General features: G+C 45.4%; 2 protein-coding genes and 1 long non-coding RNA gene across 7 annotated transcripts in view; all 3 read left to right on the forward strand.

Annotated features, from left to right (window-relative positions):
- LOC115172156 (parkin coregulated gene protein homolog) overlaps nt 1–105 on the forward strand; it is a 240,298-nt gene extending 240,193 nt beyond the window's left edge. Inside the window, exon 5 of the mRNA XM_029729317.1 lies at nt 1–105. This exon is cut by the window's left edge and continues 86 nt beyond it. Coding sequence (XP_029585177.1) covers nt 1–75 — 75 coding nt within the window. The 3' untranslated portion in view covers nt 76–105.
- Nucleotides 106–13,991: 13,886 nt separating this feature from the next.
- Nucleotides 13,992–118,921, forward strand: qkia (QKI, KH domain containing, RNA binding a). 5 transcript variants are annotated; one of them, XM_029730705.1, is made up of 8 exons: nt 13,992–14,426; nt 47,080–47,222; nt 64,990–65,106; nt 71,918–72,061; nt 108,926–109,013; nt 110,510–110,929; nt 113,398–113,472; nt 114,995–118,921. In XM_029730705.1, exons 1-8 carry the CDS (start codon nt 14,282–14,284, stop codon nt 115,009–115,011), a joined length of 1,149 nt encoding a protein of 382 aa, XP_029586565.1. In that variant the 5' UTR covers nt 13,992–14,281; the 3' UTR covers nt 115,012–118,921. The 5 variants fall into 5 exon arrangements, with proteins under 5 accessions (XP_029586565.1, XP_029586567.1, XP_029586566.1 ...); XM_029730707.1 differs by having other exon boundaries at nt 110,534–110,929; XM_029730708.1 differs by having other exon boundaries at nt 13,993–14,426; nt 110,510–110,812.
- LOC115172880 (uncharacterized) lies at nt 58,850–59,283 on the forward strand. Its single transcript, XR_003871511.1, has 2 exons — nt 58,850–59,049; nt 59,090–59,283. It is a non-coding gene; the product is annotated as an uncharacterized LOC115172880 (long non-coding RNA).
- Nucleotides 118,922–144,179: the final 25,258 nt, after the last annotated feature.

The following is a 144,179-nucleotide window of genomic DNA, read 5'->3' on the forward strand; positions in this document are numbered from 1 at the left end:
CGCTGCGTGGGCGAGGACGCTTTTATCAACATTAAATACTTGGTGCCCACCTACGAGTCCTGCATGCTCAACTGAATGGATGGACACAGTTGCAACCACCCAACATCGTTAACTCACCCTCAACCCTTCAATCACCCAACATCGTTAACTCACCCTCAACCACCCAACATCGTTAACTCACCCTCAACCCTTAAACCACCCAACATCGTTAACTCACCCTCAACCCTTAAACCACCCAACATCGTTAACTCACCCTCAACCCTTAAACCACCCAACATCGTTAACTCACCCTTCAACCACCCAACATCGTTAACTCACCCTCAACCCTTCAACCACCCAACATCATTAACTCACCCTCAACCACCCAACATCGTTAACTCACCCTCAACCCTTCAACCACCCAACATCGTTAACTCACCCTTCAACCACCCAACATCGTTAACTCACCCTCAACCCTTCAATCACCCAACATCGTTAACTCACCCTCAACCCTTCAATCACCCAACATCAACTGTTTTTTTACCCTCAACTCACCCCAACTAGAGGCAGCCCCTCTCTACACTACCTATGTGACCCATTATATTCCTGACTGCAAGACATTATTATTAACTGTCTTTGTAGACTAGAAAATCTACAACTTCCTGTTGTCTACTAGTTCTAGCTAATACTTTTAATTATGTTCCTGTGAATGAGAGTCCCTCCATGTTTATTTGACCCTGTGGCCACTCAAAAACACCTTCATATACAGTACCAACTGTTGAAAACAGTCATTATGCTGCTGAATCCTATAAGATAATTCTCCACTTAAAATGAGTTTTGATCAAATGATAACCGTACTGTATATCCTCGAAATTCAAATTGAGACCTCGTTGCCAGTTCCACTGCATTTTTGCTTCTTCTCCTCTAATCAGGGACTGATTTAAACATGGCTCATCAAGTGGGTGCAAATAATTATCAGGTAGAACAAAAAACCATCAGTACTCCGGACCTCATAGGTTAAGATATAAATATCCCTGCCATATATCATAGCAACAGGTAATGTCCTGGTAACAGTATTATTGTGTAGTAGGCAAGGCAGTCTGCCACTACTGCTGCTCCTGGGCTGGAGCGTGCCCGAGCATGCTGGGAAATGCCCGGTGGAATGAGGGCCAGCAGCATTCCTGCGTGCTGCTTACTCGTTGCCACAGAGCTCCCGGTAACCTGCTCTTTTGCCTTTGAACCGTAACCCAAACCTCTCACACCAACCCTCTCACCAACATTGTGTCTCCTCATTCCTCTAAGGCTTGCCTTGTTGGAGTCTAGAATACAGTAGTTAATTAGATTCTCACTCAGAGCTTAAAGACACAATAAGAGCATCTCCCAGGCAACAATGGCTGAATTAGTCCGACTGCTGCTCACATCACACCACGGCGACCCAGCGGAGAAAGCCACTCTAATTGATTTCTGACACTCACAAGGACATTTTCCCAGTTCTCATTGTAACGAACGCCACCCACAAAGCATCTTTACAGCTGCTCAGAGAAAACAGGTTTTCGTCAATAGGCAACTTCATAACTTTGTTTGACTCATATGTTTAGATTCTTTGTATGGCTCTGCCAAAGGCTTATATGTTGTTGATGCTTGTACAGTACTGTATGTCTCTATCATTTTATGGTTTAAACTATCCCTCCCCATAACAGAACATTCTCTCCACTACTCCATGGCTGAATCAATTCCTGCAGCTCAGTGCTACAACTTGTTATTGCTGGTAGGTTTGGATGTGTTACACTGTATGTCACTCTCTATTATCATAGGCATAGAAATATATATTTCCAGGTCCATTCCCTCCTCTCCATGACTGGATCAACCCACTATGTACCCTTCAGCTCAGTGCTATGATCTATAAGTCTATCCATGACTTCCCACTGTCCAGTTTCAACCCCTGAGAGACCACAGACAAATAACCACTGAGGGACAGACAGACAACCATTGACAGACAGACAGACAGACAGACAGACAGACAGACAGACAGACAGACAGACAGACACTGAGAGACAGACAGACAGACAACCACTGAGAGACAGACAGGCAGACAACCACTGAGAGACAGACAGGCAGCCACTGAGAGACAGACAGATAGCCACTGAGAGACAGACAGGCAACCACTGAGAGACAGACAGACAGACAGACAGACAGACAGACAGACAGACAGACAGACAGACAGACAGACAGACAGACAGACAGACAGACAGACAGACAGACAGACAACCACTGAGAGACCGACAGACAGACAACCACTGAGAGACCGACAGGCAGACAACCACTGAGAGACAGACAGACAGACAGACAGACAGACAGACAGACAGACAGACAGACAGACAGACAGACAGACAGACAGACAGACAACCACTGAGGGAGAGACAAGTATGACTCCCCTTCTCTTCATCACACCAAGGGTCTGGTTTGAGCTCGATTAGGTCACTTGAAAGGAACTAATCTGCGTAAAATAGAGTCTGTACTCTGTGTCGATTACACTGGACCAATGCTCATTTAGGTAGGTGAGAGGGCATAAGCGGAAATTGACGTTGGCCTCCAGCAGGGCTGATCGGTAAGGGAGACACACACACACACACACACACACATCCTAGCATCAGACCCAGGCAGTGTATTGTCCTTCCACATCCACAAGTTAGAGCAGAGCGAGAGCTGCTCATGCAAGGTAGTGCAAACTGTGAAAAGAGCGCGAATAGAAAGCAATCTGGCCTCATCTGAAGTGTTGCACTAGGACTGCGTCTGATTTGGAAGGCCCAGCGTGAAATGAAATGAGTTGAATGTTTTTTGTTGTTGTCTTCCTCTAGATGAAATGGGCCAGAAAACACCTTTAAAGAGAGACATTCATTTCGGAGACCATTGCTGCTGATCATAGCCTAACTTCCCTTTCAAAGTGTAATGAGCTATTTCTCATTTTGTCACCCTGTGTGCCACTACGAAAGCATAGAACGCCTTACAGTTTGTTTCCCACAACTTTGAAAATCGCTTAATACAGCACGGCTTGTCCTCTACAACTGATAGAATCTGGTTGCTATAAAGTGATTTTTTTATTTTTTATATTCCAGACGATTTTAGAGGGGTTTGTTAGATTCACTGCCTAATGTGAAATATCTGCCCGTCGGGTGTTCTGGAGGATAATATTGATCTACACGTTATTGAAATGTTTTGCAATATCTCTGTATTTGGCCGTTACTTCAGGTTTTCCTGATACCTCAGATGTGTGTAGAGAAGATTAAGGAGATTCTGTGGATTTGCTAAAATAGCCCAAGCCCCAAATCCAAGGTATGAAGTTTCTGGATCCTATTTGTACCATTGAATGTTTCCTCTGATGTTAGCGTTGCACAGCTGTGTGTGTGTGCGTGTGTGTGTGTGTGTGTGTGTGTGTGTGTGTGTGTGTGTGTGTGTGTGTGTGTGTGTGTGTGTGTGTGTGTGTGTGTGTGTGTGTGTAAGAAAAACAACACTGAATATTACAGCACTGATCTGGTTTGACAGACTTCAATATTTCAGATGTATGTGTACACACATTCAGCAGATCCACGGAAAGCAAGGATCTGTCACTTCTCACTTACGCAATACCAGGGAAGCCTTCCTATTGGGTTCTAATGTATCCATCCCTCAAGTCTTACTACAGCCCACCACTGGTATGCCCTTTTCCCAGTGAGTGCGGCATTTCTGCTCTCTGGCCCTCTTCCACCTGTGGAAACAGAGGTGTTCCTGGAAGGGGTAAATAGCTCTCCCTAATCCCCAACCTGGCCTAATCCTGGAGTGTCATCCTTGACCCTGCGAGTTCCTGGGGGGACGCAGTCACTCAGCGCTACTGGTTATTATTAGCCTGGACAACTTTGCCCTCAACAGCTGCCCCTGCGGCCTGCCTCATTCCCCCAACAACTGGGCCAGCTAATGCTAACACTACGCTATGCTACGCTAGCTCTTCTGTTAGCTTTTCTTCTGTTTTCCCGCTGGCCGCTCTGCTGCAGAAGGTGACTTTCCCAAAGCCGTGTGTGTGTCCTCGTTCCATCATAGCGCTAGCGGGAGAACAAAGGCTTTTGTAATGGCGAGCCTACAAAGAGCACTACACTATTAGAAAAAAAGGTCCCAAAAAGGGATCTTTGGCTGTCCCCATAGCAGAAATGCTTTTTTGGTTCTACCTGGAACGAAAAAGGGTTCTACTATGGGGACAGCCAAAGAACCCTTTAAAGTCCTAGATAGCACCTTTTTTTCTCTAAGAGTGTACAAAGGCGATGGAAACAGCCCGGTTGTGCGCTGTGAACGAATAGGATTGTCTGAGAGAGTAGCCTGACCTCAAAGACGTAACATAGTAAATCTGTGACAGTCAAGTTAGTATGATATGTTACGTTTGGTATGGTTATGTAAGACAGAAGGTTAGTTAAGCTAAAAATGAAAGGAGGGAGGTTGGTCGGGGAGGATAGGTGGGTGGGCGTATATAATGAAATGTATGTATTCACTACTGTAAGTCGCTCTGGATAAGAGCGTCTGCTAAATGACTAAAATGTAAAAATGTAACCCAAACATCTAGCAACCTAAAGGATGTGTATTTGAATCACATCACGGACAAATGTAGCATCTTAGCTAATTAGCAACTTCACAACTACTTACCACTTTTGAGCTACTTTGTAACTACTTAGCATTTAAGCTAACCCTGACCCTAACCTTAACTCCTAACCTTAATTCCTAACAGTAACCCTAACCCCCAACACTAACCTTAGCCCCAACCTTAACCCCTAACCCCTAGCCCAGCTCACGTTAGCCACCTAGCTAACGTTAGCCACAACAAATTTGAATTTGTAACATATCGTACGTATTGCAAAGTGTCTACAACAGGATGGATGAGGAGACAGGGGCTGTTGTGTGACCTGGCGGGGAGTGAGATTTAAGTGTAGTCAGCTGCATGATGGGACCACAGGCTGCGGAGGCCATCTCCTCTCACTCACTCAACCAGACTGAGAAAATATCAAAAGGAGCAGACAACTGGACCTTTACGACACCACTGTGGCTCACTGTACAAACAAACTCAATGTGATTGAGCTTGTTTCTGTCTCTCCCACTGTTTCTATTCATCTGAGTTAATTCTACACCATGTCATGTATCATTTTTGAAATATCCACCTAGACACACATCTTTTGTTGTGGTGTTTCTGCTGTTGTTATGCTTATAAAGGTTCCCCTAAAATGACTACTGGCTGGTATTGCTAAGATCTCAGCCAGTTGTGGCCATCCTACCTACAACACACTGCAAATCCACTGACCTGGCTCTTAGTGCAGTTCAGTAGAGGAATGCCTCTCAGTGAGCTGCTCTCAGAAGGTAGATTGTTAGAAGCAACAATGAAGGAAGGGGAGGGCAGTGCAACCAAAATAAATGGCCCACTGGGATCAATTCATCTTGTTCAAGTCAATCTGGCAGAGGCCACACTCTACCAGGGAGCCACTCAGCACATGCGTTAATCTCCAGCACCAATGCAGCAGGTGTCAGTTCTGAGGTTTAATTCAATAGTCGGATAATGGGGAACACTTTCAAAGGGAGCTCATATTACGGTTGCCTCGCAGTACTTTACGAAATGCCTCCTAAATATTAAATAAACTGAGACATCACTACGTCCAATTTCCTTTTTCACCTACATGTGTAGCTGTATGGTGTGTTTCTCTCATCTGTGTAGAGCAGTCTGTATGTAGAGCACACAGGAGAATTCGCTATGGGATCAATCCTTCTCCTTGGAATAACGTAATCAATGAGCAGGCACTTGTCCTCTTCCTCTCCCTCACCAGCAGGTCTTATCACTCACAAACACTCCTCCTCTCCCTCATACACACTCTCTCTCTCTCGTTCTTTCTTATCTGCTATTGGTCACCTCTTTCCCCCACCCTGTTTACAATACAATAATGGGGACCGTTGTAGCATTTGCAGGATTTTCTTCCTTATCTCTAGCCACGCGTAGATTTTTCAGACAGGCGACTGAAAATTGTAAATGTTTCTTGTAGTTTGTCCCCAGTCTGTAAGAGTGATCCATGGTTTAGGACACTAGGTCGTTGTGCTGACGTTTGGTGGTTCCTCCCGCTGACTGATGAATGGCAAGGAGATTTGCCCTATCAATGCTCTCCATCAGAGGTGTCTGCAGCTGTCCCACCAACCTCCCTCCCTCCTCTCCCTGTGACAACAGCCACGCATGCCATTCCACCAAGTGGACAGACCACTATTAGAACATGGAAAGGCACCGCGCCAAGTCCGTCTAACATCTGAGGGCTTTTGAACATTAACGCTTGTATCTGTGGTATCTGTGGATCTGTGGTATCTGTGGTATCTGTGGGATCTGTGGTATCTGTGGTATCTGTGGTATCTGTGGTATCTGTGGGCTCTGTGTTATCTATGGATATGTGGGATCTGTGGTATCTGTGGTATCTGTGGTATCTGTGGGATCTGTGGGATCTGTGTTATCTGTGGTATCTGTGGATCTGTGGATATGTGGTATCTGTGGATCTGTGGGATCTGTGGTATCTGTGGTATCTGTGGGATCTGTGGTATCTGTGGGATCTGTGGTATCTGTGGTATCTATGTATCTGTGGGATCTGTGGTATCTGTGTTATCTGTGGATCTGTGGGCTCTGTGGGCTCTGTGGTATCTGTGGGATCTGTGGGATCTGTGGGATCTGTGGTATCTGTGGGATCTGTGGTATCTGTGGATCTGTGGGATCTGTGGTATCTGTGGTATCTGTGGTATCTGTGGATCTGTGGGATCTGTGGTATCTGTGGTATCTGTGGTATCTGTGGATCTGTGGTATCTGTGGTATCTGTGGATCTGTGGGATCTGTGGTATCTGTGGTATCTGTGGATCTGAGGTATCTGTGGGATCTGTGGTATCTGTGGTATCTGTGGATCTGAGGTATCTGTGGTATCTGTGGATCTGTGGCCTTACATATGTGCACAAGCACAATGGAGATTTGAGTGTATACATCTCATCTGTTTGCCTATGCTAGCCAAGCACTCTTGATTGGCATTGGCCATGTGCGTGTTTAACAGAACAATGTGCAAAACCATGACTGTATTGTGGGCTAGCTTCGAAGGACAAACCAAGGTTGCCATCTCTCCACCAAATCCATCATCCACCTATCCGGTGCCATGTGAGCATCAGCCCTGCTTTCCTCTCAACTTGAGAAGGTACAATAGAAAAAGTTAAATCTTGCCTCCCTAGAAAACCTAACAAAGAGTCCTTTGGCACGGACGGACAGACAGTGCCTGCCCGGGGGTTTGATTAGAGCGCTGCATTGGTGTCGGGCTGCATTGGTGTCGGGCTGCATTGGTGTCGGGCTGCCTGGTGTCGGGGCTGCCTGGTGTCGGGGCTGCCTGGTGTCGGGCTGCCTGGTGTCGTGTTGCCTGGTGTCGGGGCTGCCTGGTGTCGGGCTGCCTGGTGTCGGGGCTGCCTGGTGTCGTGTTGCCTGGTGTCGTGTTGCCTGGTGTCGGGGCTGCCTGGTGTCGGGCTGCCTTGTGTCGGGCTGCCTGGTGTCGGGCTGCCTGGTGTCGGGGCTGCCTGGTGTCGGGCTGCCTGGTGTCGGGGCTGCCTGGGGGAAGGGGTCCTAATCCACCGCCACCCAGACAGATGGAAGGATTGAGCCGTTGAGACTCCTCTGACCCCTCCTCCAGACCAAGAGGAATGGAGAATAGCAGTGAATTTCAACCCCTTCACTGACACATACTAATTATAACCTGAGTGTACAAAACATTAAGAACACCTGTTCTTTCCATGACACAGACTGACCAGGTGAAAGCTATGATCCCTTATTGATGTCACCTGTTAAATCCACTTCAATCAGTGTAGATGAAGGAGAGGAGACAGGTTAAAGAAGGATTTTTAATCCATTAAACAGTTGAGACATGTATTGTATGTGTGCCATTCAGAGGGTGAATGGGCAAGACAAAATATTTAAGTTCCTTTGAACGGGGAATGGTAGTAGATGCCAAGAACTGCAACGCTGTTGGGTTTTTCATGCTCACCAGTTTCCCCTGTATAGAATGGTCCACCACCCAAAGGACATCCAGCCAATTTGACACAACTGTGGGAACCAACGGAGTCAACATTGGCCAGCATCCCTGACGAAAGCATTCAGTCCATTCCCCGACGAATTGAGGCTGTTCTCAGAGCAAAAGGAGGTGTGTGTGTGGGGGGGTATGTGTTATGTAAAGTGTCCCTGTTTCACCTGCCGCCTGCCTCTCAAACAATGTGCTTACCTCTCTTTTTTCCATTTGACCCTTTCTCTCTCTTCTCTGCATTTGTCTGTAATTGACCCAGATTCAGACAGCATGTTTCCCTGTAGTTTACACAGTAGCATAGCTATAGAACTCCACACACAGAACACAAACCTTTTGTGCTGTGTGTGTGTGTTATAAGGGCATTTGGACTCCATCATCATTACTGCTGTGATAGATAACGTTACAACAATGCTATCTCAACCTAGCGGGAATCATTTCCCTGATTAGCTTGTGGCCCGTAAGGCCAGGAACATTTGCCCTTTGTCTCTAGTTTCCTGTTAGGATCTCAGGGGCGTCTCATAGCACTGCCGTTAAGACGCCCTCTTCAAAAGCGGCTAAATGCAAAATAATCTGGAGCACTCTTAATTGGATTAATTGTTGAATGGAGCCTGTGTTATTAAAAAAAATTGCAAAAAACACAGGGGTTGGGGGCGCAGTGGGGGGGGGGGGGGCTTAACACTATATCTCAGCTCTACACTAGCGCGCTGCCAAGACACACAAACTCTTTCAATCTCTCTCTCTCTCTCTCTCTCTCTCTCTCTCTCTCTCTCTCTCTCTCTCTCTCTCTCTCTCTCTCTCTCTCTCTCTCTCTCTCTCTCTCTCTCACACACACACACACACATACACACGTGACCCAACTCAGAAACAGAGCCAGGCGCAAGGTACAAATTACCATGCGCGCTGCTGGAGATAAGAACTAAACCCATTTTCAAAGCTTGAAATACATGCCAGATCTTTTTGATGCCAGAAATTTGTGACTTCTCTCCATCAGCCTGGTCTCATAGACTCAGCCTTGTCTCATAGACTAGACGTAACACAGTAAATGTAAATATGGAGCACCAAATTTGAATAATATGTTACATTTGGTATGGTTACATGAGACAGAAGGTTATTTCATGAAAAAATTATGTTATTAATGTATAACACGAACGTCTAGCAACCTAAAGCGTGTACGAATCTCATCAACTTTAGCATTTTAGCTAATTAGCAACTTTGCGACTACTTACAATTTTTGTTGCTACTTTGCAACTACTTAGCATGTTAGCTAAACATCAGCACGCATGGTAATTTGTACCTGGCCTGGCTCTGTTTCTGAGTTGGATCACATGTGTGTATGTGTGTATGTGTGTGTGTGTGTGTGTGTGTGTGTGTGTGTGTGTGTGTGTGTGTGTGTGTGTGTGTGTGTGTGTGTGTGTATGTGTGTGTGTGTGTGTGTGTGTGTGTGTGTGTGTGTGTGTGTGTGTGTGTGTGTGTGTGTGTGTGTCTGTGTGTGTGTGTGTGTGTGTGTGTGTGTGTGTGTGTGTGTGTGTGTGTGTGTGTGTGTGTGTGTGTCTGTGTGCGCAGTATGTGTGTGTGTGTGTGTGTGTGTGTGTGTGTGTGTGTGTGTGTGTGTGTGTGTGTGTGTGTGTGTGTGTGTGTGTGTGTGTGTGTGTCTGTGTGCGCAGTATGTGTGTGTGTGTGTGTGTGTGTGTGTGTGTGTGTGTGTGTGTGTGTGTGTGTGTGTGTGTGTGTGTGTGTGTGTGTGTGTGTGTGTCTGTGTGCGCAGTATGTGTGTGTGTGTGTGTGTGTGTGTGTGTGTGTGTGTGTGTGTGTGTGTGTGTGTGTGTGTGTGTGTGTGTGTGTGTGTGTGTGTGTGTGTGTGTGTGTGTGTGTGTAAGAGAGTGAAGGAGAGTACCCTAACCCGTTAACCTTACTCTTATCCAAAAGGTTGCGTGTTCGAATCATGGACAACTTTAGCATTTTGCTAATTAGCAACTTTGCAACTACTTACTACTTTTTAGCTACTTTGCAACTACTTAGCATGTTAGCTAACCCTTCCCCTAACCTTAACCCTTTAACCTAATAACTAACCTTAACCCTAACCCGAACTTGAATCTTAATCCTAACCACTAGCTTAGCTAACATTAATGACCTAGCTAACTTAAGTGTTATCCACCTAGTCATCTAGTTAACGTTAGCCACAGTAAATGGGAATTTAGAAAATGTGTAACATATTGTACAAATAGCAATTCGTAAAATAAAATTGGAATTGTAATTTGTAACAAGTCATACGAAATGGACAGCCACAAATGAATGGACAGCCACAAATGAATACATACCATACGAATGTATGTATGTCTTATGTAACCATACAAAACGTACCATCTCATACTAATTGGAGTGTCCCGGATTTACGTTTACTATGTTACATCTACATGCAGCACTTACTGTATATTCAAAGAAGTGAAAAGTGAAAATATGAAATATAAAGCAAAAACCATGAACAATTTAGCTCTCTGAGTCACATCAAATAACATTTTATTTTTCCCTCTTCCTCGTTTTTTCCTTCTACTCTGCCAAGTGGGTTATCTCTCCTTGAAGTAAAAGGAACCTGATTCAGTTATCAATCCTTCAAAAAGAAAAATATAGACATTTGTGATGTGTTTTCACTTCCAGTGTTGCGTTACATTCACACCAGTGCTTTAGTAATTGGAAGAGATGGGGCACACATTTCTTACCCCCAGGCATAAAATACATGTTGAAGGCTTTTTTTTTTCTCTGACAGAGGACAACAAAACAATGTGGAGAAATGTCTTGAGACCTGGTAGGTCTGTGTTAATAATATTTCTACTCTGTTGTCTTGTTCGACGTATCGCAGCTCGAGATGGTTAAATGTAGTAGTTTAGTGTGATGGACAGCTATTACAACCGAATACTGTTTTTCCCGGGTTGGTAAGGCAATGACATAGAAATATAATTATATGAATAATATAATGTAATTATATTTCTGTGGGTAACCATAGCAACATCTCCCCTCCTGCTTTGAACGATCCATGAGATATGTTGTTCCTTGTTGTTATCTTAAAGAATGTGTGTTGTTACCTATCTCCTGTGTGAGACACACTAGTGAAGTCCTGAAGTGCATCACTGAGGGCTGACACATGATGGCTAAGGCAGAGGTCACAGTGCAGCTGGTTAGTATTCATACGCCAAAGCAGAGGGACTACTTCCACAAAGGCAGAGAGACTAGGGAACCAATTGAATAGGGGCCAAGGTCAAATTCTCAGATTTAGGTGGGCACCACTCCAGTCGACAACAGCTGCCAAATTTAGAACATGACAGGGTTTCGTTTCAATTAAGGAACGACCCAGGTGGGCGGATCCAATGTGTGGGCTATTGATAATCTGAATGGAATTAATCCTCAATGAATATGGACAGGTCTGTCCAAAGATGGGGCAGGCTTGTTAAAATAGCCTAGGCCTGTACTGAATATTGTCACGTTGATAGATTAATCCAAAGCGGACACTGAGAGTTATTGTAACATGCTGTTTGAGATTTAAACGTCATGATGCGTGTCTATTTTGGTCACATGACTAATAACTCAAAATCAAATCAAATCAAATGTTATTGGTCACATACACATGGTTAGCAGATGTTATTGTGATTGTAGCGAAATGCTTATGCTTCTATATCAGACAGTGCAGCAGTATCTAACAGGTAATATCTATCAATTCCACAACAAAACCTAATATCTAACAAATTCCACAACAAAACGAATACACACAATCTAGTAAAGGAATGGGATGAGAATAACTATAAAATATATGTATGAGCAGTGACAGAGCGGCTAAGATGCAATAGATAGTAAAGAATAGATAGCGAAGGATACAGTATACATTATATACATATGAGATGAGTAATGTGAGATATGGAAACATTCTTAAAGTGGCATTATTAAAATGACTAGTGTTCCATTTATTAAAGTGGCCAATGATATGAAGTTTGTAGGTAAACAGCAGCTTCTCTGTGCTAGTGGTGGCTGTTTAACAATCTGATGGCCTTGAGATTGAAGCTGTTTTCAATCTCTCTGTCCCAGCTCTGATGCACTTGTACTGACTTCACCTTCTGGATGGAAGTGGGGTGAACAAGCAGTGGCTCGGGTGGTTGTTGTCCTTGATGATCTGTTTTGCCTTCCTGTGACATCGGGTGCTGTAGGTGTCATGGAGGGCAGGTAGTTTGCCCCCGGTGATGCGTTGTGCAGACCGCACCACCTTCTGGAGAGCCTTGCGGTTGTGGGCGGTGCAGTTGCTGTACCAGGCGGTGATACAGCCTGACAGGATGCTCTCAATTGTGCACCTGTAAAAGTTAGTGAGGGTTTTCGATGACAAGCCAAATTTTTTCAGCCTCCTGAGGTTGAAGAGGTGCTGTTGCGCCTTCAACACCACACTGTCTGTGTGGGTGGACCATTTCAGTTTGTCGGTGATATGTACACCGAGGAACTTAAAACTTTCCACCTTCTCTACTGCTGTTCCGTCGATGTGGATGGGGGTGCTCCCTTTGCTGTTTCCTGAAGTCCACGATCATCTCTTTTGCTTTGCTGACATTGAGTGAGAGTGAGTGAGTTACATGTCATATTGAGTGACATTGATATTTTCCTGACACCACACTCCGAGGTCCCTCACCTCCTCCCTGTAGGCTGTCTCGTCGTTGTTGGTAATCAAGCCTACCACTGTTGTGTCGTCTGCAAACTTGACGATTGAGTTGGAGGCGTGCATGGCCATGCAGTCGTGGGTGAACAGGGAGTACAGGAGGGGGCTGAGAATGCACCCTTGTGGGTCCCCAGTGTTGAGGATCAGCAGAGTGGAGATGTTGCTTCCTACCTTCACCACCTGGGGGCGGCCCGTCAGGAAGTCCAGGACCCAGTTGCACAGGGCGGGGTCAAGACCCAGGGTCTCAAGCTTCATGATGAGTTTGGAGGGAACTATGGTGTTGAATGCTGAGCTGTAGTCAATGAACAGCATTCTTACATAGGTATTCCTCTTGTCCAGATTTGACAGGGCAGTGTGCAGTGCGATTGCGCTGCCATCATCTGTGGACCTATTGGGGCGGTTAGTAAATTGGACTGGGTCTAGGATAACAGGTAGGGTGGAGATGATATGATCCTTGACTAGCCTCTCAAAGCACTTCATGATGACAGAAGTGAGTGCTACGGGGCGATAGTCATTTAGTTCAGTTACCTTAGCTTTCTTGGTAACAGGAACAATGGTGGCCATCTTGAAGCAAGTGGGGACAGCAGACTGGGATAGGGACTGATTGAATATGTCTGTAAAACTCAACAATTGGTTGTCCAATATTTATGATCCTTTTTCTATCATATCACTCTTGAAGATGCGAGGAGAAGGGCAGGGGGTACACCATAATATTGAATATAATTATCTCCATCAAATTGAAAAATGAATCATTACATAAGTGTTGACAGGGAGAATTTCCCCATGTCTCTTTACCTCCTACTGGTCTTTATACGCCGTAAACTAGTTAGCCATCTGTGAAAAGCTTTCTGAACCCTCATCTATCGATGTGCCCTTCAGCAAGTCACTTAACCCTAAGTTAAGTCCTTATTAAGTCACTCTGGATAATAGCTTCTGTTAAATGACCAAAACGTACATTTAAATGTAATTAATGTTTCATTTGCAATGTTTCCAAAGTCTCCTATGCTTTTGATTTCTCCGCAACTACTGAAATATAATTTTTAGAGCCCCATACAACCTGTGTATGAAATCTGTAAATCCACTTTCTCTGTACTGTCCACAATTGGTTCTAATCTCTGTAGATCACCTATTGGCACTTCACCGCCCTCGTGGTGCAGTACCTTGTGCTTATTGGTGATATCACCAGTCCCTTGAAGGCGCTTTTGACCAATAGGCGAAGAGGGGACGCACGCTTTTGGCGAAAACTCTCTGCGGTTAACAGTGGTGGATCGGAACGTCCCTGAGCGCGGAGTAGAGGAGAGTACACGGAGATACAGTCTTTGGGAGGAGATAGTGCTTATTTTCCCCCCCTCTCTCAGCTCTAACAACACAATTAAATCCGATTTTGGTTCAGAGGGTCGTCTAACTACAGCAATCGAAACGTGGGAGGAACAAAGGATTTGATCTGCAAGTTTTTCTTTAGCATTTGTTTTCTTTTCATAAAACAGGATTCTGTTGGAGGCTCGCTCGCACTCTAGACGCAAAGATGATGGTTGGAGAGATCGAGGTGAAGGAGAGACCGAGGCCGAGTCCCGACTATTTGATGCAATTGTTAAACGAAAAGAAGCTGATGACCAGTTTGCCAAATCTGTGCGGTATCTTTACACACCTTGACAGGCTTCTCGATGAAGGTAAAACGCCGCCTGGAGAAATGGGGTAGTTGGGAGGGAAGGAGTGACTACGGCGCTATCCCTGGGGCTCGGTGGGCATGCTTGCTGCATAGGGGAGCCCATGCATGGTAGCTACCTAGCTAACATAGCTAACGAGCTACATTATCGCACTGGGTAACACAACTTCTTCTTTTAACTTTACAAAGTGAGAACTGCGAGGAAATGAAACTCTTGCACCATCCAACAAGGATATTTATTCCCTTAACCACAAAACCTCAAGGATGTATTTGTAGTCACCATGTCCTGTTGTTCTCTGACTTGAGGACGAAGTGAAAAGTTATTTTTTTTGCGTGCTAACTAGCTAACTTAGCCAGGACCGACAAACGAGTTAAGTTAGTATGTATCCCAGGAAGAAACTGGTTGATAGCCAGACTTTTACATTTCAGCTGTAGTCTTGTCTTTAGCCTATCAGGTAGTATGTAAGTGAATGTGATAGTTTGTTCTGTAGAGGATGTATTGTTGCCAGGGTTCACATTCCATCGAATTCAACAGAGTAAGATTGGTAGCAAAGTAGTATAACCTCGCTGTAATCAAACATGAAGCTTCATAACAAATCCAGCAATATATCTGTGTGTATTCACTCCTAAGCAGCTAGTTTCCATAACATACAGTATTTGCATATGAGAATCTGGTGGAAATGCACAACGTCGGAATGTGCCCCGGCTGTTGAAACAAAGGGCAGGGAAGTTGTTTGCCTTGCAATGATATCCAGCTCCAACGTTGTGTAGCTAAATTACGCTCTAAAACATACATTAGGTGCGGAAGAAATATCCCCGATGATTAGGCAGGAATTGTGTCGTTTTGTCATCATTTGACATAGTAGTTTTTTCCCATGCCGTCATTTTGTCGGGGCCGTATTCTCAACGTCTTTGTTGTCGCATGATATTGTTCTAGTATGTCACTTAAGATTTATAGTTAATACAAGTCTATACTACTATTTCGGTCCTTTTCTATTATACACAATGTACAATTCATGACAGCAGTGTGGTTTATGTAATTGAGTAGGTAACGCTAGAGAGCGCCACTTCCCCCTCACTGTCCTTATCTCTGTGGGCAGCTGACAAACAATCACTTTCCTGGAATTAAAAACTTTTAGCTGTATATTTCGTGTATTCTAATTTAATGCAAAAGGACAGGAACAATATTGCATCAGTAAAACTGAGTTTCATGCCAAATATACAACCAAATGTGTCAAGTCAAATGTGCTCACATTCTTTTTCCTAACCAGTTAAAACAAAGGAGTACTGTCACATCTTGTAAAACAAGTTTTGTTTGCTCCAGTCTCCCATACAGGCCAGTTTAGATTAACTGGAGAAGTAGAGGTTGAGAGTTTAACATTCCTAAAATGATTACCCTGCAACAAGCTCTACTCAGCCCGTCCGTTCCTTCCGTCCCTGCTGTTTTAGTCAAAGCTGTTTTTCCTTCTGGGGAGACACAGGAAACTAGGGGCCTCATTTCTCTCCGCTGTCTTCTATCCTGCCTACCTATCTCCCCCTCGGACAAACAAAATAATTGACTAGGCTCCACAGTGAGCCTCTCTCTCACACTGAATCAATTTACCCAGGCAGCTTTGTAAGGCTGACCACGGTTCACACTCAGCCGGCAGCCCGATGTGGCTGCACCATCCCAGGCTTGTTACTAAGAGTGTGGGGGTGTTTTTAAGACGCCATGTCTGGGCCAGATCCTGGGCCCCACTTCCCTGGCTGCGCATGAGGTTTCACAATTCTCACATACTGCTTTCTGCTCTCTCCGGCCACACAGCTCGACCGTTTACCTGGGTTACTACAGCAGCCGTCCAAACTTCACCCCTCTGCCAAATGTTTAGTGGGTGTGTAAGGAAAATAACCCCTAGTGCAGAGGAGGCTCTTGGCTAAAGCCGTCTGCTTAGTCTTTTGGACTTGAGCTTGGCGGCATGAGCCCACCCCCATCAAAGCGCACCCTGAAATTGAGTGAAACCCTCATCTAAGTGCAGTGAGAAGCATTCCCATGACATAGCAGGATGATGTTTAGAAAGTAAACCTATTAATCACAGCGGGAAGCTAGTTGTGAGGTACATTTGCGTGCCATTCAGGTTATGCAAATGTGGACTGCGGTTTCAGTAGGCAGGGAGGGTAAACATTGCAGCTCATTGTGACTTCTGTTGGGGACAAAAGCTTGCAGACTGCAGTGATTTAGTTTATTTAACCTGTCGTATTGTTGTTTGATTCATTTTGAGTTCCATTGAGGCATTAGGAGATTTATGCAGCAAGTAGCTTACAACTCAGGATTCTATTTTTGTTGCATAGTAAGCGACACTATAGGAATCCAACCTGTCTATAGTTAGTCAAGGTAACCCTGGTGCCTGCTGATTGGTGACCGAATGACAACCAGACATGGCGAAGGAAGAGTGAAGGAAATACTCTTAAAGACGAGGATACTTTTTAATTGTCAATATTTCAGCAGCGTTGTTTTACTCAAGACTCTTTGGGGAGAAATACTCAGTGTGTAGATAGAAGTACATATTAAGGTGCTCGTTGTGAGAATCCTCGTTTACTCACAGGTGGTGTAAGAACATACACGTCTCCATATCTTGCACACACAGCAAAATGACCTCTCCTCTGTCTAAACTGGCAGCTGAAGTAAAGAAGGAAAAGAAAGTTAAGATTCTCTCCCAGTTGTCTCTCCTTCAGAGCCCTGCAGACAGCTGCATATGCACGTATATAACACATTCCCTGCACACACACACACTAGTGGTGCACGGGTCAACTGTTTTTTGCTTCCACCCGCAATTGCTAATAACCCAGCCGAAACCACCAGACTGTGATAAAGTGAAAATCTGAGGCTCGTACCCGACCCGCTAATATAGAAAATGAGCACAGGTTTATTTCGTGTTCTGGGCCACATATGACATGTGAAGCTGCATGCATGTACTGATTTATAGACAAGTTGACTAACAAATAACTTATTCAAATGTTGGAAATTATAAGCAGAGACCTTATATAAATTTGACAAAAAAATAACCTTCCATCGTCTCTGACAGTAGCCTGCTCACCAGAATGTCATAAATCGATAGAATGAATGTTTTTTAATCTAGTTGACATCAGTAAGTTTTGTCATCTCTGCTTCTTTTGCGCAGCAAGGGCGTTTAGGGACTGGGGGGGAATACAATAACAAAAAAAGGGAAATATTTTCTGTGCAAAATGTCCAAATGACCTCTGTTTGACCGGTTGTAGGAAATAGAAAGTTGTGAGAATGACCCAACATGTTTCTGATAAGATTTCAGTTCACCTTGGATGCATGTTTTATGTGGTTGAATTACTCAGCTTTTATGATGCTGATAAAGATGGGGACCGTCTGTAGAGGTGCTAACTGCGCATTCACATTCAGATGCTGAAATAAAGAAATCATATTTCTGCTCTTCCTAAGTCAAAGTTTGGCATATATTTTGTGTATCATTTTACTGCAAGAAATGCTTAATTCTGGATTAGTTAATATTAAGGCTATGTGAGAGGTTATAGACCTTATCCTGCCTGTTACCAAAAGCATTTGGCAATTGGCTGTGTAGGCTATTTGGCACGTACAGTTGGGCCCTAAAGCTTACACAATAATGCCAGATAACCTCAATGTGGCCTATAGATATAAATGGCACAAGAATGATGGATTTTCAAAGTTACTGTTTTCTCTTTATTCAACTCACCCGCCCTTTATCCACACAATATTTCATGACCCTTAACCCGCCCGCCTCACCCTCTCGGTACTGCGGGTAATGGGTCAACCCGCACATCACTAACACTCACGTGTGTGTGTGTGTATAACACACATTCCCTGCATACACACGTATATAACACATTCCCCCGCCTACAGGTTGGTGCGTGTCTGTGCAGCTGTTTAAGTGGTGAGGGGAAAGCCAACACATTGAGCATTAACCCCTGTGTGAAACAATGGCTCCCGGTTCCCTGGCTTAGCTTGGCACTGAGATGTGTGTCTAGCCTTGGTCCTTGTATTGCTGGTGTGTATTGAGCCACTCTCAAGGTCACTTTGGTGGAGTTGACAGGCGCTTTTGAAAATCCCATGCGCAGCAGTTGCGAGGTGACAGCCGCCATGTATTAAAGAAAAACACAAATGAATGTTTAACCATTTGCCGTTGACATGCCAACAAGCAAACTGCAATATTTTCTGTTGGCAGGAGATGCTATGACATTTTGGAAGGCTGTTGAAGTACAGGCTATTGGTTTAGAGAGAGACTAGTATCAGACTGTATACAGAGACCTCTTTGGGTGTCAACCCCCTGACTTTTTATACTGTTAAATCCTAATCTGTTTTGTTCAAAGGCCCTCTCGTTACCATTTCCATTTTAACCCTGTTTTGTACCACAAACATGCTGCAGGTTGTACGTGGCACAGATTCCTCGTGATGGATGTCTTTTGTTTACTGTTTGTTGCCGGTGTTAGGTTTAACTGTTTAGAAAAGGGAATCTGTGCCAAGCCCCTGGGAGTGTGTCAAGGTTTAGAGTTGGTCTTGAAAGATGACAGAAGAGTAAAGTTCTCCATCGGTCTCAACTGTGCCGGTTACTACTTCATTTCTTGCTGTAGGGTGACCTTCTGCGAGCCTGGCCGTAAGCTGACCCTTTGCCGCGCAGGGCAGAGACCTGCACTAACCTTTGACAACACAATCAATTTGCCGTCTAATAAGATTGAGTGCTGCTCGCAAAGCAAGATGGCGCCTGGGGCTTTGAAAGATCTGAGCTATCGAATGGAGAGACTATAGGAGGGGGCTCAGGGCACGGTTGTTGTGCAGGCTGAAAGCTGACATGCGTCTCTAGCCCCCTCCACACCCCTGCCTCTGCTTCCCTCCCAAGGCACTACTTATACGCTGGAATTTAATTAACAATACCCATTCTGTGAGCAGCTTTACTGAGCCGCCTGTTGTAAAGCTTCGTTGTGGCTCTGACTCCTCAGTCTCTCCCTCCCCTGGCATGACTCTCTCTCCCTCCCCTGGCATGACTCTCTCCCTCCCCGTGCTCCGTGGGTAATAAATTGAATGGCCAGAGGATGTCCCAGGCTTGGAGGCTCTTTCTCACTGATCTAATGCCTGCACGCTGGTGTCTGAGATCAGCCAGGCTTCTGGCCCACAGCCTGGTGCAGCTGAAAAAGGCATCCTCCGACAGGCCCTGCCTGCACCGTTATCTCAGGCCACAACCTCGGCCCCAGCTGTCTGGTTTTCCCTGCCACCCTTCCTGCATTTGACTGCCTGTTTTATATTTTTATTTTTTCCATCTACTTTTTGAATTCGATAAGCTACAAAATGGATGCTGCACAAAGGTTTTGTGGACTGTTGTTCAGTTTAGTCGTTCTCTGAGAGTCTGGAGAAGAAATTATGCATGGCGTGACGGGATATGACAAAGTTTGGCGACGTTGTAATAGTTATGTCACAACAGATTTTTTGGCTTGGGAACCTCATCCTCCCTAGACTTTGACCTACCCTGCTTCTCCCCCTCCATTTTTGGGATGTGCAAAACATGCCTAACCAAAGGAAGTAACACCCATTTCAGGCAGGAAAGGGCTGCTGAAGTTGTTTGGCTTAGACTCTGGGAAAGACGAGAAGACCAGCCGGTTTCATGAGCTTTATAACATGGCTGAAAACAAAGCCCTTAAACTCTATTCAAATTAGTCACAGGAAATGGGAGAAGAGACACACACACACCTCGCTGAGAAACAACAAATTACACACCAAAAGGGACACATGTGTAATCTGTTGTTTCTCAGCGAGGTGTGTCTGTCTTGTCTCCCGTTTCCTGTGACCTAATTTGAATGTGAGTTGTAAGAGGCCACTTGAGACTAGCTGCCTGTTTATTTCAATGGCCCCTCCCTCCACACACACATTCCTCAGCAACAAGGAGTAGGGCCTCACTCCCTTGCATTCGACTGTTTCGAATAGCTCCCCGTCACACCCCTCTTCTTCCAACAGTTTCCCTTTTCTCTTCTCTCTGTCTAATTTGTTTCTGCTCTCTGTAGTGAGTCATTTGATTCTCAGGGCGGGCTGTTGCTGCAGATGGGGGCTAACAATTAGGCTCCATGGAAGTCACTGCATTATTTGTCAGCGTTTCCCATGTTCTCGTTGTTTTGGACACACCGAGCAGGGAGGTGAAGCACTGGGCTGAATGCTCGTCCTCTGCGCCTGCATTATCTCTTCTCTTCTGAGAGGAATGGCAAAGCATTAGGCTAGCGGCTAGCTGAGGAATTTAGGCTAATGGTTTCAATACCCCCCCCCCCACCACCACTGAAAGGGTTTCAACACCCGCCCCACCACTGGAATGGTTTCAACACCCGCCCCACCACTGGAATGGTTTCAACACCCGCCCCACCACTGGAATGGTTTCAATACCACCCCACCACCACCAGAAATGGTTTCAATACCACACCACCACCACCACCAGAAATGGTTTCAATACCACCCCACCACCACCACCAGAAATGGTTTCAATACCACCCCACCACCACCACCTGAAATGGTTTCAATACCACACCACCACCACCACCACCTGAAATGGTTTCAATACCACACCACCACCACCACCACCAGAAATGGTTTCAATACCACACCACCACCACCAGAAATGGTTTCAATACCACACCACCACCACCAGAAATGGTTTCAATACCACACCACCACCACCAGAAATGGTTTCAATACCACACCACCACCACCAGAAATGGTTTCAATACCACACCACCACCACCAGAAATGGTTTCAATACCACACCACCACCACCAGAAATGGTTTCAATACCACACCACCACCACCAGAAATGGTTTCAATACCACCCCACCACCAGAAATGGTTTCAATACCCCACCACCACCAGAAATGGTTTCAATACCCCACCACCACCAGAAATGGTTTCAATACCACCCCACCACCACCAGAAATGGTTTCAATACCACCCCACCACCACCAGAAATGGTTTCAATACCACCCCACCACCAGAAATGGTTTCAATACCACCCCACCACCAGAAATGGTTTCAATACCCCACCACCACTGAAATGGTTTCAATACCCCACCACCACCAGAAATGGTTTCAATACCCCACCACCACTGAAATGGTATAATAAATCAATTTGTGTGACTTGCAACCTTCAACTTCTCCTGACAAGACACAAGTGGCGATGAACTATGAATAAGTTACTTGTCTCGACAGCTTGTGGCGTTTCTGTAACGCTTCTATGATGCGTTTCCCAAGGGCAACCGAGACCACCGTCCCGTAGCACCACACCATCAAATATGTAGAGAGGAATGCCATTCAGACCCCAAGGCTCAGCCTGTTTCGTCCGTTTCCCTCAGCAAAAGGATGCTGCTTGCCACACGGCTACATGTTAACTTCCTCTGTTTTATTGATCTGAGGAAGTGTCGCCTCGTAAACGATGACTCCGATTTCACCTTGGCGTTGGAGTGCGACTGCGGCATAGCCCTTTCAATCTGTAAGCCTCGGCCTAGTTGTTTCACCCTGACAGAGAGCGGACCTGCGCTCAGCTCAGAAAGGTTTTTTTAATCCTTAAGGCTGATGCAACATCATTTACATCCCCATCAAAATCTGTCAGTTGAAGTTATAGATATCTGTTGTTTTGAGCATGGGCTGCGTCTCAATCCACCTATGTCGGCATTCCGCATCGGTGAAAAGTGGCAGAGCTACTGTGCTGTTTGTCAGACCAGGAGACATCCCAAAGATCGGTTATATCATGAAAATGTTCTCCATTTTGCTCTACGACCCCCACAAGTATCACGAGACTGGTCTGAAGGTAACTTGGTAACAGTAAAAAATAAATTATGGAAGTATGAAGATGCTTTCTTATTTCTCCTAGATATAGGATAATGATTAAGGTATCGAACTATGATTTTATTTTTTGAATTGACATCTATGACTGTGTTTCTATGGGCTGTAGTAGTAAAGGCCAAATTCAATATTTTATCAAATTCTTTTTGTATATATTTGTGGGATATAGAATGATTATTCTCATTCTATAGTATGAATATAATAGTGGGCACTGAATACAGTGTTTGACATTACAGCTAATAAAAATGCCGGGGAGGAGTTAATGTGACAGGATAGGAACAAAAAGGGTTTATACGTGTTTCCTAGGGGACCCTATAATCTTTGGCTACATTGAATGCTTGTTCTTAGCTACTTTATGTAGCTAACATATTCTTGCTTCACGTATTCCTCTTTGATACTGTTGCACAAACCATGCTGATTGAGGTCTACACTGCTGGTATTATCAGGCTGTATAGCTAGTTACGTTTGCTCTGACTTTATTACCGTTTAGCATTAGCAGCTAACAAGATGTACGCCCAACTTCCTAAGAAAAGACAAACTAGTTATTTGCAGATGTAAGAAACAAACTAATAAGGTAATTATAGAACGCTAGTGGATTTGTATTAAGAAGCAAAGTGAAAACGGCATCGTTGTCATCAACATTGTTGCATGTGCTGCATTGACCATGCAGACTGAATGCATGTGTTTCGTGGTCGAGGAACATGTGCTGCATTGACCATGCAGACTGAATGCATGTGTTTCGTTGTCGAGGAACATGTGCTGCATTGACCATGCAGACTGAATGCATGTGTTTCGTTGTCGAGGAACATGTGCTGCATTGACCATGCAGACTGAATGCATGTGTTTCGTGGTCGAGGAACATGTGCTGCATTGACCATGCAGACTGAATGCATGTGTTTCGTGGTCGAGGAACATGTGCTGCATTGACCATGCAGACTGAATGCATGTGTTTCGTGGTCGAGGAACATGTGCTGCATTGACCATGCAGACTGAATGCATGTGTTTCGTGGTCGAGGAACATGTGCTGCATTGACCATGCAGACTGAATGCATGTGTTTCGTGGTCGAGGAACATGTGCTCCTTGAGTGTCAGGTTGCAGGGTTAGGTCTGTGTGAAAGCAGCGTAGAGGGGGAGCTGAGAGAGATGACTCAAGTAGCGAAGTAATCTATAAAAATGGACGTTGTTTGAATGAATGACTGTATTTGTTCAGCTATTTTGCTACTGGTCTGTTTGCCTGAAGGATTAGCCGGCCGTGTTATCAGTTTGCGGTTTATGACTAGATTACAAGCAAACACAATGACTGTTTTGTGAGATTTTAGTTTTTAATTGAGGAAAAAGCGCCTTCAACACCATTACAAGAAATGCAAAAACAACATTCCCAGTGGGGGAATAATTCTCTAGTAGGGCTGGGAGATATGGCCAAAATACCATATCACAATATTTTTCACATTTGTGATGGTATTTGATGGTGTTTTTATGTTTTTGAATAATAAAGTTTGAAATATGTTTTGAGTAGTACATGAGCCTAGGGTGGCAACACATAAAAAACGTGATTTCAATGAGCCTTCTTCCATTCTGACTGTTCAATCATCTTCATTTCCTTCACTTATCTCTTCCACACTGCCATACAGTGCATCATGATGAGGGCCAAACACGTCTAGTTAATTGGTGAACTGTTGGAATAATTCTATAACTAGCGATTAGCGGCTAACAAGATTTATTTTTCCCACAACTTGCTAAGTAAGACAAGACAAACTAGCAGACAGTAGTTTGCAGATGGCAAGATGCAGAAACGAATAATGAATATAGAACGCTTGTGGAAAGCAGCGACGTCACCAACCTTGTTGCATCTATCTGACCATGCAGACTGCAGCAGTGTGAACGGCAAAGTGTTTGTGACTCCGTGGTCGAGCAACAGCTCTCTCCTTGAGTGACGGGGGCAGGGCTTGGTGTGGGAAGGGGTATGCAGGAGGAGGGAGAAAGACGCGCTCAAGTAGCAAACAGAGTGAACTATAGAAACGGGCATTACACGCACCGGAGTTGAGTATCACATTTTTAAATAACCAAACACTGAACTACATTTTAGTGATGGTAAAGTAAAAAACGAAAGTGTTCCATGCATCAATACCGGTTTATAGTGAAATGCGGTATACCACCCGGCCCTAGGCTCTGAGTTTTAGTGTGTTTCTAGGTATAGAGAATTGATTGTTTGCGCTGAAAGGAATGGGAGCAAGGCCCAGAGAGGTGGCAATAAAGAGCATATGTTCTCTGAATGAGGTCATCTCCCAGGCTGAGGAGAAGCGCCCTCCCCTCTCAGTCCCACACAATGACCTCTTGTGTTGTAGAGCTAACAACCCATCCCACTGCTGACACCAATATCACCACCATCGGCATCCACTCTAAGTCGAGACTGGTTGAAGATTCCGAAGTGTCGTTTTGTTGTTGGATAAGATTACAGCGGAACGGCCTATACGATGCGCTCGCTGTGTGTGGCAGGCAGGCGTTCGTGTCCTCTCAGTGTGAGAGCGTTCTGGGCATCTGGCTAGGTGCGGAGGCGCCAGCTGTTCTGTCACATTCAGGTGAGGTATCTACCCGTGCCCCTAATCTGCAGCGGTGGACAACTCCCTGTGCTGTTCCAGGTCTCCTGGCAGCCTCTGGATGCTCTGTCTGTCCTTTTATCCATCCAGTTTTTCTCCCTCCACCTTCATTTTCTCCTCTCGGGGAAGTTCATGGATTGTGCTTGACACTTTGTCAAGCCATCGGCTGTGCAAACTTTTCCTCAAACCTTATTTTTATTGAGCGTCTGACACACTCAATGAGGCTCCTCCTCCTCCCTCACCACTCTCCTCTCCTAGTATGAATCTTTTCTCCTCACTCTCCTAGTATGAATCTTTTCTCCTCACTCTCCTAGTATGAATCTTTTCGCCTCACTCTCCTAGTATGAATCTTTTTGCCTCACTCTCCTACTATGAATCTTTTTGCCTCACTCTGCTAGTATGAATCTTTTTGCCTCACTCTGCTAGTATGAATCTTTTTGCCTCACTCTGTTAGTATGAATCTTTTTGCCTCACTCTCCTAGTATGAATCTTTTTGCCTCACTCTGTTAGTATGAATCTTTTTGCCTCACTCTCCTAGTATGAATCTTTTTGTCCCCCTCTCCTAGTATGAATCTTTTTGTCCCCCTCTCCTTGTATGAATCTTTTTGCCTCACTCTGCTAGTATGAATCTTTTTGCCTCACTCTGTTAGTATGAATCTTTTTGCCTCACTCTCCTAGTATGAATCTTTTTGCCTCACTCTGTTAGTATGAATCTTTTTGCCTCACTCTCCTAGTATGAATCTTTTTGTCCCCCTCTCCTTGTATGAATCTTTTTGCCTCACTCTGTTAGTATGAATCTTTTTGCCTCACTCTCCTCTCCTAGGTTCTGGTAAACGATGCAGCAAATGTTTTGCTCTCGCAAAATAAGCGTAGCGTCAATGTTTTGCTAAAGTGATTTGTTCCTGTGCTAAACACACTAAGAACACTGTCTAGTTTCCCATGGGAATTGTGAATGACTCCATGTCCTTGGCTCTGTCTTAACTCATTTAGGTTGGCTTGGGGGAGTCCATAACACCATAACACGCCTGCCTTCTCCGGTCTGCCCATGTGGAGCACGCTTAATGGCTAGCTCGCTCTTCTCTCTACTATCTCTCTCTGTTTTCTCCTCTACTACTCTCTCTCTCTGTTTTCTCCTCTACTACTCTCTCTCTCTGTTTTCTCCTCTACTACTATCTCTCTCTGTTTTCTCCTCTCTACTACTCTCTCGCTCTGTTTTCTCCTCTCTCTCGCTCTGTTTTCTCCTCTCTCTCGCTCTGTTTTCTCCTCTCTACTACTCTCTCGCTCTGTTTTCTCCTCTACTACTCTCTCGCTCTGTTTTCTCCTCTACTACTCTCTCGCTCTGTTTTCTCCTCTACTACTCTCTCGCTCTGTTTTCTCCTCTACTACTCTCTCGCTCTGTTTTCTCCTCTCTACTACTCTCTCGCTCTGTTTTCTCCTCTCTACTACTCTCTCGCTCTGTTTTCTCCTCTCTACTACTCTCTCGCTCTGTTTTCTCCTCTCTACTACTCTCTCGCTCTGTTTTCTCCTCTCTACTACTCTCTCGCTCTGTTTTCTCCTCTCTACTACTCTCTCGCTCTGTTTTCTCCTCTCTACTACTCTCTCGCTCTGTTTTCTCCTCTCTACTACTCTCTCGCTCTGTTTTCTCCTCTCTACTACTCTGTCGCTCTGTTTTCTCCTCTCTACTACTCTCTCGCTCTGTTTTCTCCTCTCTACTACACTCTCGCTCTGTTTTCTCCTCTCTACTACTCTCTCGCTCTGTTTTCTCCTCTCTACTACTCTCTCGCTCTGTTTTCTCCTCTCTACTACTCTCTCGCTCTGTTTTCTCCTCTACTACTCTCTCGCTCTGTTTTCTCCTCTACTACTCTCTCGCTCTGTTTTCTCCTCTACTACTCTCTCGCTTTGTTTTCTCTTCTACTACTCTGTCGCTCTGTTTTCTCCTCTACTACTCTCTCTCTCTGTTTTCTCCTCTCTACTACTCTCTCGCTCTGTTTTCTCCTCTCTACTACTCTCTCGCTCTGTTTTCTCCTCTACTACTCTCTCGCTCTGTTTTCTCCTCTACTACTCTCTCGCTCTGTTTTCTCCTCTCTACTACTCTCTCGCTCTGTTTTCTCCTCTCTACTACTCTCTCGCTCTGTTTTCTCCTCTCTACTACTCTCTCGCTCTGTTTTCTCCTCTCTACTACTCTCTCGCTCTGTTTTCTCCTCTCTACTACTCTCTCGCTCTGTTTTCTCCTCTCTCTCGCTCTGTTTTCTCCTCTCTCTCGCTCTGTTTTCTCCTCTCTCTCGCTCTGTTTTCTCCTCTCTCTCGCTCTGTTTTCTCCTCTACTACTCTCTCGCTCTGTTTTCTCCTCTACTACTCTCTCGCTCTGTTTTCTCCTCTACTACTCTCTCGCTCTGTTTTCTCCTCTCTACTACTCTCTCGCTCTGTTTTCTCCTCTCTACTACTCTCTCGCTCTGTTTTCTCCTCTCTACTACTCTCTCGCTCTGTTTTCTCCTCTCTACTACTCTCTCGCTCTGTTTTCTCCTCTCTACTACTCTCTCGCTCTGTTTTCTCCTCTCTACTACTCTCTCGCTCTGTTTCTCCTCTCTACTAACTCTCTCGCTCTGTTCTCCTCTCTACTACTCTCTCGCTCTGTTTCTCCTCCTCTCTACTACTCTCTCGCTCTGTTTTCTTCCTCTCTACTACTCTCTCGCTCTGTTTTCTCCTCTCTACTACTCTCTCGCTCTGTTTTCTCCTCTCTACTACTCTCTCGCTCTGTTTTCTCCTCTCTACTACTCTCTCGCTCTGTTTTCTCCTCTCTACTACTCTCGTCGCTCTGTTTTCTCCTCTCTACTACTCTCTCCGCTCTGTTTTCTCCTCTCTACTACTCTGTCGCTCTGTTTTCTCCTCTCTACTACTCTGTCGCTCTGTTTTCTCCTCTCTACTACTCTCTCGCTCTGTTTTCTCCTCTCTACTACTCTCTCGCTCTGTTTTCTCCTCTCTACTACACTCTCGCTCTGTTTTCTCCTCTCTACTACTCTCTCGCTCTGTTTTCTCCTCTCTACTACTCTCTCGCTCTGTTTTCTCCTCTCTACTACTCTCTCGCTCTGTTTTCTCCTCTACTACTCTCTCGCTCTGTTTTCTCCTCTACTACTCTCTCGCTCTGTTTTCTCCTCTACTACTCTCTCGCTTTGTTTTCTCTTCTACTACTCTGTCGCTCTGTTTTCTCCTCTACTGCTCTCTCTCTCTGTTTTCTCCTCTCTACTACTCTCTCGCTCTGTTTTCTCCTCTCTACTACTCTCTCGCTCTGTTTTCTCCTCTACTACTCTCTCGCTCTGTTTTCTCCTCTACTACTCTCTCGCTCTGTTTTCTCCTCTCCTCTCTCTTCTCGCTCTGTTTTCTCCTCTCCTCTCTCTTCTTGCATGGCAATAATTCAGCCAGAGGGGTACGTCTCCTCTTTCATCTGAAGACCAGTGCTGACATTAAAGGCCTGTAACGGGCTCTGTCTGTTTGCATTAACCCTGGGTCACCCATTCTACAGACCAGCCTCTGCTGTTCTGGCTGTCTCCACCACCCAGACAGACCAGCCTCTGCAGCTCTGGGTCTCTCCACCAGCCTCTGCAGCTCTGCGTCTCCACCACCCAGAAAGACCAGCCTCTGCAGCTCTGGGTCTCTCCACCAGCCTCTGCAGCTCTGGGTCTCTCCACCACCGACACACCAGATGGCCCTGCCCTCCTCTCCTTCCTCCCTTCCTCATCAGACACCAGCACTCTGAAGACGATCAATGCCTAAACACTTAAGTAGTCTCAGGAACTCCGTGATGGCTTTCCTGACTCACGGCTGTCGGATCAGGGTGGACATTTTGTTTGCCTGTTGCTATGACATCCTGACCCACTTCTGCCATCCCTTTTCCCGAAACATGTGTTTCTGCCTGTACGAGTTCAGCTCTGTGCCTTTCGGACCAGCCCAGCAAACAAACAGACCGAAACAGTGTCAGTCTGTTCTCAGCAGACACAGACTGGTGGTTTTGCGTACTAGGCTGACTGGGGAAGACCACACAAAGATCTGAGGCTGGCTTTCCCTCTTACAGCCACTGTTGAGCAACAAGTTCTGGCATGTTTTGGTTATGACTGGTTCTACTAGAGTTGCACAGTTATGTCAGCTCCTAGTATGCAGCATGTTATTATGTTTGAAGTGAACATTCAATTGCATTGCATGTGACTTCATGTGTTGAATATTCTCTTTACGAACAGAGTCCTGGGTTGTTGTCTAGGCACTCCATGCCCGTGGCATCATCACACATGAATGACGACCATTAAATTGCACAAGGGCAGTTTGTCGCTCTCCGGCTGCCCCCCTGGCCCGGGTGTAAAAGCTCCCTGTCTTAGCCTGACCTGATTTCCTGCTAATTAAAGCCAAAGGAATGCTTTCGTGCTTCCTCGTCTCTCACGCTTCCCACCAATAGAGGATGAAATAATAAACAGACAAAGGCGCTAACCCTCTGCTCCTCTCGCCCCCTCACCACCACAGAGTCACAAGGCCTGCTTTCTACCTGCTGGACAAATGACAGCCCATTGCAAAGGCACAGATAAGAACGCCTCTGTCCGGCTCTATGGAAAAAAAAGCCCAATCGACACTTGACAGTACTTGCCCTGCTCCACCATTTTGAGTGATATTTCCCCATTTAGCTGCCTTTGTGGAGGCCGTTTGTAAGACTGCAGGTTGCAAGCGTCCTTCAATCGAGGGGAGAATGAAGGACAGGTTAACCTCTCTAGGACCGGCGGGACGAATTCGTCCCACCTACGTAACAGCCAGTTGAATCCTGTGGCGCGATTTTCAAATACCTTTGAAATGCTATTACTTCAATTTCTCAAACATATGACTATTTTACAGCTATTTAAAGACAAGACTCTCGTTAATCTAACCACACTGTCCGATTTCAAAAAGGCTTTACAACGAAAGCAAAACATTAGATTATGTCAGCAGAGTACCCAGCCAGAAATAATCAGACACCCATTTTTCAAGCTAGCATATAATGTCACAAAAACCCAGAAGACAGCTAAATGCAGCACTAACCTTTGATGATCTTCATCAGATGACACACCTAGGACATTATGTTATACAATACATGCATGTTTTGTTCAATCAAGTTCATATTTATATCAAAAACCAGCTTTTTATATTAGCATGTGACGTTCAGAACTAGCATACCCCCCGCAAACTTCCGGCGAATTTACTAACAATTTACTAAAATACTCACGATAAACGTTCACAAAAAGCATAACAATTATTTTAAGAATTATAGATACAGTACTCCTTTATGCAATCGATATGTCCGATTTTAAAATAGCTTTTCGGTAAAAGCACATTTTGCAATATTCTAAGTAGATAGCCCGGCATCACAGGGCTAGCTATTTAGACACCCACCAAGTTTAGCCTTCACCAAAGTCAGATTTACTATTAGAAAAGTTTGATTACCTTTCCTGTTCTTCGTCAGAATGCACTCCCAGGACTTCTACTTCAATAACAAATGTAGGTTTGGTCCAAAATAATCCATAGTTATGTTCCAACAGCGATGTTTTGTTCGTGCGTTCTAGACACTATCCCAATGGTAAATAACGGTCGTGCGCACGGCGCATTTCGTGACAAAAGATTTCTAAATATTTCATTACCGTACTTCGAAGCATGTCAACCGCTGTTTAAAATCAATTTTTATGCCATTTTTCTCGTAAAAAAGCGATAATATTCCGACCGGGAATCTGCAATTAGGTAACAGCCTTAAGAAAATATATCACTGGGTCGACTCGGGCACGAGCCTAAGCCCTTTGTCCTCTGATGGGCCACTTGGCAAAGGCGATAATGTGTTTCAGCCAGAGGCTGCCTTGTCATCGTTCAGGTTTTTCCCGGGCTCTGAGAGCCTATTGGAGCCGTAGGAAGTGTCACGTTACAGCTAAGATCCTGACTCTTCAATAAACAGAAGCAAGAACAACAACACCTTGTCAGACAGGCCACTTCCTGCATGAAACCTTGTCAGGTTTTTGCCTGCCAAATGAGTTCTGTTATACTCAGACACCATTCAAACAGTTTTAGAAACTTTAGGGTGTTGTCTATCCAAAGCCAATAATTATATGCATATTCTAGTTACTGGGCAGGAGTAGTAACCAGATTAAATCGGGTACGTTTTTTATCCGGCCGTGTCAATACTGCCCCCTAGCCCTAACAAGTTAAGGGGAAGTCTTTTTTTTTTGTATTATTATTATTATTATTATTATTTTTTTGTATTATTATTTTTTCTGGGCCGGAAATAATTAGTCGTCTATGACAGGCTGTTGGTGGAGATCGATGGATGACGTGAGGGTGGTTCATGCTTGGGAGGAAGCAGGGCATTGGTTATCTGTTCTTGGCACATTGAGAGGGACGTTTCTTCCTTCCTCTTCTGACAGCTGGACCTTTCCTGTCATTGTTGTGTGGCTGAGGGGGCTATGCTGGCTTCCTGGTTCTGTCTGAGAGAGACTGTTTCCCAGGTTTGTTTTCAGCCTGACACAAGCAATGAACGCAAAGCAACAGAGGCACAAAAAGCCTGCAGTCCACCTGGCTTTCAAGTTGATGTCATTGTCATAACATTGATGACTCTTCTCTGAAGTCTTGAGGAGTCTGGTTGTACTAATTGACAGGAAGTGTCGCCCCTCCCCCACAGCCTTGCTGCTCTACCCCGGCCAACACTGAGAGGAAAGGCTTCCCCTGACTATGAGGCGATTGCTTACAAGCCTTCCAGTGAAAACAACTGGGCCAAGTCTTCTGTCTGCCTCTGTCTATTCTCCTCAGACACACGATCAGACCAACATTCTGTTCCTTTTCTCCTGTTCTCACTATCTCATATCTTAGCATACTTACAGCAGATATCCTGTATTCTCCTCTAAAGCAGTCACACTGATGTTTTAGTATGGGTGTGTGCCTGAGGCCAGACTGAATTAGGTGAGGGGGTGGTGATGTGTTTGTGTCCTGCTGGATCAGCTGACACACTGAACGTGGTGAAGTGGGTTAACATAAACCAAGGGAGTGAGTCTGGAGAGTGGAGCACACAGTGCAGGTCTTACATTTGTTTGTGCGCACAAATTCAGTGGCAGGTGGAATGAGTTCCCTTGATAATAAACAGTGAGTGTGTTTCGTGAGATTAATACCCCAGTTTGAGTCACTGTGTCACATCTCTGCACCCTTTTACAAGTTTCTCGACAGTGGCTGCATGTGTTGGTTATTTTGTTATGCTGCTTAAAGGGTTTTCCCAAAAAAGTATCCCAACAGACGAATGGAAACAGTTTGACACCTCTCCCCTGAAAGCTACTCTGTTAAATGACTACTGCAGCGCTTTCCAATCTAACGCTACATATCCTACCCTTTTTCGATGGGAGCAAATCAGCAGTAAAAGTTCTGTCTTTTAAGATGTTTGCATTTGGGTGTATTAGAATGACTGACTAGTTCCTCTGAGCTGGTGAATTGCGTCATTTGCAGAACTTGCTGAGTGGACCGTTAGTATTGGCATCAAGCTCTACCTCCCTTGTATTACTGTTATTCTATATGAATGTTGCCTATGGGAGGGACACAATAGTGATGTCAAGGGCAGCGTGTATATGTGTTTTGTGCGTGTCTTAGACCTATTTTCCATTGCCCAGTAATGGCGGCTTGTTGGGCGATTGGGCTTCATAACAAGTGATCACCCCAGGGTGTCTTCCTAAATTACTTCCACGCAGAGAGTAATGAACACCTGCCCCCATGGCGGCCATTAAGAACGAGCCCATTATGCACTGAGCCGGCCCTCCTGAGTACAAGGCGCTCGCGCTGTAGACCCCTCTCCGTTCGGGAAACGGGCACTCCCATGCCTCATTGAGCTGATACTGTGCCCCCCACTGGCACCCAGCCCCATAAAGCAGTTCCACATCACATGTGGTCCCCTGTTCTGATTTTAGCTGCAGGGCTTAATGGCTCTGCAGAGATCCGGGGACTGACTGTTCTCTCTGTGGTTTTCAGATGTGGTAATGGGTTTGGTACTGGGAGGAGAGCTTGTCTTTAGGACCGCTCACACAAATGTCCAGATTTGGGCCTTTTTGTTTTGCAAGAATTGGAGATCTGGCCAAAGCTCCTCCCCTGTGATGACTTTAGGCTGAGAATTAATCAAAATTGCTAGATTTGCTAAGTTCTCCTTTAGTCAATGGTCCCAGGGCCTCTCCTACTCTCTGGCTGTCCAGTCAGACTTCCCCAGACACACCAGGGTTAATCTCACTGCTCATAGTTTTTTTTGCCAACAGGATATAGGAAATAAAGACGGCAGCAGGCTGATTTTAGTCTGTGGAACTTCACACGGCCCAGAGATTCACCAAAGCTGTGGGATCCAAATGTGTGGCAGTTATTTCTCCAGTCCTCCTGTGTCTGTCTGTTTTCATTGTCTAATCGACATGCTAACTGGCTATGACACATCCTATTGAATTCGTCATGCTGCCGCAACCCATCGCCAATGCCAAGAGTCACGTTAAGCCACATCATGTTCGGCAGATTTTCTGCTGCTAGGCAACCTCAGAAGCACTGAGATGTTAATAAAGAATGGCTCTGTCTTCCATCACAACACCAACACACTGCATCTACCCAATCACAGCCACCACTGGCTTACTGTCGGAATGGAAGGGGAGGAAGAAAGAGGAATGGAGATTTAAGGCTAGCATCTCCAACATTCAAGTTTGTTTAAATGGCTAGATACTATTTCCTGGTGTTATTTTTACAGTTTCTGCTCCTCCGGTGTTATTTCTGTGTGTTGTGTTCTGCCTCTCTGGAGAGCCGTGGCTACAAACACCGAAGCCTCATTTAGTTAATTTTTTCCCACCATTTCTGTTTATTTTCTGTATATGCATGTGCTTTGGGGAGTCAGTAGAAATGATCCACATTGGACCTGCACAGTACACCGAACAGTCCAGTTTTCAGTGTTCCTTCTCTGCCGTTACATAAGCGTCTCAACACACACTCATTATTGGCGACCATAGAGCGCAACCTGCTGCTTTTTGGACGTGATGCGTGTGTTCTCTACTCAAGGTGGGCTTTGTCCCTGCCCTTTTTTTGTCACTGTGTGTGTAGGGAACTAGTGGAAATCGTAGAACAATCAAACCCAATTTGTGTGGTTGTGTATGTCGTCCTCCTTGGCTCACTCGGGCCCAGGAGAGAAGCGGAGGGAAGAGGAGGATTGAGAGGCCTTGTTACTCCAGTCATTTATTGAGTAGCCTATCTGCTCAAAGACCTGACGCCGGAGGTTTTTACTTTGACTGCTTAGGAGAATCCTGCAAACGTAAATCTCTCCCTGCTGGCCCAGGAAACTGCAGTGTCATGCATTTCACTGGCCGTTTAGTGCTTTCATTTAGTTTTAGGCCAGCAATTACATCGGACCCTGACTCAGGGATTGGGATAGGCTGGTCTGTGTGTCTGAGAAGGTTGAGGCCTGCCTATCATTTGCCATCATCCATCTTGTGCTATTTTTTTTGCAAGTGCCCTGATTTTAACAAAATGGTGGTATCTATGCATCCTCATAGCTGGTATAAATTGTTCCGAAGATGTTTTCTCCCTGTTGATGTTGAAAATGTGAAGACTTGTACAGTTTTGGGCGTTTCGAACATTCAGTACGGAACGCTCACGCATGAACGGAAACATCTGCCTATAGGCCGTTAAGTCGGATCATAGAGGGACAATAGCACTAAAGGTTTTAATCGACGAGACAGCTGTGGGTCCTTGATAAGAGCAGAAATACGTTTTCATGGCTCTACCGCCCACATACTATATTTTTGTTCACCTTCTTTAAAGAACCCTTTCTCATGCCTTCTGCCGCAAAGCCTTAACTGTTGAAGTGGAGTGTCACTTTGGACCAAGTAGTCTGGACTGAATAAAAGGAAGGGATTGCATTAAAGGCCAAATCCGTTCACCGCTGTGCTTTGTGATAGCTAAAGTGCGCCACTTCAAAGTGGAAAAACTTGTACCTCAGCGAAGGCTCGTCTCAGCCACCACCACGGGTGTGTATTTTAGTAGCGGTCATGTGCCGTCCTTGCCTCTCCCTCATCTGCTCTCGTTGCTCCTGTGTGCAGCGGGAGACATGATCTATCTCTGTCTCCCTGGAACCTATCCAAGTTTTTTTTTTACATTTCAGAGTAGATTAGGTGAAACCAGTTTGAGTGAGCGGGGCTGCCCGGGTGAGCGGGGCTGCCCGGGTGAGAAGGGGTGAGCGGGGCTGCCCGGGTGAGCGGGGCTGCCCGGGTGAGAAGGGGTGAGAGGGGCTGCCCGGGTGAGCGGGGCTGCCCGGGTGAGAAGGGGTGAGAGGGGCTGCCCGGGTCAGAGGGCTCAGGTTTAATTGGCGTTGGGATCTTTTGTTCTCAGGTGCCGGGTATTAGGGGCTTAATGCCCAGTAATCAGAGTTTAAAGCTGCTTTAGCCAGAGAAGCTGATCGCACCGCCTGGAAATACCACACACAATCGACCATTATGGTTGGGACGTTTTTATATGATTTAAATCGAATGTCATGATGTTTGACATTGATATATTGTGATGTGCAAGACTATTAATCTATTTGAACTTTACAAATCAAAACTGTGCAGTTTTATCGCTCAATATGTTGAATTTAAGAGACACAGATTATTTAATGAGAATGTGACTAATATTGTCTAATTACAATTGCATATTCTTTCATTAGCCTCAAAGTCTAAGCTGTGTGTCGGTCTACTAAGCGAACATATGGAAATGTTTTAAGATGGTCATACATTGGATCATTTAGTGATTTTTAGGACCTCTTTAGATATATTTAAAAAAAAGTTCAATATTGAATTTGGCCATTACTATAGCCCATAGAAATGCATTGAATAACGCATTCATAAATGGCAAAGACAGTAAATCATAAGGTTTTGAAGTGTCCTATATCTAGGAGATAGACAGCTCAGGAAATGTTTTTGTAGAAACACATTTAACCCCTTCATTTTTGTTGGCACAAAACTACCTCTGTACTTCCATTCATTTGTAGGAGTTATCTTCAGACGAGTCCTGTGACACTTGTGGGGATCGTAGAGCAAAACGGAGAACATTGTTTTCGTGAGTCTCGTCTTTTCCGAGCTGTTGTATTAGTTTGTTGGCCAAACCGTTCGGCTGCTACAGATGTTTACATGAGAAGACAGATTTTCAGGATGTCTCAGATACATTACATGACTAAGTATGTAGACACCTGCTCGTCGGACATCTCATTCCAAAATCATGGACGTTAATATGGAGTTGCTGCTATAACAGCCACCACTTTTCTGGGAAGGATTTCCACCAGATGTTGGAACATTGCTGTGGGGACTTGCTTCCATTCAGCCACAAGAGCATTAGTGAGGTTGGGCACTGATGTTTGGTGATTAGGCCTGGCTCGCAGTCGGCGTTCCAATTCATCTCCAAAGGTCAGGGCTCTGTGCAGGCCAGTCAAGTTCTTCCACACTGATCTAGACAAACCATGGACTTCGCTTTGTGCATGGGGACATTGTCATGCTGAAACAGGACAGGGCCTTCCCCAAACTGTTGCCACAACATTGGAAGCACAGAATCATCTAGAATGTCATTGTATGCTGTCCTTCACTGGAACTAAGGGGCCTAGCCCGAACCATGAAAAACATCCCCAGACCATTATTCCTCCTCCACCAAACTTTACAGTTGGCACTATGCATTGGGGCAGGTAGCCGTTCTCCTGGCATCCGCTGAACCCAGATTCGGACTGCCAGATGGTGAAGCGGGATTCATCATTCCAGAGAACTCGTTTCAACTGCTCCAGACTAACAGTTGTTGTGCTGACGTTGTGTCCAGAGGCAGTTTGGAACTTGGTAGTGATTGTTGCAACAGAGGACAGACGTATTTTACGTGCAACGCGCTTCAGTACTCGGCAGTCCTGTTCTGTGAGCTTTTGTGGCCTACCAATTTGCGGCAGAGCCGTTGTTGCTCCTAGATGTTTCCACTTCAGAGTAACGTCACTTTAATTTGATCGGGGAAGCTAAACACCAGCTAAACGTGGACGACGCTGGGCCAATTGTGATACAGTTGTGACGCCTCTAGCACTGAGACAGTGCCTTAGACCGCTGCGCCACTCGGGAACCCAAATTTTATATAGTGTTTCTCATAGTGTGTGTATATCTTAAACTGACAGATTTTTGATGGGGATTTATTTTATTATATTACTTCAATTGATTCACGGGTGCGTCAAACTCTTAAGGTTTCGGTGCAAAATGAATTTATATAAGAGGGTTGGGTGATATTTGGGGAGACCTATCACCCATACATTTCTCCTGTTGTCTAGTGTGAGGGACGCGCACGCACACCTGATGTGAGAGCTCAGGGAGGTCAGGAGGACAGCAGCTTCCAGAATGCTGCGGCAGGATGAGGACAAAGCAATTAAAACGTCCCGACGGAACTCTATTTTTACATGTACTAATGATTGCCATGGGGTGGGTTCAAATTTTTTTTTAGGTGGGAAAAATACTATTTTAAAGGTCATTTTCTGCAATTCAACACATTTTGCCATGACTTACGCGTTTTCATGTAATATTTGAGTGACTCGGAACACTACAAAAAAAATGAACCGAGCTAAAAAAAAAAAAACATTAGCTGACATGGGCTAGTAGATCTGGACACTGGACCGTATTCCAGGGTATATGGGAAATGTCATGATGGTTTTTCATTAAATGTGTAGATACTTTTTAAGTTAACCTGCAGGCAACTTGTGTAATATGTTAGGAGATGAAGCAGATTGCGTTGTTAATTTCACCTGTCACATTATTTAACATGATTGAGATTATCGTAGTTCCCCAGTTGAGCCAGACACGTGTTTGTTTGTAAACAGCACAGCGGGAGACGGCGGGAGCTGGTGAGTTCATAGGTTTCTGTGTCTATCGGTGAGTCTCTGTTGTGCAGCACATGGGGTGATGAAGTCACACTTGTATGCATTTCACTACTAAATGTTCGCCATCAGGTATCTTAGAATGGCTTTCTGCCAGAAGTCAGAGCTCTGGGTGAGTTGTCTCTACAGCTGCCATTTTTCTTTTTACCTGTGCTTCCTACTAGGGTTTTACATTTCTCCTCTGTTCCGTGTACACATCCTGCTCTTCCTCTGTTCTTCTCTCCTCTGTTCCGTGTACACATGTTGCTCTTCCTCTGTTCTTCTCTCCTCTGTTCCGTGTACACATGCTGCTCTTCCTCTGTTCTTCTCTCCTCTGTTCCGTGTACACATGCTGCTCTTCCTCTGTTCTTCTCTCCTCTGTTCCGTGTACACATGCTGCTCTTCCTCTGTTCTTCTCTCCTCTGTTCCGTGTACACATGCTGCTCTTCCTCTGTTCTTCTCTCCTCTGTTCCGTGTACACATGCTGCTCTTCCTCTGGTCTTCTCTCCTCTGTTCCGTGTACACATGCTGCTCTTCCTCTGTTCTTCTCTCCTCTGTTCCGTGTACACATGCTGCTCTTCCTCTGTTCTTCTCTCCTCTGTTCCGTGTACACATGCTGCTCTTCCTCTGTTCTTCTCTCCTCTGTTCCGTGTACACATGCTGCTCTTCCTCTGTTCTTCTCTCCTCTGTTCCGTGTACACATGCTGCTCTTCCTCTGTTCTTCTCTCTTCTGTTCCGTGTACACATGCTGCTCTTCCTCTGTTCTTCTCTCCTCTGTTCCGTGTACACATGCTGCTCTTCCTCTGTTCTTCTCTCCTCTGTTCCGTGTACACATGCTGCTCTTCCTCTGGTCTTCTCTCCTCTGTTCCGTGTACACATGCTGCTCTTCCTTCAGAAAAGCATGCATCACAACTTGTTCATTTGCACAATTTCTCTGGTTCACCTTTTGCTTGTAAATGTCCACATTCGGTAGCACCTAGTTATGCTTCTGTAACTTTATGAGCTGAATTTTCTTTGCAATTTTAGTTTGTTCGTTTTTGTTCGTTAGCATTTAGTTGACAGCGTCTGATTACGCTGTAAGTTTATGCTAATTTTGTTAGTATTCTGGTAATAGATACACATTGGGCTTTTCTTGCGTTTTTTTTTAGCGGCCCCTTGTCCTATGCCGGTAAAACCGTAAAACACGGATTAAGAGAAGGACGGAAATCTGGATACCGCCCAAGCCTACTGACAAGTTAGAACTAGCTTTCTAAGGTCTGCAATGACTGACACGACGATGAAAACTGATGCACTACCCAGTTTCAAAATTGCACCTTGTGCAGTCTAATATTAAAACTTTCAAGAGCAAGTTGAAAGCCTGACTGAGTTCCTGAAATGAAATGTTTATTTATTTTTGGGGCGGGGACTCTGTCCCCTGCTCCCCATAGTTTGGGAACACTGAATTAGAGACCTATGCCGCTTTGCAGTGTTTTTAACTGCTGCCCTATGTTATCATCTTTGCACCTCTGACAAATAATGTTCTCCTTCCCTCCTTTATAAGCTTTCCATGACTGAATCCTCCCTCTCCTGTCTCGCCTACCCTTTTACTCTACGACTAGACTTGATTGTGTTTTCACTGGGTCAACAGAGAGAGACTCCACTAGATGCAGCCTGCTCAGTGCTCACATGTAAAGCACATTGTATTATTATTTCCTTGTCTTTTGCCTTTAGTCGGAGCCTACATTTCCTGGCTCTGCAAACCCCTGGGGGGGGGGGTTAGTTCATGTGTGGGTGAGAATTTGATCTCTTACTGCTGAGTGATGTGAGGAATTGGCCTACTAGGAACGAACGGCAGCAGGGGGAGAAAAGCATTAGCTCTCTGCGGGCTCAATGAGCGGGGGAGGGATGGAGAAAGAGGGGATTTTAGGACAGGAGGACTAAAGCGGACTGACAGTGTGGCACGCTAGCCGTCAGCGATCAAGCTTTTCCCCCTTCAGGTGTGTGCCTTTTGTGTTGTCACTCTCCATAGTACATGGGTTAGCAGTATAGCACTACCGCTGCCCCCTATGTGGTCCATGCTGCCTCATAGACTGATCAGACGGCTAACGTTCAACACAGCTCCTCCTAAAAAAAGATTAGTTTCTTCACCCTCCCTTTCGAGGTAGCACTTTTCAGGCTCAATATAACATTTGAAAGGAAGGCAGTCAGACGTAGACAGACAGTCCTTGTCTAATCCTGGGCTCGTTACATTTCCTGTCATTGTTGTGCGCCGACAAAATACTGCCAAAGACTAGAAGTAGTCCTAAATCAAGTCAATCTGGATGTTAGCTTTTGGTTGACCAGTGCTGTGTTGTCCTGCTCAGGGGAAGTGTTTGAAAACAGTCAGGAGGTCATGTAGGCCTAGTTATTGATGTCCTGGTCAAGCAGGATATTAGTCTGTATGCTGTCACTCTAACTATCCCTCCCTTATCCTAATGCCGTCAAACCTCTTTCTCACTTGTTTGGTCTTAGACCTTTAACATTAGTTTCCTCAACAGTAGAAATGTATCTAGCCTTCACCGTAGCTCAAGAAGGGCAGTCTGCTCTGAGACCTGGGAGTGTGACATTTTATTAGAACTGTGAACGAGAGAAGAAAAGTGCAGAAACCCGAAGGCGGAGTGAGAGCTGAGGCCTAGGGTGTTTTGGAAGCAGTGAAGAGTCTCACGTCAAACGCTGTCAGAAGTCTCCTGTGTGTGTTTCTGTCTGTGTTCTCTCCATCACTGTGACTGTCTTCCTCCCACCACTCAAGTCGACAGTGTTATTTAGTTCCCGTCATATCAGGAGTCGAGAGCAGACCGCTGATATCCCCTACTGTGTGTTAGGCACTAGACAGACCGGGGTGGTAGGCAGACCATGGGGGGCTGTAGGTTAGGCAGAATCTGAGTGGGGAGACCGTGGGGGTGAAGGAGGGAGAGAGACCTTGGGGGTGAAGGAGGGAGAGTGACTTATTACTACCTGATTTAACCTTACACACACACACGCGCAGTCAGTAGTTTCTGATGGCACCGTGCTAGCTAGTGTGGGTGTGCCTCTGTGTGTGGGTGTTAAACAGCACTGAAGAAACTTCTAGAGAAACTTGCAACAGCTGAATTTGTTCCATCACAGTTCTTCGAGTGCTACCCTCTGTTACTGCCAGTTTTTTGTTTTGTTTTTTCCAGCTTTTTTCTTTCCTTTCTCTTCCATTCCGACTGAATGTTCCTCTCACAATCCCCTCTGCCGTTTGACTAGACACACGTCTCCAGGGTGGACAAAGACAAATAATTTAATCGACAGCGCCCAGGCAGGGGATAATTTTAGATGAGCCCTGCTTTTGAGAAAAGACTTGGCGCAAGGATTTTGGCGACGACGAAATTGGATGTTGTCAAATGGCGCACGTCTTGGGCTGAAGGCCCGGCCTCTTATTTTAATGTGACATTTTTACAGGAAATGAAAAGGGAATGTTCTTGCCAGAGTAGAGGGAGGAATGTAACTATTTGTGTTGGGTGGGTTGTCTGTTGCCTGGCCGTCATACAAATCCCTTACCTTTTATCACTTCACCGGTCCCAGCCCACATTCTCTCAACCAGCTTCACCTGGAATGCTTTTCCAACAGTCTTTAAGGAGGTCCCACATATGCTGATTACTTGTTGGCTGCTGTTCCTTCTCAATTGGGTTGATTGTGGAGGTGTGCCTTGAATTCTAAATAAAGCAGTGTCACCAGGAAAGCACCCCCACACATCACACCACATCCTCCATGCTTTACGGTGGGAACCACACATGCGGAGATCAGCCGTTTACCTACTCTGCGTCTTCCAAAGATACTGCGGTTGGAACCAAAAATCTCAAATCTGGACTCATCAGACCAAAGGACAGATTTCCACCGGTCTGTCAATTGCTCTTGTTTCTTGACCCAAGCAAGTCTCTTCTTATTGGTTTCCTTTAGCAATGGTTTCTTTGCAGCAATTTGAACATGAAGTTAACTCTAATGAAATCCTCTCCAGCAGAGGTAACTCTGGGTCTTCCTTTCCTGTGGTGGTCCTCATGAGAGCCAGTTTCATCATAGTGCTTGATGGTTTTTGCAACTGCACTTGAAGAATCTTTCAAAGTTCTTAAAATGTTCCACATTGACTAGGGCGATATGGCCAAAATATATCATATGGTGTTTTTCAAATTGTTGACGTTATGGCAGTATTTTATGTTTTTGATTTAATAAAAGTTCAAAATTTTGCTTTGAGTAATACATCATGCAACACACATACATATATATTCTAAATTATTTCAATGGGTCTTTCTCCATTTTGATTGTTTTATACTGTTCAATTCAACTTCAACCTAAAATCATTTCCTGCATGTCTGTCAATTTCTCAATTTCCTGCACTTATTTGAGATCATTTCCCCACTGCCATGATATGGGCAAAAATACTAGGCTGTATTTTTAACCAAATGTTGCAAATCTTGTGATTTAGATCAAAACACTTGAACTTTTGCAATCATGGAAATAGAATGTTTATTATAATTCTATAGTTAGAATATAAATAATAGTTGGCACTTTGAATACAGTATTTGACATGACAACGAATGAGAATGCCATGGACCAGTTATTGTGACAGGGTAGGAACCCAAGTGATGTTTAGTGTTTCCTAGGGTACCCTATAATCTTTGTCTACATTAAATATTTATTAATATAGCCAACATATTCATGCTTCGCCTATTTCTCTTTGATATAGAAGATACTGTTGCACAAACAACATGCTGATTTTTAAGCCACCAGTACCTGTATTAGCTAGTTACGTTTGCTCTGACTCAGTACTTTTATTAGCTAGTCAACTAACTAGCGATTAGCATTAGTGGCTAACACGATTTAGCTCAACTTGCTAAGAAAATACAAACTAGATTTCTGCAAACGTAAGAAACACTAATATTGTAATTATAGAACGCTTGTGGATTAATATTAAAGTGGAAACAACATCGTTGTCATCAACATGTGCTGCATGGACCACGCAGACTGAACAAAAGTGTCTCGTGGTCAAGCAACAACATGTGCTCCTTGAGTGACGGGGTGGGACCAGGTCTGTGGGAAAGCGGCATGGAGAGAGAGAGAGAGAGGAGAGGGATGACTCAAGTAGCGGAGTAAACAATAAAAATGGACGTTACACACGGCGTCTCACATTTAAAACGCACAACATTCAAATACTGTTAGAAGGTAAAGTAAAAACCCAAACCGTTCCATGCATAAATACCTGTGTGTGTGTATATAGTAAATTAAGGTATACCGCCCAGCCCTAACATTGACTGACCTTCATGTCTCAGTAATGGACTGTTGTTTCTCTTTGCTTATTTGAGCTGTTCTTGCCATAATATGGACTTGGTATTTTACCAAATAGGGCTGTCTTTTGTAAATCACCCCTACCTTGTCACAACACAACTGATTGGCTTAAGAAGGAAATCAATTCCACAAATTAACTTTAACAAGGCGCACTTGTTAATTGAAATGCATTCCAGGTGACTATCTCATGAAGCTGGTTGAGAGAATGCCAAGTGTGCAAAACTGTCAAGGAAAAGGGTGGCTACTTTGAAGAATCTCAAATACAAAATATATTTTTGTTACTACTTGATTCCATATGTGTTATTTCATAGTTTTGATGTCTTCACTATTATTCTACAATGTAGAACATAGTAAAAATAAAGAAACTCTTGAATGAGTAGGTGTCCAAACATTTGACTGGTACTGTATGTATACTGAATCCCTTCCTCACTCCAACAAATCTGGGAGACGATTGGACATTTCAACTAAGGCCAGGCCAACGATTAATTGTTCAACATTGAACTGCTGATTTCATTTGGCCTGACCTAAGAAGCTGTGTCCTCCTTCCAGGGAGGGACCTATCCACTTAGCAGTCCCGCCTCCCCCCATTAATATATCGACAGATTAATAGATTTTTCACGAAGTCATGCTAATAGGGAGGAGTTATGTGATCTCAGCGGTCTGACCTGGGCCTGTACACTCTGTGACCCATGGAGGAGTATGTTGTAATGGAAGGTTGGGTAAGGTGTGTGTGTGTGTGTGTGTGTGTACCCAGCCCCACCTTGTGCATCCCCCAGATGCTTCCCACTGTAGAGATTCTACCCAGCTGCATGCCAGATGTGCCTAATCATATTTGATTGTGTGGGTGTTAAACCTCATCAATTACAACCTGTCAATCCCTTGTCAGGGGATAAAAATTAAAACCTAAAGAAAACACAAGTTAGTGCTCTCGAGTCTGTGGTTTTTGATGTTAACATTGAAGGTTATGAGGTGATTTCCCTCCCCTGTCATTCGGGGTCAGGTATTGACATAGAGTATTCTCACGAGGAGGCTTAAATAGAAGCCCTGCCTTTCTGAGGCCCTCCCCAGATAGGTTACCTTCCACCCCTCTCCCTCAGATGGCCGCTGTTCCCTCAGCCTTTAGGGGATGAGACGGAGCACGGACCGGCTCTGAAGGATTTTTCTGTCTGGTGTGTCTCATCCCATCTAATATTTAAATACATAAAACAAAGGACATGGAACACTACCATGCACACACCATCACTGATAAAAGGTGAGCTCATTGCAATAGTGGAGGAGTACAAATACCTTGGGCTGGTCATTGACAACAAGCTGTCCTGGGATCAGTGTACTGACACTATTTTTAAGAAAGGGTGGTTGTGTAATAAAATAGTCACTTTTCGGGGCCCAATGGAGAGGTGTGTCAGTCAAGGCCGGACATAGGAAGAGTGGTCATGCTGCTTTCCAATGGTTGTCCATAGAGCCCGACCGATATGGGATTTTGGGGATCTGCTTTTAGAATGGAAATAGTCACAAACAACCGATATATCGGCCTGTTTTTTTTTGTTTTTTTTTATGGAAAAACTGTTACTCTAGTGAAAGGAGGATAAACTGTTTTGATTCCAGAAAAAATGTGCCTAGGCTCTGAAGACTGAGCTGCTTCATGCTAGCCAGCTGGAAAACAACCGGACACATATTCAATGAATTGGTTTTTAGCTATTCGCCCCAAGTGTTGCCCCAGTGAACAGTCTTTGTGTCCCTACCTCATTTCAAGTTGACGCTTAAAATGGTTACCGTAAACGTTTAGCGTAGGGACAGTCCAAGGATCCTGGATTAGTGCTGATCCTCAGTGAACGGTGTCTAGTACACTCACACAGCTACCCAGCTAACACAGTGGATCTGGGCCCATTCCGGCTGAGAGTCAGGGCACTGCTGATTTGGCAGTATTACTTATGGCTAGGATGCGGGGATTGAGCTCGGGCCCATTCCGGAGTTATCTGGCCCAAATGTATTACTTTGGCTGCTTTTTATATAATTAACATTTCATTATTTATTTATTTTTCCATATTTTCTCATTGTTACCTTGATCAAAAAATATAATTAACATTTACATCATTTAAGAGTCCTGTTTTAAGAAGTATTTTTATACTTTGTGCAAGGCAGTTGATAAGTATTAACTTTGGATGGAGCCTCCCGACTGGTGCAGCGGTCTAAGACACTGCACCGCAGTGCAAACTGCGTTGCTACAGATGCTAGTTTGATACCCGTTCCGGCCGCGAACGGGAGACCCGTGAGGCGCCGCACAATTAGTCCAGTGTCGTCAGAGTTAGGGGAGGGTTTGGCTGGCCCTGGATTTCCTTGTCCCATCGCTCTGTTGCGACTCCTGTGGCGATCCCTGTGGTGGGCGCAAATGCGGTCACCAGGTGTACGGTGTTTCCTTTTTTTGGTGGATGGGTATAATTTGTATGCCTATAATATATAATTGTAATATTTAAAATGACTAAATCTGGTAATTTTGTATACATTTATTTAAATTTGCATCGGGCCGATTCTAGTAAGATGCCGGCAAAGTCGGCTGAATTCTGGTAGACGGAAACGACCCGCTGTATTTGGGCCGATTCTGGGCTGTCATTCATTTTGATTCTGGGCCGAATCCGACACCCGATTCCGGGCCGATTCAATCAGTTCCTGTCCCCTGGAAGAGGGTGCTTCTGGTCCGATTCCTCATTGCTACCTGGGTAGTTAGCTGGCTAGCTAGCTAGCACTCGTCATGGAAATGAGTCTGGTGAAACTTGAATTTGGACCAGTCCCTGACAAATGATAATGAAACCCACACATCAAAAATTCGTTACTTGCTATGTTTTTTTAGTGTCTCTGAAAACTTTTGAATGACCACGCTTGAGGAATACTCTTCACAAAGAGCAAATATAACACCAGATTTGGCTGGCTTCACTAAAGGGCGGTAACGTCAAAGTTAATACAGAATTCTTAGCATGATGCTTGCTTTACATTTAGGCATAGCGTCCATTGTTTGTCACGACACGTGACATCCTACCATGACACTTCACGTAAACAGTATGTGGCCAGTGTGCATTTCTGGCACTATTGAGCTGGCAAGCTTCCATCTACTCAGCGCTCACCGTAGAAGTAGTAACGGTTAGTTCACTGTAGTTCTGTCCTCTGACTGGTGTAGTTGCATTGGGGTATAGTGTCCGGTCTTGCTGTAGCGCCAAGGCAGATAGACTTATAGCCATGTAAAGAGCGCCCCCTTCAGGACAAATAATTGTCCTTTTTGGTGGATTAAACGCTGGTACGAATGCATCCGTAAAAGGCTATCAGCCTATTTTTTTTATATATGAATGCCTTGTCTCAACATGCCCGCTGGAGATCAACTGACTGCATGGCCTCGTCTGTTGTTTTATCTGACAGGCTGATCTGAGCTGTAGACATCTCCCCCTGAACGATTAGCTCACTCCCTCTGTCCTATGCTCCCTCTGCTGCTGCTCCCTCTGTCCTATGCTCCCTCTGCTGCTGCTCCCTACACACTATTTAACTCGACCAGCCACCACTGGGGGTTGGCTTTAACCCCTCATACGCCACACCACTCCCGGTACTTCCCTTTTTAACATATTTTCAACCAAAAATATGTACTTCACCGTCTTTTCAACGCACAGTTGGCGCCAGAACGAATCAGTTGGACGGGCATTTGATTTCCCGTTTTTTCTCTCACACGACCTCCTGTTTGCCCACTTAAGAATTCTGTTAATGGGCGTTATGATAAAGGCCATAGGCAGCTCATGAGTTTCACGTTTGGGGAAGCTTACAGTTGATCCTACCATTTCTACCCATCTGTGTGCCATTTCACGGCGATTCGTACCCATTTGCTTAGTTTTGTGTCTAGTGCCGTTGTCTTGACTTTTCCATAGCCTTTCAAGTGTGTTTTGTTGTGTGGGTAATTGTGCATCCACTCCTCTAACCGTGTGTTGTCTGTGCTTGTGTGTTTCAGAGATCAACAGAGTGAGGAAAGACATGTACAACGACACAGCCAACGGACCTGTAGACAAACACCCTCTGGAATTACCCGAGGCCCTGGGGCCAATCATTCATCTGCAGGAAAAGCTCTTTGTGCCTCTAAAAGAGTACCCTGATGTAAGACATCTCTCTCACACACACACACACACACACACACACACTACATATCTGCGTAGATGTTTATATACCACACATCACACAGGCTCCTTGTTACATTGATTTAACCCTGTCTGTTGTCTCTACCACCAAGTTCACCTTGTCCTTGCCTGTGATGACAAGGCGTCAGCGGTTTGGTGGCCCTGCTCAAACAAATAGCTCATAATGTACCTAGTAAATCAGGAGCTATAGTTTTCTCTGGTGGCTCACTCTCTCTCTTCCGCTCTCCATATCCCACATGCAGAGGGGGGAGGACAGGTGGGGGTGAGGGGGTATTGGTAGTTTATAGCCTTACATTGTCACTGAAGGCCAAAGGAGTCCTCGCGCCCTCTCCCTCGGTCCCTATTTTCTCCCTACTATCCCTTGTTATCACACAGAATAACATTGAAACCTACTGCACTGCACAGTATTGAAACCTACTGCACTGCACAGTATTGAAACCTGCTGCACTGCACTGCACAGTATTGAAACCTGCTGCACTGCACTGCACAGTATTGAAACCTGCTGCACTGCACTGCACAGTATTGAAACCTACTGCACTGCACAGTATTGAAACCTACTGCACTGCACAGTATTGAAACCTGCTGCACTGCACTGCACAGTATTGAAACCTGCTGCACTGCACAGTATTGAAACCTGCTGCACTGCACAGTATTGAAACCTGCTGCACTGCACAGTATTGAAACCTACTGCACAGTATTGAAACCTACTGCACAGTATTGAAACCTACTGCACAGTATTGAAACCTGCTGCACTGCACAGTATTGAAACCTGCTGCACTGCACAGTATTGAAACCTGCTGCACTGCACAGTATTGAAACCTGCTGCACTGCACAGTATTGAAACCTACTGCACTGCACAGTATTGAAACCTACTGCACAGCATTGAAACCTACTTTGCTGCACAGAAATCAAATCAAACTTTGTCACATGCGCTGAATACAACAAGTGTAGACCTTACCGTAAAATGCATTGAAACCTGTTTTACTACACAGAATGACATTGAATGCTACAAATTTGCTCCACCAGTGGTGGTATCATTGAAGGTGAATTCTACTCTGTGGCCACCCGGCTAAATTAGTTGCCTCCACAAGGAAAACAGGACGCTACCAGCTGTTTACGATTTAGTTACCCAAATGGGCAGAGGAGCAGGTGGAGAGGGGGTTAGGAGAGGGACGGTGTTGAAAACAACCTTTCCAAAAATACACGGGGAGGTAGAAAATGGAAGGCTCACCACTGGACTCCCTGAATGGCCCTTGAAAGCATCCAGAGTTGAGACTAGACTGGACGGAGAGGGTTGTAGCTGTATAGAGTAAGTAAACTGCAAGGACACAGAGAGGCCTGGGTAGGAGCACAGACTGACGCTGTAGAGGGGAGGTTATAGTGTTTGCTTTGGGGGTTGGGGCCATGGTATTGATGAAGGAGAATGTGTGCACACAGTGTGTGAGGAGTTTTGCCTGGTGGGTGGGAAGGGCACCAGTTCCTACCAGGGTAGGTGATAAAGGGCACCAGGGACCCCCAGTCCAGCCAGTCCAACTTAACCTCAGCCATGATCCCCAAGTCATAAGACTGCTGAACAATTAATCAAATGGCCACCGGACTCTGTACAAATGACCTCTAACCTGTACCCCCGTTGACTCAGTACCGGTACCCCCTGTATATAGCCTCGTTATTGTTATGTTACTGTTACTTTTTATTCTTTTTACTTTAGTTTATTTGGTAAATATTTTCTTAACTCTTCTTGAACTGCATTGTTGGTTAAGGGCTTGTAAGTAAGCATTTCACTGTAAAGTCTACATGTTGTAGTTGGCGCATGTGACAAATAAAGTTTGATTTGATCCAGACTTAAATTCACCAGATATACATCCAGATGTACTCTGGGGGGGGGGGGGGGGGTGTATGGACGGCACCCCCTATAACCCCTAAGCTAGTTGACGTGGGGAGGCTGAATGGCAGCTTTCCTGTTTGCACCGGAGACCTGTCTGGAATGGTGGGACGTGCTTTAAAAACACGTCCGGGTATCCTCTCTTTTTCTCTCTTGCGCTCTTTCTTTCACTCTCTCTCATATGCAACACCAGTCAGGTCATTAAGGCAGTAACTTAATAGAAATGTAAAAAAAGGTAAAATCGTTGAGGCTATTTATAGAAAACCTGATTGAAACCAGAGGGAGGCAAGACCAACATGAGATTTGTCTCTGCTGTAATGGAGTTGCAGCGTTAGGTTAGAGTCACTCTCTTATTAGGCGGCCTTGCATGTCTGGAGAACTACGCCGATGGTAGTCAACAGAAGAGCACAGCCTGAGTCACTCTGACCTCAAACGACAGCATAAATATTGTGTAAGCCTAATGAGTATAGCTGTCATGGCAACCACTTAGCTTTCCTGTTGCGAGATATTCATTGTTTTGCTAATGTTTCATAGAGATTTCATAGCTGCATATGTTAGCATTTGTATTTATTTAACCTAGCATTAGCTGTTAGCTTAGAGAGAAGTGGGATGAAGCTGGGTTGTTTTCTGATGCAAGGGTCTAGCAAAGGCTGTCTAATTTTCTCTTTTAGGCCAGATGAGCTCTCCCTTCTCTGACAAAATATTTTCTTGTACCCGAGAAATCGAGATAAAATAATCAGTCACCATTGAGAAATCCCTTTTCCGTGCTGTTCCGAGGATACTGTAAAGATAATTATTAGCCGAGGGAATTTTCTCCCCCCGTTCACCTTTTCGGGTGATTTCTCAGATTCTTCCCCGACGTGTCGAGGACTCAAGGCCGGCTACGTACTCTGCATCTACGTCTCAAATTACACCCTTTTTCCTTTTATAGTAGTGCACTGTATAGGGAATAGGGTGCCATTTGGGATGCGCTGTCTAGCCTAGCGTTTCTAGACTGCTCCAAACTCCCAAGACGAGGGTTCTGCTTTCCATGTCCGTCTATTGAGTTTTTAGCACCGGACACAGCTGCTGCCACTGAGTTCTCCTCCTTACCACCCTCCCCTTCTCATGTTGCCCATTTTCACATCATCTTCCCCAGTTCCCACACCTGTCCGCTTTTGTCCAAATAGTGGCAGACTCTTTCTCACCGTTTTCCTTCCACTCTTTCATACTCCTCTCTTTCTCACTTTCCTCTTCCCAGTACTAAGTAATTAGATTGTCTTGGTCCTCTGCTGCAGTGCAGCATGTCAATTACACCAAAATAACTTGTCCTGCCAAGACGTCCGTGTTCTAATTCTCTTACCGTAGGACATGCACGCTGAGGTGAGAGAGCTCGGGCGAGGTGTGTGTGTGTGTGTGTGTGTGTGTGTGGAAAGGTAGTCGTTTGATGATGTCATCGGTGCGGAAACTTGGGAAGTGCGGCATGTCACTCAGAGGCGACTGCAGGTGAGGACAGGCTGACGCCCCACCCTGGAGACACATCACCTCTTTCTATGACCTTCAAACACAGTTACTTCCTTCGTTGTTTACTAAAACCATGTGATGCCCCCAACACGCCTGGACAGCCCAATGGGCTGTGTGTGCGTAGTAGGGGATTGTGGGAGTCTGACTAGCCCTCCCCACCTGCTCTAGGCCGCCTGCCTGCTGAGGCTATGAAATAGGACACCTTGTTGGATGTAGGCGGTTGAGCAACTGGTCTGGAAAACAAGGCCAACTGGAAAGTGCTCTTTTTGAAGGAGCCATTTGTCTCCCCTATAGGTCCTCTGGCTGCCATGATGTCCAGCACAGTGTGTGGTGTGTGTGTGTGTGTGTGTGTGTTGCCTAAGTGTGCTTTGGATGTGTGTTCATTGATGCATAGAAGTGTCTTGATTGTTGGTCTTAATGAGTTGAATGACTAGTTCTTGATTCCATCCAGCATCAGTTGTTGTTGGGATTGAATGATTCAATACAAGACTGTTCTCATATACCTGCCACCACAATGTGGTGAAATAAGCCTATCGGTCCCCTCTCCTAGCCCACTAGTACGTGCTGTCTGTCTGGTGTGTCCATCTCCAACTTTACTGTTGTCTACCAGTGGTGCTGCTGTTGTCATGGTGTTGATGTTTACATTTTATTAGGTCTCTGCGGTGGCAGCAACCGGAGCTGGTCGGCAAGGAAACAGCTGTTTGATGGGTGTGCTGAGCGACTGTAATCTCCCAGTCTTCATTTGCAGGTTATTACTGTGGCTTTTGAAGCAAAATGTCTCCAATTGAGTGTCTCAAATGACTTCCCAGCGGTTTTTTCCCCCCTTCAAAAGCGCAATGATATATCAACAATCGGCATGGGCTCTTGTTTATGCGTTTGGAAGCAGAAGACACCTACCATTTTCTCCCTATTGAGCCCCACAGAGGACTCGTCATAATAACCTTAAAGCCTAGTGGTCAAATACGCATGCTCCACTTGAGAGTGGGACACTTGCTTGAATGTCTTTGGGTCTGCATCTATGAAGGTCAAGTACAAAATGTAGGAAGTTAACAATCTGGCTTAGATTTAATTCAATGTTGACACAAATGCAATAAGATGCAACAAACTTCTACACATGTGACTGTACCTCACAGGCCAGTACAACAGCCTACAGATGGAGAGAAACCTAACGCCTCATACAGTACCAACCAATACTACTCACCCGACACACAGGGCAGGTGTGGGCCAGTGCTGCCTTGGCTGCAGTCTTCTGGTTTGCAGCTGCTCCCGCCATGGCATCAGTCAACAAGTTCAGCTTGAGAGTGGAGCATGCGTTAGATAAAACCCCCCCACAAATTGTTCAGATTAATGACTTAAACGGCTGAACAACTGTTTGGCAGGAGTGTGTGTATAAGCTTTTGTTACAGCCCATACCTGATTACAATCATAGCCTATCGCTGTGATTCGGTATGTAGATTATTTAAGTCAGGTGTTAGAGCTGGGCTGTGTTAGAGCACACCCCTGCCCTTCAGGACTTTCTGCAATGACTGAACCAGACCAGAGCAGGAGAATAGTGTTCCAGGTTGAAACGGCTGACCTAGTTGAGAGGTGACAAGACTCAGGCACACCCATTGGTTCTGGAATAGAAAAGGTGCAAATCTTTTTTTTTTCTTCATCAATAACATGACAGTAATTCTACCTCAAAGATGGCGCCGCCAGACATGGGAGCTCTGCTTCTATATCCTAAGCAACTTTGCAGTATTTCATTTTTGTGTGTGTTATTTCTGACATTATTAGCCCAGAGCATTTTCTGTGTTATTACATACAGCCAGAAATAACTTCTGGATATCAGAGTGGCGGTAACTCACCAGCATTACGACCAGGATTACGACTTTCCTAAAATTGGATCCTTTGTTCGTACCCCCCCAGGGCAACTGAACTTATTCCAGAGGCTGCTCCAAGATGCTGCCGGGCACACCGTCCACCACTTCAGAGTATATTACTGGCTAATGTTCAGTCTCTGGACAATAAAGTAGACGAGCTCAGGGAGAGGATCTCCTTCCAGAGAGACATCAGGGACTTTAACATACTCTGTCTCACGGAATCATGGCTCTCTCGAGATATACTGTCCCCGTTCCATACGGCCAGCTGGGTTCTCAGTACATCGCAGAGACAGGAATAAAGAACTTTCTGGGAAGAAGGGTGGTGGTCTATTTTTCATAAGGGAAAGGGGGATACCTAGTCAGTTGTCCAACTGAGGGGTGCGGGGGGCTGCCTTAATCAACATCCACGGCGCCCAGGGAACAGTGGGTTAACTGCCTTGTTCAGGGGCAGAAAGACAGATTTTTATCTTGTCAGCTCGGGGATTCGATCCAGCAACCTTCCGGTTACTGGCCCAACGCTCTTAACCACTAGGCTACCTGCCTCCCATTTAACTACTCATGGTGTGATTGTGATAACATAGAGAAACTCAAGTCATTTTGTTCAACCAACCAAGATTACCTCACAATCAAATGCCCACCGTATTACCACCCAGGAGAATTCTCTTTTGGTTCTAGTCACAGCCGTGTATATTCCCCCTTAAGCTGATATTACGGCGGCCCTCAAGGAACTACACTGGACTTTATGAAAACTGGAAACCACATATCCTGAGGCCGCATTTATTGTAGTTGGGGATTTTAACAAAGAAAATTTGAGGAAAACGCTACCAAAGTTATAGCAACACATTGACTGTAGTACTCGCTCTGGTAAAACACTGGATCGCCACTATGCTTACACGGCTCTCCCCCACCCTCCCTTCGGCAAATCAGAGTGGCATTGACTAAAGTACAGTAGAATAGAATACAGTATATACATATGAGATTTTGTTAGATACTACTGCACTGTTGGAGCTAGGCACACAAGCCTTTCGCTACACCCGCAATAACATCTGCTAAATTTAAAACTTGCCCAAGATGGTTAACAGAATTGTCCATTTTAAAGAACTTTAGCCAATTTATGAATTACTTAATTTATCTAACATTAGATTCTTACATTTGCCTTGATTCGGCAGTCTCGTCCAGATCGGCATGACCCTGGTGAGTCACGTGATGCATTTTATAGGCATTTGTAGTTCTGTTATAATAGCCACATTAGCAGCTAATTACATTTCATTTTTGGGGGGTAAATACAGGCAAAAATATTGCTAAATGTTACCCTTGTCCGAGAGAGATGTACACTCAAAATGTCACGCTAGGTTAAGCTTACACGAAACACAGCCCCCTAAAATTCACAATGGGTAAAGTGGTGGAAAACCGATTTGGAACCATTTCCGTGTTTTGACTGCTCGGTTTTATGGGTAGTATGACTCCTACTGTGGTAGACTATTTGCTCAGATTATTTTGGGGAAGTCGCTTTCGCTTTAGTCAGTTTTTGTAGATGTTTCTTATGATTTATGCCCCATACGGTGTCGTTGAACATGTTTGGACTGCGGCCACCAAATGTCAGATTCAGCATTTAAAAAAAAAATGAAATAAACACTGTTAAATAGCTTTGACGATGGTTTGTGTCTGTTTTGATTTTCCATAGATCTTCTATTTGTGGAGATGACACGTTCTCACCCCTCCCCCCCCGAGCCCCCCTCCTTGTAACAACAGTTTACACTAAACACGTCTTGAAATCTAGTCTGAGATGGCTTTTTACAAATCAAACGTGTCGCAATTCATTTACATCAATGGAAACCCCACCCGTTCAGCATAAATCAACTGGGGGCTGCAGGGAAAAGCTCTGAGGGAAATAATGCAGAATAGAGTGCCAGTGTCCTATCCAGTTAAACTGGGGATTTGTCTGGGTGTGTCCATGTCTGTCAGTCCATGTGTTGGGGGAGGTGATTTACCTCTGTGAGCGCTGCTGCTAGGAACATTAATTAGAGGTCACGGAGGACACTCTTTTGGCAGGTGGACAAGAAGCCTGCCGCAACACCTCGGTGGTCTGAGTGTGTCTGAGAGAACGCTGCGACAAGTGGGTGTCCTTTATCCATGGTGACCAGGGTGAAGAGAATGAGGGGAAAAGGGGAGGGGAGACAGAAGGTGAGGTAGAAGTTGAGGTAAGTGACTTATGGCAGCCTTGGCCCATCCTCCCTCCATTGTTACGTTTCCATCTCTTCCTCGGAAAGAGGAGATGAGAGGGAGTTGGGGACGGTGAAAACGGTGGCGTTCACAACACGACACACCTCTCTGGTGTGCCAATCTCCCCATCACCCCTAATGAAGAGTCAAGGTCATGCTGCAACTGTCACCTCTGCCTTTCTGCTCCATGGTCTTCACTACACACTTCACTACACTGCACACTACACACTTCACTACACACTACACTGCACACTACACACTTCACTACACTGCACACTACACACTTCACTACACTGCACACTACACACTTCACTACACTGCACACTACACACTTCACTACACTGCACACTACACACTTCACTACACTGCACACTTCACTACACTGCACACTTCACTACACTGCACACTTCACTACACTGCACACTTCACTACACTGCACACTACACTACGCACTTCACTACGCACTTCACTACACTGCACACTACACACTTCACTACACTGCACACTTCACTACACTGCACACTACACACTTCACTACACTGCACACTACACTGCACACTTCACTACACTACACTGCACACTACACTGCACGCTACACTGCACGCTACACTGCACACTTCACTACACTGCACACTACACTGCACACTTCACTACACTGCACACTACACTGCACATTTCACTACACTGCACACTTCACTACACTGCACACTACACTGCGCACTTCACTACGCATTTCACTACGCACTTCACTACACACTTCACTACCACTGCACACTACACACTTCACTACACTGCACACTTCACTACACTGCACACTACACACTTCACTACACTGCACACTTCACTACACTGCACACTACACTGCACACTTCACTACACACTTCACTACACACTTCACTACGCACTTCACTACGCACTTCACTACACTTCACACTTCACTGCACACTTCACTACACATTTTACACTTCACTACACATTTTACACTTCACTACACTGCACACTTCACTACACTGCACACTTCACTTCACTACACACTTCACTGCACACTTCACTACACATTTCACTGCACACTTCATTACACACTTCACTACACTGCACACTTCACTGCACGCTTCACTGCACGCTTCACTACACGCTTCACTACACTGCACACTTCACACTTCACTACACTGCACATTTCACTGCACACTTCACTACACGCTTCACTACACTGCACACTTCACACTTCACTACACTGCACACTTCACTGCACATTTCACTGCACACTTCATTACACGCTTCACTACACTGCACACTTCACACTTCACTACACTGCACACTTCACTGCACACTTCACTACACACTTCACTACACACTTCACCTCTGCCTTTCTGCTCCATGGTCTTCACTACACACTTCACTACAACCTGCAGGGGCTAGCTAGTGTGATGGCACAGTCACACTCACCCCCTGTATTCCCCAAGTCAGCACAAATGTTCACTCCCTCTGGTATTTTCTGGACAGTTTTTGTCCATCTTTCTGTCTGTCAGATGCAGGGCTGAAGAGCACCAATCCAGCCTCACCTTTTTACTTGGAAGTTTACTTGAAGTGTGACCTTTTCAGTGCCCGTCTGTGACTAGTGCTCATCAAGGGTCAGTAATAGAAGTGCTCATGGGACCCAGGAGGGAGAGTGAGCGAGTGGGTGGTAGGCTGTCTGGTGCGCTGGCCTCGGGCTGGGCTGGGCCCTCTACAGAGAAAGTAATTAAGCGAGCCCCCGTGGGGGGGGGCATGTCATTATTCAACAGATTGGAACGGATCTCCAAGCCCCCAGAAGTCATTGGGCATGGCTACGCACCACACTAATGGAACTGGAGATGATATGGGCTGGTAGGGTCATTTTATTAAATGGAGCTCCAGTTGAAAGCCATTTCTCATGATGAGAATGGTGATGGAGATAAAGATTATGATCAATCACTGCCCAAAACACATCCAAGTCTAGGTAGAGTGGGTTAGGTTTTGGTGATCAGAGAAGGCCTGATGAAAAGAGATCAAGGTGTCCTCAGTATGTATGGTTCCTGTGGTGTAGACTAGAGAGAGAGAATGAATCATAAGAGAAGCAGGTTCTTCCTGAGGCTGGGGCAACAGAGGCGTGATGGACCTATGGGGAGAGAGGCTGGGGCAACAGAGACCGTGATGGAGAGAGAGGCTGGGGCAACAGAGACCGTGATGGACCTATGGAGAGAGGGACTGGGGCAACAGAGACCGTGATGGACTTATGGGGAGAGAGGGACTGGGGCAACAGAGACACAGTGATGGACCTATGGAGAGAGAGGGACTGGGGCGACAGAGACACAGTGATGGACCTATGGAGAGAGAGGGACTGGGGCAACAGACACAGTGATGGACCTATGGAGAGAGAGAGAGGGACTGGGGCAACAGACAGACACAGTGATGGACCTATGGAGAGAGAGAGGGACTGGGGCGACAGAGACACAGTGATGGACCTATGGAGAGAGAGGGACTGGGGCGACAGACATGGATTAAACATGACTCAGGAGTCACTTCTCATCCCAACCACCATCCTGATTGCCATCAGCACAATCATTCACTTTCCCTCCCTCGGCCTACACACACACACACACACACACCCCTGATAAGTGCTCTCTCACTCCCAATCTACTTGCCCTTCACCCATGCACACGCGCCCTTCACCCATGCACACGCGCCCTTCACCCATGCACACGCGCCCTTCACCCATGCACACGCGCCCTTCACCCATGCACACGCGCCCTTCACCCATGCACACGCGCCCTTCACCCATGCACACGCGCCCTTCACCCATGCACACGCGCCCTTCACCCATGCACACGCGCCCTTCACCCATGACTGCCTGTAACATTCTACACACTAAAGTCCTACCAGTCCCACATACTTCTGCAGTGTAATATTCCATTGACTGTAAAAGTTTGTGTACTGAATACCGTTTTAAATCTGTTCAAGGGTATCCAAGATGCCTTTTTGTACAGACAGTGTTTTGAGTTGTTCCTGTTGACCTCTGCAAGCATGGTCTGTCAGTGTAGTATTATATTATCCCAACTGACAAGTCTTATTGTGACTCCTCCTGAGATGTGATTGGGCTGTAATGTCTACACTCTCTGCTCTGTGGCATATTGGGATTTCTCCCCTACTTTTGCATATTAGAGTCCATGAACTCTGACCTCTGCACCAAGCTGATCCTCTATTTTCCTCCACCCACCAACACCTTTGCATGTCAGCCCACTTCCTCCACTGCAACCCCAAATAAACCCCCCAAACAAAATGATCAAAGGCAACCAGATTAGGCACTAAATGCTGGGATGTGCTTAGAAGGAAGCATTGAAGTCTTCCCTTGAGCTTTGATGTGAAAATGTCAAGTCTAGAATTAAGTCTCATTTCTCCTCTCCTCTCCATCCCACCACCCCTCCTCATCCCACCACCCCACCCCTCTCCTCCTCATCCCACCACCCCTCCTCATCCCACCACCCCTCCTCATCCCACCACCCCACCCCTCTCCTCTCCATCCCACCACCCCACCACCCCTCTCCATCCCACCTCTCCTCTCCATCCCACCACCCCTCTCCTCCCTACAATATTTTTCTTATTTTAAAGGTATTCTACACCTATCCCTACCTCCTATCCCACCTTAGTCCCCCTAGCGTAGGGTTATGTTAATTAGCTCACACGTTAGAAAAATGTTTTACCACAGAAAACTAAAGAGTTGTTTATTGGATAGTACCTCACTGTTTTCGGAGATCAGTGGAGAATCATTTGATATGGAAGCCCTGGTTGTGCCAGCCTGGTGTAAGACATGCCCAGGGCTCAGGTTAGAGAACGAGAACAGGCCTGACGGGCCCAGGTTAGAGAACGAGAACAGGCCTGACGAGCTCAGGTTAGAGAACGAGAACAGGCCTGACGAGCTCAGGTTAGAGAACGAGAACAGGCCTGACGAGCTCAGGTTAGAGAACGAGAACAGGCCTGACGAGCTCAGGTTAGAGAACGAGAACAGGCCTGACGAGCCCAGGTTAGAGAACGAGAACAGGCCTGACGGGCCCAGGGCTCAGGTTGGAGAACGAGAACAGGCCTGACGAGCTCAGGTTAGAGAACGAGAACAGGCCTGACGAGCTCAGGTTAGAGAACGAGAACAGGCCTGACGGGCCCAGGTTAGAGAACGAGAACAGGCCTGACGGGCCCAGGGCTCAGGTTAGAGAACGAGAACAGGCCTGACGAGCTCAGGTTAGAGAACGAGAACAGGCCTGACGAGCTCAGGTTAGAGAACGAGAACAGGCCTGACGAGCTCAGGTTAGAGAACGAGAACAGGCCTGACGGGCCCAGGGCTCAGGTTAGAGAACGAGAACAGGCCTGACGAGCTCAGGTTAGAGAACGAGAACAGGCCTGACGAGCTCAGGTTAGAGAACGAGAACAGGCCTGACGAGCCCAGGTTAGAGAACGAGAACAGGCCTGACGGGCCCAGGGCTCAGGTTGGAGAACGAGAACAGGCCTGACGGGCCCAGGGCTCAGGTTGGAGGACGAGAACAGGCCTGACGGGCCCAGGGCTCAGGTTGGAGAACGAGAACAGGCCTGACGGGCCCAGACACCGCATTACTTGGACGTTAATTAGTGATGGGCATGGGCATCGCCCTTCTCCAATATCTCACGCACTCTCTGTCTGTGTCTGTCTCTCTCTGTGTCTCTCTTTCTCTTTGTCTGTCTGTGTGTCTCTCTCATTATCAAAACACAGACAGGCATTAACAGTAAACATGATCAAAACACAGACAGGCATTAACAGCAAACATGATCAAAACACAGACAGGCATTAACAGCAAACATGATCAGAACACAGACAGGCACTTTGTCTTCTCTCTCTGCTTACGGCGGCCTCTCTCAATAGCAAGGCTATGCTCACTGAGTCTGTACATACAGTAGTCAAGGCTTTTCTTAGTTTGGGTCAGTCACAGTGGTCATGTATTCTGCTGCTGTGTACTCTCTGTTTAGGGAAAGGTAGCAGTCCAGTTAGCTGTTTTTGGGTTTGTTCTTTCTAGTGTGTCCAATGGTTCTTAGTTTTTTCTCATAATTTGGGTCTAATTGTGTTGCTGTCCTGAGGCTCTATGAGGTCTGTGTTTTGTGAACAGAGCGCAGAACCAGCTGGCTGAGGGGACTCTTCTCCAGGTTCATCTCTCTGTAGGTGATGGCTTTGTTATGGAAGGTTTGGGCATCACTTTCCTTTAGGTGGTTGTAGGATTTAACCGGTCTTTTCTGGATTCTGCTCAGCATATTATTTGGTGTTTTACGTTGTACACTGACTGTAGGTTTTCCAGAATTCTGCATACTGTCTCAATTGGGTGTTTGTCCCATTTTGTGAGTTATTGGTTGGTGAGTGGACCCCAGACCTCACAACCAGGAAATGGGTTCTACAACTGATTGGCGTATTTTTGTTGTTCCCAGATCCTAATTGTGGGATGTCAATTATTTCAAAGAAAATTGACGGCATAGAAGGCCCTTCTTGCCTTGCCCTCTCCGCTCCAGTCTGTTGGGGAATAAGGTGGTTGTGGGGGGCACTGTGCATAGCAAAGGTGAGGAAAACGGTAGGAATTAATGAAGGTTAAAACCCAAACTGTCACCTGGGAGACAGTATGTAGTAAGGGAGGAGCTTTGTTTGTGATATTATGGTGAACCATAATGCAAAATATGCTGCTTTCAAAGCTGATTGCTACCAAAACTTTATTCACTCACGGAATCTCTCTCACGTCTCTCCCAAAGATGCTCTGTTACCTCTGCGAACTGACTCCTGGCTGCACCTCTTTTGCCTCGTAATGACATCATTACTAGTTAGAGAGAGCGCGCACTTTTAGAAAAGCTACTTCTATGCAAATGTTGTTGATCAATAAAATAAGTCCCAAAAAAGACTATTCTGTAGCCCTGTGAAATCTGCCAAAACAAGCTGGATAACTCAATGCATGAACACACTCGTATTGAATATGCATTCATCTCCCCTGGCCTGGCTACATCCTGATTTACCCAGTTTGTTAATAGATTTTCCTTTCAAATAAATGATTACCATTATGTAGTTTGATTGGTGAAAAGTATAATTGATTGATTAATGCATACATGGTTGTCTCTGAAAAATGGACGTGTAATGTAATGCTATTGAACTCTAAAGATGCCCAGCGATTGAACAGACCAGTAGCTGAGTTTGTCTGGATCTGGGGTGCTTTGAAGGTCACTTCTGCTGGGTGGAGTTTTCCAGCCAGCCAATCACGTCTCAGAGAGATGTCTACAGCGCATGGGCATAGGTTGTAATCATGTTCTGCATATGTAAATATGTTACAATAGACCACATACTCACGTCTCCCCTGGTAAGAGGAACGGGCCAATATGTGAGCTGTGGCATAATAGCCCAGGGTGCCTGAACGATTGGTGGGAAATATGTCACCACTCAGTGCGGTGCCTGAGGTAGACACATTTCCTGTTGCACTCACGTCTTACTGTATGAAAAAGGAAGTGTTGCTCATTTACAATCCTCTAGTGACAACTCGATTTTCATATTCTTTGTGCTTATCCTTGCTAAGCCCCCCAATACACTCGGAGACCCTTTGCCATGATCTAATTTCCGCTTCTTTTCCCATCCAGAGCTGCAGTTGAGACAAACAAACATTTGCACATTGTATACTTCCTTAAAGCTGTTGGTGGAGCCTTGGTAACCCGCCTGCTCCCTGCCTCGGAGCCCAGGGGAGCCAGTCAACTTCAGAGTGAAGAGCAGGGCGTCGGCAAGGAGTTTCTCTCAGTGGCCCTGGGCTGGCCCCCCTCCGCCTGCCGAGTGCCGATAACAGGGTGTAAACAAAGCCCCTTTAATGTCACTAAGCCTCCTTCCTGGGAGGCCCTCTGAAGTGGGGGCCGGGGCAGGGCGGGTGGAGGTGGAGGGGGCGGCTGTGTGCGTGTCGATTCGCAAGGGTTTGAGGAAACTGAGATAAAAGTTGGGGAGAAAAAAACTGGCCGCGAAAAGGTCCCAGTGTCTCTAATCTCCTAATGCCTTAAATGAGGAGCGGGAATTGGTTGCTCAGAGAACGGGCCTCCGCTGAGAGAGAGAGCCGGCGGAGAGTTCTTGTCGAGTTTGCAAAATAAATAAATCGTTTATGCATTTCATTCAACAGATAAAGAACGAGACGGATGAGTTTTGGTCAGAGCAGAGGTGGCGGAATGGGGATTCATATCCTGAATTTGTAATTTGTACAGTTAGTGCTGGTTATGTTAAAGCACTTTCTCTCCGGTGAATCAGAATGGATGCTGATTATATGGTTGGTTAGCCAGCCTGGCTGTTGAAGCTGCTCATATTCACCATGCTGTAACTAGATGGGCATAGTCTATTTATACTACTGCCCTGTGGCCATGGCTACCCGTTATCAGCTGTGTTTGATTGTTGAAATGGCAGAATTGTGACAGACATGCACACATACTCAAAAACAAGCTGTCTTTTATAGCGATTCCTTGCACGTCACCAGACCTACTCCAGTTAAGTGACTCTTTCTACCGAGGTCTTCATGTGTCGGGAGTTCCTGGCAAGTCTACCTCTCCTCTGAAAGCTCCAACATGTTTGGCTTTGTATTGTTTTATACATGCCAATGGTTTACGAATGGTGGTTCTCCTTTTAACTGGCATCGGCACCTTCGCTGCAGGATAAAGACCTGATCTAGTGTTTGTTGCAGGTTAGAGATTATTTGGGACACGGGGAACAATAAGGGCTGATGAGAAAGAGGGTTCTGTTGTTCTTCCTTCTGTTGAGTTGCCAGTTTGAAATCAAATCCCCCGTTCATCAAAGCGTTGCTTTTTCCTCTCTTCTGTTGAATGCTTTGATGGGGCTGGTATTTCTGTCCCGGATGGTTAATGTGGCCCTGCGTTGGCTGACATTTTGAGCCGCGTGAATTTTTCCTGGAGTAGAGAGCGTGTTGACGGCTCAGCCAGACATCGCCAAACATGGCTGCCGCCCACTCCCCTCTTAAAAATAGATATATCCCCCAGGTCCCTTCACGACCCAATGTCCTTCAACCAGTCCTATCACCACCATATCATGCATGTCAAAGGCAGAGTATTTAAAGCCATTGGAAAAACTGTCTCAACTTTTGGAGAAGGGACATTGCCCCCCCCCCCCCCCCCCTCGCTGTCCTGCCCCTTCTGGCAGTAATTACTGTCTTGTTCCAGTATTCAAATGAGCAATTTCCCTACTTTCCTGCAAGCCCCTGCTCTGTCATGTACAATCAGCATCAACATATTCATGGCCAGGGAGAATTCACTTCTCTTTCTTATCTGCCTGAGAGCAGTTCCACAGAGATATTTTATTATTTATGTCCATATCAGTATAGGAACTCCTTTCATAACCAAGACTCTCCTCAGATGCGGATTACAGATGCTAGTGTAGGTCTTCTCTGGCTGTATCTTGACATCAACATATAGCCGGGTAATTGGCTGGAAATGTATAGTATTCCACACAAGCATTAAGTGTGCCAGTGGCTGGGGTTGGATTAACACTGAGTATATCTGACCTTAAATAGCCATATATCCATGCTGACAGATGGTGTGAAGAATTATCTTGCCTCAGAAAGACATTAGCTCTGGCCAGTTGAGCTATTTCTTTATGTTATGCCGGTGAGTAAGGTTGGACACGCTAGCTAGCCGTAGAGGTTATGCTCCACCCAGACACCTTGCCCCTGTCGCCTTTAAGGGTCTCTGAGCTCTTGCTTGTGATGTCAGACTGCTGGCTGATGGAGGAAAACCCAAGGCTGACCATGGGTAGAGACTGTGCCTGGGAGCTGGGTCCTCTTGTCTCGTCTGCTGCTTCCACCGTGATGGAGACTGACAGTTTGCTCCTCCTCTGCCTAAAATCCTTGCTAGAAACGCTACCGTGTGACCAAAGACAGGACAGGAGGACACGTGCCCTCGATGCCTTGCCATCACACCACCCCCTCACCACTGTAGTGACCAGAATTCACCAAACAGACGTTGGCCTAGCCTGCCCTCTTGTCTACCCGAGCTCCATAGTAACAGTAACGTCATCCACAAGGAAACGGAAGGGTCTGGAACTCTTACATGTCACCTTCTCAGCTCGGCACTCTGCATACGGTAAACATGCTCTGTTTACCATTCAACCACCCTCCCTCTTTCACCATTCTTATGTTTTTAGTTTGCTGAAAAATGTTGAATTATTTCGACATCCCCCCCACCGTAGTTCCCTGTAGTTTCATTTATATTTTCCCCTTTCGAAATAAATTCATTTTTTTCAGCTTGCATTCTGGTGACCCTGCTCTCAGTCCGGTGCCATAGTGTTGGCTCGGCAGCAGGTTGCACTGCCGGGAACACAAGGGACTCATACATGTGCACTTGAAATCCTTCTGTTTTTTTTATTAGGCCAGGAAAAATAATCTTAATCTCACAATGTTCACCTGTTGTCTGGAATCTGCTGTCATGGCAGCAATGAGCCAATTCCACGTGTCCCATGGAATGAAAGCTGAGGGATCAACAAAATGAAACAAACCAGTTTTGATTTCTGGGGTAAAAATATATTGGAGGGTATAGTTGCCCATTCATTTCAATTGCGCGCCTCAAGAGACTGGTGTTTGGCTAGTGGTGTTTCTGTGCTGCATGCATGATGGTAATCACCAGTGGTTAGTACAAACCACCATATCATTCTGCCAGGTAAGCCTACTTTGCAGTTTATATTTTAATTGGGAAGGTTTTATGGGAAAGCCTTTAGAAGTGACTGTTTCGGCATCGCCAACTGGCTACACGAAGTGGTAGACAAAGGCATTGCCATGCCGTAACTTCAGAAAGTTGCAAGAAATACCAATGACTTGCGTTCTTTACATGTGGGCTAAGGAACTGAAGGGAAAAAAACTGTTCCCAAATGCTCAGTGTGACCAACCGCAAAAAGCCTTGTAAAATATTTACATTTGAGTTATTTAACAGACTTGTAGTAGTGAGAGCATACATTTTCGTACCAGTCCCCCATGGGAATGGAACCCAGGCGTTGCGAGCGCCATGCTCTACCAACTGAGCCAATGACAAGTTCTATCCACGGGTGTTCATTTCAGGCACTGATCATGTGATTAAGATAAGTAGGGCAACAATTCATAGTGTGCAAGTAGTTGTATATTCCATTTTCATTGTGGCCTGATTATCTACACTGCGATCTGAATGTGAACTACTCTTTTTACCCTGAATAATAATATTTGATTCCCTGTCTCTCTGTAGTATAACTTCGTGGGCAGAATCCTGGGGCCTCGTGGACTCACCGCCAAGCAGCTGGAAGCAGAAACGGGATGTAAAATCATGGTGCGAGGCAAGAGCTCCATGAGGGACAGAAAGAAGGTGAGCTCTTTGGTTTATTTTCTCTTGCTGCTTTTTCACTCAATTTTTCACACACAAAAAAGCCTCTCATTAAGACCCACTTCTAATTGCCTCGTAGTAAAAAGCCCATTTAGATTTGTTACTCCGCGTGGAGAAGTAAGCATTTTACTATAGCCCTACCAGCTATCAGTGTAATATACAAACATAACCTACATAAAATGTAAGAAAGCCATGACTCTGTTCTGGAAAGGCTGCTCAGTGGGAAGGGATCTCTGAAGTGACACTGGTAGGCCTGGGCCAAGGGCTCTTTTCTGGGCTTGGCTGTGGTGATGTGTTGATTTCTGAAAGGCCACCGACGTCACGGTGGTGGCAGTCAAAGATGGCCGCCTGCATCTTCTCAGAATCCCTGGATGTATGGCGGCAACCCAACGAGAGGAAGGGTCAAACATAACATTGGACTGATCATTGATAGCATATAGTGGTCACTTGTATTATGTAGTTCTGATCTATCCACAGTGGAATCTGTCACTTTTCCTCTTTATAGATATTTCAGAGATTACATTTTTAAAGCAAATGCCAGCCATTTCTACGACGCCTTTCAAAACATGTGCAGGTGCTTTGACAATGCGACAACACGTTATTTTAAAGCCAGACATGCTCATTTACTTTGACGTTTTAGTCATTTAGCAGACACTCTTTACAGAGCGACTTACAGGAGCAACTACAATGAAGTGCCTTGCTCAAGGGCAGATAAACCGATTCTTCCACCTAGTCATATTAGGGATTCAAACCAGCGACCTTTTGGTTACTGGCCCAACGTTCTTAACCGCTAGGCTACCTGCGGTTCGCCCCCCCCCCCCCAGGCAGCAGATATCCATTCCAGTGTATTTGCACAGGTAAGGTGGAAGAAAGGTTTCCACCAGAGCCTCCATCCTAGAAGCATCAACGGCAGGATGCCCAAGGATTCCCACCGGAGCCTCCATCCTAGAAGCATCAACGGCAGGATGCCCAAGGATTCCCACCGGCGCCTCCATCCTAGAAGCATCAACGGCAGAATGCCCAAGGATTCCCACCGGAGCCTCCATCCTAGAAGCATCAACGGCAGGATGCCCAAGGATTCCCACCGGAGCCTCCATCCTAGAAGCATCAACGGCAGAATGCCCAAGGATTCCCACCGGAGCCTCCATCCTAGAAGCGCCGCTTTCTAGCTCTAGGGGTGGGATCTCTTTCTATACCACCACTGTCATTCTTGGCTTATTTTTTTGTATTTCTCTTCATCTCCTTTGGAGTTTGTTCATTGTCACAGCACTGGTTAGTATTTTATTGCTTGTTCCATCTTTTAGAATTAGATTGAGTGGGCGTTAGGTTTCATACACCTCATTTAGAAGCATGGCTCGCCCCGAAGACTGCTCCTCTCGGCTCATTTATTTTATCTCTGATTACTTTTATAATCTTAAGGCTTGATGACCCAGGGCATCTTATTTTCCTTCATTTGTCTCTCTATGGCCCTGAGACCTGTCCAACGCTCGCTGCAATTATAGGCCTATAAACGGACCAGCAGTTTTAACTGCTTCTAATAAATACGAGTCTGAAAAATACGATGCTTTTAAGAGCATGTCATATAAAAAGGGGAATAACAAAAGATAAAAAATATAGATTGTGCCACCTCGTAAGTTGGAGGCAAAAATGTACGGGCTCAACCAGGACTGAGAATGGGGTAGGTATGGGAGGCAGTGGGGGCATTACTGCAGATAAGAATGGGTTCTCAATCAATTTACCTGGTAAAATAAGTGTTAAATGGACAAATATGAATAAATGAATCATCCACCTCTCATTGTCACCCCCAGCTCTGAAGCCAACCGTAACACTCAGGAGAGAGTTCCTACCACATAACCAGAAACTTTCTCTCTTCCTCACCTCGGTCAGTCAGTCTGCCTGTAGTTTCCCCTCCCTGAACCTCCTTGTGTCTCTTCCTCACCTCAGTCAGTCAGTCTGCCTGTAGTTTCCCCTCCCTGAACCTCCTTGTCTCTTCCTCACCTCAGTCAGTCAGTCTGCCTGTAGTTTCCCCTCCCTGAACCTCCTTGTCTCTTCCTCACCTCGGTCAGTCAGTCTGCCTGTAGTTTCCCCTCCCTGAACCTCCTTGTCTCTTCCTCACCTCGGTCAGTCAGTCTGCCTGTAGTTTCCCCTCCCTGAACCTCCTTGTGTCTCTTCCTCACCTCAGTCAGTCAGTCTGCCTGTAGTTTCCCCTCCCTGAACCTCCTTGTGTCTCTTCCTCACCTCAGTCAGTCAGTCTGCCTGTAGTTTCCCCTCCCTGAACCTCCTTGTCTCTTCCTCACCTCGGTCAGTCAGTCTGCCTGTAGTTTCCCCTCCCTGAACCTCCTTGTGTCTCTTCCTCACCTCGGTCAGTCAGTCTGCCTGTAGTTTCCCCTCCCTGAACCTCCTTGTGTCTCTTCCTCACCTCAGTCAGTCAGTCTGCCTGTAGTTTCCCCTCCCTGAACCTCCTTGTGTTCTCCCAGACTTCCCTGGAAGAGAGGAGTAGCGGGGGGGAATAATAGTCTTTTTATTCAGGAGCCACTGTTTTTCAGCTCTCAATAATTCAGTTTGCAGCTCCCTCCAGGGGCTTGCCCAGCCCGCTGGAGCAGTGGAGCAGGAGTAGAGGAAGAGGGGGAGGCATGTGATAAATGGACTCCCCAGTATGGAGAAATAGGCAGACGGGGGGATTTGACGTGAGACAAATGGAGGTAGAGTCGTGGCTGCAGGTGACGCCGTTGGGCTGCAGGTGACGCCGTTGGGCTGCAGGGGACGCCGCCGCCGGGCTGCAGGGGACGCCGCCGCCGGGCTGCAGGGGACGCCGCTGCAGGGGACGCCGCCGCCGGGCTGCAGGGGACTCCGCCGCCGGGCTGGTGGTGACGCCGCCGCCGGGCTGGTGGTGACAGGTGGTCTCTGTGGCTTATTCAAGGAACTCCTCTTCTGGTGGATGCCTGTGTCACAGCTACTGTGTGTAACCTTGAATGGGAGGTGTCTTATGGAATACATAGACTCTGGCTATACATACAGGGCAGCATCTATTTAAAGGTGTTCAAAAAACGACTAAGTAAGAGATCACTAAAATACAGTCAAGTCAATTTGAAGTGTGACCCAGACAACAAATCTGAGGCTGCACATGTTGACCTCGGGTGGTGTTAGAAAGAAGACCGAATTAGGTAATTGCTCACTTGATTGCATTGCCTTTTTTAAAAAGGTACAGGCTAAGTTTAATGCCCGTTCTCAATAACAAGGCACCTCTTCTAGTGTGAACTGTCAGTCATCTTAAGTCACCACTCTGTTCCCTCCACGTCACCATCATTGATGTGGCAGTGCAGATGGAATAGGAACAGACAGGGGAGACAAACACAGGATAATAACCTGTCCCTGGGATGATGCTTTGTCCTCTGATCAAATGAGGCCTAAATCAGGGAGGGACTCCTCAGGAAATACAGGGGGAAAAGACGCTGGAGACCATGTGTTCACACTTCTACGATCACAGCCCAACTCCTAAAGAACTGCCCGTTTGAAGGTGGTTATAAAAACGGCAGCTCTTTCTGTGTAAATAATAAAACAAAAGAATGGTGTAGTCACAGACCCTCTCCATGTCACCTGGTAGGAACAGCCTGCCAGATGGGATGCAATCCAATAGTGTGCAGAGCCTGAGATGCCCAGCCCTGAAAGGGTGGAGAGGAGGATCTGATGGTTCACGGTGTCGAGTGTTGGCTTCTTGAGCAGGGGAGCAACTCGGGCCATTTTGAAATCAGAGGTGAGACAGCCAGTGGTCAGGGATGAGTTGACGAAGGAAGAATGGGAAGTCTCCAGAGATGGTCCGGAAAAGAGGGGCCTGGGTGGCCGAACCTCAGGAGTCGCAGGATTTCTTCTGGGGAGAAAGAGATCAAGGGTAGTTCCATGTGAGTGGGACCAGTTGACTCCATAGGCTGAGTGGATGTCGTCAACCTTTTCAAAGTGGTTGACAAAATCGTCCCCGTAGACAGAGGAGGGGGTGGGGGATTAAGGAAGGAAGAGAATGCGGAAGAGTGTTAGGGTGAGAGGCAGAAGGTTGTCATTTAGAGTGATAGTGGCTTTAGCAGCCGATGCAAAGAAAGAGAAGGTAGAGCGGAGGAAGTGAAAGGATAATAGGTCCTCCGGAAGTTTAGTTTTCCTACGTTTTCTCTCAGCTGCAGAGCAAGAGGGGAGGGCCAAGCCACAGAGCAAGAGGGGAGGGCCAAGCCACAGAGCAAGAGGGGAGGGCCAAGCCACAGAGCAAGAGGGGAGGGCCAAGCCGTCCTGGAGGAAAGGGGATGCGGAAAGGGAGGAGAATGGGGTCGAAGAGGCAGAAATCAGTAGACCGGAGGGAGAAGGATTTATCAGAATGTAAAGATGATTGGCTAGAAGAGGAGAGAGTAGTGGGAGAGAGAGAGTGAGCGAAGATTGCAACGGCGCATTGCCATCTGGGTAGGGGCTAAGTGGCTAGGGTTGGAGGAAATGGGAGACCGAAAGGAAACAGTAGGGATCAGAGACCTGGAGGGGCGTTGCAGTAGTAGGAGAGCAGCCTCTAGTAAAGATGAGTGGAAAGTGCTTGGATTGTCTTTCAGCGTTTTAGTGATATGTCTTGATGTAACCAATGATTTCTCATGCTTTATGAAGCTTGAATAAAATCTTTTAGACTAATGGGAAAAGCATAAAAGTCTACAGATAGTTCCTCTCGTGCTCTTCTTGGAATAGATGGAGGTGGAATCCAGAGACGCTTTGACAGGGCAAGAGCATTTGGGACTGTTGGGATATAATGTAATATCCCTTTGAATTTTAGTTCCCCCTTTAGTTCATTTTGACAGGTATTTAAGAGACCTCCGTAAACTTAAATATAGCTCCTTTGTTCCGGGCATAGCTAGCCTTACTTTACTTTGCCTGTCCTACCCCCTGTTGCCCCCAAGTCCCTTTTAGCCTGGTGGAATTTGACTGAAGTGCATCACTCATGGCTAAGAGGCGCTATTCAGGAAACCTTGGGGACCGGGCGAGCTAGAGGGACAGCTGGCTACAACAGTCGCTTAGTTGTGAAATGTGCATTCCGACCCCGTGTTGCTATAAATAGTATTTTTAGATTCGCACAGGTTCATCCTAGCACCAGCTGACCAGCTACTCCTGTCGAGGGCTATGGAACTTTAGTCTTCCAATAAACCAAACCAGAAGGGACGAGTCAAATGAAACTGGACGTGGGGTGTCTTCCGTGTTCAGAGCATAAACTTGGTCTAGGATTTATTGAGCTCAAGCTTAGACAGAAGGTTCAGTGCGCCACACAAGCAAGTCATTGCCTTTATAGATGTTCTCATAACGTTCATATTTTGGCAAACTCCATTTCTTGGCAGCATGTCTCTCAGCCGGTTTCAGATGTCAGTAAACACAATTCGGTCTCTCTTCAAAGGCCTTCCCTGCCCCCTCCTTCCCAGCATGCCCTGCGGTTGCACCAGGCCCCTGCGTCCCACCACTCCTCCCCCTGTTGGTTCATGCTGTTACTTTTTCTCTCATAGGATGCTGTGTGACCTTGTTCACTGCCAGCCACGGTGGGTCAGTGGCGCTCCGCTCCACTCCTAGCCTTAGCCCTTCTTGAGGCAGGACTATGAAGCCTCAGCCCCCACAGGGCTGGAGATGTCTCTCTGTTTAGTGTTCATTCACTCCCCATCTCTCTCTCTCTCGTCTCTCTGCCATAGTCACACACACACACACCTAAAATTGACAGTTAGCTCCTGTTCATCCCTCCACATACTGTTGACTTACCATGCCTCAACAATAGGCCAAAAGCAAACAGCCCATTTGTGAAATAATTTTGTCTTCTGCCAGTTAAAAGTATGCCCTGCTCCCACTGTGGAAAAGGTAAACACGAGAGAGAAATATTGAACTTAATTTTCCCTCTTTGTGTTGGTGTGAGACGGCGGAGTGTGGCAAAGACCAGTATCATGGCAACAGCCCGCTCTTGGCAGAGGAGGCGGGTTACCGGCGGCATGCCACTCCACTCTGGCGCGGTGTATTAGTAAACGCTCATAGTCACAAAGGCTTAGAGGAAATGGTGAGCTGAGACCTCACACCCACACAACGGTAAGCTGCTATGCTGGTGTGACCCAAAGCTTTTTAGAGCTCTTTGTGCGGTGCAGCACTGTCAGCAAACGTCTCAAAAGAAGCCATGTAAATTGAGAGAGCAAGTCAGAATTGAGTGAGTTTATTTATTTTATTTAAGTTAGGTATGAGGAGTTTTTCAAAACCTGGGTGTGAAGACTTTCATATTGAATTGACTTCTTCCATCCATTTCCCCACTCGCTGTCTCGTCAGTCTAACGCCTGGCCCCATTGTGTTCAGATTGAAATAGCCCTCTTAAGCTTCCACACGACTTGCTCGTCAGTTTGTGAATAAAGCCTGTCCTTCCTTTCCGAGGAGCACCACTCACAATTTAACACCTCGAAGTGCTTCGCGTCCCCCTTTTCAGAGTGAGGTAAACGGCTCTCTCGGGCCCATTGTTACCTGGGCACAATTGTCCTGTCACACACCCACCCACCGTGTCAATGTGTCGACAGCACTGTAGGTCTCCTCTGAAAAGGTTAGTCAGATTGAAAAGCCTGCAGGCCTCTGATATACATACATATTCTCCTCAGATGTTTAGTTGCTATAGGGATAGCTGTCAACCTTTTGATGTGGGGCTCTAATAAAGGCAGTATGTCCTTTCACAGTTGAAGCTACATTTCTAAAGGGTCTTGGCCTGTCATCGCTGCCCCCCCCATCCACTCTAATCTCTCTCTATTCTCTTCTTTCACAGGAGGAGCAGAACAGAGGCAAGCCCAACTGGGAGCATCTGAGCGAAGACCTGCACGTCCTGATCACGGTGGAGGACACACAGAAGCGCTCTGAGATCAAGATGAAAAGAGCCTTAGAGGAGGTCAAGAAGCTCCTGGTGCCCGCGGTGAGTAGTACTGCCGTGAGGGTTAGTCAGTTTGGTGCCCGCGGTGAGTAGTACTGCCGTGAGGGTTAGTCAGTTTGGTGCCCGCGGTGAGTAGTACTGCCGTGAGGGTTAGTCAGTTTGGTGCCCGCGGTGAGTAGTACTGCCGTGAGGGTTAGTCAGTTTGGTGCCCGCGGTGAGTAGTACTGCCGTGAGGGTTAGTCAGTTTGGTGCCCGCGGTGAGTAGTACTGCCGTGAGGGTTAGTCAGTTTGGTGCCCGCGGTGAGTAGTACTGCCGTGAGGGTTAGTCAGTTTGGTGCCCGCGGTGAGTAGTACTGCCGTGAGGGTTAGTCAGTTTGGTGCCCGCGGTGAGTAGTACTGCCGTGAGGGTTAGTCAGTTTGGTGCCCGCGGTGAGTAGTACTGCCGTGAGGGTTAGTCAGTTTGGTGCCCGCGGTGAGTAGTACTGCCGTGAGGGTTAGTCAGTTTGGTGCCCGCGGTGAGTAGTACTGCCGTGAGGGTTAGTCAGTTTGGTGCCCGGGGTGAGTAGTACTGCCGTGAGGGTTAGTCAGTTTGGTGCCCGGGGTGAGTAGTACTGCCGTGAGGGTTAGTCAGTTTGGTGCCCGCGGTGAGTAGTACTGCCGTGAGGGTTAGTCAGTTTGGTGCCCGGGGTGAGTAGTACTGCCGTGAGGGTTAGTCAGTTCTCCACAAGCAGAAAGGGGGGAATGATACAATCTCTTCTGTATTAGGGGTGTGCCGAGTAGTCGGACAAAACCACTATCCTAACGGATATGAGCAATTGTCATGATACGATTATGATTAGAGTATTTTCATTTTTTCTGTTACAATATATTTTTGCGTGCCAGCAGGTATCTTTCAATTAAGTGAGATTTTGCGTAGTCTGAATAAGTCAACTGGCTAGTTTGCCTGTCTGCAAAGAGAAGGGCGGGCTGTACATTGATCCTGCTGCTCTGATTGGATAGAGCAAAGCTGTATTTCTCCTTCCGTTCGCTTAGCTTCGTAGTTTCACCTGCTCACTTCTCCTCGCATGTTTCAGTCTGATCATTTAGATTGCTCCTGTCTCCTGCTACTACGATAAATCAAATGGTGAAGACGTTTGCTAGCATTGTATCAAACAAGCTGGGTGAGGGTAGTGGGAAAAACGAGAAAACGCTGATGTGATTTCTGACTGAGTGACCGCAAACTTGTCTTCACGCAGCAAATTGAAGAGACAGACACACACTGCTCCTAATCTGTAGCTTTTCTGGGTATTTTGCCAACATCTATCTAGGCATATTAAAACACTTTTGTGTTTTCCGATCATGAGAATCATCCGATCTATCAACTGTCAATTTACAGATAAGATGATAAATATGAGTGTGGCCAGGTCGTCGGCACTCCCCTCGTCTGTTATGAACACAAGCAGGCGATCACGATGAGGCCACATTTCAGTTTGTTCTGTTTTCCTGGATAAAGGACTGGAGGAACAGGGTGTGTCACTTTAAAAACAGACAGCAGTGTGCACCCTGTGAGAGTGTTCTCTCCGTATTTCACTTCCTCACATGATGCCGGAGAAGGCCGTGAGGAGCCCGGTAACCCGCGGCGAACAGACCGGCCGGACAGCTGTACCTCCGGATCCCCTGTCAGGAAGCGAGTTGGAGCGGGTATCTGACCTGCGGAAACCGGGCCAAGGCTCTGCAGGCCAAGCAGCCCCCTTTTGTAATCAGGTTTATTTTAGGGGACATCACGGGCCCATCACGTCACCACACAGGGCCCCCGGCAATGTTTGGTTACACTTTCTCCCAGAGGCCTGGTGTCACTTGAATCTCTTCAATCCAATGGCTACAGAGAGAATAGCCTCAGATCAACTCCTTTCTCCTTTGTTTTGAGATGAATCCTCAACCCTCCAACTCTTCTGCTTTGTTGCCGTTTCTGAGCGAGGGACAATTTCAACCTCTCTCACGGAGTACGACACCAGAGGCTGAAGCAGAGATGGCGGCATGTGACTGTGCTGGCTGTGTGGGTGACGCAGCGTGAGTCACTGTCAGCCAGGGTGGGGGGAGGTGAATAAACATGCATGTAGACCCAGCTCATCCCTCACTTCCCCTCTGAAGTCATCAGCTGCAAAGAGCCACGCTTATAGTCAAGCTGAGTGTCCCCAGAAATAGAATTTCCCATAAATATATCTTACATTATGCTCTCATGTGTAAGCTCACATTGTCAAGTGAGGAGACTATTACTGACAGTAGCAGGTTTTCCCTCTACCTTTTACCACAGGAAAGTTTAGTTAATGATCCATTCTAGTAATTCCAAAGTAATTTCCCTATTATACAACCCTCACTGGCTTGGTGGCAGTTCGTATCAGCACAGCGACAAGCTCCTTTTATTTCTACGTAGGGCTAAAAATACTGTTGAGAAGCTGCCGTGAAGCTGCTGTGCCTAGTTTGTTGGCTGAGTGCAGTATTTCCACTATTACTTGTAATAGTCCTGTGTGGCTTCCCAGAATGGCGGCTCATTGGGGTTTATCTCCCCATGAAGTCCCCCAGGGGCTCTTCTCTCTCTCCTCTCTCTAGTGTTGTCATTGTCACCGTGGGTGGGTGGGCAACCCGGGCTGGCAGTAATGCCCTTTATCATGCTAAACTAAATTGGATTAAAGCTGTGGCTATGTCTACCCGGCAACGCACTTTTTAATGAAGGGCATCTTCTCTGCATTTGGCAGCTTGAAATTGTCTTTATTAAATCGCTCGGGGAAACAAATGGGGTCACCGTTTTCGTCAACTTCCTCTTTCAAGGAAATTCTTTACTGTCCCCATCAGGCTGGGGTTGTTGTCTTGGGAGATGAGACGCTGACTAAAGTTGTCTGTTTGGCCTTGAGGCAATAGCTATTTCAGCCTTGTCTTGTAACAAAAACTGACACCCTTGTGCTGAAATAAGTACGCCTGATTTCTGACGGCATTTAGACATTGAAATGGGAGCCTCTGCTAGTTGATTTGTGTGTTGGCTGATATTAAAACAGGCGTTGTGGCTGTGTGACTCTTATGTCCCACCCCTTCTCTAGATCACCCCCCACCCCACGAGCCAGAGAGCTTGACTGACTGCAAGGAGAGGGTGCTGATGGAAAGTGGCAAAGGTTCAGCTATTCCCGCCTCACGGCAGCTCCCGATCCCGTGAACTTTTCAACTCCCGACAAAGTCGGAGTAGAGGGAGAGATGAGAGACGAGAAATGACGGGAGGGGGGAGTTTGATTGAGCTGCTCTTTCAAGTGTGGCTTTATACCGCTGATCCAGCCCCTCTTCACACCCCCTCCTCTCTTCCCTCAGCCCCACTGCCACCCGCCTCAGCATGCTGCTGGTGTGTGCCACAGAGCCTTGCTCTCCTGTCATGTCTACTGGGTAATAAGGCCCTGAACACTGCCTCCAGCATAGCCCTGCTGCACTCTGGCTAACCCTGCAGAGCACCTGCACTAACCCCAGTGGCACCCCTAGTCTATGTGATTGGAACCAGGTAGCCTATGCGATTGGAACCAGGTAGCCTATGTGATTGGAACCAGGTAGCCTATGTGATTGGAACCAGGTAGCCTATGTGATTGGAACCAGGTAGCCTATGTGATTGGAACCAGGTAGCCTATGTGATTGGAACCAGGTAGCCTATGTGATTGGAACCAGGTAGCCTATGTGATTGGAACCAGGTAGCCTGTGTGATTGGAACCAGGTAGCCTGTGTGATTGGAACCAGGTAGCCTGTGTGATTGGAACCAGGTAGCCTGTGTGATTGGAACCAGGTAGCCTGTGTGATTGGAACCAGGTAGCCTGTGTGATTGGAACCAGGTAGCCTGTGTGATTGGAACCAGGTGGCCTGTGTGATTGGAACCAGGTGGCCTGTGTGATTGGAACCAGGTGGCCTGTGTGATTGGAACCAGGTGGCCTGTGTGATTGGAACCAGGTGGCCTGTGTGATTGGAACCAGGTGGCCTATGTGATTGGAACCAGGTGGCCTATGTGATTGGAACCAGGTGGCCTATGTGATTGGAACCAGGTGGCCTATGTGATTGGAACCAGGTGGCCTATGTGATTGGAACCAGGTGGCCTATGTGATTGGAACCAGGTGGCCTATGTGATTGGAACCAGGTAGCCTGTGTGATTGGAACCAGGTAGGCTGTGTGATTGGAACCAGGTAGGCTGTGTGATTGGAACCAGGTGGCCTATGTGATTGGAACCAGGTGGCCTATGTGATTGGAACCAGGTAGCCTATGTGATTGGAACCAGGTGGCCTGTGTGATTGGAACCAGGTGGCCTATGTGATTGGAACCAGGTAGCCTATGTGATTGGAACCAGGTAGCCTATGTGATCCTCCTGTTCCCAGTGACAGAGTAATGGATTTATTGGCACTCTGATGAGGGTTGGTGTGATTACCTCATAGCAGGCAGGAGATTATCAAAACATCAGTGTCACCCAAAAGTGATAACAGAGAGGGAAACAGATTTTCAATTCGCTGAGGAGAACACTTATATCGGTCTTTGGCAGGTTGAACACAGGGCCCTCAATCAATTCCAGTCCAGTCTAATTAGGTTGTACTTCCACACAATGTTTTGGTTTGATACAAAAGCATTGCAAAGAATTAATTGGCCTTTATTTATTTATTTATTTATTTATTTATTTATTTATATATATATATATATATATATATATATATATATTTTCATTTATTTTTTATTTTTTTTATAAGCGTTTCTCGCGGATCAGTCTTAGAACATTATGGCCCACCGGCTGCCAGCTTGTCATGTTCAGGCTGATAAAGATGTATAGCGATACATCAGTGTGCATTTAATTTAATGGAAGTGTGTCGTTAGAATTCATCTTTTGTCTGGCACAGTTGTAAATGACTTGAATTCTCTGGGCTGGCAGGCTATAATGAGGTATGTGTTGAGGTTGTAGGTCTTTGTGCTGGCAGGTTGTAATGAGGTATGTGTTAAGGTTGTAGTTCTTTGGGCTGGCAGGCTGTAATGAGGGCTTGAGCACAGATGCCTCAACAATCAGAGGTACAGTACATTCGGTAAGAATTCAGACCCCTTGACTTTTTTCCACATTTTGTTACATTACATCCTTATTCTAAAATTGATTAAATCGTTTTTTTCCCTCATCAATCTACACCCACTACCCAATAATAACAAAGCAAAAACATTTTTTTTTAAGACAGTTGTCATCAAGTCAAATGGTGGCTACTTTGAAGAATTCAAAATATAAAATATTTTGATTTGTTTAACACTTTTTTTTGGTTACTACATGACTTCATATGTGTTATTTCATAGTGTTTATGTCTTCACTATTATTCTACAATGTAGAAAATAGTACAAATTAAGAAAAACCATTGAATGAGTAGGTGTTCTAAAACTTTTGACGTGTGTGTGTGTGTGTATATATATATATATGAGGTTGACCAATTTTTATGATTTTTCAACACCTTTTGGTCCTCCAATAATCGGTATTGGTGTTGAAAAATTATAAGAAGGCCAATACCGATTAATCGGACAATTTTTTTTGTCTGTGTGTGATAATGACAATTACAACAATACTGAATGAACAATGAACACTTATTTTAACTTAATACATAAATAAAATCAATTTAGCCTCAAATAAATAATAAAACATGTTCAATTTGGTTTAAATAATGCAAACACAGTGTTGGAGAAGAAAGTAAAAGTGCAATATGTGCCATGTAAAAAAGCTAACGTTTAAGTTCCTTGCTCAGGACATGGGAACATATGAAAACTGGTGGTTCCTTTTAACATGAGTCTTCAATATTCCCAGGTAAGAAGTTTTAGGTTGTCATTATTATAGGAATTATGACCTTTCGACTGTATTTCATATACCTTTGACTATTGGATGTACTTGGTCTAGTCTAGAAAAGGAAAAGCTCGATGAGATACTTGGTCTAGTCTAGAAAAGGAGAAGCTCGATGAGATACTTGGTCTAGTCTTGAAAAGGAGAAGCTCGATGAGATAGTTGGTCTAGTCTTGAAAAGGAGAAGCTCGATGAGATACTTGGTCTAGTCTTGAAAAGGAGAAGCTAGGGAGGCTGAATAGACACACATTTGCCACGGTACTTCCAAAAGTGTGCAGGGATTCACTTTCACACTAAGCTGCTGCCAACTGTCTCACATTGTCCTAATTTGATCCGTTCGCTGTTCTTGACCGTTAGATATGTTTGTTTAATTGATGGATGGTGCCCCTGTAATGATATTACTAACCTCTTCTTGCCCTAAGTGGTCCACTCAGATACAATCATTGAATGTCTCTGTCGCCCATCACTCTGGCCATCTGCCTCCCACTGTAAGACCCACACACATCATTTCCTATGGATAATCAGCTCCACAGTATAGATATTAGCAGAAGTTGTTTTCTTACTGCTCAGGGACCGCGACGGGCGCTCAGAGCGTGGGGCCAGTAACCGAAAGGTTGCTAGTTCGAATCCCTGATCCAGCAGTGTGAAATATGTCAATGCGCCCTTGAGCAAGGCACTTAACCTTAGTAGATCCAGGGTTGCCGTTGATAATGCAGACCCCGGCCATGACCCCAGTTTCCGATTGTGTCTCGAGGGGAGTTTGGCTATGCAACAAAAAAATATACAATTATTCTAATTCACAAACTTGCGGCAGATAGCCTAGCAGTTAGTGTTAAAAAAATAAACACATTTCCAATTCATGCATATTAATACATGTGAAATAAAACATACTGTATAAGCACCCACCAAATTTGTATTACTTACAATGGGTTATTTTAGCGTTATCTAGCGGTTTCTGCTGTTATTTTTCTCAGTGGGCCTTCATGTTGATGTTTAAGACGGCAGCGGCAGCATGGTGTTATTGTCCTACTTTTGTGTGTTAGGAGTTGGCCTACCAGACTGTCAGCATGCCTTTCGCCCCTGTCAAGATGCTCCCGAGGCCTTTGAAGATTGTTGGAGTCTAAACTGCGCTATAGGCCAAAACCGGTGTCAAGATTTCTTTGGTGCCGCTGACGACACGCTCTGTTAATCGCCGGTAGTAAAGATGGCCGAGGGAGATGCATCTAAATGACTTCTGGATAATTGAATCCAGGAGCCGATGTTTGTCTAAATATTCCAGAGACCGAATCAGAGGGAGAGAATAGGCAGTTTCTCAGATTACTTCCACCACAGTAATTAGCTTTTCTAATCTGATAAAAACCTGACCAATTGGTTTCCTCTTTAGGTGTTGAACGCCCTGCAGTCTTGTTTTCCCCTGCCATCATCATACCCATCGCTGCCGCCGCCACCACACCCATCACAGTGTGATGGTGGTGGGGGCAATGGGTGTGGTGTGTGCCTCGGGTGTTTAGCGGGTTGGGGGACAGAGCAGGTGTGGTTAGCGGGTTGGGGGACAGAGCAGGGGTGGTTAGCGGGTTGGGGGACAGAGCAGGGGTGGTTAGCGGGTTGGGGGACAGAGCAGGGGTGGTTAGAGGGTTGGGGGACAGAGCAGGGGTGGTTAGCGGACAGAGCAGGGGTGGTTAGCGGGTTGGGGGACAGAGCAGGGGTGTTTAGCGGGTTGGGGGACAGAGCAGGGGTGGTTAGCGGGTTGGGGGACAGAAGGGGTGGTTAGCGGGTTGGGAGACAGAGCAGGGGTAGTTAGCGGGTTGGGGGACAGAGAAGGGGTGGTTAGCGGGTTGGGGGACAGAGCAGGGGTGGTTAGCGGGTTGGGGGACAGAGCAGGGTGGTTAGCGGGTTGGGGGACAGAGCAGGGGTGGTTAGCGGGTTGGGGGACAGAGCAGGGGTGGTTAGCGGGTTGGGGGACAGAGCAGGGGTGGTTAGCGGGTTGGGGACAGAGCAGGGGTGGTTAGCGGGTTGGGGGACAGAGCAGGGGTGGTTAGCGGGTTGGGGGACAGAGCAGGGGTGGTTAGCGGGTTGGGGGACAGAGCAGGGGTGGTTAGCGGGTTGGGGGACAGAGCAGGGGTGGTTAGCGGGTTGGGGGACAGAGCAGGGGTGGTTAGCGGGTTGGGGGGACAGAGCAGGGGTGGTTAGCGGGTTGGGGGGACAGAGCAGGGGTGGTTAGCGGGTTGGGGGACAGAGCAGGGGTGGTTAGCGGGTTGGGGGACAGAGCAGGGGTGGTTAGCGGGTTGGGGGACAGAGCAGGGGTGGTTAGCGGGTTGGGGGACAGAGCAGGGGTGGTTAGCGGGTTGGGGGACAGAGCAGGGGTGGTTAGCGGGTTGGGGGACAGAGCAGGGGTGGTTAGCGGGTTGGGGGACAGAGCAGAGGGGTGGTTAGATCTATGGCCGATATGCTTTTGCTGGAGAGAGAGGTTATCAGATGTGATGAAAGTCAAGATGACACTGTTTGTTGTGTGGCAGAAGCAGCTGTGTTAGTGATTGACAGAGCTGACTGCTGAACATTATGGTCTAATTCATCCTGATTGGCTCCCCGGGCCACTGTGGCATCTATTTGAAGTGATTCTGGTCATGGCTTGGTTGGTCATTTTTCCCAATCTCCTTATAGACACACTTACCACTCGACAGATACTTTTCCTGGAAACTAATCCATTTGCTAGTGTGTCTGTCTACTGTTAATGATACCAAAGTGTCAGTGCTACTGTAGGCTAAACCACTAATGTAAATACTTGTACAGTATTTACATAAAAATAAGCTACGCTTGTTAGCACATTACACCATATTGTTCAGTTTGTCTTTCAGGTTAAAAAGAAGCGTCTGGGATCCAGTAATTTGCATCCTTATTTACGTTTTAGTTTATTTGTCTGTTTGTTGTGAGGACCCTTGTCCTCGGGCAGTCGAGATCAAGCACAAGAGGCTTAGGGGTTTTCATTGAAGTTGTTCCTTGGGAGCTCAGGGAAGCTCAAACCCATAGCGTGGGCTCCGTTAGCTGCCGTCGTTGTTATAGCTTCATTGTTTTGTAATGTTTTGTTTTAACTCTGTCACTGCTCTGAGGCACAAAGTTTAAAAGAGATAGTCAGCCAGCTGCTCTCTCTCTGTCCTCCTGAATCTTCCGGGGAACCATGAAATTCCAGGAAAGGAGGGGTAGAGTAGAGGGGGGGCAAAGTGTGAACGAGAGAAAGAGAATGCACTGCGCCCCCACAACGCTTGCGGTGTCTCTCCCTGAATTTACCCGTCCTTGCCAGGAACAAAGTGACTGTATTAGCAGCTTGAGCAGAGCAGCCCCCAGACTGATGTGTCATTTGCTTCACAGCAGGGACACTGTCCTCTTCTCTCCCTTTTATTTGTTTTATCTCTGTTGGTCTTTCAGCCTTATACAGTATTTCAGGCCTTGGATTCAGATTTAGCACATATATTTTAGTCAGACTATCTTGTCTTATTGTCAACTGCTATCTCATACATCTTCAGACACGATACAAGTTGATATATCGAAGGATAACACACTTCTGCAGTTTCTCTCTCAGTACGAGACTCAGAATTGCAATTTTGTTCATCTCGCGCTCCAGTCATCTCACTAGCTCCAGACCGCAGTGCCAGCTTTGAGACCTCCCTCTCACTCATCTAGCCTTCACTCTTTCCACCGAGGAAAAATTGGGGGCATCTTGTTCTGGAGACAGATGGTCCATAATGCACGCCAGGCGTTGTGGTCTGCAGGGCGTCGCGTGCCACGTCCGCCAAGTTCTTGCCTCCGGCAGCTGAGCCAGGAACACGAGGCACCGGTCGGCCTGGTGGACTGCCGATCACGGCCAGCCCAGTTCTCCGCCATCAACAAACACCTTTTTCTTCCTTCTAGCGCATAATCGTTCGCACCTTCCTATCAGCCGTGGTATGACAAATGAGTACAAAACACCATCTGGCTGTTTCCATCCATGTGTGCCTCTCCAATTAATGATGTTTACTCTCCTTACTTGCAAATAAGACTGCAGTATTGTCTTTTGGAGAGAAGAAAAATAATTATCTTCCTTGCATGGGATTTAGCCTGCAAGGAAATGACTGGCATTCATGCAGAACGCAGGATGCATTGTCTAGTGGTTGTCTTGTTTTTCTTCTTTGTCTGTTAGGAACTATAATGATATGAAAAGGTAGAGGCCTAGTAATGTACCCACTGAAACAGCCGGTCTGCAGCAGCATCTCAGTCCAGTTTTACAGAGACATGTCACTCTGACTCAGGCTCAAACCACTGCCTCAGGACCTGGAGAAAGGGATCATGAGGAAACCGGAGCGTCCTCGGCCCCGAGCCTTTAACCCCCCCCCCCTCCACTCAGTACTGGCTGATGACACGATATTTGCTTGACCGATGAAAGCAGCCGGATGCATTTCCTCCGTCTGTGCACATAGAAATGATATAAACATCTTGTATCTAGGGACACACTGTAGCTGGTTCAAGCGGGGCTTAAAGCTCTATCACAGAGTAGATTTTCAAATCCACCTGGCATACTTTCCACCCGGCTTTTAATACCATAATTAAGTGTTTGGATTGGATGAAATTAACCTCTTGATGATTCCTCCTGGGAGGTTAGACACAGAAACCAGTTAAACCTGGTGGCTTACAGATCTCCATCCCCCTCTTCCCTTCCACCTGCTTTCTTTCTGCATGGATGTTAATATTACTGCTGACCTCTGGTTTAGAACACTGGGGCTCTGGTTTAGAACACTGGGGCGCTGGTTTAGAACACTGGGGCGCTGGTTTAGAACACTGGGGCTCTGGTTTAGAACACTGGGGCGCTGGTTTAGAACACTGGGGCTCTGGTTTAGAACACTGGGGCTCTGGTTTAGAACACTGGGGCTCTGGTTTAGAACACTGGGGCTCTGGTTTAGAACACTGGGGCTCTGGTTTAGAACACTGGGGCTCTGGTTTAGAACACTGGGGCTCTGGTTTAGAACACTGGGGCTCTGGTTTAGAACACTGGGGCTCTGGTTTAGAACACTGGGGCTCTGGTTTAGAACACTGGGGCTCTGGTTTAGAACACTGGGGCTCTGGTTTAGAACACTGGGGCGCTGGTTTAGAACGCTGGGGCTCTGGTTTAGAACGCTGGGGCGCTGGTTTAGAACACTGGGGCTCTGGTTTAGAACACTGGGGCTCTGGTTTAGAACACTGGGGCGCTGGTTTAGAACACTGGGGGGCGCTGGTTTAGGACGCTGGGGCGCTGGTTTAGGACGCTGGGGCGCTGGTTTAGAACGCTGGGGGGCGCTGGTTTAGGACGCTGGGGCGCTGGTTTAGAACGCTGGGGGGCGCTGGTTTAGAACGCTGGGGGGCGCTGGTTTAGAACGCTGGGGGGCGCTGGTTTAGAACGCTGGGGGGGCGCTGGTTTAGAACGCTGGGGGGGCGCTGGTTTAGAACGCTGGGGGACGCTGGTTTAGAACGCTGGGGGACGCTGGTTTAGGACGCTGGGGCGCTGGTTTAGAACGCTGGGGGCGCTGGTTTAGAACGCTGGGGGGCGCTGGTTTAGAACGCTGGGGGGCGCTGGTTTAGAACGCTGGGGGGCGCTGGTTTAGAACGCTGGGGGCGCTGGTTTAGAACGCTGGGGGGCGCTGGTTTAGAACGCTGGTGGGGCGTTGGTTTAGAACGCTGGGGGGCGTTGGTTTAGAACGCTGGGGGGCGTTGGTTTAGAACGCTGGTGGGGCGTTGGTTTAGAACGCTGGTGGGGCGTTGGTTTAGAACGCTGGGGGGCGCTGGTTTAGAACGCTGGGGGGCGCTGGTTTAGAACGCTGGGGGGCGCTGGTTTAGAACGCTGGGGGCGCTGGTTTAGAACGCTGGGGGGCGCTGGTTTAGAACGCTGGGGGGCGCTGGTTTAGAACGCTGGTGGGGCGTTGGTTTAGAACGCTGGTGGGGCGCTGGTTTAGAACGCTGGGGGGCGCTGGTTTAGAACGCTGGGGGGCGCTGGTTTAGAACGCTGGGGGGGCGCTGGTTTAGAACGCTGGGGGGGCGTTGGTTTAGAACGCTGGGGGGGGCGTTGGTTTAGAACGCTGGGGGGGGCGTTGGTTTAGAACGCTGGGGGGCGCTGGTTTAGACCGCTGGGGGGCGTTGGTTTAGAACGCTGGTGGGGCGTTGGTTTAGAACGCTGGGGGGCGCTGGTTTAGAACGCTGGGGGCGCTGGTTTAGAACGCTGGGGGGCGCTGGTTTAGAACGCTGGGGGGCGCTGGTTTAGAACGCTGGTGGGGCGTTGGTTTAGAACGCTGGTGGGGCGCTGGTTTAGAACGCTGGTGGGGCGCTGGTTTAGAACGCTGGGGGGCGCTGGTTTAGACCGCTGGGGGGGCGCTGGTTTAGAACGCTGGGGGGGCGTTGGTTTAGAACGCTGGGGGGGGCGTTGGTTTAGAACGCTGGGGGGGGCGTTGGTTTAGACCGCTGGGGGGCGCTGGTTTAGACCGCTGGGGCGCTGGTTGAGAACGCTGGGGCTCTGTCTCTCTGTGTCTGAATGTGGCAGCTTCAAATGTGGCTGTGGCCTGCTGGTTCTATCCATTTCTGTCCTCTCATCCTTGTACCCTGCTCACTAGCCCCGGTTAGCCACTCAAGACTCACCGCACCACACTTGGCATCTTGAGATTAGGCGCATTCCATTAAGTGCCCATTTGAAATATGAAACGTCCTCATTAATTAACTCTAACCGAACGGGTAATAGGAATGGATTGCTTCCCATTTTACCAGAGGCCTACACTGGCGCCTTTTGACAAATCTGCCAATATCGATGACTGCGGATACGGTAGTTGCTCGAGTATGGTGCAAAAGTAACCGTGAACAGTGGTCAATCACATCAGGTGAGACAGTTGTTCCCATGCCAATCCCTCTCTTGCTTCCTCAGTGGGATCTGCCATTTCTCCCCAGCAGCAGATTTGAGATATCTGGAACCCCCATCTCCCATCGCAGCCCTAAAGAAAACCAAGCAACAATAAAAGGGCATTTTCTCTGCACTAGATGCTAATCCACTGCGCGTTTGCAGGGACTACAAATGCATGATTGACGTCGGCTTAGGAAGGGCAGAGCCGAGACAGTGAAATGTATTCCCAGATTTGCCAGGGTTTCTGTCCACACATTTTGCCTGTCCCTCCACTTCCATGCACTGGGATTGGTAGATGGCAGGGAAGAGGGAGGAACTGGTGTGAGTCAATAATGTCTTTGCTTTAGCGTAAATGTGTAGCGTTTATCGATACAGAAATGGGCACGCAATCAGTAAACTCCCTTCTGTAGGCCTAAACCAAGTTACTGGAGTAGCATGTGTTGTGTGCTCGTTTGATTCCTTTCTTAGAATTTCCACCCCCCCAAACCTTAATTAGGATTGTCTCGCTGAGCGTGGATCATAAAGAGGAAACAAAGGCATTCCCTCACTGCGCCAGTTTATCATATTCGCTCGGGTGCCAGGATAACATTGTCGATGTATAATTTATAACTCCAGACATCTTTTGTTGTATGTTTACTTTGGTTTACTAGCACTTAACATGCCTGCTCGCTCAATGTTCCCCCGCTGTCTGTGGGGTTTGGAAAGCCTGCCTTTCCCCACTGAATCCTCCATTAAATTACCTTGTTTCTGTGGCCCAGTGGCCTTCAGCAGTTATAGCAAGTCTTTGATGCCACACACGAGGCCAGACGTCTTGTATAACTAACTCGTGGTTACCAAACTAGAACCCTTTTTTTGTCAGTTGTTGTGGCTAATTAATCGGAATGGCCGATTTAATTAGGGCTGATTTCAAGTTTTCATAACAATTGGTATTTTTGGCCACCGATTTGCCAATTTTTTTATTTATTATTTTTTGTATTATTATTTAACTTTTTTTTTTTTTTTACACCTTTATTTAACTAGGCAAGTCAGATTAAGAACAAATTCTTATTTTCAATGACGGCCTAGGAACGGAGGTTAACTGCCTTGTTCAGGGGGGATTCGTTTTGGCAACCTTCCGGTTACTAATCCAATCCAACGCACGAGGAGCCTGCATGGCTCACTACCTATTACGCGAGGGCAGCAAGAAGCCAAGGTAAGTTCCTAGCTAGCATTAAACTTATCTTATAAAAAACGATCAATCTTAACATAATCACTAGTTAACTACACATGGTTGATGATATTGCTAGTTTATCTAACGTGTCCTGCGTTGCATATAATCGATGCGGTGCCTGTTAATTTATCATTTAATCACAGCCTATTTTGCCAAACGGGTGATGATTTAACAAGCGCATTTGCGAAAAAAGCACTGTCGTTGCACCAATGTACCTAACCATGAACATCAATGCCTTTTAAAATCAATAAACGAAGTATATATTTTTAAACCTGCATATTTAGTTAATATTGCCTGCTAACATGAAATTGTGTCACATCTCTAGCATTCATTGCACACAGAGTCAGGGTATATGCAACAGTTTGGGCCGCCTGGCTCGTTGCGAACTAATTTGCCAGAATTTTACGTAATTATGACATAACATAACTCGTAAGCATTCATTCAGACAGCACTTTCGTGTGTTTTGCCAGCAGCTCTTCACTGTGCTTCAAGCTGTTTATGACTTCAAACCGGGTGGGTATAATTTGTGGAACGTTCCAACAGGAATCTATTCCAAAAACTTCGTAAATAACAAGGTTGCCAAAAAACAACGCATACAAAGTTGTATAGCGGCAGAATAAGATACCGGGTAGGGAGTGGTCTATTTCATTGCGTTTTTCACTCATCACGTTTATTCCGAAAAATGTCTGTCCTCACTCTGGTTGCCTATAGACAAACATTAAGAATAAGCTACGTGGTGAGTTGATGCCTATTCGGCAGCTAGTTAGCTAGGTTTGTATGCGTTGCTACTTTGTATGCGTTGTTGGTTCGCAACCTTTTACTTTACGTTTTTTGGAACAGATTCCTGTTGGAACGTTCCACAAATTATACCCACCCCTTCAAGCCTATCAACTCCCAAGATTAGGCTGGTGTAATCGATGTGAAATGGCTAGCTAGTTAGCGGGGTGCGCGCTAATAGCGTTTCAAACGTCACTCGCTCTGAGACTTGGAGTGGTTGTTCCCCTTGCTCTGCATGGGTAACGCTGCTTCGAGGGTGGCTGTTGTCGATGTGTTCCTGGAGCGAGGAGAGGGACGGAAGGTATACTGTTACACTGGCAATACTAAAGTGCCTATAAGAACATCCAATAGTCAAAGGTATATGAAATACAAATCGTATAGAGAAATAGTCCTATAATTCCTATAATGACTACAACCTAAAACTTCTTACCTGGGAATATTGAAGACTCATGTTAAAAGGAACCACCAGCTTTCATATGTTCTCATGTTCTGAGCAAGGCACTTAAATGTTAGCTTTTTTACATGGCACATATTGCACTTTTACTTTCTTCTTCAACACTTTGTTTTGCATTATTTAAACCAAATTGAACATGTTTCATTATTTATTTGAGGCTAAATTGATTTTATTGATGTATTATATTAAGTTAAAATAAGTGTTAATTCAGTATTGTTGTAATTATCATTAGTATAAATAAATAAACAAAATAAACAAATCGGCCAAATAATCGGTATCGGCATGGAAAAATCATAATCGGTCGACCTCTAGTTAAAACCTTTTTGTACCATGGATAGTGTAACGAAACGATATGCAACAGGCGTGTTTAATTCTGTGCAAGGAACATGTCAATGACCCTGACATTTGCATGTGGTGCACTAGTGATGTCAGCCTTGGCTCTCAGTCCGTTCACCTGCTGGGTCTGCCTGCGCTGGGCCCATATGTACATCCGTCCTGATTAGCTCTCATACGGGGCACACAGGTGGTAGGGACTCTGAGGAGTGGCCTTCCTGTGGGGCAACAGGCTGGTCTCTCCCTCCCTATGTGGAGGGCCAGTCACTCAGTCGTTAATCTGCCAGCCCTGGCCTCTCACACTGTGAAACCCCCTGGAGAAGGTTCTGGAACGAGGCGCTAACAGCCAAATCCTCCATCTTGAGGTATCCAGAGCGAGCTAGTTCCAGTCAACAGCTGAAAAACTTATTTATTTTTCTTAAGATGAAGCAGTGTTGTATAGCTTTTTAAAATGGTTCTGATTAGAATCACAGGCAAATTGGAAATGCAGTGTTTTTTTTTGGTGCGATACTGAATAACTCTCTTCTCATCTTTGATGAAATGGGATCTTATGTGCAAGTTGTTATAAACAAAGTTTAGAAAAGTGCCAGTAATCTGAACACAGTGATGCTCCAGTCATGTGAACACAGTCTCTAATGGTATCAGTGATGCTCCAGTCATGTGAACACAGTCTCTAATGGTATCAGTGATGCTCCAGTCATGTGAACACAGTCTCTAATGGTATCAGTGATGCTCCAGTCATGTGAACACAGTCTCTAATGGTATCAGTGATGCTCCAGTCATGTGAACACAGTCTCTAATGGCATCAGTGATGCTCCAGTAATGTGAACACAGTCTCTAGTGGTATCAGTGATGCTCCAGTCATGTGAACACAGTCTCTAGTGGTATCAGTGATGCTCCAGTCATGTGAACACAGTCTCTAGTGGTATCAGTGATGCTCCAGTCATGTGAACGCAGTTTCTAGTGGTATCAGTGATGCTCCAGTCATGTGAACGCAGTCTCTAGTGGTATCAGTGATGCTCCAGTCATGTGAACACAGTCTCTAGTGGTATCAGTGATGCAGTTGAAAGGAGGGCTTCTATAACTGGAGCTTTTCGAAACTACAGACAGATGACGTTTGAGGAGATGCTGGTATTTGCAATAGAAGAGACATTAACAGCCTTCATTTCCACCGTCCCGCTGTCCCCACATCATTGGGAATCTGGGCACTAACTCTGCGAGAGAGGAAAAAAAATGCAACGTCAGGGAAAGATTCATATCGCAATAATAACGTGGCTGTGTGGCATCATTCAGGTGAGAGCTCCACCAACCTGCTGAAACTGATGGCTGGGGAGTGAAGTGAAAAGGCAACGAGGCACACAGTCAATTAGATGTGAGGCCATCCCGCCGCCGCACCAACCGAAGGCTCAGTTTCCCGCCAGGCTCAGTTTCCCGCCAGGCTCAGTTTCCCGCCAGGCTCAGTTTCCCGCCAGGCTCAGTTTCCCGCCGCCGCACCAACCGAAGTCTCAGTTTCCCGTCAGGCTCAGTTTCCCGCCAGCCTCAGTCAGTTTCCCGCCAGGCTCAGTCAGTTTCCCGCCAGGCTCAGTCAGTTTCCCGCCAGGCTCAGTTTCCCGCCAGGCTCAGTTTCCCGCCGCCGCACCAACCGAAGGCTCAGTTTCCCGCCAGGCTCAGTTTCCCGCCAGGCTCAGTTTCCCGCCAGGCTCAGTTTCCCGCCAGGCTCAGTTTCCCGCCAGGCTCAGTTTCCCGCCGCCGCACCAACCGAAGGCTCAGTTTCCCGTCAGGCTCAGTTTCCCGCCAGGCTCAGTTTCTCGTCAGGCTCAGTCCCGAGTCTGGTGGAAACGGTGGAAAGTCACCTCCACTGCGACTTTAACAAGTTAGCACACCCACACAAAACCGCCTGATTTGTCAACCAGTCACCAACCGTAGCCTTGGCATTTAGGTCATTGGTCCCAAATGAACCCCCCTGACTAAACATAAAGCCTTTATAACCAACCTGATTACACCCCACATCCTTGGGTGGGGGGGGGGGGGGGGTTGCACCTCCGTCGCGCTCTCTTTGAAGGTAACCCTTTCAGGTAGAGAGAGTAATCCTTATAGCTGGAGAGACCCTAATCCTTATAGCTGGAGAGACTCTAATCCTTATAGCTGGAGAGACCCTAATTCTTATAGCTGGAGAGACCCTAATCCTATAGCTGGAGAGACCCTAATCCTTATAGCTGGAGAGACCCTAATCCTTATAGCTGGAGAGACCCTAATCCTTATAGCTGGAGAGACCCTAATCCTTATAGCTGGAGAGACCCTAATCCTTATAGCTGGAGAGACCCTAATCCTTATAGCTGGAGAGACCCTAATCCTTATAGCTGGAGAGACCCTAATCCTTGTAGCTGGAGAGACCCTAATCCTTGTAGCTGGAGAGACTCTAACCCCTAATCCTTATAGCTGGAGAGACCCTAATCCTTATAGCTGGAGAGACCCTAATCCTTATAGCTGGAGAGACCCTAATCCTTGTAGCTGGAGAGACTCTAACCCCTAATCCTTATAGCTGGAGAGACCCTAATCCTTATAGCTGGAGAGACCCTAATCCTTATAGCTGGAGAGACCCTAATCCTTATAGCTGGAGAGACCCTAATCCTTATAGCTGGAGAGACCCTAACCCCTAATCCTTATAGCTGGAGAGACTCTAACCCCTAATCCTTATAGCTGGAGAGACTCTAACCCCTAATCCTTATAGCTGGAGAGACTCTAACCCCTAATCCTTATAGCTGGAGAGACTCTAACCCCTAATCCTTATAGCTGGAGAGACTCTAACCCCTAATCCTTATAGCTGGAGAGACTCTAACCCCTAATCCTTATAGCTGGAGAGACCCTAATCCTTATAGCTGGAGAGACCCTAATCCTTATAGCTGGAGAGACCCTAATCCTTATAGCTGGAGAGACCCTAATCCTTATAGCTGGAGAGACCCTAATCCTTATAGCTGGAGAGACCCTAATCCTTATAGCTGGAGAGACCCTAATCCTTATAGCTGGAGAGACCCTAATCCTTATAGCTGGAGAGACCCTAATCCTTATAGCTGGAGAGACCCTAATCCTTATAGCTGGAGAGACCCTAATCCTTATAGCTGGAGAGACCCTAATCCTTGTAGCTGGAGAGACTCTAACCCCTAATCCTTGTAGCTGGAGAGACTCTAACCCCTAATCCTTATAGCTGGAGAGACCCTAATCCTTATAGCTGGAGAGACCCTAATCCTTATAGCTGGAGAGACCCTAATCCTTATAGCTGGAGAGACCCTAATCCTTATAGCTGGAGAGACCCTAATCCTTATAGCTGGAGAGACTATAATCCTTATAGCTGGAGAGACTCTAATCCTTATAGCTGGAGAGACTCTAATCCTTATAGCTGGAGAGACCCTAATCCTTATAGCTGGAGAGACTCTAATCCTTATAGCTGGAGAGACCCTAATCCTTATAGCTGGAGAGACCCTAATCCTTATAGCTGGAGAGACCCTAATCCTTATAGCTGGAGAGACCCTAATCCTTATAGCTGGAGAGACTCTAATCCTTATAGCTGGAGAGACTCTAATCCTTATAGCTGGAGAGACCCTAACCCCTAATCCTTATAGCTGGAGAGACCCTAATCCTTATAGCTGGAGAGACCCTAATCCTTATAGCTGGAGAGACCCTAATCCTTATAGCTGGAGAGACCCTAATCCTTATAGCTGGAGAGACCCTAATCCTTATAGCTGGAGAGACCCTAATCCTTATAGCTGGAGAGACCCTAATCCTTATAGCTGGAGAGACCCTAATCCTTATAGCTGGAGAGACCCTAATCCTTATAGCTGGAGAGACCCTAATCCTTATAGCTGGAGAGACCCTAATCCTTATAGCTGGAGAGACCCTAATCCTTATAGCTGGAGAGACCCTAATCCTTATAGCTGGAGAGACCCTAATCCTTATAGCTGGAGAGACTCTAATCGTTATAGCTGGAGAGACCCTAATCCGTATAGCTGGAGAGACTCTAACCCCTAATCCGTATAGCTGGAGAGACTCTAACCCCTAATCCGTATAGCTGGAGAGACCCTAACCCCTAATCCTTATAGCTGGAGAGACTATAACCCTAACCCCTAATCCTTATAGCTGGAGAGACCCTAATCCTTATAGCTGGAGAGACCCTAATCCTTATAGCTGGAGAGACCCTAATCCTTATAGCTGGAGAGACCCTAATCCTTATAGCTGGAGAGACTCTAACCCCTAATCCTTATAGCTGGAGAGACCTTAATCCTTATAGCTGGAGAGACCCTAATCCTTATAGCTGGAGAGACCCTAATCCTTATAGCTGGAGAGACCCTAATCCTTATAGCTGGAGAGACCCTAATCCTTATAGCTGGAGAGACCCTAATCCTTATAGCTGGAGAGACTCTAACCCCTAATCCTTATAGCTGGAGAGACCCTAACCCCTAATCCTTATAGCTGGAGAGACCCTAATCCTTATAGCTGGAGAGACTCTAACCCCTAATCCTTATTGCTGGAGAGAGGAGATGATGCTGTATGTGCTGCTGCTTCCGCCTACAGTATGCCCCCTCCCCAGGCCTCGACACACTGTGGTGTGTGTGAGGGGTAATTATCCACCACACGGCTCTTGCCCGGCCCGGGAACTGCTAGGGCTCGGCTCAGGCAACTGAGGATGCCCTCGTACCCGGCTCAACAGCGAGGGGGAGATCGATCTCCATGTCTCGCTCTTCTCTTTCTCTCTCTGTGCCTGTGTGTTTAAGCAGAGAAAATGGGATTGTGTACAGCTCAGCGTTTGGAGGCCCCCGAGACCCCCTTTTAAAAATCAGCCTCCCAAATGTGATGCTTTACTTTGCCAGATAACGCTGCACAATCACTTCAACCCCCAGCAGCTTCCCAGCTCAGTCTCTCTCTTTCAGTCTCTCTCTCCCCTTCTCTCTTTCACATCAACGCCTGGCAATGCATCATGGAACGCCGCTCATTGAAGTTTGGGCTTGGTATTGTGTGTATGATATTGAGCAGGCGCCTCCTCTCAGGGGTAATAAACCAAGCCTCCTGCTTCCCATTGTCTCATCTGCTTGTTTTACACCCTGTATTTTGTCTGAGTGCACCACTGCTTCTCCCATAGGGGAATACAATGTTGGCATTAGCTTCAGCCAGCCATTGAGACAGTGGCCGATCCTCGTAATACTCATCACGTTGACTCACGACCTTCCCCGTGTCCTTGACTACTGAGGGATCGCTGCCTCAGAGTTTGGTCCCCGGGTCAGTCCAATGATGGGGGGGACTTTGCCTGGCAACCAGCCCGCTGCTGTATTGTAGCCTATCAGCTGATCCCCCTCGGCTCGTGGTCCAGGCTCAGCCCAACAGTTACTGATTTATTTTCCATCCTCATCATGTGATAACTTTGTTCCACCATCAAAATGCCCCACACGCCCCCTTTCTGGAGTCATCTGCCCAATCTCCCCCAGTCCAGAGGGCAGCAGCCTGCCATGGGGGCAGGGCTGAGGGTTAGGTGACAGCTCTCATCAGCTTTGACTCCGAATCTCGGAATTTGATTCAAATCTGGCAGTATTTAAACCTCCCCAAATCAGCTATGGCTAAATCCCTTAAAGATATTCCTGTCTCAATTGGACTGCGTTAAAGGATCACAGGAACAGAACAAAGACGAGGGGGATGGGAGGGAGGGAGAGAGAGAGGAGCAGGGGGAAGAGCGAGAGAGAGAATCTCAAGGGGGGGTTACTGCATGTTTTGGATAACATGGATCTCTTTAATGTTCACTCTGTTTTTGCTTCGTCTCACTATGTCCTGTTAGCTGGTAATATCTTGTTTGTCAAGGCTGGCGCAGGCAAATACACATTCATCATCTATACATCGAAATTCTCTTCAGTCTGTATATTTATGTAACCTCTTTTTTTAAATATTTTTTTTCTTTTCATTCTGTTACATAACTCTTTCTTTCCAAGATTATATACCAGGATGTAGCCAAACTTTCCAGTTTCCTATCCAGAACTGCTCTCTCTCGTGTGTGGGGGGGGGGGGGACGACAGTAAAGAGAAAAACATCTCTTCTCTCCTCAATTTCTTCCTTGGTAACGAGCCACTGTCTGCATATCAGGCAGCCCTGAGCACTGCAGGATATTGATGGGGCTGCTGCTGAGAACCAAGGCTGCCCACTCCGGCCCAATAAAAGCTCCTAATAAGCCCCATACATCCAGCCTGCACAGTGACGGGGCCTGCCAAATTGTTGCACAGCTATGCTAATGCTAATTCCCCCCAACAACTTTCCCTCCAAAAGGTTAGTCACTGAAACATGTGACTGTACTCCGGCGTCTGGATCAGAAGCGGAGGGGCGGAACTCCTCTGGTTTGAGTTTATAAACTGACTAACTGGTTTGGGTCGATTCTAATGACTCCAAGGGGGTTTCTGCATTGCTAATGTAGCTAGGGGGTTTAGCATTGCTAATGTAGCTAGGGCTAGGCTAAGTTACTGACGTGTCTTTTAAAAATGAAGGAGCTGAAGCAGCGTTCTGTGAGTGAATGTAGGGTTTGGTTTAGATGGGCAGTACAGAGTAGTGTTGCAGGCGATTGCCTCGTAAGTCTATTGGGAGATGAACGGTGAGGGTTGTAAAATTCCCTTTGAAATGTGCGGCACGATTTGAAGTGGGGACTAAACTGTAGTTTCTCTCCGCTTTTCACTTAAATTATACTTTTATCCCAGGACTTTTTCATGTTTCTCGTCTGTGTGTTGTAAGTAGTTGGTTGATTGGAAGTGGAAGCTTTAGTGAACCTTTGTTCTCTGTTTTTGTGTTCTTCAGCTCCGTTTTCACACCCTAGGTGTTGAACGTGTTTTGTGTTCTTCAGCTCCGTTTTCACACCCTAGGTGTTGAACGTGTTTTGTGTTCTTCAGCTCCGTTTTCACACCCTAGGTGTTGAACGTGTTTTGTGTTCTTCAGCTCCGTTTTCACACCCTAGGTGTTGAACGTGTTTTGTGTTCTTCAGCTCCGTTTTCACACCCTAGGTGTTGAACGTGTTTTGTGTTCTTCAGCTCCGTTTTCACACCCTAGGTGTTGAACGTGTTTTGTGTTCTTCAGCTCCGTTTTAACACCCTAGGTGTTGAACGTGTTTTGTGTTCTTCAGCTCCGTTTTCACACCCTAGGTGTTGAACGTGTTTTGTATTATTCCAGTTTATTTGGTTACTTTTTGGTGTTTTCAACTTTCAACAAATGTCCAATTTTCTTCTTGCCGTCTCGGTCTCCTCTCTCGTTCTCGGTGTGTGTGTGTGTGTGTGTGTGTGTGTGTGTGTATATATATATGTCTTTCTCTCTCGGTGTCAAGAAGGTCAGCAAAGAGGCCACTTCTCTTCAGGAATAACATCAGGGACAGACTGATATTCTGCAAAAGGTACAGGGATTGGACTGCTGAGGACTGGGGTAAAGTCATTTTCTCTGATGAATCCCCTTTCCTATTGTTTGGGGCATCCGGAAAAAAGCTTGTCCGGAGAAGACAAAGTGAGCGCTACCATCAGTCCTGTGTCATGCCAACAGTAAAGCATCCTGAGACCATTCATGTGTGGGGTTGCTTCTCAGCCAAGGGAGTGAGCTCACTCACAATTTTGCCTAAGAACACAGCCATGAATAAAGAATGGTACCATCACATCCTCCGAGAGCAACTTCTCCCAACCATCCAGGAACAGTTTGGTGACGCACAAGGTCTTTTCCAGCATGATGGAGCACCTTGCCATAAGGCAAAAGTGATAACTAAGTGGCTCGGGGAACAAAACATCGATATTTTGGGTCCATGGCCAGGAAACTCTCCAGACCTTAATCCCATTGAGAACTTGTGGTCAATCCTCAAGAGGCGGGTGGACAAACAAAAACCCATCAATTCTGACAAACTTCATGCATTGATTATGCAAGAATGGGCTGCCATCAGTCAGGATGTGGCCCAGAAGTTAATTGACAGCATGCCAGGGAGGATTGCAGAGGTCTTGAAAAAGAAGGGTCAACACTGCAAATATTGACTCTGCATCAACTTCATGTAATTGTCAATAAAAGCCTTTGATACTTATGACATGCTTGTAATTATACTTCAGTATTCCATAGTAACATCTGACAAAAATATCTAAAGACACTGAAGCAGCAAACTTCGTTGAAATTAATATTTGTGTCATTCTCAAAACTTTTGGCCATGACTGTACTCTCTGTTTTAGGGCCAAATAGCATTTTAGTTTGCTCGGTTTTTTTGTTAATTATTTCCAATGTGTCAAGTAATTATCTTTTTGTTTTTTCATGACTTCGTTGGGTCTAATTGTGTCGCTGTCCTGGGGCTCTGTGGGGTGTGTTTGTGAACAGAGCCCCAGGACCAGCTTGCTTAGGGAACTCTTCTCCAGGTTCATCTCTCTGTAGGTGATGGCTTTGTTATGGAAGATTTGGGAATCGCTTCCTTTTCGGTGGTTGTAGAATTTAACGCCTCTTTTTTCTGGATTTTGATAATTAGCGTGTATCGGCCTAATTCTGTTCTGCATGCATTATTTGGTGTTCTACGTTGTACATGGAGGATATTTTTGCAGAATTCTGCATGTAACGTCTCAATTTGGTGTTTGTCCCAGTTTGTGAATTCTTGGTTGGTGAGCAGACCCCAGACCTCACAACCATAAAGGGCAATGGGTTCTATGACTGATTCTAGTATTTTTAGCCAGATCCTAATTGGTATGTTGAATTTTATGTTCCTTTTGATGGCATAGAAGGCCCTACTTGCCTTGTCTCTCAGATCGTTCACAGCTTTGTGGAAGTTACTCTGGCGCTGATGTTTAGGTTAAGGTATGTATAGTTTTTTGTGTGTTCTAGGGCAACGGTGTCTAGATGGAATTTGTATTTGTGGTCCTGGCGACTGGACCTTTTTTGGAACACCATTATTTTGGTCTTACTTAGATTTACTGTCAGGGCCCAGGTCTGGCAGAATCTGTGCAGAATATCTAGGTGCTGCTGTAGGCCCTCCTTGGTTGGTGACAGAAGCACCAGATCATCAGCAAACAGTAGACATTTGACTTCAGATTCTAGTAGGGTGAGGCCGGGTGCTCACTCTCTCTCGCTCTCGCGGTGTGTGTGTCTCTCTCGCTCTCTCTCTCTCTCTTGCTCTCCCTCTCTCTCTTGCGGTGTGTGTGTGTGTGTGTCTCTCTCTCTCTCTTGCTCTCCCTCTTTCGGTGTGTGTGTGTGTCTCTCGCTCTCTCTCTCTCTTGCTCTCCCTCTCTCGGTGTGTGTCTCTGTCTCTCTCTCCCTCTCTCTCTCTCTCTCTCTCTCTCTCTCTGTGTGTGTGTCTCTCGCTCTCTCTCCCTCTCTCGGGGGGTCGGTCTCGGGTGGGGTCGGTCTCTCCCTCTCTCTCTCGGGGTGTTTGGTCATTCTCGGGGGGGGTCGCTCTCTCTCTGTATGTATGTATGTATGTATGTATGTATGTATGTATGTGTGTGTGTGTGTGTGTGTGTGTGTGTGTGTGTGTGTGTGTATATATGAGAGAGAGGGAGAGCCTGGTGAGTTCTTGATAAGTGGTGTTGGTGCGGTGACTAGAGTAATCACTATTCTCCAGATGTTAGTTTGGGGGGGAGGGATTTGGGTGAGGAGATGCCTGTATTCAGGCACCCCACCCCCCTCATGCTCAGTGTGAAGTCATTAGTCCCTCAACGCACTCCCCAGATACGTCCTTTCTGTTCCTCTACTTTTCCTTTACATTCTCTCTCCCTGCCTCTCTCCCTGCCTCTCTCCCTGCCTCTCTCCCTGCCTCTCCCTGCCTCTCTCCCTGCCTCTCTCCCTGCCTCTCTCCCTGCCTCTCTCCATGCTCTGTAAAGGCCAGTCTCTGTTTACTCTTGTGGTAATTGGAGATGTTTGGAAGGCTGACCCGCGCCCAGCTTCTCCCCTCCTCGTTATGACTGGCATGGAGGAGCCCACTGGGGGGGAAAGGTATTGTTTTCTCCCTACATTCCCTGGCTTTCTCTCTGTTCCCCCACTCTGTCTCCCTCCCTCTGCTGTATGTCACGAAAGCAGGGACCCCTGCCAGACGTGAGCATACGCTTTTGAGTCGGCATGGCAGACATGAGCAAACACAACTCAGTCAGGGTACCTTGGTCTGTTTATCTGAGAGGGATGACGAGTGAGGGAGAGGACAAGGGTGTGGCTTTCCAAATATTATGGTACGCCCATCTGTTGCTATAGCCAATCTGTCCACACAAATCACCACTAGCAAAAACTGTTTATTTGAATGTGTTGAAATCTTGTTTCATTTACGTGGGATTTTCCAGTCCCATGATGTTCCTGGAGTCATTTGTCATTGTTTGTGCTTACGGCTCCCCCCCCCCTCTCTCTCTCTCTCTCTCTCTCTCTCTCTCTCTCTCTCTCTCTCGCTCTCGCTCTCGCTCTCTCCCTCTCTCCCTCTCTCGCTGCCCCTCTCTCGCTGCCCCTCTCTCGCTGCCCCTCTCTCGCTGCCCCTCTCTCGCTGCCCCTCTCTGTCAGACTGTGTGTGAGAACATGAGTGTGATTTGTGACGCCTCAGGTAACCTCATCCGTTGGGCTGTCAGGCAGGCAGGGGGACAACTTGTCTGTCATCCCCATCCTCCCCGATAGCTTCTACCGCTCCACAGATTTAACACATAGGCCTCATTGATTGAATCTGATAACTGTGAATAGAGCAGGTTAGCTCAGTGCCTTTAGCTGCTAGACAGTGTGTGTCTCTGTCTGTGACGGTCACTCCTTGTCCTCAGTGTGTGTAATCCATGCAACATTTCTCTCGGGAATCGGAGAGCCCGTTCCCTCTCAGACAGAGATGATTCCCCTTCCGTACACACACACACACACACACACACACACACACACACACACACACACACACACACACACACACACACACACTCACTCGGCATCCTGACAGCCGTCCTGAATGTTTAATGAGGAAACCGGGAGTGAGCTGTGCCGACTCAGGATTGTGTTAATTGTGATGGCTCTATGGTCACATGGACGTCAAAGTAATCTCGTCCCTTCAGCCTGGCAACATGAAACATACATTCAGTCTTCAGGAAAGTCTCCATCATAGTTCACCCACTGCTGATAGTAGCAGACAGTACATGCCCACTGTCTAGAGTCTTAGTGTGACCTAGTTCCATCCAGCTCTCAAATCAATCAATACAACCATTAGTATACTAATAAGTCCTATTTCTAATAGGGTTTCATTCATGTACACAACATAATCACTACCTTGTGTTGTTTCTGAAGGGACTAATGCAGTGGAGTAAATTGACCTGCTTCCATGTGGCCGTTAGGGAGATTTCTAACAGACTGGTATGATGAAAGAGTTGTGCTGTGAAGAGCTGTGTCAGCTGGATTCCTGAGGGTTGTCTGGCCAGAGTTGACTTTCTGTTTTCATCTCTGCTGCACACACACCACCTTCCTAGCAGCATCTGTATACCCTCCCCTCTACGTTGCTCTGCGCCCCTCACAACAGCACTTCCCCTGCTCTGCAGAGCTGGAGAGATGTTGATAGTGACACCCCAGTCCCAGGAGCCTCTTTAACCCTCCCAACCTCCAAATCCATCATCCTCAGCCCCCTTTCCTGTCCCTGTCTGCGTGCGACTCTCTCGCACACGCGCAAACACACACACATCCTCCAGCATGCATTGCGCTAATTGAGTCCTGGCCCGATGACCGCCCACTCGCTCTTAGCCACAGCTCTATCTCTGTGTTTGTAAGCACCACACACACACACACACACACACACACACACACACACACACACACACACGCAACACACACCTAGGAAAACCAGCCAGGCCTCTCCTCCCCCTGAAAGGGAAACAACTAGCAGCCTCTCACCTTTTTAACCAACTCTCATTATTGGGCCTGTATATAAAAAGGTTAGCAGGGAAACGCCCCCAAGCTCTGTCCACTCTCCAGGTTCTACATTAAACGGTGTGTTGTAACGGCGTTAGAAATGTGTTACCGGCAAAACACACAGTAGGACTTTATGTTTGGGACGGAGGGTAGAGACTTGGTGACCTCACAGACGCTTCAGACAGACTTTTATCTGTTAATACTGACTCCTTTCTCTAACAACTGAGCCAGGGTCAGATTTCTGCTCTGCCATGGCATGTCTGTTAATACTGACTCCTTTCTCTAACAACTGAGCCAGGGTCAGATTTCTGCTCTGCCATGGGATGTCTGGCTCCTCATAAAGGCTATTGTAGGTACTCGTTTTTGTCAGCGAAATGCAACCCAACACTCGGCACAACCTCGCTGTGACTGTCTCCGTTTTTATGTTTTGGCTTAGTCTCTTCTTTTGTAAAAATGTTTTGGTCTAACATCAGCCTTGGCTCAGATCCAAACTGGCTGACAGATCAGGGCCAAAAAGCGAGCATCGAGAAAGAGAACCAGCTGTCCCTTTCATGAGAATCATTTGTGAAAATGTTCTCAGACTTGGGAGAAGCTGTCTAGAAGGTGGTCAGGGTCACGATCTGATTAAATTAGTGATGGTAAACAGGGAAGGCAGACGACGGAGGATCTAATAGAATGGGCAGCTAAAGATGTTCACTCTACCGCAGCAACCACCTCTGGCAAGTGTTTAGGAAGCTAAAAAGGCCTAAATGGTTCCTCTGAGTGGGCTCTGTGTGGAGCGTTTAAACAGCTAATTAGCAGTGATTTAAGCCCATTTCCAGGTTGAGGAGTCCATGTTAGCGTTAGACATTCTCTGTGAACATAGCTAATTAGGCATTCTGCTCAGCAGGCCTAGTATCTCACCACCTCTGAGGCTGGGGAGATTGTTGTAATAACCACTGAATGGGCCTGGGTTCTTCTAGGATAAGTGTGGGCCGATGCAGAATGTTCTGTGGTGGCGCTAGCTGAATGCTCTTGTTTAGTGGTAGCACTAGCTGAATGCTCTTGGTTAGTGGTGGAGCTAGCTGAATGCTCTTGGTTAGGGGTGGAGCTAGCTGAATGCTCTTGGTTAGGGGTGGAGCTAGCTGAATGCTCTTGGTTAGGGGTGGAGCTAGCTGAATGCTCTTGGTTAGGGGTGGAGCTAGCTGAATGCTCTTGGTTAGGGGTGGAGCTAGCTGAATGCTCTTGGGTAGTGGTGGCGCTAGCTGAATGCTCTTGGATAGTGGTGGCGCTAGCTGAATGCTCTTGGGTAGTGGTGGCGCTAGCTGAATGCTCTTGGGTAGTGGTGGCGCTAGCTGAATCATCTTGGGTAGTGGTGGCGCTAGCTGAATGCTCTTGGGTAGTGGTGGCGCTAGCTGAATGCTCTTGGGTAGTGGTGGCGCTAGCTGAATGCTCTTGGGTAGTGGTGGAGCTAGCTGAATGCTCTTGGGTAGTGGAAGTGCTAGCTGAATGCTCTTGGTTAGGGGTGGAAGTGCTAGCTGAATGCTCTTGGTTAGGGGTGGAAGTGCTAGCTGAATGCTCTTGGTTAGGGGTGGAAGTGCTAGCTGAATGCTCTTGGTTAGTGGTGGCGCTAGCTGAATGCTCGCGTTTAGTGGTGGAGCTAGCTGAATGCTCGCGTTTAGTGGTGGAGCTAGCTGAATGCTCTTGGTTAGTGGTGGAGCTAGCTGAATGCTCTTGGTTAGTGGTGGAGCTAGCTGAATGCTCTTGGTTAGTGGTGGAGCTAGCTGAATGCTCGCGTTTAGTGGTGGAGCTAGCTGCTCCGTGGTTCAGTAATTTACAGTACAGAGTCGTGGGAATGATTTATCCACCAAAATACATGGTGATTGTATTTCTTTTGACCGCCTTCCAATAAAATGTGAATATTTGGATGTTGGAGAAAAGCTGTTGCAGACCGTAGCACGTAGCTTAATGATGCTCTCCTCCTCCTCCTCCTGTCTCTGAGGAGGTCTTACATTAGAGCCTTGGTCACCTCCTGTCTCTGAGGAGGTCTTACATTAGAGCCTTGGTCTCCTCCTCCTCCTGTCTCTGAGGAGGTCTTACATTAGAGCCTTGGTCTCCTCCTCCTCCTCCTCCTGTCTCTGAGGAGGTCTTACATTAGAGTCTTGGTCTCCTCCTGTCTCTGAGGAGGTCTTACATTAGAGCCTTGGTCTCCTCCTCCTCCTCCTGTCTCTGAGGAGGTCTTACATTAGAGCCTTGGTCTCTTCCTCCTCCTGTCTCTGAGGAGGTCTTACATTAGAGCCTTGGTCTCCTCCTCCTCCTGTCTCTGAGGAGGTCTTACATTAGAGTCTTGGTCTCCTCCTGTCTCTGAGGAGGTCTTACATTAGAGCCTTGGTCTCCTCCTCCTCCTCCTGTCTCTGAGGAGGTCTTACATTAGAGCCTTGGTCTCCTCCTCCTCCTGTCTCTGAGGAGGTCTTACATTAGAGCCTTGGTCTCCTCCTCCTGTCTCTGAGGAGGTTTTACATTAGAGCCTTGGTCTCCTCCTGTCTCTGAGGAGGTCTTACATTAGAGCCTTGGTCTCCTCCTCCTCCTGTCTCTGAGGAGGTCTTACATTAGAGACTTGGTCTCCTCCTCCTGTCTCTGAGGAGGTTTTACATTAGAGCCTTGGTCTCCTCCTGTCTCTGAGGAGGTCTTACATTAGAGCCTTGGTCTCCTCCTCCTCCTGTCTCTGAGGAGGTCTTACATTAGAGCCTTGGTCTCCTCCTCCTCCTGTCTCTGAGGAGGTTTTACATTAGAGCCTAGGTCTCCTCCTGTCTCTGAGGAGGTCTTACATTAGAGCCTTGGTCTCCTCCTACTCCTGTCTCTGAGGAGGTTTTACATTAGAGCCTTGGTCTCCTCCTGTCTCTGAGGAGGTCTTACATTAGAGCCTTGGTCTCCTCCTGTCTCTGAGGAGGTCTTACATTAGAGCCTTGGTCTCCTCCTCCTCCTGTCTCTGAGGAGGTTTTACATTAGAGCCTTGGTCTCCTCCTCCTACTCCTGTCTCTGAGGAGGTTTTACATTAGAGCCTTGGTCTCCTCCTGTCTCTGAGGAGGTCTTACATTAGAGCCTTGGTCTCCTCCTGTCTCTGAGGAGGTCTTACATTAGAGCCTTGGTCTCCTCCTGTCTCTGAGGAGGTTTTACATTAGAGCCTTGGTCTCTGCTTCTGATTTACTGGCACATTGAAACTTGTTGGTGCCGTAGTTTAAGAACTTTTTAGGTTGTGCCAAATAAATGACTTGATATCTGAATTTCTTCTATGGATCTTCGCCGTTGCTGGAAATGCATAGCTTTGGAAGCAACTACAGTTCTCAGCTTTCTGTGGGTATAATTTTTATTTCTCTTAATCCCCTGAGGTTGATGTCTGCACCCTCGCAGAAATCTAATTGGCATAATAAAATAATTCCCATAAAATCCTGTCAGTTTAAAGCTAGAGATATTTTTGTTGTATTGCATTCATCTCAATCCACTGCGTCCGCCTATGTAACACTTCTGCATCTGCGGTGAAAGGTGACAGAGCTAGAGAGGTGTTTGTCAGACAATGAGACATCCCGAAAATCATTCTTCTCACAAAGTCGTCTGTAGCGTCCGAAAGGTTTGACCTACACTATTTAAGGGAAAGGGGGATACCTAGTCAGTTGTACAACTGAAGCATTCAACTGAAATGTGACTTCTGCATTTAACCCAACCCCTCTGAATCAGAGAGGTGTGGAGGGCTGCCTTAATCGATATCCACATCTTCGGCGCCCGGAAACAGTGGGTTAACTGCTATGACCCCTCTATGGAAAGATGTGACTCACAAACACGATGATTTTCTCCGTTTTGCTCTATGACCCCAACAAGCGTCTTGGGACTTGTCTGAAGTCGGTACAGCTGATCTGCCAACTTCTGTCTGTAGTCTCTGAACAGTTTGGGCTACACACTAATATGACCCCTCTTTGGAAAGGTGAGACTCTCACGTACATGTTGGTTGTTTTGTCCTAGGATGCCCACATGACTCTCAATTCTGCTCAGCAGGCCTAGTATCTCACCACCTCTGAGGCTGGGGAGATTGTTGTAATAACCACTGAATGGGCCTGGGTTCTTCTAGGATAAGTGTGGGCCGATGCAGAATGTTCTGTGGTGGAGCTAGCTGAAGGCTCATGACTCACATGACTCTCAATACACGTCTGAAGGTATATATGGAGACTGTTTAGTGACAAAAATAAGGGGTTAAATACATAACACATTTTTCCTGATCTTATCGCTCTCAGATTTGGTATTTAGGTATTTTATTAGGATTCCCATTAGCTGTTGTAAAAGCAGCAGCTACTCTTCCTGGTGTCCACACAAAACATGAAACATGACATAATACAGAATATTAATAGACAAGGACAGAACTACATACAAAAAATTAAAGGCACACGTTGCCTACATATCAATACATACACACAAACTATCTAGGTCAAATAGAGGAGAGGTGTTGTGAGGTGTTACTTTATCTGTTTTTTGAAACCAGGTTTGCTGTTCACTTGCGCTATATGAGATGGAAGGAAGTTCCATGCAATAAGGGCTCTATATAATACTCTACGCTTTCTTGAATTTGTTCAGGATTTGGGAACTGTGAAAAGACCCTTGGTGGCATGTCTTGTCGGATAGGTGTGTGTGTCAGAGCTGTGTGTAAGTTGACTATGCAAACAGTTTGGGATTTTGAACACAATGTTTCTTTATAAAAAGAAGTGATGCAGTCGGTCTAGGTCTTTCCTTGCAGCACTGAACCACACGACTGGACAATGATCAAGATTAGACAAAACTAGAGCCTGCAGAACTTGCTTTGTGGAGTGTGGTGTCAAAAAAGCAGAGCATCTCTTTATTATGGCTGGACCTCTCCCCATCTTTACAACCACTGAATCTATATGTTTTCACCATGACAGTTTACAATCTAAGATAATGCCAAGTAATTTAGTCTCCTCAACATGTTCAACAGCCACACCATTCTTTACCAGATTCAGCTGAGGTCTAGAATTGAAAGAATGGTGTGTGCCAAATACTATGCTCTTAGTTATAAAAATGATTTGATGTAGGATAGACACTTCAGAACCAACTTCCTTTTGATTTATTTTTTGCGGGGGACTATCTGTTCCATGTAGTGAATCTGTTATTCAATACGTTTCTATGGGCTAATAGTAGTAAGGTCCAAAACATTTTTTCATCAAATAATTTGTATATTTTTGGGATACTTTAAGGGGTCTTAACACTCAAAATCCAATAGCAAAATGATTCTTGGTATGACCTCCCCCTGGATTAGGTGCACATTACATCAAAATATCTTGAATCATGCATTCTTGCTGGACATGTTAGATGAAACAACGAGTAGTCTACCATCTCACTAGTCTGTTAGTGTAAAGCACGGTGAATGAGTTTATAATGTGATTTAAATGTTTGTTTTTTTCCTATAGCCTGATTTCCCCTGAGAAAAATTGGCGTGACCAAATCATGAGCTGGTGCCACCAACTGAAAACGTTTTTGGCACCAGTACCACCAGGGGAACATGTTAGTCTGGAGCCCTGTCTGTGAAGCATTTGTCTGTCTGAAGTAGGGTTGCACATTTAGGGGAATATTCCGTGGGAATTAAAGGGAATATATGGGGATTAATGGAAATATATGCAAATGAATATTAATACCATTTAAATGTAGATTTTTTTTGCATTGGATATATTTACCATATCATATGGAGACAGAAACACAAACCTTTTACCTTATGTAGACATAATTAAAATGTAAATGTAAAAAAATTGCAGTCATTTAGCAGATGCAAAAATGTTTTGGGTGTACTGGCCCCCCATGGGAATCGAACCCACAACCCTGGCGTTGCACACACCATGCTGGCGTTGCAAACACCATGCTCTACCAACTGAGCCAACTGAGCCACAGAGAAGGCTAATGATTAAATGATCATAGATCATTAAATGATTCAATCCTTCCAATAGAAATTAAAAAAAAACGATTTACTTACGAATTGAACTTTAATTAAATGAGTTGACTCACTTAACAACAAAAGAAAGGGAATATCGAATGATCCCCAATGATCCATCGCATCTCCCAAAAATTATAGTCTAGAAACTAAAGCTTTGGTTGTCTTTCTCTCAGGCTTCCATGTCTTCTCCCTGGACCTCCTCAATGTCCACCTCTTGAACATCAGACTCTGAGGCCTCATCTTCACTGTCACTTTCCAACCTTGTTGAGGATGGCTTGTTGTCAGGCTCAAAAAGCCTCAAATTTGCCCGGATGGTCACCAATTTTTCAACCCTTGTATTGGTCAGCCTGTTGCGTGCTTTGGTGTGTGTGTTCCCAAACAAAGACCAGTTGCGCTCTGAGGCGGCTGATGTTGGTGGCATTTGGAGGATGATGGAGGCAACAGGGGAAAGAGCCTCATATCCACAAAGTCCCTTCCACCAGGTGGCTGATGAGATTTGTTAGCACGACTGCCATATTGCATCTCCATCCCAAAGCCCTTGCTTGGAAGTGTACTTCGCCAGACTGCCAAGAACCTTACCCTCATCCAGGCCAAGGTGGTGAGACATGGTAGTGATGACACCATAGGCCTTGTTGATCTCTGCACCAGACAGGATGCTCTTGCCAGCATACTTGGAGTCCAACATGTGCGCTGCCGCGTGTATGAGCTTCAGGCAGAAGTCTTCATGCTTTTTGATGTATTTCAGAACTGCAGTTTCCTCTGCTTGGAGCAACAGTGAAGTGGGCAGGGCAGTACGGATTTCTTCTCTTACATCTGCAAGTAGAGTCTGAACATCAGACAGGATGGCATTGTCTCCCTCAATCCGTGCAATGGCTACTGCTATAGGTTTCAGGACTTTCAGGCAGCTTACCACTCTCTCCCAAAATACATCATCCAGGAGGATCCTCTTGATGGGGCTGTCCATATCGGCAGACTGTGATATGGCCATTTCTTGGAGAGATTCCAAGATGATGACAACGCCACCCCAACGGGTGCTGCTGGGCAGCTTCAATGTGGTACTGTTATTCTTCTCACTTTGCTTGGTGAGGTAGATTGCTGCTATAACTTAATGACCCTTCACATACCTAACCATTTCCTTTACTCTGTTGTAGAGTGTATCCATTGTTTTCAGTGCCATGATGTCCTTGAGGAGCAGATTCAATGCATGAGCAACACAGCCAATGGGTGTGATGTGAGGGTAGGACTCCTCCACTTTAGACCAAGCAGACTTCATGTTCACAGCATTGTCTGTCACCAGCGCAAATATCTTCTGTGTTCCAAGGTCATTGATGACTGCCTTCAGCTCATCTGCAATGTAGAGACCGGTGTGTCTGTTGTCCCTTGTGTCCATGCTCTTGTAGAATACTGGTTGAGGGGTGGAGATAATGTTAATTATTCCTTGCCCACGAACATTCGACCACCCATCAGAGATGATTGCAATACAGTCTGCTTTCTCTATGATTTGCTTGACCTTCACTTGAACTCTGTTGAACTCTGCATCCAGCAAATGAGTAGATAAAGCATGTCTGGTTGGAGGGGTGTATGCTGGGCGAAGAACATTCAGAAATCTCTTCCAATACACATTGTCTGTGAGCATCAGAGGTGAACCAGTTGCATACACAGGTCGAGCAAGACATTCATCAGCATTTCTCTGACTACGTTCCTCCATTGAATAAAAAACACTTCTGATTCCAGGAGGACCGTGAGCTGTTGCTATCGATAAGGTGTCTGATTCATCATTTTCACCTCAAATAGAAGTAGAGGGACTTTTGTCAGAGGTTGCTTGTTGTGAGCGCTGAGGGAACTTTATGCACTTGGCCAGATGATTCTGCATCTTTGTTGCATTCTTCACATATGATTTGGCACAGTATTTGCAAATGTACCCAACTTTTGCTTCTACATTAGCTGCAGTGAAATGGCTCCTCACATCAGACAGTGCCCGTGGCATTTTTCTGTAAAGATTAGAAACAAATGAGTCAAACAACAAATACAATTCCATGTACAGATAAATAGTTAAGCAGTTAGATTAAACAACTCCTTTGTAAGATAAATGTTTTAAAATGAAACATGTTTGGAAACAGGTGAATTAACACTCCTCAGTTAGCAGGCTCAAGCAAGCCAAAACCCACATGGTAGCTAAAACTATCAGAAATTGTTAACAAGTTAGAAATTATTTAAACACACTTTGCTGTGGGCCACTATTTACTAGTTAACAAATCATGTATGTCATATAAAATATATTCACCCCACCCAGAATTGTCATCAAAACTTACCAGAAAGCAAGTCGTACTTGGCTCAGACAGTGTAGAGGTGTGGGCTCAAAAGCATCTCATCAGTGTGCAAGATCTTGACAAGCAGCTGTACATGTGCAGTGCACTCTTCCATCGCGTGTGCAGTGCACTCTTCCATCGCGTGTGCAGTGCACTCTTCCATGGAAGAATGCACTGTGCATGCAGAGGGTTGCAATTCCATTGAATTGGGACAGTTTAACCAAAATATGTCACAAGACCTAGAATTGCCTCATGTGTATCCCATGAAAAAGGTTCACTGTTATAAGCTAACTTTTTTGATGAATTTAAGCAAAATTCCTTAACTTCCTGGACTTAACTTCCTAGGGAAAATTTCAGGGAAATTTACCGGAAAGTTTCCGACTCTTTGCAACCCTAGTCTGAAGCGTAGAGGAGAAGTCTGTGGGGCCTTGTCTGTCTGTCTAGCCCAAATCAAATCAGCCTCGTCTATCTGTCTGTTTGCAGCAGCCTTGTCTGTCTGAAGCCTCGTTTATCTCTCTGTCTGCTGCAATCACACCGGTCCTTCTTTATTACGATCTACTTGGAAAAGCACTGGGTTTCTACTTTGTTGTCATGGTTATGGAGTGTTTAGCCGCTTCGGGAGGGGAAAGGCGGGCTCGGGGAGAGAAGGGGACGGGTGCTAACTTAATTGCTTTTCATGAATAATTTAACTTGCCTAATTTGGGGGATAATGACAGTGACACTGCTTATGTATGTATTTATTTATCCAAACATTAATTGACAGGACTGACATGAGCTGGGCCTTTATTGCACATTTGATTGTGCACAAGGGGGGAGATTTTTTTTTCTCCGTAATTATCTGGCTGATATAAGGCAGTGGTTTATGCATGTGTTTTCCCTGCCTAATGTCTGTCAGCGATTTAGCAACAAAATGAGATGATGCAACATTACCATGGTGTTGAAGCTCTTCTCCATACCTTCCTCATGCAACGTGCTTATGGAGAACTAGCTGTCGCCTGGGTTTATTCATTAGGAACGGAACAGGAAGGGGCCTACCTGAATTTGTTCAATACAAACTCGTTTTCCTTTCAAAAGGTGTCCTCTAATGTTTACATCTCTGGATGTCTGTCCCTATGTACACCCCCCCCCCCCCCCCCCCCCACACACTTGCAATAGTGACACAGCACAGTAACATGTCTTAACATGACTGAAAGGACTTGTTAACTGACCTGTTGATTTGTTTGTTGTTCCAGGCGGAAGGAGAGGATAATCTGAAGAAGATGCAGCTGATGGAGCTGGCCATTCTCAACGGGACGTACCGAGACACCAACATCAAGACACGTACGCTTTACATCCACACACACACTGCACAAAGGTCCTGTTTGGATCCACATTGACGAATGTTACACACCAACGCTTATCATTAATCGTCTTAATCCATCTGTTATTGTAATAACCACTTAGAACCTCACAATAACCACTTAGAACCTCACAATAACCACAGTGAAGAATAGATGCTCTCTGCCTCATGTTTTGTAGTCATTGCAGTGCTTTTTTTTTATTTTATAAACTTATGCACTTTGCTCTGAAGTGTTGTCTAAGATGTCCGACCCATGTTTACCTACCTACTAAAACCACCTGTATCCAAGTATATCAGTTTCCCCTCCCTTCCTCCCGCTGGTCCCTCTATGTGCCCCTTTCCCCCCTCCCATATGGATGCAATCACAGTTTGCTGCAATGTCGGGGTGGCTTCTATATGCCTTCAGCGCACTGCAGAAATCACTCGCTCATCTCTGCATGACGTAGTTAATGCATCTGTTACAAACACTGTTTAGTTTTCCATCTCCAAAGTGTTACTTTCCTTGGAGTTCATCCCACCCAGAGTTCCTGCAGTTCTGCACTTTCATGTCTCTTTGATGGCTGCTTGAAATTTGTCACAATTTACTGTTTGCATTATTATTATTATTATTATTATTATTATTATATTAGTAATGTTTTGAGCATTTTTTTCTGTACAAAAAGTAATGGCTTGTTTTGAAATAAAAATCAAATTTGTAAAATGTGAAATGATGTCTGGACCAGTGTCTGGTTCTCTCGGCTGTGTTGCCAGACCTGCGATACTCAGCATGAATTAGTCACCGAGTCACATGTAAAACATTGATCAATCCGCCCCCGCTCTCTGTGATGTTCACCATGTCAGAACATTTGCAAATGCAAAACAATTTGGAAAATCTTTTGTGGATTTAGTATGTCAGCCAACCAAAATGGTCTAACGGTCATGTAGCAGAGTGGAGGGCATCAGAATAGTTTTTATAGTCTGGCAGATTTCAACTAGTCTGTCCAAAGCAGGGCCTCATTGGCCCAGAGAGTAGTCCAATAGACTGGATTGTCTTTTTGGGGGATTGACGTGATCCTCCCATTGGTCCTTATCAGAAACTTTCACGCCGTCTCTCCTCTCCATGGCCACCGGCTCCATTTCTGTTGGCTTGTGCTGTCAGCAGTACATGAACTCGTAGTTGTCATGGTGATTGGTATGCTTAATATGGTCTGTGCATTGGTGTTGAATGCAGCGTTTTCGCTTTTTATAGTTTGGTATGGGGTTCTTTTTATTATTTTCTTGTTTACTTAATTTTTTGTTTGCTGGTTCACTGTGATCATTGCATGGTCTAATTTTCCTTTTTTTCACCCCTCCCCACCTTCTCCCCCCCTTTTCCTACTTTTTGTGTTTTCCAACTCTCGCTTCTCCACTTGTGATTTTGGTCAACCGCACCACCACATCTCTACCCCCTTGTCTTGTATCTCTCTGTCTTTCTGTCTTTCACTCTTGCTTATGGCAGACCCCCTTGCGTTCTCTCTTGCAGCGGCGGCCGCCGCCGCTCAGGGCCCCCGTCTAATGCAGGCCCCCCAGGGGCAGTTGATGGCCCCGCATCAGCAGATGAGGCCCCCCACACCGGCAGGGCCCCCCATCATGAACATCATCCGACAACCCCAAATGCAGGGCATGTTACCCAATGGCACCCCAACCCTGGTGCCTCCCTCACCAGAAGGCGGCATCCTCTACGCCTCCCCGTACGACTACCCGTACGCCCTGGCGCCCACCTCCCTGCTGGAGTACCCCATCGACCACAATGGGGTTCTAGGTAAGCGACCCTGGGGCCTGGGTGGCGGCCCCTTTAGCCCCGGACAGGAGGGCAGCTTGTTTTACCCTGGGTTTTTGGACGCGGCTTCGATGAGCCACGGTCAAGACTTGTTGAAAGGTAAATATGTCGTATCCAGCTGAAAAAACAGGGTTGTTATGGGTGTGACCTTATGACCTGACAGCTGAACAGGACTAATGCGCTAACAAAGGGCAAGGGGGACAGGGAATTTATATTTTTTATTTTAGCTCATCTTCCCAGCATCCTTTTCCTGGCTCAGGTTTAGTTTTACATTTTAGTCATTTAGCAGACACTCTTATCCAGAGAGACTTACAGGAGCAACTACAATGAAGTGCCTTGCTCAACGGCACATCGACAGATTTTCACCTAGTCTGCTCTGGGATTCGAACCAGCGACCTTTCATTTAATGGCCCAACGCTCTTAACCACTAGGCTACCTGTCGTTTTCTCTCTGTTCTGCAGCTGCCATTATACTCCCATGCAATATGAGTTGCCTTGTCTGAAGACACTCTGGCAGGGACATGCTCGTGTGCACACTCCCGCGCTCTAGCTTTTTTATGCTCTCGCCAGCGGCAGATTCAGTCTGGCAGTGGATCCCCCTGGATTTCAGCAGCTTTTGAAATGAGTATGATTTTTTTCCCAGCTAGCTCTGTGCTCTGGCCTTGATGCCAGTAGAAAGTCCCCTTTGTCCCAGTGGGGATGTTCATTAAATTCACTGTTCTCATTTTTCCCATTGGCTCAGTTTTCACGCTCTTGAACTTCAACTTAGTACGAGTCACCGACATTCCCCAGTCAATATGTCAGCCGTGGGAATTACATTCCGTAGGTGCGTGTGTGTACACACCGGCGCGCACGCTCAAAGCAATATTCTGCCGAAGAAACATTTAGATGTGACTGACGATAATATCTCACATTTTATGGAGGCTGTCGCCCTCTAATTTGACCAAATAATGACTGTATGTCACTGCATACCTTGTCAAGTTTTGACAGCGGGCCTTTCCTGTTTGTGTCGCTACCTTAATGACATGCCTGAGGTGTTGATCCTGACATCATGAGACGGCTTATACACAGGTGCCATGTTAGCTGACCCGTGTGTCCGTGAAGGAGGTGCCTGGGGGAGCTGTTCTGTAGTACAGAACCTACTGGATTTTCTCTCTAATTTGGAGGGGACAGCAGCTTAGCGCGTTTTATTTACTCGTCGTATTGATCGGCGCCTTCAGCAACAGAGAGCCACCAGAACACAACAAGCATCTGGCTCTGTTATACCTGCTCAGGACTCTGAGGAAACTTCAGGACATCTGGTGCTGCGGAGTGGAATGTGGGCGGACTGGCTTGGTCATCAAGCAGCACTGTGAAACGTCAGCTTGCCTGCCGTCCCTGCCAGGATAGATAGATATTAGTCTAAGGGCTGCTTGGCTGTTCCAAATGTGATGTAACCGTCACTGGCTTAATCCACCACAACTCTCCATTCCAGCATGGAAACCTACCCAAGCCTTGTTATTTTAGGGCCAACATTCTGAGTTGTCTCCTTTAGAAGTGCTCACTTGATAACTGCAGAGAAGAGAGTTTACTAGTGTACCATTTGATAGGATACCCAGATGGTTGTCACGGTGACCTGTTCTGTGGGGACGGCCACCATTTAGCCATTGAAGGGCTCTGACACAAATCTCTTTAAACGCTTTCTGGGTAATGAAGAGCAGAGAAATATGGCCAGCCCAGCATCACTCTGCCATCTCTCTGTCCCCGAGATCTGGGAGGCTATCCTTCCCCGGCTCACTAAATCAGAAATATTGACATATCCGCATAAAAGCCCAAGAGCTCCGACCCCTGAGTGCTGAAATGGTGTCTCGCTGACTGCACTGAGCTCTAGCTAGGCTTTTAGAGAAACTTTTAGATTGTCGGACTCGTTGCATTAAGGATTTACCTTGAACACTTTTCAATCTGGGATTTGTTTTGGGTCATAGACTAATTGTTTATCTCTATGCACAGTCACAGTTCCTATACAACCAACATAGTATTTTACTCCATCTCCGTGTATGATATCAGGAGAAACCACACTAGGGTAATTGAAATGTCTGTCTTCATTTGTGACAAATATTCAGAGAGAAATGAATGCTACTGCCAGTGAGCAGATTGATACTGAGAGATGTAGAGATGTGAGAGAGCCAGGTGGTGTCTTGCACTATCCAATTAGGATCTGAGCTGCATTGGATTTTCACACCTTTCAAAATCAGCCAATTGTTTTTCTTCCTCAATCCCCCCGTCTCATATGGAAGATGAGCTTTTTTTTCTAGATAGCTTTAGTCCCCCTGCCTACTGGTTTCCACAAATCCTCTAACACTGAGTACTGTGAAGTTTTACTACCTAAGTTATACATTTGTAGATATCAAATTAAAGCAAATGTTATTTTTTCTATGCATTTTTCATACATGTCTGTCATGTTTATGTATATTATAATGTAATGTATAAGCAGTATATGTAAATGTCAATATGTATTACTGTGTAAGTCTTGTTTTTCCCCCTCCTAAAGTGAACGGTTTCTAACCTTGTGGACTTGTTGCAATCTAGGTGCAATGGCTACTAAAATGAGACGACATGACTCGCGCGTCCATCCTTACCAAAGGATTGTGACCGCAGACAGAGGTTAGTTTAGTCTCTAGGATGCTTTACTTTGCCTGTTGATTGCATTGCCTTATTTGCCTTAGTTGGGGATTTCTCGTGTTTTTATATACTGCACATTATGCACATTATTTTACATACATAGTACTCAATATAGAACTATATTTCAATGCTCAGGCAAAGCGATGTTAATTGCTTTGGTTTACATGAACTGTGACCCTTGGTGACAGAACGGGTAGCACGCCGTGTTCAAGCTACGTTTTCTTAACATTCCTCTGATGTGAGATTCGATCCTAAAATAGGTCAGCCTTTGTTTCCATCGTTCCATTTGTTTTACTTATGAGGAACAGAGTGGAAAGCGACTGAAGACGAAGTAGAGAAAGTAGACAGCAGTACAGTAGCCACCAGGCATCATTTTTCCACTTGGTTTATGTCTTGATTTTAGTTTTCTGTAAAACAAATAAAAAATTGGGTTGGACGGACATGCCTAATCAAAGCTAGTTAACGTTCTCCCTCCGGTGTGTTTAAGTATTGAAATAAAATGTAAAAATACATGGACCTTTTTTTGATATTTCTGTTGTACGCGAGGTACTGTCATTTTATATTTTGAACATTTTATAACAAGTGTATGGTTCCTGTATATGGTTCCTGTATATACTGATAATAAAGAAAAATAATTGGGGGAAAGTAATCTATTCATTACGTAACACTAGCTACTGTTATTCATTACGTAACACTAGCTACTGTTATTCATTACGTAACACTAGCTACTGTTATTCATTACGTAACACTAGCTACTGTTATTCATTACGTAACTCTAGCTACTGTTATTCATTACGTAACTCTAGCTACTGTTATTCATTACGTAACTCTAGCTACTGTTATTCATTGCGTAACTCTAGCTACTGTCTGTTATTCATTACGTAACTCTAGCTACTGTCTGTTATTCATTACGTAACTCTAGCTACTGTCTGTTATTCATTACGTAACTCTAGCTACTGTCTGTTATTCATTACGTAACTCTAGCTACTGTCTGTTATTCATTACGTAACTCTAGCTACTGTCTGTTATTCATTACGTAACTCTAGCTACTGTTATTCATTACGTAACTCTAGCTACTGTCTGTTATTCATTACGTAACTCTAGCTACTGTCTGTTATTCATTGCGTAACTCTAGCTAGTTACTTTAAGTCTCCCTACCACTAATCACACTGTTGGTAATTTCCATTCCAACCTCGAAAGAAACTAAACCATATTTATTTTTGTTGTACTTTGTTCGACCTCTCTTGAGTTCTGGTACTGGGGCCAATGTAGCGCTTTGATTAAAACAACGTTTTAATTCCGGTTGGGGGCTTAGTAGTTGAGATGGTGATGTAACAACCTCATGATTATAACAATATTAGCTAGCTGGGTTTGTTTCTTGGCAGGAATTAGTGGGAATAAGAGATTGCAGTAATTTTATTGTTAAAATGTCTCTCCTTGCTGCTACTAATATCCTTTCTATTTTTTCTTTCTTTTTGTTTGTTTTTTGTTTCTAACCACCTAGCCGCCACCGGCAACTAACACATGACCTTCTGACTTCTGAACTCTTCACCCAATGACGAGCCGCCCCAAGCCTGCCTGCTGATCAGTTAACTGGTAATTGCCTTTTGCTAGCCTCTCGGGACGCAGTGAGAAAGAGGTGCCTGCCCTTAGTTACCCTAACATGTTTTTGATTTTTTTTTTAAACATTAAAAAAATATATATATCACAATCTCATAGAAACACATCAAACCCAAGTTATTATTTTATTGATTTCTGTTCATTGAGTTGAATTCTCATTCTCTCTCTTTCTTTTTCTTCATGAATCACAAACTGGGGAGATGTGTGTGTGTTCTAATGAATCTGCACTGAATAAAAAAAGATATATATATTTCTATTTATATATGTATATAAATTAATAAATAATCTCAATAAAGATCCCGTCCTTCCTGTCGACCGCCCCATACCTGCTCTGATTCGGTGACCTCACTAATAATTACTGAATAATGCTAAAGGGGAACTGAAACCAAACTGTATGCCCCCAGGTCCCTCGTTCCCTCCCCATTCCACACTTGCTTGTGGGTCATTTGATAGAAAAGGAAATGGAAGGAAAGAGAAACTACACTCACACCAACTTGTTGATTCTCTGTCATTTCATATGTAGTCGTGCGTTATGAACCTCTGAGATGATAATGTGCTGACACATTCTGGGTGTGCCCTCCATGGTTGCCTGTTAAAAGCATGGCTAAATTGACTGCAAATGGAGCTTATTATAATTTGTTTTTGTTTTTCTTTGGTTTTACTTGATTTTTCTGTTTTCTCGTTATTACATTCTAATGAGCTCTTTTGTGAAGGACTAGCCAGACAAAGCAGGTTGTTAGAATTGAAAAGGTAGCTTTTGAAGTGGCAGGCCTATCATGGGCAGTTAGCAGAAGCTAGGTGGGGTGCTGGGGCAGGGTGATATGGGGAAGAATCAGGATGAGAAGCGGTGTTTCTATTACTATAATGAAAGTAGGATGGGTTGATGGCACAGTGGATATATAGTCAACTAGCTACTGAACTTAACTATGCTCCTCCACACTGTGTCCAAGCCTGATCTATTTAGAGAAATTGTGCGAGCTGTGATCTAAAAGACAAAAAAAAGTATTGTGTGCATATTTAGCCAAAGGGTTTCCAGTTGAATTATATCTACATAAATATGTATCTAACCGCAGAGGGCTCTCCGTCATTTTAGCGTTTGAAAGGGTGTGATTTCATGCTTGCGTAAGTAAAGCTGTAGTTCCCCATGAAGAGACAAAGGCGATTAACACTAAAGATGGCTACTGGTGGAGGGGGATCCTGATAGTGAACTTTTGTATATATTTCCTTTTCTCTTTTTTGATTTTGCCTTTTTGTTTTTGGTTGTATCCACACCCCTGGCAAAAAATGCATTCTCATTGTGCGTTTCAGCATTTGGCCAATTCTCTATGCTAGTGTGTTTTTGTAGTTTTCTTTTAATCTCTTTCCAATTTGATACCAATCAAGTCATCCTGGGGGACGGGATACTTGCCCTCATGCAAATATGCCTGTTTGAATTCAAATGACTTTGGGGGGAAATGTATTTATTTTTAACCCTCACCATACCAGTTTGAAGTCCCCCAATTAGCACATCCACAATGTGTCTCCATGAAGGTATAGTCCAGCTCCTGAGCCCTGACCGTTTCTTTAACTCTTTCTCAAGAACAAAAATAGGATGTGAAAGCCATGCCTGCCTGTTCAAATTGCTTTATACATACCTGTTATATATATATATATATATATACACACACAAACACACACACACACACACAGACAGACAGAGAGAGAGAGAGATACACATGTAGATACCTGTCATTACATATTAAAGATGGAGAACAAAATGAAATACTCTTACAGGGTGCTGGAGAAGAAAACATATATATTTTTGGCAATTTTAGCTTTTTATACTTGCAGTTACAAAATATGAGGAAAAAAAAGTACAAAAAAAATAGTATGCAGAAAAAGGACATGTGGCGAAAATGCTGTGTTACTTTGGATATTATTGGCTTGGAAAATAAAAAATAAAGACCAAAATAGTCATACCTAGGAACATTGCAAGGCTGTAAGTGTTACAAAGAGGGGTTGAGAGACACAGAGAAGATGATTTTTTTTTAAAGTTAGAAGTGCCTTATCGACGGTTGTTTCTTTTTCCAAGTGTTAACATTCTGTTCAGTAATACCCAGCAACAACTAGGAAACTGCAGAGGAGAACGGCTTCTGTATGCTCTCTGAAGAGTTGAGCAGGGTAGCTCCGTCATTATTGCTGAGCTACTGAAGTTATTCTATGCAAAAAGAATAGCAGTCGTATGACCAGCTAAAATATGTGCCATGGTTCGTCTTCCCAAGTATCAGTTCAGTTTTTTTGTTTTATTTTTTTAATCTTTGGCCCTTTTGTCTGCCATCGGAACAAGTTTCATTTCTTATTTCTCTGCGTTTTGATTTAACATGTTATCCTTGTCTTGTTTTCTGGTAACTGTGATTATTCTACAAAGAACAAACTGCCAATAGCAACGCAGAAGTCTGCCAGGACATTTTATGAATAAATTGAATATAAAATGAGATTAAGAGGGGAAAAGCCGTTTGCATGTATACCTCTGTTTCAAAATCTGCAAACTGATAACATCCACTCTAACAATGCTTTCTCACTACGGTTGGGGAATGTAGCCAAACCGTTTTATAATCGTATGACCTAAAGCCCCGAGAGGGTTTTCCCCAGATGCTCTTCAGATTGGGGGGGGGGGGCTGGATGACACGTATTGATTACTATGTTAGTCAATATGTAGCCATTCTGGAAGTGATCGACATACAGCTGGATGATATAGCAGAGAGACTAGAAAAGCGCCTTGCCTCCCTCCAGCTAAAATGATGAGGCCGCCTGCACTCTTAAGGTCCTTACTACTGAGTAGTGTTGGTTCCAGGTGTGAATACTGGAACAGGTAAAGACCCGCACATGGTAGAACAAACGATTACATCCAAAACTGAGGCTTGAATGCAAAATAAAGATGGTTATTAGAATATCATGCCCCAAAAATCATAGTGTGAGAAAGTGCATAAATGAAAGTGCATAAATAAAACAAACGTTTTGTCCTTAGGCCATCTCTACAGCTAACACAACTTCACAGCCAAGCAGTTTTCAGTTATTGAAACAAAAGGGTATATCTAATCAAAGAAAAAAAAATACTATTAAAAAATCAATTGAGACATGAATTATAAAGTATTTTACCTTCCCTGGCAGTCTGATATTTATTTTTCTCATACATGCTTTACACAGAAAAGGTCAATATGTTTTTAGCGTTATGAATTATCCTTAATTAAAAAAAAAAAATTAAAAAATGTTTTTTTTTTAAATGCAATATTAACATGGAGCAAGATATGACAAGCATTTTGACAGTATTAAGAAATATTCCCTCATACAATGGCACAGCGTGTTGTAACATTGCAAAGGTTGGTTTAGTTCATCAGGTATATGGTGAAAGCTACCGTATTCTCTGGCCTGCCTAGGACGATGTATGATCATGTAATTTACAGCCATTGTTAAAGGTTTATAATGTATTTTTCTAATCTCATTTTATATGTATATTATAAAATCCTTTTTCTGACTTTTTTTGTTGTTGTTGATGAAGCCCACTGCAACTTGTTTTTGAACCCCCCCCCCCCCCCCCTTTACATCTTGAAATCTGTCCCTCATTAGGAGTGTTTCCTTTCCTAGAGTTAGATTTAGTTTTCTTGCCAACTCCTAGCTTGTTTAACTCATTAGTGACTTTTCGTTTCTTGTCATAAGTATTTTTACATGCTTGCTTTTTAGTTTTCATGGTGTGTGCTGTTATATTTCTTATTAACCCCTTGGCATTTATTTTAATAAAACATTCTTAGTAAGAATTTTACTAACTTGCTGATATTTTGTTGGTCTTGTTTTTAACAAGTTTAATGGATGTACGAACTTGGTCTGGTTCACGGACTAACACAATTAAAACTGGTGTCTGACCACCAAACACTTACACTGACCTGCTTGTACACACACGCATATGTGTACACTCAGCAGCATTCATATTTGCACACACACACACACACACACACACACACACACACACTGTCTAACTGGAACCTGTGCACGAGCTGATCCGTCCCTCACTCTCGCTCACACACACTTTCACCTGTGTTGCTGAAAAGATTCTTCTAAACACTACATAATCCCAATTCCAGCACCGCTGCTGTCTCGTCCCTCCTTTCTGTTTATCACCACTCTCTTGTGGTTTTGCTCTTTGTAGGAGAACCAGGTAGCTGCTCGCTGTTACTGGAAGTGTAGGAGAACCAGGGAGCTGCTCGCTGTTACTGGAAGTGTAGGAGAACCAGGGAGCTGCTCTCTGTAGGAGAACCAGGGAGCTGCTCTCTGTAGGAGAACCAGGGAGCTGCTCTCTGTAGGAGAACCAGGGAGCTGCTCTCTGTAGGAGAACCAGGGAGCTGCTCTCTGTAGGAGAACCAGGGAGCTGCTCTCTGTAGGAGAACCAGGGAGCTGCTCTCTGTAGGAGAACCAGGGAGCTGCTCTCTGTAGGAGAACCAGGGAGCTGCTCTCTGTAGCTGTAAGTGGAAGTGTAGGGTTGCAGGTGAAACACTAGGGTCCAACACAAATGTACAACTGAAACCTAATATGCTGCTCATCATACAGTATCTCAAGGCAATCTGCCTTGTGTAGGATTAACTCATCTGATTCAACACCAATCTGCCTTGTGTAGGATTAACTCATCTGATTCAACACCAATCTGCCTTGTGTAGGATTAACTCATCTGATTCAACACCAATCTGCCTTGTGTAGGATTAACTCATCTGATTCAACACCAATCTGCCCTCCCGGGTTTGAGAGGGGGAGCGAGTGGGAGAGCAAGAGAGAGATTACTATAGCGCAGAAGATACTAATGTACATATTGCTATGACTCCATACACCGTTATTACAACCCATTCAAAATGAACTGGTCCTGCAATGTGACGCGTACTGTTGGGAAGTGGACTGTCGTTTGATGTTAGACACAGCTGGAGCCCCTATACAATTCCTGAAAAGGCTATCCGTTGCTATAAAGTACTACTACTATATTTACTCTTAAGTAATTCTACAGGTTATTGTAATGCTTTCACAGGGCCGTTTCACTAAAGCACCAGCCATTTATCTACAGGGTGAACCAATTGGTCGGTTCTATTTAGGTCATCTGTGCCTTTTAACCATTGTTGGTCATTTTCATATTCAGGTGTGAAGTGTAGACTTGGAGTAGATCAGACAATGATCAGACAATGACACTAGAAGGGAGTACTTGAAGTGCTGACATAGTATTCTACTGCCTTAACCCATTTCGCAAGAGTCTAAACGATAGTGTTGACAATGCAACAAAAACTTTGGGATCAAATTAGAATGAAGATATTAGCTTCTGTTAGTCGCTTTGTAATTCGACTCGATTCACAGCCAGCGCCTACTAAAGTCTCTGTTCTGTTTCACTTCTTTCCTCTTTGCATCTTTTCTTCACTAATTTGAGGTGTTCAGACTGACACATGAGCCAAGATGAGCTGTTATTAATCTCTTTTTTTAATTTTTATGATTATACTTTAACCCACTGGGTGTTGCCTCCACAATTTCAAAGTATCTCTGCACAAACAACTTCGGCTTTAACAATCTAATTCCTTAGTTTCCACAAACAAGTGAGTAAAGCGCATAACATTTAGACTTTGTCCGCTGTCTGAAATTAACACGTCTTCCCTATCTGATGATGGGTGCGTTTCTGTAACACTTGACTTTAGACAAGCAATAAAGAAAAAAATAGATAAATGGGAGTTTGTCCATCTAAACTTTGGCATATTTCCATCTGGAGCAATGTTTAAGTAATACTTGTTGGGTCTTCTAACCTTTCTTATATATTTATGCAGTTAATTGTAAAAAAAATGAATCCTCTCTGCCCCCTAAAAATGGCCATAACTGGAATCTGCCTTTTTAGCAATGGGTGTCTTTATGCTGTCTGAAGTGTAAGTGTTGCCTTTTATTTTTCTGTTGGCTCGTTTCCCGAGTTGAGCTGATGACAAGAATATGAAGTGGCAAGTTATTTGTCTGGTGTGCAATGCATTACAAACCCTGCCTGCACGATTGCATCTGGAAATAAGTGCCTTTTTGTGAGAGATTTGAAAAATGTATATATTGTGCCAATTACTAGTATCTCTCACGTGCCTTTTTGTTGAGCACTAAAAATGAAATTCCTTAGCTATTCCTGCACACTGATTGTTTTTTTGTTTGTTGTTGAACTGGAATATTAAAAAAATATATATTTTGGTTTAAAAAAAAATCTCAAGCCTTCTATTTCTCGTATGTAATTGGACCACAATATGCAGATAATAGCTGTGTAGGGAAGCAGTCCTATGTGGTTTGAATGAATGTCTTGTGTTAGTCCTGGACTGTGTTACCCCTGTATTGTCAATGAGTATATTTCTGAAAACATTCCTCAAACGTAAGTCAAATTATGACAGCAGGTTAACCCATTAACGTGGTCTCAATGACGTAGCACTCAGGGGTCAAAGGGTAATGATACCAAAAATTGGAATAACGATTGAAGCCCCATTTGGATTTTTTTACGATTATTTTTTGTTTGTCACTGTGTGTTGAAAAAATGCTTAAAAACATTTCTCAGTGATCTGCTATAGAAGTTCCTGATGCATGTAGGGGCTCTACATCTGAGAATTGTTGTGGAGTTGTAAGGTTTTATGTGATGTAGTTTTGTGTGTTTTGTTTTATAGAGGACTAGAATAGGATTCTGAGTAGGATATAAAACCATGTATTGTCAATTATGTTGCTCAAACCAAAAAAGGAAGATGTCATGTGTACAATAAAGAACCACATTTACAAGTGGCCTGTTGACTGCTCTACTTGGCCTTGTCTGGCTTCTCTCTGCTCTGCTGATGTCATCTATTTGGAAATCTAGGATGCCAGCGTTTCAAGGTACATTTAGCACAAAGGAACACAGGAAATTACATACAAAAGTACAGCAAAATGCAAGATGGTGTCTTGAAGCAAGAAGACGTCTGGAAATGGATGTGTTTACATATAAAAGGATCAGAACTTAAGTCTCCTTTTCATAGCTGGCATTTTAAGGTCAAATCAATCAAAAATCCTTCCCGACCGGGGTGGTTTTGTCATTTGAGGTGACTTTTGCCTCAATGTACTGTATGGTGCGACTGTTGAATGGCTTTTTTTTCCCCCCCTGAAGACTTGACAGAAGACATGTACAGCTGAAGTGGGAAGTTTACATACACCTTAGCCAAATACACACAATTCCTGACATTTAATCCTAGTAAAAATTCCCTGTCTTAGGTCAGTTAGGATCACCACTTTATTTAAGAATATGAAATGTCAGAATAATAGTAGAGAATGATTTATTTCAGATTTTATTTATTTAATCACATTCCCAGTGGGTCAGAAGTTTACATACACTCAATTTGTATTTGGTAGCCTTGACTTTAAATTGTTTAACTTGGGTCAAATGTTTCGGGTAGCCTTTCACAAGCTTCCCACAATAAATTGGGTGAATTTTGGTCCATTTCTCCTGACAGAGCTGGTGTAACTGAGTCAGGTTTGTAGGCCTCCTTGCTCACACACACTTTTTCAGTTCTGCCCACAAATTTTCTATAGGATTGAGGTCAGGGCTTTGTGATGGCAACAATACCTTGACTTTGTTGTCCTTAAGCCATTTTGCCACAACTTTGGAAGTATGCTTGGGGTCATTGTCCATTTGGAAGACTAAGCTTTAACTTCCTGACTGATGTCTTGATGTTGCTTCAATATATCCACATAATTTTCCCTCCTCATGATGCTATCTATTTTGTGAAGTGCACCAGTCCCTCCTGCAGCAAAGCATCCCCACAACATGATGCTGCCACCACCATGCTTCGTGGTTGGGATGGTGTTCTTCGGCTTGCAAGCCTCCCCCTTTTTCCTCCAAACATAACGATGGTCATTATGGCCAAACAGTTCTATTTTTGTTTCATCAGACCAGAGGACAATCTTTGTCCCCATGTGCAGTTGCAAACCATAGTCTGGCTTTTTTATGGCGGTTTTGGAGCAGTGGCTTCTTCCTTGCTGAGCGGCCTTTCAGGTTATGTCGATATAGGACTCGTTTTACTGTAGATATAGATACTTTTGTACCTGTTTCCTCCAGCATCTTCACAAGGTCCTTTGCTGTTGTTCTGGGATTGATTTGCACTTTTCGCACCAAAGTACGTTCATCTCTAGGAGACAGAACGCGTCTCCTTCCTGAGTGGTATGACGGCTGCGTCCTCCTATGGTGTTTATACTTGCGTACTATTGTTTGTACAGGTGAACGTGGTACCTTCAGTCATTTGGAAATTGCTACCACGGATGAACCAGACTTGTGGTCAACATTTTTTTTTTCTTCTGAGGTCTTGGCTGATTTATTTTGATTTTCCCATGATGTCAAGCAAAGAGGCACTGGGTTTGAAGGTAGGCCTTGAAATACATCCACAGGTACACCTCCAATTGACTCAAATGATGTCATTTAGCCTATCAGAAGCTTGTAAAGCCATGACATTTTCTGGAATTTTCCAAGCTGTTTAAAAGCACAGTCGACTTCTGACCAACTGGAATTGTGATACAGTGAAATAATCTGTAAACAATTGTTGGAAAAATTACTTGTGTCATGCACAAAGTAGATGTCCTAACCGACTTGCCAAAACTATAGTTTGTTAACAAGAAATTTGTGGAGTGGTTGAAAAATGAGTTTTAATGACTCCAACCTAAGTGAATGTAAACTTCCGACTTCAACTGTATACTCATAATCCTGATCCGTTCTTCCAGTAGTAGTAAGCAAGTAGTAATTACTATTGTTAATATTACTGCACTGTCGGAACTAGAAGAACAAGCATTTCGCTACACTCGCATTAACATCTGCTAACCATGTGTATGTGACCAATAAAAATGTGATTTGAGTAAGCAAGTACAACACAACGGCATTTCCAATAATACATATTTTAATAGGTTGTATATTCCATGGACTTCTGTGGCTCAGTGGATAGAGCATGACGGTTGCAACACCAGGATAAGGGGTTTGATCATCAATACATACGTTCATCAGCACAGAAATCGATGCTCTTGCCAAGACCACGGACTAGAAGCGTCGCATCTCAGGAATACCACGTGCTACTGATTAGAGACGTTTTGGATTAGAAACACACCGTAAGCCTGGAATTCAGGACATTCATTTCTAACACCCTGGTTCTCTACAGTAGAGGAAGCTGGTAGGAGGAGCTATTGGAGGACAGGTTCATTATAATGTCTGGAATGGAATGAAATGGAACGGTATCAGATATTTGGAAGCCACATGCTTGACTCCGTTCCATCTATTCCATTTTAGCCATTACAACGAGCCCATCCTCCTATTGCTCCTCCCACCAGCCTCCACTGCTCTACGGATAATTAACGCATCTTTGTGTCGAGCGCCACTTGATTGAACAGTGAGCCAGTTCAGTTCGTTGACATAGAGTTGGTGTATGTTCCAATGGGTCTGCTGATTACTCATTACTATGTGCTAGCAGGCCCCCTGCTTGTCATGCTGTTAGCAGCCTAGTATTATTGCAACGACAAAACAGTTCTTTAGAGGCCACTCAATTGGACAAATGGACAATGGGAAGTTAAGTATAATCTCTCCTCTCTCTGTGTGTAGAACTTGGAGATGCAGCTGTTGAATAGGATTGTGGGGGGTTGTCTGAGGGCTTGTGGAAGTGACTTTTACATGTATGTGTCTTGCAGGAGGGGGAGATGGAGAGGAGGGATGGTTGGTTGCAGGTAAGATTCAGCAGAGAAGCAGTTGTTGTGGGGGCCAGCTGGGAGTACAATCAGAGGGAAGGGGGTCGAGTGGAAGCGTTGCATCATGAGTGACCGATGTGCCTGGAATGAATGTGGGGCATTCATCAGGAGTGCAGCTGTTTCTCTCTGTGTGTGTGTGTGTGTGTCTGTTTTCAGAGTAAACAGTATTGGGTTTTAAGCCCAGTTAGGATTAAGCCCCATCAATTGTTACTGAGAAAACAGGCAAAATCCATTTGAGTTTCATATTCACACAGAATCGTGTAGGCTTGTAGCATAACTTATGTATAATGTGATATCATCTAGCTATGGTAGTCGACCTCTCTTATCAATCCCATGCTTTTGTCCCAAAAAGCACCACAGTGATGGCTAAAGTAGACAAAAACCATTGCCATTTTTCAGATAAGATCACTATTTTCATCAAGCTGTCCGAACTCATTATTTCTGAATGACACATACGTTTGATGCTATTTGTAACATTTCATACATATTTACATTTTACAGTTTTGCATTTAACAGCACCGACTTACTGGGTTTTGAGTTTGGTGTACATTTTGGTTTTGCCCTTAGCGCTACACAGCTGATTCAAATAACCAACTCATTAAGCTTTGATTATTTGAATCGACTGTGTTGTGCTTCGGCAAAAAAAAAATCAGGAAGTGCACCCAGGACCAAGTTTAGGAACCCCTGGTGTAGGTGGTAGTCAAGTGACCTTTATACCGCTCGTCTACACAGTAGCTGAATTTATACCGCTCGTCTACACAGTAGCTGAATTTATACCGCTCGTCTACACAGTAGCTGAATTTATACCGCTCGTCTACACAGTAGCTGAATTTATACCGCTCGTCTACACAGTAGCTGAATTTATACCGCTCGTCTACACAGTAGCTGAATTTATACCGCTCGTCTACACAGTAGCTGAATTTATACCGCTCGTCTACACAGTAGCTGAATTTATACCGCTCGTCTACACAGTAGCTGAATTTATACCGCTCGTCTACACAGTAGCTGAATTTATACCGCTCGTCTACACAGTAGCTGAATTTATACCGCTCGTCTACACAGTAGCTGAATTTATACCGCTCGTCTACACAGTAGCTGAATTTATACCGCTCGTCTACACAGTAGCTGAATTTATACCGCTCGTCTACACAGTAGCTGAATTTATACCGCTCGTCTACACAGTAGCTGAATTTATACCGCTCGTCTACACAGTAGCTGAATTTATACCGCTCGTCTACACAGTAGCTGAATTTATACCGCTCGTCTACACAGTAGCTGAATTTATACCGCTCGTCTACACAGTAGCTGAATTTATACCGCTCGTCTACACAGTAGCTGAATTTATACCGCTCGTCTACACAGTAGCTGAATTTATACCGCTCGTCTACACAGTAGCTGAATGGCTGATCTCTGTGTGAGAGGGGAAATGAAAAAGCTGACCCAATTTAATACACCTGTCTCCGTGCACTCTGCCCCTTCTCTCACTCACATTTCACATCATCTATATTTTGAGCACAGCCCTCCACAGCAGTCCAAAGGTAGGTAGTGTGATTCCACATGGAAATTGAACATTACCGTGAACATTCATTGTCATATAGATCAACAAAATCACACATGCAGTACGTATTTGTTGTGAAGTTGATACCAATTTCACTTATAATGTAATATTTACTCACAAAATTTCTCACCAAGATTGAGCAACCCACATTCAGGTGAATGGGGCGGCAGGTAGCCTAGTGGTTAGAGCATTGAGCCAGTAACTGAAAGTTGCTAGATCAAATCCCCGAGCTGACAAGGTAAAAATCTGTTGTTCTGCCCCTGAACAAGGCAGTTAACCTACTGTTCCTAGGTTGTCATTGTAGATAAGAATTTGTTCTTAACTATCATGCCTAGGATGAGGTGGGGTGTAATGGCGAAGAAAGTGTGACGGTAATCTGTTTTTCCCACAATCGAACACTGTCACCACCCCTCCCCCCACGGGAGAAGACAAATGACTACATTGTCCCTGGATGTGTACTTTCTCTTTGGGTGTAATTAATCTCAGTGCGGCGGGTGTAAACATTAAGAAGGACACGCTTTTGTCTCCGATTCATCTTTTCTGTCAGATTTACATCCCTTGCTAAATCTGGGCGTGGCACGGCGGGGTCCCTCCCCCTGAGTCATGGCTGCAGTCAGCAGAGAGACAAACGACGACAACACGGAGAAGAGATCAGACACTAACGTCACTAACACCCAATAACAGACAGAAACAACCCATGCCATCGCTTTTCAGCTTGACGAGGCCATAAGATAGGCCAGACAGAACAAGTTAGGGCATGTCTCGAATGATACCGGCCATGTCCGAATACCAATACTTTAGCCTGGGCAGCCTCTAGTGAGCGCTATAGATCTCATCTGGGCTTAACTTGCCCAGACTTTTTTCTGCCTTCTCGCCATTAAATCGAGTTTAGGAGGAAATCGAAGCCTTTCCATCCTGAATTAAGATTGTTTTAAGTACGAACTGGTTGCCGGGGGGACACAAGTGTATTAGCGGCTGGGCACATTAAGTCTAGACAATCGTGGAGATGCATATGGCCCACTAGTGGCTTCCCAGGCTACCCATACTTGCGTCCTAAATAGTAGGCTGATTGCGTATGTGAAAATATATCATTTTATTGTGTGAAATGTTGTATGCTTTAAATGCCAGGATGTCATACTGGTTTCAACTTTTCATGTAGTAGAATTAGCTGCACTATTGATGAAGAGAGCAGCATTACCACCCTGGATACCACTGCTGGCTTGCCTCTGAAGTTAAGCAGGGTTGGTCTTTGTCGGTCCCTGGATGGGAGACCAGATGGTGCTGGAGGGTCAGTAGGAGGCACTATTTCCTCTGGTCTAAAAGAAATATCCCAATGCCCCAGGGCAGTGATTGGGGATGCTGCCCTGTGTAGGGTGCTGTCTTTTGGGATTGGATGTTAAATGGGTGTCCTGACTCTCTGGTCACTAAAGAGTAGGGGTGTTAACCCCGGTGTCCTGGCCCTCATACCATCATGGCCACATAATCATTCCCAGCTTCCAATTGGCTCATTGATTCCCCTGTAGCTATTCCCCAGGTCTTTGCTGTAAATGAGAATGTGTTTTCAGACAACTTACCTGGTAAAATAAGGGGTAAACAATACATGATAATTAGATAAGAAGATGGGCTGTAGCAAACAATGCAATTGTGCATTAGATGATGCTTTCCCAGGATGGTAATATGTTGATTTACACTGAGTATACAGAACAGTAGGAATACCTTCCTAATATTAAGTTGCTCCCTCAGAACAGCCTCAATTTGTCAGTGTATTTGTATTTATTATGGATCCTCATTTGTTCCTGCCAAAGCAGCAGCTACTCTGCCTGGGGTCCAGCAAAATTAAGGCAGTTTATACAATTCTAAAACATTGCAATACATTCACAGATTTCACAACACACTGTGTGCCCTCAGGCCCCTACTACACCACTACCACATATCTACAATACTAAATCCATGTGTATGTTATCTGTCTGTGCCAATGTTTGTTTTGCTTCACAGTCTCCGCTGTTCCATAAGGTGTTTATCTGTTTTATAAATCTAATTTTACTGCTTGCATCAGTTACTTGATGTGGAATAGAGTTCCATGTAGTCATGGCTCTATGTAGTACTGTGTGCTTCCCATAGTCTGTTCTGGACTTATGGACTCTACAAGGTGTCGAAAGCGTTCCACAGAGATGCTGGCCCATGTTGACTCTAATGCTTCCTGCAGTTGTCAAGTTGGCTGGATGACCGTTGGGTGGTGGACCATTCTTGATACACACGGGAAACTGTGAAGCGTGAAAACCCAGCAGCATTGCAGTTCGTGACACAAACTGGTGTGCCTGGCACCTACTACCATACCCTGTTCAAAGTCACTTAAATCTTTTGTCTTGCCTATTCACCCTCTGAATGGCACACATACACAATCCATTTCTCAAAATCCTTCTTTGACCTGTCTCCTCCCCTTTCATCTACACTGATTGAAGTGGATTTAACGAGTGACATCAATAAGGGATCATAGCTTCACCTGGATTCACATGGTCAGTCTGTCATGGAAAGAGCAGGTGATCTTAATATTTTGTACACTCAGTATATACTAAACAGTACGTAATATATAGTATGAAGTATAATTAGTACACAGTATGTAGTTTAGTAAGTAGTAGGAATGACAGATTTCGGACACAGACACTATTCAGAATATATACAAAAATATAAACGCAACGTGTAAAGTGTTGGTCCCATGTTTCATGAGCTGGAATAAAAAATCCCAGAAATGTTCCATATGCACAAAAATATTATTTCTCTCAAAATGTTGTGCACAAATTTGTTTACATCCCTGTTAGTCCACATTACTCCTTTGCCAAGATAATCCATCCACCTGACAGGTGTGGCACATCAAGTAGCTGATTAAACAGCATGATCATTACACAGGTGCACCTTGTGCTGGAGACAATAAAAGGCCACTATAAAAATGTGCAGTAATATTATCACAACACAATGCCACAGATGTCTCAAGTTTTACTCACCAGACATGTCACCCATTGAGCATGTTTGGGATGCTCTGGATCAACGTGTACGACAGCATGTTCCAGTTTCCGCCAATATCCAGCAACAAAGCCATTGAAGAGGAGTGGGACAACATTCAACAGGCCACAATCAACAGACTGATCAACTCTATACGAAGGAGATGTGTCGCGCTGCATGAGGCAAATGATGGTCACACCAGACAGTGACTGATTTTCTGATCCATGCCCCTACCATGTTTTTAAAGGTATATGTAACCAATAGATGCATATCTGTATTCCCAGTCATGTGAAATCCATAGATTACGGCTTAATGAATTTGTCGATTGATACATTTCAATCGAAATATGAACTGTAACTCAGTAAAATCTTTGAAATTGTTGCATGTTACGTTTACATTTTTGTTCAGTGTAGATTAACTTTTGACCATAAAAGTGTTGTGCATTTTGGAAGAGGTAGTAGTAAAGTCACATACAGGGAGGATATGGTGGTACTATAGTCACATACAGGGAGGTTATGGTGGTAGTAGTATAGTCACATACAGGGAGGTTATGGTGGTAGTATAGTCACATACAGGGAGGTTATGGTGGTGGTACTATAGTCACATACAGGGAGGTTATGGTGGTAGTATAGTCACATACAGGGAGGTTATGGTGGTAGTAGTATAGTCACATACAGGGAGGTTATGGTGGTAGTAGTATAGTCACATACAGGGAGGTTATGGTGGTAGTATAGTCACATACAGGGAGATTATGGTGGTAGTATAGTCACATATAGGGAGGTTATGGAGGTAGTATAGTCACATACAGGGAGGTTATGGTGGTAGTATAGTCACATACAGGGAGATTATGGTGGTAGTATAGTCACATATAGGGAGGTTAATTGGGTAGTAGTATAGTCACATACAGGGAGGTTATGGTGGTAGTATAGTCACATACAGGGAGGTTATGGTGGTAGTAGTATAGTCACATACAGGGAGGTTATGGTGGTAGTAGTATAGTCACATACAGGGAGGTTATGGAGATAGTATAGTCACATACAGGGAGGTTATGGAGGTAGTATAGTCACATACAGGGAGGTTATGGTTGTAGTAGTATAGTCACATACAGGGAGGTTATGGAGATAGTATAGTCACATACAGGGAGTATATGGGGTAGAAATGTAGTCACATACAGTGAGGTTATGGTGGTAGTATAGTCACATACAGGGAGGTTATGGTGGTAGTAGTATAGTCACATACAGGGAGGTTATGGTGGTAGTATAGTCACATACAGGGAGGTTATGGTGGTAGTATAGTCACATACAGGGAGGGTATGGTGGTAGTAGTATAGTCACATACAGGGAGGTTATGGTGGTAGTAGTATAGTCACATACAGGGAGGTTATGGTGGTAGTAGTATAGTCACATACAGGGAGGATATGGTGGTAGTAGTATAGTCACATACAGGGAGGTTATGGTGGTAGTAGTATAGTCACATACAGGGAGGTTATGGTGGTAGTAGTATAGTCACATACAGGGAGGTTATGGTGGTAGTAGTATAGTCACATACAGGGAGGTTATGGTGGTACTATAGTCACATACAGGGAGGTTATGGTGGTAGTAGTATAGTCACATACAGGGAGGTTATGGTGGTAGTATAGTCACATACAGGGAGGGTATGGTGGTAGTATAGTCACATACAGGGAGGTTATGGTGGTAGTAGTATAGTCACACAGGGAGGTTATGGAGGTAGTATAGTCACATACAGGGAGGTTATGGTGGTAGTAGTATAGTCACATATAGGGAGGTTATGGTGGTAGCAGTATAGTCACATACAGGGAGGTTATGGAGATAGTATAGTCACATACAGGGAGGTTATGGAGGTAGTATAGTCACATACAGGGAGGTTATGGTTGTAGTAGTATAGTCACATACAGGGAGGTTATGGTTGTAGTAGTATAGTCACATACAGGGAGTATATGGGGTAGAAATGTAGTCACATACAGTGAGGTTATGGTGGTAGTATAGTCACATACAGGGAGGTTATGGTGGTAGTATAGTCACATACAGGGAGGTTATGGTGGTAGTAGTATAGTCACATACAGGGAGGTTATGGTGGTAGTAGTATAGTCACATACAGGGAGGTTATGGTGGTAGTAGTATAGTCACATACAGGGAGGTTATGGTGGTAGTATAGTCACATACAGGGAGGTTATGGTGGTAGTAGTATAGTCACATACAGGGAGGGTATGGCGGTAGTAGTATAGTCACATACAGGGAGGTTTTAGTGGTAGTAGTATAGTCACATACAGGGAGGTTATGGTGGTAGTAGTATAGTCACATACAGGGAGGTTATGGTGGTAGTATAGTCACATACAGGGAGGTTATGGAGGTAGTAGTGTAGTCACATACAGGGAGGTTATGGTGGTAGTATAGTCACATACAGGGAGGTTATGGAGGTAGTAGTGTAGTCACATACAGGGAGGTTATGGTGGTAGTATAGTCACATACAGGGAGGTTATGAAGGTAGTAGTAAAGTCACATACAGGGAGGTTATGGTAGTAGTATAGTCACATACAGGGAGGTTATGGTGGTAGTATAGTCACATACAGGGAGGTTATGGTGGTAGTAGTATAGTCACATACAGGGAGGTTATGGAGATAGTATAGTCACATACAGGGAGGTTATGGTGGTAGTAGTGTAGTCACATACAGGGAGGTTATGGTGGTAGTAGTATAGTCACATACAGGGAGGTTATGGTGGTAGTATAGTCACATACAGGGAGGTTATGGTGGTAGTAGTATAGTCACATACAGGGAGGTTATGATAGTAGTATAGTCACATACAGGGAGGGTATGGTGGTAGTATAGTCACATACAGGGAGGTTATGGTGGTAGTATAGTCACATACAGGGAGGTTATGGTGGTAGTATAGTCACATACAGGGAGGATATGGTGGTACTATAGTCACATACAGGGAGGTTATGGTGGTAGTATAGTCACATACAGGGAGGTTATGGTGGTAGTATAGTCACATACAGGGAGGGTATGGTGGTAGTAGTATAGTCACATACAGGGAGGTTATGGTGGTAGTATAGTCACATACAGGGAGGTTATGGTGGTAGTATAGTCACATACAGGGAGGGTATGGTGGTAGTAGTATAGTCACATACAGGGAGGTTATGGTGGTAGTAGTATAGTCACATACAGGGAGGTTATGGTGGTAGTATAGTCACATACAGGGAGGTTATGGTGGTAGTAGTATAGTCACATACAGGGAGGTTATGAAGGTAGTAGTATAGTCACATACAGGGAGGTTATGAAGGTAGTAGTATAGTCACATACAGGGAGGTTATGGTGGTAGTAGTAAAGTCACATACAGGGAGGTTATGGTGGTAGTAGTAAAGTCACATACAGGGAGGTTATGGTAGTAGTATAGTCACATACAGGGAGGGTATGGTGGTAGTAGTATAGTCACACACAGGGAGGTTATGGTGGTAGTATAGTCACATACAGGGAGGGTATGGTGGTAGTAGTATAGTCACACAGGGAGGGTATGGTTTCGTGCTGCTTCATGGTGATGTGTACTTGTTGATAAGTGCACTATTGAGAATAGGGTGTCATCTTAGATGAAGCCTGAGTGCTGTGCTGTTTATGAATGTTAGTAGTGTGTTTGCTGTGATTTTGTATAGGGGTCATGGGATGATGTAAGGGCCACTAAGACTGAAACCCCTCATAACGTCTGCTACCTTGTTTGCCAGATTTTCCTCACTCCAGTGTCAATATTCAGAGACCAACTTCACGCTTGCCAAGCAGGTTTTGTGTGCCTGACTGAACCTGAAGCTTGACCTGGCCTGGGTGATGACCTTCACGCTGTCTTGTCTGCCTGTCTGTCCATCTCTGTCAGTATCCAACATCCTGCTTGTCTGTCTGTATCCAACCTGCTCTTTGGCGCAGGCCGAGGTGCTACTCTGCTAGCGACTGACTGTCCATGCAGGTCCACTGCCTCTCCCAGCAGCTCTGGTCTAATGTCATGTGACAGGCTCACCCATTTGTTTTGCCCTGGAATCCCCATTACACACCATCCTTTTCAGGTGTATTAGGAAGCCTGCAAAACATCAATGTGATAAAATTACCCAGTTAATGATCAAAATTGCACATCTGTGGTGCTGCGCTTTCATCAATATGGAAATAATTGGTGTGGAATGCGTTAATAATTGTACAGCAATTAGGCAAATTAGCGAATGAAGAGACTCCTACCTCTGGTGTTGATGCGGCAGCATTGTACATCATCGCAGTGTGGAACAATACAATTCTCAAGGCCTGGATAATTGATACATATTTTACTGGTGTCCGGCTGATTGCCAGAGGGCAGTGTTCGATCTCCCAAATACCATTTATATTGTGCAGGGGAGTGATAATGAGGGCGCAGCAGGTAGCCTAGCGTTTAGAGCGTTGGGCCAGTAACCGAAAAGTTGCTAGATCGAATCCATGAGCTGCCAAGGTAAAAGGTCTGTCGTTCTACTCCTGGACAAGGCAGTTAACCCACTGTTCCTAGGCCGTCATTGTAAATAAGAATGTTCTTAACTGACTTGCCTAGTTAAATTTAAAAATATATATATTTTTAAATACTCCCCTATGGCCAAGGAGCAGTATTGACAGTGCAGAGGTTAAGATTGGGGGGAGGAAAGAAAAAATTGAGTGAGAGAATGCTGTATCAATTTACCTGGTTAAAACAAATAATAATTGTGAGTGGGATGACAGGGTTATCTCATCTGAAGCCACTGAGGGGCTTGTACAGGTCTGTTCATTTCAAACTCTGCTTCTCTCTCTCAGGTAGCCTCAATGTATAACATTCACTTCACAGCACCAGGTTCAAACAATTCCCTCTGCATTGTTACCTTCCTTGTTTGTTCCATCATCAGGGGAGATTCTATTTTTTCCCTCCATCTTATTCAGAGCTCCACTTGGATCTCCACATAAAATGCCTGCTTTGTCATGGCCTTATCTTTTCATGGTCTCCCGAGCAACAAAGAATACAGTTATTAATATGATAAAAGTTAAATGGATTAGTTTTTATTTTTATTTCATCATATTTAACCAGGTTGGCTAGTTGAGAACAAGTTCTCATTTACAACTGCAACCTGGCCAAGATAAAGCAAAGCAGTTCAACACATACTACAACACAGAGTTACACATGGAATAAACAAACATACAGAAGAAAAAGTCTATATACAGTGTGTGCAGATGAGGTAAGATAAGGGAGGTAAGGCAATACATAGGCCATGGTGGCAAAGTAATTACAATATACCAATTAAACACTGGAGTGATAGATGTGCAGAAGATGAATGTGCAAGTAGAGATACTGGGGTGCAAAGGGGCAAGATAAATAAATAAATATAGTATGGGGATGAGGTAGTTGGATGGGCTATTTACAGATGGGCTATGTACAGGTGCAGTGATCTGTGAGCTGCTCTAACAGCTGGTGCTTAAAGCTAGTGAGGGAGGTAAGAGTCTCCAGCTTCAGTGATTTTTGCAGTTCGTTCCAGTCCTTGGCAGCAGAGAACTGGAAGGAAAGGCGGCCAAAGGAGGAATTGGCTTTGCGGGTGACCAGTGAGATATACCTGCTGGAGCGCGTGCTACGGGTGGGTGCTGCTATGGTGACCAGTGAGCTGAGATAAGGCGGGGCTTTACCTAGCAAAGACTTAGAGATGACCTGGAGCCAGTGGGTTTAGTGACGGGTATGAAGCGAGGGCCAGCCAACGAGAGCGTACAGGTCGCAGTGGTGGGTAGTATATGGGGCTTTGGTGACAAAACGGATGGCACTGTGATAGACTGCATCCAATTTGTTGAGTAGAGTGTTGGAGGCTATTTTGTAGATGACATCGCTGAAGTCGAGGATCTTTAGTATGGTCAGTTTTACGAGGGTATGTTTGGCAGCATGAGTGAAGGATGCTTTGTTTGCGAAATAGGAAGCTGATTCTAGATTTAATTTTGGATTGGAGATGCTTAATGTGAGTCTGGAAGGAGAGTTTACAGTCTAACCAGACACCTAGGTATTTGTAGTTGTCCACATATTCTAAGTAAGAACCGTCCAGAGTAGTGATGCTGGATGGGCGGGCAGGTGCTGGTAGCGATCAGTTGAAGAGCATGCATTTAGTTTTACTTGCATTTAAGAGCAGTTGGAGGCCACAGTCTTGGTTGTGTTCAGACAACCAAGGTCTTTGGTTTTGTTTGCAGAGAAAAGTCTGGATCACCTTGTACACAGAATCTCAATTTAAATTCAATGACCCCCAGTCATTGTATGTATTCACCTATTCCAGAGCTAGCAGACCTGATTCACCTGATTTGTCAATCATCAAGCCCTTGAATATTTAAATTACATTTGCTGGTTCAAGGGTTGGACAAAACTGAGAAATGTCTGGCAGTCTAGAATGAGAGGTTTGAGGAACACAGCTCTAAAGGAAAACAAACCTCCAAGACGAGAGAACAGATGTGATGAGTACAGTATACTTCAATAATGCCTTGTTCTCACGTGTGATGGACCAGAGTGGATATATGGTTGGCTCATACTACAGAGCCGAGCGAAGCTGCTCTGCCCTGGTTAATCATCCATCATAGATGCAGGAAAAGACTATGTGAAAATAAAATATCTGAGCCAGCATGGTTTGGATCGGCCTGATCGTATGAAAGGTTATATTACTATCAGCAACAGACACATAACAACTCAACCGTGTTATATTACTATCAGCAACAGACACATAACAACTCAACCGTGTTATATTACTATCAGCAACAGACACATAACAACTCAACCGTGTTATATTACTATCAGCAACAGACACATAACAACTTGTGTCCTCCTCCCAGAGTGCTAAGAACCTTGGCGTGACCCTGGACAACACCCTGTCGTTCTCCACTAACATCAAGGCGGTGACCCGATCCTGTAGGTTCATGCTCTACAACATTCGCAGAGTACGACCCTGCCTCACACAGGATGCGGCGCAGGTCCTAGTCCAGGCACTTGTCATCTCCCGTCTGGATTACTGCAACTCGCTGTTGGCTGGGCTCCCTGCCTGTGCCATTAAACCCCTACAACTCATCCAGAACGCCGCAGCCCGTCTAGTGTTCAACCTTCCCAAGTTCTCTCACGTCACCCCGCTCCTCCGCTCTCTCCACTGGCTTCCAGTTGAAGCTCGCATCCGCTACAAGTCCATGGTGCTTGCCTACGGAGCTGTGAGGGGAACGGCACCTCCGTACCTTCAGGCTCTGATCAGGCCCTACACCCAAACAAGAGCACTGCGTTCATCCACCTTTGGCCTGCTCGCCTCCCTACCTCTGAGGAAGCACAGTTCCCGCTCAGCCCAGTCAAAACTGTTCGCTGCTCTGGCACCCGAATGGTGGAACAAGCTCCCTCACGACGCCAGGACAGCGGAGTCAATCACCACCTTCCGGAGACACCTGAAACCCCACCTCTTTAAGGAATACCTGGGATAGGATAAAGTAATCCTTCTAACCCCCCCCCCCCCCCAAAAGATTTAGATGCACTATTGTAAAGTGGTTGTTCCACTGGATATCATAAGGTGAATGCACCAATTTGTAAGTCGCTCTGGATAAGAGCGTCTGCTAAATGACTTAAATGTAATGTAAATGTAAAGGGGTACAGGGGAAGCAATGGGGAAAATGGAAGACATTTTACACTTTAGTCATTTAGCAGATGCTCTTATCCAGAGAGGCTTACCCTCGTCTTAAGATAGCTAGGTGGGACAACCACGTATCAGAGGCGTAGAAAGTACATTTTTCCTCAAAGTAGCTATCAGTAGAGTCAGAGCTAGAAAAGGGGGGGTGCTGGTCCAGCTTATTAAATGTTTTCTGTAACCAGTCTGTTATCTATTATGCTGTATGCCATATATACTCATGTATCCTCTGTAAATAGGTCAGAGGGGTTCCCATTAGAGGTACGGTACCTGATATGTGCATTCGTATGTACTGTATGTATGTGTTTTGCGGAGCAAGATGAAAAGCATGCAGACATTCCCAAGGTTATCAAATACTGAGTGCTTTCCAATACATAAAACAACATACTTTAATGTTTCATCTGGAGACGAAAGAAACACACACCTCTTTAGGAGAGGTGCTGGCTAGTGGAGTAGAACACCTGTTTAGGAGAGGTGCTGGCTAGCAGAGTAGAACACCTGTTTAGGAGAGGTGCTGGCTAGCGGAGTAGAACACCTGTTTAGGAGAGGTGCTGGCTAGCGGAGTAGAACACCTGTTTAGGAGAGGTGCTGGCTAGCGGAGTAGAACACCTGTTTAGGAGAGGTGCTGGCTAGCGGAGTAGAACACCTGTTTAGGAGAGGTGCTGGCTAGCGGAGTAGAACACCTGTTTAGGAGAGGTGCTGGCTAGCGGAGTAGAACACCTGTTTAGGTGAGGTGCTGGCTAGCGGAGTAGAACACCTGTTTAGGAGAGGTGCTGGCTAGCGGAGTAGAACACCTGTTTAGGTGAGGTGCTGGCTAGCGGAGGAGTAGAACACCTGTTTAGGAGAGGTGCTGGCTAGCGGAGTAGAACACCTGTTTAGGAGAGGTGCTGGCTAGCAGAGTAGAACACCTGTTTAGGAGAGGTGCTGGCTAGTGGAGTAGAACACCTGTTTAGGAGAGGTGCTGGCTAGCGGAGTAGAACACCTGTTTAGGAGAGGTGCTGGCTAGCGGAGTAGAACACCTGTTTAGGAGAGGTGCTGGCTAGCGGAGTAGAACACCTGTTTAGGAGAGGTGCTGGCTAGCGGAGTAGAACACCTGTTTAGGAGAGGTGCTGGCTAGCGGAGTAGAACACCTGTTTAGGAGAGGTGCTGGCTAGCGGAGTAGAACACCTGTTTAGGAGAGGTGCTGGCTAGGGGAGTAGAACACCTGTTTAGGAGAGGTGCTGGCTAGCGGAGTAGAACACCTGTTTAGGAGAGGTGCTGGCTAGCGGAGTAGAACACCTGTTTAGGAGAGGTGCTGGCTAGCGGAGTAGAACACCTGTTTAGGAGAGGTGCTGGCTAGCGGAGGAGTAGAACACCTGTTTAGGAGAGGTGCTGGCTAGCGGAGGAGTAGAACACCTGTTTAGGAGAGGTGCTGGCTAGCGGAGTAGAACACCTGTTTAGGAGAGGTGCTGGCTAGCGGAGTAGAACACCTGTTTAGGAGAGGTGCTGGCTAGCGGAGTAGAACACCTGTTTAGGAGAGGTGCTGGCTAGCGGAGTAGAACACCTGTTTAGGAGAGGTGCTGGCTAGCGGAGTAGAACACCTGTTTAGGAGAGGTGCTGGCTAGCGGAGTAGAACACCTGTTTAGGAGAGGTGCTGGCTAGCGGAGTAGAACACCTGTTTAGGAGAGGTGCTGGCTAGCAGAGTAGAACACTTGGAAAGGAGAGCCGCACACTCTAGGAGCTCAGATGCAATAATGTAATAACCTAATGAGCAAAGTTTCCACAGACAAGCTCATCAGGGTAGAATGTTAATGTTTAATGACAAACTTTTGTTGCAGATACAAGTGTCAAAGTACAAACTGAAAATGTTTATAATGAATGCATGGATACATAAATATATCTGAATAAAAACTGAATTGTGCATACACTAAAACCAACCCACTGCAATACACACACACACACAAACACACACACACACACACACACACACACACATTTACGTAATTTAGTAGACACTCTTATCCAGAGAGACTTACAGTAGCGAATGCATACATTTTCAAACGTTTTTTTCATTCATTTCACACACACACACACAATCTCTCTCTCTCTCAGCAGTAGACCTTTGTTGCATCAGCAAGGTAACATTTGGCCAACATGGGTCGGCCTTCTCTCTCCCTCCGGTGTAGACCGAGGTGACTTTTCATTAATGGTATTACTCCAAACCCATTAAAAAAGGTTCCTCCTCCTCCTCCTCCCTTCCTAATCTAAATCCAATAACACATCTCCCCTCCCCAGATCTCCATCATGCTTTTCTTAATCTAACCCCTTCGCCAAAAGAGAAGATTCATTATTTATTGTTTGGACGAGGATTATGCTGATCATGGCAGCTTAAGGCGGAGGATATAAAGAGTCTTAGTAAAATTCTTGAGCCGTGCCACGATGTGCCTTCTAATTTAAAGCTGCCTCTCCCCCCCTCTCCCCAACCTCACGCCTCCCATCCGGCCCCCTTTCAGATTTTTCATTATTCCAGTTTGTTACTTCTTCCACCGAGTTGAAAATAAGCTGTTTTAGCTTTTCATCCTGTTCAGAATTAGGGTCAATGATTCCAATTGGCTATCTTCTCTTTAGGTTGACTTTCTATTCCTGTTTAGAAGCCACCAGAGGTCTGTGCAAAACAAACACCAAGTAATCAACGAGACGCCATTTTGTCCCTTTTGTCCCCAGCTCATCTATTTCCGCTATGGGATGCAAAGATCGGTTCCATTTACCATTCATATCAGCTATTAGCCTTCTCACATGTCGTGTGTCTGGGTGTGTGTGTGTAACCAATAGAAGCGTGTAAAGGATGAGAAGGTATAATGACAGACTGATTTCTCATCTGAATAAAGTGATGATAGGAGGAGTGTCCTTCCCTCTGATGACCCCCCCCCCCCCTCTTTTCAGGAGTTCAAGGTGACTTCCTTAACTCAGGCCATGAGGGGATCATTGCATTCAGATGTTGTGTCCATGGATAAGAGATGAGGATTGGTAGATGAGGGAGAGACTTTGAGATATGCCACCACTAGAGCACTTAGACGATTCTGGCCTGCAAATGTCTCTTCCTCATCCTCCCTATTGATCCAATATACATACAGAAATGCCACCAAAGGAAATGCGTAATGCATTTAACTATATTCTGCCAGTCCAGAATAGTGTGTGGGTAGAAAACCACACACTCATCCGTCTCCTCAATCGGTTAATGATATAGGCTGATGTTCCCATTCAAATCTCACTTCATTTCCACAACCGCACTGTTTATTATGAAGACATTCAGTCATTGCGATATCAGTGTGTGTTTGTGTGTGTGTTATTTCACCCCTGTAAAAGAGTGATTGTGAAAGGCAATTGTCAACTGAATTCTATCAAATACTGCCCCACAGTTAGTAATGGTGCTTGCAGAAATGTTGTTTAGATATTTCCCCTCGCTTACACTCAAAAACACAACGACTCTCAGAGCACTGTTGCCCATGGTCATTTTAGTTTAAATGTTAAAGGCTACAGGTATCATGCTCTTACAGACTTTCATGAGAAATATAGATTCAACAACCATGCATTATTTGGCTTAGAAATACTATGCAGAGATATTTTTCCAGGATAGTGCTAAATGAAAAGTCGTGAAGAAAGATCAGATTGAAGTAAATATAAAACATTGTTTGGCCAGAGACGTGTGCAGTGATGCCTAGAAATCAGGCTATGGGGAAGTATGTATAGAGCAGAGATGAGAGGCTTGTGATCGCTGGACAAACACACAGCAATTATTCTGAGGTGGCCATTAGTGTATGTACACACACACAAACACACACACACACAATCACACATTCAAATCAAATTTTATTGGTCACATACACATATTTAGCAGATGTTATTGCAGGTGTAGTGAAATGGTTGTGTTCCTAGTTCCAACAGTGCAGTAATATCTAACAATACACACATCTAAAAGTAAAATAATGGAATTTAAGAAATATATTAGGACGAGCAATGTCGGAGTGGCATTGACTAAAATACAGTAGAATAGAATACAGTATATACATATGAACTGAGTAAAGCAGTATGTAAACATTATTAAAGTGACCAGTGATTCCATGTCTATGTATATGGGGCAGCAGCCTCTAAGGTGCAGGGTTGAGTAACTGGGCGGTAGCCGGCTAGAGATGGCTATTTAACAGTCTGATGGCCCTGAGATAGATGCTGTTTTCAGTCTCTTGGTCCCAGCATTGATGCACCTGTACTGACCTCTCCTTCTGGATGATAGTGGGGTGAACAGGCAGTGGCTCAGGTGATTGATGTCCTGAATCATCTTTTTGGCCTTCCTGTGACATCGGGTGCTGTAGGTGTCCTGGAGGGCAGGTAGTTTGCCCCCTCTGGAGAGCCCTGCGGTTGTGGGCGGTACAGTTGCCATACCAGGCGGTGATACAGCCCGACAGGATGCTCTCAATTGTGCATCTGTAAAAGTTTGAGGATATTAGGAGCCAAGCCAAACTTTTTCAGCCTCCTGAGGTTGAAGAGGCGCTGTTGCGCCTTCTTCACCACTTTGTCTGTGTGGGTGGACCATTTCAGATTGTCTGTGATGTGTACACCGAGGAACTTAAAACTTTCCAACTTCTCCACTACTGTCCCGTCGATGTGTTTTGGGGGGGGTGCTTCCTCCGCTGTCTCCTGATGTCCACGATCATCTCCTTGATTGAGTTGACACTACTAATGACCATCAGCAGCATCAGAGCTTGGAGAAGCCTAATTATCATGACTAAACGGTCATGTGGAATTTGACTTCATGACTCGTGACCGCCGGTGTGGCGGTAATACGGTCACCGTAACAGCCCTAGGTATTCCGAATGTTTTGTACGCACAGTGCACACACACACATACACACACACACACACACACACACACACACACACACACACACACACACACACACACACACACACACACACACACACACGTCATTATCACTATACAGTATTATTAAACATCAGGGGTTTTGTCTGAGAAACAAGTACACACACACACACGCAAGATACCTTCCGGTAAAACACAACACATTGTCTTGCTTTCAAAGCTAATTAATATCAGCAGCAAATACATTAAATATCCTGAACCTTTAAACCCTTAAGGAACAGAATCCATAGTGTGTCTGCGTGAACATTATTTTTTCCAGGAACTACCTGTACAATTCAGCCAAGCTTCTTTCTCTTAGCTCTAATTAATTTAAATATTTAAACAGCCACAATGAGACTTCTGAGCAGACTAACGGGAGATTAGAATAAACCTAATTAAATATTGATGCCTTTTAAATAAACACTCTAATTTGGTATGCAGCCATAGTTTGCAAGTAAGAAGAAAAAAAAAGAGTTTCAGCTGAAATGTTTTGCTCATTAGTTGTGCAAATGTTGAACTTGGGGTGGGGGAACGGAGGGAGGGGAGTGAGGGGAGGGAGAGAGGGAGGAGGGAGGGGAGGGAAGGAGGGAGAGAGGGAGGAGTGAGGGGAGGGAGGAGGGAGAGAGGGAGGAGTGAGGGGAGGGAGGGAGAGAGGGAGGAGTGAGGGGAGGGAGGGAGAGAGGGAGGGGGAGAGGGAGGAGTGAGGGGATGGAGGGAGAGAGGGAGGAGTGAGGGGAGGGAGGGAGAGAGAGGGAGGAGGGAGGGAGAGAGGGAGGAGTGAGGGGAGGGAGGGAGAGAGGGAGGAGTGAGGGAAAGTAGAACATGGTAAAACCGACTCCTTATAAATGCCCATTTAATAAATGTTGTAACTCTTTGCAATGCAGGTCACCAGTTCCAGGTGAAATATATATATTTTTTTTTACATGCTTTGCATACTCTAGTGTAATGCACACGGTCATGGCAGTATTATTATTGCATATATCAGGAGTAGAATGCATAAGTAATTATTACTCATCAAATTAGGCGTTCTAAATATTGACACCGTATTACTGTTTAATGTTAGTCAAACAAGGGGAGTATGAAGCTGTGGTGATACATAAACAACATGGCTAACTTGTATTTCAGAGGACTGCACACTTAAATATGTGACCAAAACCCCAGACATCCTCCCAGATTCAAAGTGGAAAACAAATACTTTACAGCCATGCCACGCATAGAACTTGACTGACAGTAAAATCATTCATAACCCAGAGAAGAAATTAAGTGCAGCTGATTAAAGACCAGGAGGGGAATACCTTCCACGTTAAATCATTCATACTGATTTCTCAACCCGTTTAGATCTTAGAATGAATTAACTTAATTTTATTTTATTCCAATAAAGAATATATTTTGTAATATATTTGAAACGTGATTTTGGGTGCCCTGACTATCGTCATAAAATAATCCTGGATTTTACAAGGGGGGGGGAGAACAAAAATGGTCAGATCAATAGTGCAATTGAGAAAATCCAACAACAAATCGTGACATGATCTCTTTCAAGGACAGTCTCTCAAAAAGAAGCATTCAAGGAATACAGAATGATATACACAGTAAGAAGATCCTCTAATCACTGGCTCCCCAAAACATATTTCCTCATATTTCTCATTTAAAAATAAAATCAGGTATCTCTTTCATTGTGATACCATACAGAGAGATTTCACTTCAAGTTCATTTATTCATAAGACACCGTGTATGCCAAGCTAGGCGGCGCCGCTTTGACAGCTCCCGTACACAGGCGTCATTTTCTATATATTTGAAACTTATAAAAAAAAGGGTACATGAATAAATAAAATCAAACATTCGCCGGCGGTGGGGTTTGGCACTTTGAGCGGAGATATGGGGAGGATGTCAGCCACATGGTTACAGGGTTTGACAATGCTGTCAGCCTGCCAGGTGATGATGCGTGAATCGGGGTCTAGCGAGGAGCCGCCGCACGCCACCCAAATCCACGGCTGCCGCCGGGGCCAGTGATTGGCAAAACTTTCGCGAGGGGGGCGATTCACACTCTCACATATACTGTCCACCTGTCAGAGCTTTGGCCAAGCTTCGGACATGCACACACCTGACCTGACACACACACACACTGCTAGGAGCCAGGTCAACTAACGATATCAAGGGGGATGTTGAAATTCAGGCC

Source organism: Salmo trutta, chromosome 33 (assembly GCF_901001165.1).
Source record: "Salmo trutta chromosome 33, fSalTru1.1, whole genome shotgun sequence".
NCBI classification, from domain to species: Eukaryota; Metazoa; Chordata; class Actinopteri; order Salmoniformes; family Salmonidae; genus Salmo; species Salmo trutta.

Excerpts from the sequence above, each read along its gene's own strand:
- qkia (XM_029730705.1), top strand. The coding sequence starts at position 14,282 with ATGATGGTTGGAGAGATCGAGGTGAAGGAGAGACCGAGGCCGAGTCCC. Across the intron at positions 65,107-71,917 it reads CCATGAGGGACAGAAAGAAG|GAGGAGCAGAACAGAGGCAA; the intron begins GTGAGCTCTTTG and ends CTTCTTTCACAG. Across the intron at positions 72,062-108,925 it reads AGAAGCTCCTGGTGCCCGCG|GCGGAAGGAGAGGATAATCT; the intron begins GTGAGTAGTACT and ends TTGTTGTTCCAG.